Source organism: Chenopodium album, chromosome 6 (genome assembly GCF_948465745.1).
Source record: "Chenopodium album chromosome 6, dcCheAlbu1.1, whole genome shotgun sequence".
In the NCBI taxonomy this organism is placed as follows: domain Eukaryota; kingdom Viridiplantae; phylum Streptophyta; class Magnoliopsida; order Caryophyllales; family Amaranthaceae; genus Chenopodium; species Chenopodium album.
Window position 1 is genome coordinate 39416193 of NC_137839.1, and position 144179 is coordinate 39560371.

Below are 144179 nucleotides of genomic sequence, written 5' to 3' on the forward strand. Positions count from 1 at the left end.
CAAAGAGTGCAGTTGTACATACAGGTGACATGGTCAAAATTACACATTTTCCCAAGGCGGAAAAGCATAATTGGGTTGCAAACCCCCCAGGCGGCCATTTGCCTCCTGTCTCATGACAGGACAGACGACCCTTCGCCTTTTATCTAATATCCAGACGGCCTTTTCCGTCTGATCCTCAGCGCTTGAGGGGTTGATCGACCTTCTTCCTGGAGCGCCTGTCATATGAGCGGTTGTGTACTTGGTTTGGGGCAATCACTGTTGTGAATGATTGACTTGCACATATCATGCTCTTTAAAGCATCAGACGTTTCCAAGTCAATCAATCGATTTAAAGGTGAAACCAACCACACATCCACCCAGGGGCAAGAGCAGCCGGATTATCAGTTGCCGCATGCTTTTCATAAGTTAGGCAAAAGCAAAAAATTTCAAGCATACTTGCAAAAAGTAAAAATGCAAACTTCAAAAGCAAAGTGATCAAAACCGACTCAGTCAGCACATTCATTAAAAAACTACTCAGCCAATTGGCTGTGGTAGAAAATTGTTAACCGGACCCCGTCCAGGAAAGTGAAGCAAACTGTTAATTAACTCGGCTCCTCAGCCGGTAAAAACAACATATCCTCGGCACGCAGGCTGAAAAGAAAGTAATCTGGCATACAATTGTTGAAACAGAAAAATAATAAAAATGGCATACTGTCGCAGAATTTCATTGTTAAGCTGCAGACGGGTCCACCTGGTCATCTCCCCCTTCATCTTCTTCATCTTCTTCGTCAGCAGGAACCTCGTGCGTCTGAGTCGGGACGGGGTGACCAAGTTCTGGCAGCTCAGCATGCGCCCAGGCTTCGAACGACTCCGGCTTTGGCTCGCCCTTCTCCCTCAAATACAACTTCTTCTGCATATTTGTGAGCCAGCGCCCAAACGCCATACTCCTTGTTTGGATACAAGGCGTTCTAGGCAATCCTCATCCGGGCGTCATTGTCAGCTTCACTCTCAGCAACCAGGTGCTCTTATTCCGCCTCTAAGGTTGCTTTAAAGTTAAGTTGCGCCTGGGTTGCCGCCTCCTCCAGCACCTTGACCTTGGCCTTGAGGTCACTGTTCTCTTAGGAGACCCCCTTGAGAGAGTCCAGCTCCGTCTTAGCCTTGTCAAGCTCCTCTTTTGCTTTTTTGAGCGCCGTCTCAGCATCCCCGGCTTTCTGCTTGAACGCCTCGAGGTCCTTCTCGAGCTGTTCAATCTTCGACGCCTGCGTCATTACTGTGGCTTTAGTCTCAAGTTCATTTATTGTATAAAAGTATAGAGCAACGTTTTCAGCGTCTCTAGCTGATTTGTTGGCTCTATTTACCTCTTCCCGCTTGCGAGAGTATGGACGTTTGAGACCGTCTACCCGCAAAAGAGCCTGCATAGAAAGAATCAGGTTAGATCTGCAGGCGGGATAATCCTTGAAGTTTATTTCTGTTACTTTCTTTACACCTTACCTCAGCCAGAAGGGATAGAATGCGTTCCAGATTGAACGTCTCTATCCCAGGGATGTTGTCTTTATCCCTCTTCCGGACGGCGTCAAGCATGGCCTTGGCATGCTTCTGGACGTCTGGCCAGCGGGGAGAGACATCTGCACCACAATCAATATTTGATGAGTGCAAAATACAGGCGGCACCTATCTGTTGCCGACCGTCTGAGGAAGAAGTCTGTTGGGAGTGGGATTTCACTCGCAAAGGCCACCCTAACTCAGGAGGGGACTCAAATGGGTTAGCCTTACCTTCAGAGACGGCGTGGCGAGAGCCACTTGCAGGCGCTCTAACCCCTTTTCCAACGGATAAGGGGTTGACGAGGTCAAGGCCAAAGTCGCCGTCTAGCTCCTGCATCCTTCCCCCGAGGCGCATTTGAGTTTTCCCGGCTTTGGCTCAAGGAGTCAAGGAGGAGCCAGACTTTTTCTTGGAGGGGGTAGAGGCGGAGTCATCCCTAGCCCGTTTGAGAGTCTTCTCAAACGTTTTTGGGATTTCGCCTCCCTGCAAAGCGGATGCTAGTTAGTCATGCATCTGGAAATGAAGTTTGCAAAGTTAAAGTAAAGGGGGGGTCAGGCGTCTTACCTTGGCCCTGATAGCAGCCGCCTGCTTTTCCGCAATATCTCTGCGGATGGCGGCGGAGGACCGCTTGGGTGTCTTCTCGTCTGGGAGCATGGCTAAAGCTTCCTCTGCAAAAAAAAAAAAAAAAAAAAAAAAAGAGCAAAAAACATCACTAATTGCCAATTTGACATGGAAGTACCCCAGACGGTTCTTAAGGTCAGGCGCGTACGTTTGGTAAACATTGTGCTGAGCCCGCAGGCGGATAAAAAGGCCTCGTCTCTGAACCAGGCGCTTTTTGGAATCTAGTTCTTTGGAACCTTTATTGTTTCCCCGGTTGACAGGGTAGCATCTTCAAGACCACAAAAGTTAGTCTCAATTATTTTGTCGTAGTCCTCATCCGGAATCCGAGGAAGATAACACTTCCGGCCCAGAAGGTCGGGCTTCTTATTGTACCAGTGTAGTTCAAAATTTTCTCGCCGGCTAGGCGCAAACAGCAAGTAGAAGCGGTGCTTCCAGCCGTCGAATTTGGACACCTTGTCCAAAGTCATCATGTACTGAGGGAGGGTGGTCAATGTATACCACGCCCTCCAGCCGCCTTGGTTGCGACTCAAGTAATGCATATGGGCAAAGGCCTCCCAGCCGGGATGCAGCCCTTGGAACTCGCAGGCGGCAACATACCCCAGAAGGTTAGCCCAAGAATTGGGGGTAAGTTACCAGACTCCCAGGCCATAGCCTCTTAGAATTGCCTTCATCGCCTCGTGAAGTGGAAATCTTAGCCCAACCAGGAACGCCGCCTCATAACAGCCAAAGTAGGCATTGACGTTCCTCTTGTCATCTTTCCAATAGACGGTGCCTTCTACAGGCGGAACCCGGATGGTATAATTTCCGGCTAGGGGGTGCATGAGTTTGAAGTTTTACAAGTCTTTGTCCATGTTTGCACTGTCTTTGGCAGAGACGGGGATTTGGAAGGGGTCGTCCTTCTCACTCCATTTTTTCCTCTCCTCCACCTCACTATCCTCAAGCGGCGACATAGGCTCGTCACTTCTCTCAGAGCTGGAGGCGGAGCTTTTCCTGGGTGACTCCTCATCTTGCGAGCAGGGCATAGAGACGACTTCCTCACCGTCTCCCTGATCGCACTCATCAAGGAATGAATCCCCAGGGGTTGAAGGGGCACCCGGGGGAGACCTCTCAGCAGCCGTCTGGTTTTCCCTGCCTGACGTCTCCACCTCAGGTGATTGCCCGCCTGAGCCCTAGCTCCTATAGTCGGGATCTATTTGCCGTCTGCATTGTCTGAGCCATTGTGTCTTGCACAGACACATAGACGGTCGGATTCCAAGCATAAGGGTGGTCTCAACACCCCGAGGCGGCACTCCCAGTCCTAGACTCAGCCGTACCAGGTCATCGGCTGGACTCTAACCTAGGTTGTACCGTGTGTGTTGGTGATGCATCCATTTATTGCAAAGAATATATACAAGCGGGAAAAAATGAAAGGAGCTGAGAGAGACAGAGGCGGTACCTCTAAGAGTTGATATCTGAAGGTTAGGCGGAACCGTCTGGGGCAGGCGGAAATGAGCTTGATTGCTTGCGCTTGACTCAGACGTGAAAGCAAACTCTCTCTCTCTAAGTTTATCGCTCTTAAAATTTTTTGTAAACGTACAAAAAAAATGAGGGTAAACGGCTACATATAGGGGGTAAATTAAGGGGTACCTCCATAATTTCCGCAGAAGGTGAACAGTCAAAAATTGGCGGTAAAATCACCCCCCAATGGAAGAGTGACACCTGTCACAGATGCCACGTCAGATGCCACGTCACATCTGAGAGGGGCAAATGTTTGGGGTAATTTTACCCTGACACGTGGTCCAACCAGAAAGTGACACGTGTCACCTTAGGGTTAGTCCAAAATGGACCAACCCCTGTTTGACACGTGTCATCCCAAAGGAATGGGAAAAAAGGCGACCTTCATGGCCTAAATCCCGAGAAAGCTGCAATGTGGCACAGCCCACCAATGATTAGGGCTTGATGACCTTCAAGGGCACAATTCCCGATGACCCTATAAATAGGGAGATTTCCTCCATTTGGGGACACGTTTTTCCATTTATTACACATTTACTCTTTGATAGAGACATCCTGAGCTTGGAATCCGAGCAGATACCCACCTAAATTTTCGCACCTTTTTACTCCTATTCAAGTTACTAACTTGATCGTCTGAGGCGGATCTCTAACCACTCGAAATCTCCGTTGTTTTTCAGGTACATCTCACGCCGGACCAGACTTTGTGACGTAACTTTCTCAAGGGACAAAAACACCCAAAACAGATGGTGCGTTTAAAAGAAGGTGATTTGGGGTATTTATTACCCCCAAGTGGATTCATAAGAGAGCGATATGTGTCCCTCTGAGAGGCGTCCAATTAGACTCTCTAGATGGACGACACGTGTCACTCAGATATGCCCCTGGAAATGGCGGCCTTCAAGGCCTAAATTCCAAAGGAGCCGTAAAACGACGCAACCCTAATCCTAGGTCATCAAACCCTAGGGTAGGACACGTTTTCCTAGGACCCTATAAATAGAGAGATTCCCCCAATTATAGGGGGACCTTACACTTTTCGGAACTTACGTCTTAATCATTAAGGCATTTATTGCTCTCTAAAACAGAGAACACCTGAGCTCGGAATCCGTGCAGATAATTTAATCCGATTTCGTACTAACTTAATATTTGGAGGTGGACCTCCGACCATTCAGAGCTCCGTTTATTCTGCAGGTACAAGCGTCCTTGTCAAATCTAGTCTTTGAGTCGTAACTCTCCCAAGGGACACAAAAAACTCCGAAACATTTGGCGCCGTCTTTGGGAGAGTACCTCTAAGATGGCTTCATAAGATCAACCTGTGCAGCCTCTTGAGACTAATCAGCCTCCGGAAGAAGTGGTGGTCCAATCGAACCATGACTTTGGTGACGATGGAGACATCGAAACCTATTTGGCCCCTGACAGGTCCCTCCTCTCTAAGCGCATCCATCATAAAGACAGGCGAGAGCGCAATGTAACCAGGTGTGTCCAAGCAGGCCCCCTGGACAGTCAAGTAAGCCCTCAGTGCATCCCGATGAGCCGTCTCAGACTGTAGGATCAGCCCCAGTCATTCGAGATGAGCTCATGAAATTCAAGAGCAGCTTCAAGGGTGAAATTAAGGATTTGATCACCAAGCGGTCGGCTACTTCTAGAAAGGAACAGTCGGCCACAAAACCAACTCAGGCTGGAAAACAGAAGTCGGTCAGGGATCGTCAGCCGACTCCTCACCCTACTCCAAAAGAGAAGGCTCGACCCTAGTTCGACCTTTTAAGACTCCGTTTCCTAGAAACGGTAACAAGAAAAGCCATCCGGCATGTACAACCAAAAGGTAGCAAGAAAACATTTTTTGATGCTTGACAGTACATCGAGTAGAAGAAGACCCAACAGCTGTCAGAGTCGGCATCTACTTCAAATTATCTGGATAAATTTCAGAATACCTCTGTGAAGAATTCTCAATATGTACAGGGGACCTTGTCAAGCGGCCCCCTCATATAGTGATGGCCCCATGTAATCAATTTCGCGCAGTATATGGCACAACCATTATACAGGTTGCCTGCTTTGCCCTACATCCAACCTGCCTTCTTCGGAGGACAGGCGACATACAACTACCAGCCTATGGACTGGCAGCTTCGGCTACAAAACCTTGGGGAACAACCCTTATCATTCTCCAGGGAAATAGCCGAGGCCGAACAACCGACTAAGGTTAAAAATGTGTTGGTTGGGAACTATGATGGTACCGCTAATCTAGAAGACCACCTTTTGGCATACACCCACCTCATGTACTTATAGGGGTTGGATGAATCTACATGGTGTCGCTGCTTTTCTAGCCACCCTGAAGGGCATAGCCCAAAAGTGGTTTAGCAATCTGCCGGCTGGTTGCATCAACAGCTTCAACACGCTTGCGTTCTTGTTTGATTCTAACTACTCTATAAACATCCCCATAAAGAAAACGAGCCTTGATCTAGGCCATGTGCAGCAGGGAGATAGAGAAGGGCTTGATCATACGTCAGGCAGTTCAACCTAATGAGAATCCAGATTCAAGGACTGTCTGACGAAGTGGCTTATACAAAATTTTTCAAAGGTCTGAAGGACGGGTCGACTTTCAAGTTTGAGCTCGTCCGTAAGAAAATTTTCACCCTCCAAGGAGCACTAATGGAGACGAAAGCCTATATATAGGTGACCGAGCTCTACTCCTCTAATAAGAAGTCGGACTCAAAAAAGTCTGACCAATAGAAGGAGAGTCGGTATGCTCAGCTGTCTCGAAAACAAGAAGAGAGCAAAGAGAAAAAACAGATCTTGGCGGTTGATAACTCTGATCAGCCGGCCGAGAAGAAAAAGAAAGAGTAGAAGCCGTATGTTCCAAGGTTGAAGTCCAAAGTGACTTTCAAGGTGAATCCGGGACATTCTAGCCAAAAGACTCCCAGCCTGTTGTTAGCTCCAAAACCTATGAAGAATCGGTCTATAAAATAGTAGGCGGATTCGCCGGAGGTGGCCCGACCATCCGGGGCACCAAGGACCATCTAAGATAGATGGTCCATTATGTTGAAGAGGGACAGGCGGCTAGCACATCCGCCTTCCTCGGAGTCATCATTACCGAAAAGGATAGAGGCAAATTCCGTCGGCCGCATGATGACCCTATTGTCATGGAATGCAAAGTGGCCAACCAGTTGGTTGACCACATCTTAATAGACACAGGAAGCTCCTCAGACATCATCAGCTGCAAATGCCTATCCAAACTCAAGTACAGGCCGGATAGCATGACGGATGTCTCACATCCCCTTGTTGGATTTGAGGAAGTAGTTGCGCACCTAGCCGGACGGATTGATCTGCCTAACCGACTGGGACAAAAAGGAAGCGGTCGTCACATGACCATCCGATTTCTGGTGGTTGAAGAGCTGACCGCCTATAATCTTATTCTTGGCCGATCTACTCTTAACGAGTGTAAGGCCCTCATCATCCCTGTCCTCATGCCGATCAAGTATGAGAAGGATGATGAAACTGTTGGCTCCCTGAACGGGGACCAGAAGACGGCTCGAGAATGCTATCTCTCGGGCTTCAAGCCTGCGGCAGCTGCAGTCGGTCAGGGAAAAGAGCCAATAGACCTTGATGCTATCAAGGATGACCATCCGACCCCACCAGCAGCCAAGAAGAGAAAAACTGATCAGCTGGAGGCGATAAAAAAAGAAAAGCAATAGCAATCACTGACCAGGAGCCAACAGTCGGCTAGAGCGAACTATTACGGTGGGGATGACTACTTTTGCTAAGTTAGGTGCTAACTTGCACCAACTTCTAAAAGAATTCAAAGACATTTTTGCCTTTGAAGTGGAAGAGATGCTAGCCATCAGCCTGGATCTTGCTATCCACAAATTCGCCGTGGATCCTAAAAAGAAGCCCATTCGGCAAAAGAAAAGAAACCATGGCAAAAGATGTTAGGCGGCAGCCGCAAAAATAAAAACGTTGTTAGATGCTGGGTTCCTTCGGCCTTGTAACAGGTTGCTTGGCGGCTCTAGGGAGATTCCTCAGTCAGTCAGGCGACAAGTGCCGCTACTTCTTCCAGGCGGTCAGGAAGAAGACTAGATTTGAATGGGGGGATGATGCTAAGGCAGCCTTTTAAAAACTTAAAGCACATCTACACTCTTTGCCAAAGCTGGTTAGCCCTTTGCTTAAAGAGACGCTCTATATGTATCTGGCTGTCTTAGATCATGCCCTCAGTGTTGTTCTCTTAGCTAAAGAGACGACATCCAGCTCGCGGTCTACTTTATTAGCCATGTTCTTGGAACGCAGAGCTTTAGTACCCCATAATCAAGAAATTTGGCCACGCCCCTTTACATGGCTGTCAAGAAGTTAAAACCTTACTTCTTGGCACATCCGGTTGTGGTCTACTAACCAACCGATCAAGCGGCCAATGACAACTTCGAAATCTTCTGGCCTAATGCTCAAATAGGCTATTGAGTTGCAGGGACTGGAAATCACTTTCGAACCAAGGAAGGTAATAAAGGGGCAAGCATTCGCCGACTTTATTGTCGAGATGACAAGGCCGGCTGAATTGGATAATATTGATCAAATTTGGAAAGTGTATGTGGACGGGAGTTCCACGATGAAACGCTGTGGTGCAGGCGTAATTTGTCAGTCCCCTGAGGTGGACAAATATGAATATGCACTAAGGTTCAAGTTCCAGTCCTCAAATAATGAGGCCGAGTATGAAGCCGCACTAGCCGGCATCCGTATGTGCAAGGCAGCAAGGGAAACAAAGATTGATGGTTGCTTTGACTCCCAATTGGTCGTAAGACAATACCATGGTGGCTATGAGGCCACCCATCCGGCCATGATCAAATACTTGCAAGCGGTCAAAACTAAAGCTAGGACACTTGGAGACTTTCATCATCTAAGTCAAGTGCCCAAATTTGAAAACAATCAGGTAGATGCTCTGTCAAAACTGGCGTCCTCCGCCTCCTATGATACGCCTCGGTCAGTCTTCTGGGAAGTTATGGAAAAAGAAGTATATCTGATGAAGAAGTAATTAGAGTACTCGACCAAAGCTCTGCCTAGATGGATAGCTTCCGGCCATATCTTACAGACGGCACGCTTCCTAATTCACCTCAGGAGGCGGTCGTACTGAAAAAACGAACTGTAAGCTTCGAGATGAGACAAGGGGAGCTCATCAAAGTTGGTTTCTTGAAGCTTCTATTGAAGTGTGTGACCCTAGAAAAGGGGAAAGAAGTTCTCGAAGAGTTGCATGCGGGATATCGCGTCTCTCATATAGGCTGTAGATCTTTAGCCATTAGGTCCAGGTGGCACTACTTCTTGCCAACCCTTGAGTTCGATGCTATGGGGATGGTTAAAAAATGTGACAAGTCTAAAAAATTTGGCAAGCTAATCCATCGTTCGGCCACTGACTTTACGACAATTCACAGTCTAGTACCATTTAGTATCGTTTGCTAAATGAGGCATGGACATCCTAGGACCATATACGACTGCTCTAGGCGGCAAGCGCTACATCCTAATTGATGTAGACTACTTTACCAAAGGGGTAGAGGCAGAGGAGGTCGAAAACATCAAGACAAAGGACGTCATCTCTTTCATCGGGAAGAATATCATCACCCGTTTCATATGGAGGTCTTTACAGATTATGAGGATGATGACCGGGTCGAAACGTATGTGGCTAAAGATGGGTCATTTGTTTCCAAATACATCCGTTCCAGGGAACAATTGGAACGTAATGCTAACCAAGCGGGTCAAAGCAGGCCCTTTGGGTAGCCGGATGGGGAAACCCAGATGGCCAGGGGATCAGCACCAGTCAGTCGAGACGAACTCATGAACTTCATGACCAGTTTCAAGGGTAAAATCAGGTAGCTGATCAACAAAAAGAACAAGGCTGGCTCAAGCAAGAGTTAGTTCGCAAAGAAGGCTCCTCAAGTTGAGAGGAGAAAGCCAGTTAGGGATAGGCAGCCGACTCCCCATCCAAAGGAGAAGGCAGCCACAACACTTGACTAGATAAAGATCCTTCTTCCCCGACAAGAACATAAGGGGCCAAAGGGTCCGCAAAGGCCCACCCGGCAGGTTAAACCAGGTGCAATAAAAAAGATCAATTTTTAGCGCTCCACACATCATTGAGCGAAGGAGACACCAGTAGATGTCTTAGTAAGCCTCTACTTCTATATTTCTAGACAGCTCCAAGGAAACCTTAGTAAGGAACTCACTGTCATTACATGAGATCCATACAAGCGGCAAGTTCGTCCGTACTAGCCTTTAGATGGTTGGGTCAGCCCCTTATGCGCCTCAGGCGCTATATGGGCATTATGACCTTCAATATATGCAGCCGGCCCTCTATGGAGGTCAGGCGGCATATAGCAATGTCCAACCACTAGACTGGCAGCTCCATCTGCTCAGACTTGGTGAACAACCTTTTGCGGTCACTAGGGAGATAACCAAGGCGGTACAGCCGTCCTAGGTTAAGAATGTGTTGGTTGGTTCTTACCATGGTACCGCCAACCCTGAAGACCACCTCATGACATATACCAACCTCATGTGTATACAGAAGTTGGATGATTCTACATGGTGTCGTTGTTTCCCGGCTACATTGAAGGGCATCGCCCAACAATGGTTTGGCAACTTGTCAGCCGGATGCATTGACAGCTTTAAGAAGCTTGCCTTTTTATTTGCGTCCAACTTCCTCATGAACATCCCTGCAAAGAAAACAAGATTAAACTTGAGCACCATTAAGCACGGGGAGAAGGTTGGGCTTTGCACATACGTTAGATGATTCAACCTGACTAGAATCCAAATTCAGGGGCTGTTTGATGATGTAGCATTTACAGACATTTTCAAAAGTTTTAAAGGATGGGTCAACTTTTGATGTGAATTATTGATCCGAAAATCAACAAACACAAGGGATATGTTTAAGTCTAATTCTATACAGGAAATCCACCAAGAATTAAACAAAAACTAAGATTAATCAATTAAGAATCCACCTAATTAATCAATCCAAACGAATGTTTTAACTAAAACAAGCAAAACAGCAATTGATCACAATCAACAAAAACTCAAGTATGCAACTTAAGAAATAAATCTGAATATTAATCTATATATTTATTCGTGTGTGTTACAGCCCTATTTATAAGACTTAGTTTACCTAGGAAGATTAGGATAAGTTCCTAATTCAATCCTAATTAAACTAGAATTCTAACTTGCTTGAAGAGAAAGCACCTTGGAGCACAAGCATATGCCAATCTCCTTGGAGAACAAGCACACGCCTAAACTGATTTATTTTGCTAACTAACTGATTTTAAAAGCAACTAAATAAAGATTAAAGATCCTAATGCTTGAACCAAGAAAAACCCTTTCAAGTGAAAGGTAAAAACTTGTAAGCAAAATCTAAGTAAAGAAAATTCAAGAAAGTTCAAGAAAGTGAACTAGACTCCAAGAAAAGTCACTAAGCAAACCGTGGCTTTGCTTTGATATCCAAGAAAGTGTCCATGCAATGCTTGGCTTGAATCAATGTTTAGGGACAAGCTATCTTGATGCATGATAAGAAAATCTTCGAAGTTCTCCATGCTTAGACTTGCATCAACTTTCAAGTTCGACCTCGTCCGAAAAAGGGTTTACACCCTACATGCGGCGTAGATAGAGGCATAAAGCTTTATACAAGCAACCGACCTCTGCTCTCCCAGTAACCAGTCGGACTTCAAGAAGTCCGACAAACAAAAAGATAGTCGATCTACTCAACCGGCTAAGAAACAAGAAGAGAGCAAGAAGAGAAAAGAAGTCTGGGCGGTCAATGATCCTGACCAACCGTCCGAGAAGAAAAAGAAAGAGTTTAAACCGTACGTCCCTAAATACGAGTTTGACAAGGATTGCAACTTCATCCTCATGGAGATCAATGATCAGCTGACTCTTGAGAAGCCTAATCCTATGAAAAGTTCCATCCAGTCACGGAACAAAAATAAATTTTGCTAATACCATGAGGAGGTTGGCCATGACACCAATGACTGCTTCTGTATCCAGCGGGCGTTGGATTGTCTGGCTGATAAGGGGATGTTGAAATCCTACATCTCCAAGTCCAAAGGGACTAATAACAAGAGCCCGGGATCGTCGTATAAGACTACCCAGTCTACTAGTAGCTCGGACACCGATAAAGATCTGATCTACACCATAGCAGGTGAGTTCTCAGGTGGTGGTCCGACAATCCGGGGCACCAAGAGCCATCTAAGGAAGATGTACAAGGCTATTGATGAAGAGCAGGAGTCTGCTAGCAATACTTTCCGGGACGTCCTTATCACTTTGAAGGACCGGGGCAGCGTCCGCCGTCCGCATGACGATCCGGTCGTCATTGAATGTAAGGTTGCCAATCAACCTTTTTCTTTAATTCAATGTATAGTTTAATCTTTAGTTTGATTTCATTTGTTTTGTTGATTGTTCTAGTTTGATTGATTTGTGTTTGATTTTAGCTTGTTTGATTTGATCATGACGAATTTGTTGCTTAGTGTTGTTTTGATCTTAATTTCAATGGCTAGTGAGTAGATTGCTTGCTAGGGTAATAATGAAGCATGTATAAGTAATGGATTAATGCTAATTTGGGAATATTGATGGAGTTGATGATGTTATTAAATTAATTGATGATCATGTGCATGTGTGATTAATTAAAGAGTAGCTAACTTTGATTGTTGCACTAGATTGCATTGTAAGTGATTTGGGTATTTTATACCCGGCCAGGTGGCCCAATCAGAAAGTGCCACGTGTCCTCTGTATAGGTGCCATTTGGACCTATGGAATGATGACACGTGGAGGGTGGACTCTTCTCCGTCGTACGAGGACTGAAGGTCCAGCAGGGACCATTCAGGTGGCGACGCGTGTCACACAAAAAGTGCTTCAAAATCCTTTGGGCACAGTGACACGTGTCACTCAGGCATTGACCCTGGGATGGCGGCCTTCTAAGGCCCAAATCCCGAGGCGCCGCAAAACGGCGTGACATAATTACTAGGTCATCAGATCCTAGGAAGGCACACTTTTCAAAAGGACCCTATAAATAGGGACATTATGTCATTTATGACAAGAGAGAATTTTTGACACGCAATACGAGACAATACGTCACTTACCACAGAGCTGTCGTTTTCAAGGAATACACAGCACTTTACCTGAGCTTGGAATCCAAGCAGATAACTTTACTTCCGCACGTTTTATCTCCGAACGTTTATTGACTTAATCTTCGGAGGCGGACCACCGACCATCCAGCGGTCCATTTGCTTTGCAGGTACAGGCATCCTCAGTTGAATCCAGTTTCAGTGTTGTAACTCTCCCGAGGGACAAAAACCCCCGAAGCGCCTCGGTCAGTCTTCTGGGAGGTCATGGAAAAAAGAAGTATATCTGAGGAAGACCCCATTGGAATTCTTGACCGAAGCTCAACCTGGATGGACAGCATCCGGGCCTATCTTGCAGACGGAACGCTCCCTTACTCACCACGGGAGGCGGCTGTTCTAAAAAAACGAGCAGCTAACTTCGAGTTGCGACAAGGAGAGCTCTTCAGGGCTAGCTTTTTGAAACCCCTGTTGAAGTGTGTTACCCCTGAAAAGGGGAAGGAAGTTCTCGAACAGTTGCATTCGGGATTCTGCGCCTCCCATATAGGCGGTAGATCTCTCGCGGCCAAGGCCAGGCGGCTTTACTTTTGGCCAACTCTGGAGTCGGATGCCATGGAAATGGTGAAAAAATGTGACAAGTGCCAAAAGTTTGGCAAGCTCATCCATCGTCCGGCTACAGACCTGACAGCCATCCACAGCCCAATACCCTTTGCCAAATGGGGCATGGACATTCTGGGGCCATATACAACTGCACCAGGCGGCAAGCGCTATATATTGGTGGCTATGGATTACTTTACCAAGTGGGTAGAGGCTGAGGCAGTCAAAAACATCAAGACTAAAGACGTCATTTCCTTTATCTGGAGGAACATAATCACTCGCTTCGAGGTGCCCATGTCTATGGTTTTTGACAATGGTCCTCAATTTGAGACGCCTCAACTCAAGACTTGGCTGGGAGACCAGGGGGTCTCAAGCTTCTTCGCATCAGTCGGCCGGCCGCAAGCAAACGGCCAGGTCGAAGCCTTCAACAAGTTAATCTCAGACGGGATTAAAAAGAAAATTGAGCGGGCTGGTGGCCTTTGGGCGGATGAATTACCACACGTCCTTTGGTCCATCAGAACGACTGTTAAAGCGGCAATGGGAGAAACCCCATTCCTAATGGTGTATGGTGCAGAAGTTGTTCTGCCCATTGAGCACTATGAGCCGACCCTTCGAATCATGTTGTATGATGAAGAGGCGAATTGGGAGGCCATGCGCTTAGCATTGGACTCACTTCCAGAGCGCAGGGGCAATGCTGCCTTGCGTCATGAGATATACCGTCTGAGAATGACTCGGGCTTACAACAAAAGAGTACACAAGCGTCCTCTCAAAGTGGGGGACTTTGTGCTACGGAAAATGGAGGCAGTCGGTAGGGCGAATGAACAGGGAAAGCTAACCCCAAATTGGGAAGGCCCCTACCGAATTTATGAGGAGGTAAGAGACGGCACCTACCGCCTGGAAGAACCAGACGGCAGGCAGCTGCCCAGAACTTGGAATGTAGACAACTTGAAAAAGTACTACTTCTAAGTACGAATGTAAAGACCTCAATTTTGTAAATCTCACGTATTGTTAATGAGAATATGCCTTCATTTCCCAACTTATCTTTTTATTTAAGTTTTTTAAGTGTCGCCTGTATAGCAGACGCCCCAATCCCTCTGAAGGAGCTGATTGTTTTAGAACAGTCGTTCCTACTAAATTCATCAAGTTTACACCAACACTTGACGAATATTTACTTAATCATTAAAGAGGCCTAAGGCCAAATAAAATCATGATGAGGCCCATGGCCGGATGTTAATAAACAAAAAGAGACCGAATGGTCACAGTCTGCTCCAACATGAGCATGACCGTCTGCTCCAACATGAGTCAGATAACCGGCGACGTCCATTTGGGCGAATTCGTCGAGGAGAAGCATCTCCCATTTGGGTGGCACATTGCTCTACGAATATATCAAGCGGCCCTACCGAATGCTAAGGCAGCATTCGCAGTCGTTTGTTTTAATCGAAAGTGAAATCTAAAAGACCTGAATTTTCTATTTAACGCAGTTGTCACTGTTTCATGAGTAGAGGCTAAGTGAGGCATAAAGCCGGATGCGCCTGTTATTGCTCAGGGGCAAAACAGGCGGAATATTTTATTAATATACAAGTTAAGTTAACTACTTAGCACTTATTGAGGCTATTGGCCGGATGACGCCTGATCCTTGCCTATGGGGCAAGACAGGCGGACAATTATTTCTAAAGAAAATTGGTTAAGTTACAAACTTAGCATTTTATCTCAAAGAGGCCTATGGCCGGAGGCGCTTGTTTTTGCTTATGGGGCAGAACAAGCGGAGGTTTACCCTTAGCAAATTAGCTAAGTTGGAAATTTGAGTTAGTTCGAGCCAATGGCCGAATGAACACTTATGTTTGCCAATTTTGGATGGACGTTTGTCGCGTGGTTTGGGGCAATCACCATAGTGATTGATTGACTTAGAAACCATGCTTACTCTTCTAAGTATCAAAAATTTCTAAGTCAATCAATCCAATAAACCGAAACCACTCGACATCCGTCCAGGGGCAAGAACATTCGCATGGTATACAGGTTATAATACTTAGCCAAAAACATGCAATGAAAAATTCAAAATGCAAAGGACAACAACAATATGGATAACTTCAGCCAAATGGCCGAATGATTTAAATTAAAAAAGACCAATCGTCACCAGACGATTGGTTAAGATTGTTATCTGGCAAAGCCAGAAAGATTGTCAAATTAGCCGACCCCTCGGTCGGTAAAGATACAAATACTCGGCACACAGGCCGGAAAAGAAAAGTACATGGCCATTCGGCCGCAGAAAAGCATAAAAGCTTAAGTGATCAGGGGAGAGCCTCTTCAGTGGCAGCCGGCTTGTCGTCCTTCGGCTGCTCTTCCTCCTTTTTCTCTGGCTCCTCCGCCTGATCCTCCTCCTCGCCACCAGAGGACGACTCCCCAGAAGAGTCGGACCCAGAACTTTCCTCGGCCTCAGCATTCTCAGCCTCTTCAATAAGGCGAGCGTCGAATGCTTTGCTGGCTTCGTCAAATTTGGATTTCCAAATCTGATAGTCCGAGTCCGGCTGTACAGCCGCCCAAGTGTCCCGCATGATGGTTTCATAATCGCTCATCATTTGCTTAACAAGAGCCTCTCTCTCTTGATCAGCCACGGACTCAAACTTGGACTTCAGCTGATGCTCCTGGTTGCTGAGGCGCTGCTCCAGGCGGCCCACCTTCTGCTTGGCTCTCTCGGCCTCTTCTTTGGCATCTTGAAGAGGCTCGAGCTTCTCCTTAAGAGTTGTAATCTCTTTCTTAAGGGAAGTGATGCGCAGGCGGGCCGAGTCCAGGTCCTTCTTCACCTGCATATTGGCTTCCGCCTGCGAATACATCATATCAAGCGTCAGATACTCATTCTAAGCAATATCAAATTGAGCTCGATCCAAGGCGGACTCGGCCCGAGCTTTAGCGACTGTTACCTCTTTGGATTTCTCCTTGAGGGGTTGCCTGAGCCCTTGGACGCGCAGCATGGCCTGCAAAAGAGCCGAATGGTTAAAACCAGGCGGAAAGAGAAATAATGCTTAATAAAAAAATTTGCTTGAGCTAAGACTCATACCTCGCAGAGGTTCCCCAAGATGCCATCCAAGTCAAGGGTGCCGACTCCTCTAACAGACGCCTTGTCGTCAGGATCAACCGCCCTCAGCATGGACTTGGCCATTTGGACTACAGTCGGCCTCTGTACAGGAACTGAGAAGGAGAGAAAGTTAGAAAAAATAACTCAAGTACATCTAAATGGAAGAACAATAGAGGCGAATGGATTTTACCGTCGTCCTTCTGTTCCTCCTCTCTCCCCAAGCTCCTCTTCTCTCCTGCTGAGCCGACAGCAGTGGTGGGTTGCTTAAAGCCACCCTTCGATGCCCTCTGGGCATCCGGTTTGCTGATCTCCTTTTCAGCTTCGAGAGAAGAGGCGTCTGGGCCCTTCTTGGGCCTATGAGCAATGTGCTTCCGGCCGCCCTTGCCGGATGCGCTCACATCACCCGCCCTAGTCTTTTGGATTTTAGGGTCGGATGGTTTTGAAGAAGATTTGGAAGGCGCACCCTACATCAACACAAGATAAACGCAAGTTAGAAATCATTCGGGCAAATTTAATATTGGTCAGAAATGAAAGTATAACAATTTTCTACCTTGGAGGTGCTGCCAGTTTTCTGCTCGTCCACTTTGGTGTGAGTGGTTACTTCTGCCCTGTTTAAGACATTCGACCTGTATCGAGCAGCAGATACAGCCGGCTTCCTTGTGGCCGAGAGCTTTTCCATTGCTTTGTCTGCAAAAATGAACAAGTGATTAGCATCATTAAACAAGTACTTAAAAGCAGAAGTAAATTGCATAAAAAATAGACGGCTGACTACCTCTCGGCATCTCAGAACTTAGCCCACAGGCGGCTAAGAATGTCCCTTCTTCAAACCACTTGTACAAAGGGAGATAGCATTGAGGGGTGACCTCCTTGTCCCCCTCATCATTCGTCCACACGGACACGGTAAACAACCCCGCGTCCATGATCTCCTCCTTTGCCCGCCTGGGAATAGGCGGCAATGCGCTCCTGCCTGCTAGGAGAGGTGGATCCTTATTCCACCTGTTATACTTTTGGTTCAGACGGCTTTCGGCAGACTTGACTATGTAAAACTTAGTCCTCCAATCTTTCCACTTGTTCTCTTTGCCAACAGCCATCATGTACCCCTTGCAAGTGGTCAAGGTGTACCAGCCTTCACCGCCCCTAGCAGGCGCCCTGCTCAGATAGTGCATGTGGGCGAACGCTTCAAAGCTCGCCTCCACCTGCAGCATCTCACAGGCGGCAACGTACCCCAGAATATTGATCCAGGAGTTGGGTACAAGTTGCCAGATACCCAGTTGGTATCCGTCCAAAATCCTCTCCACCGCCGGATGGAGAGGGAAGCGGAGGCCAGCCTGGAAGGCTGCCTCATAGCAGCCGAATGCTTTGTCTTGATAGCTGGCCAGGCTCGGCCAGGTTATGGTGTCGCCCTCGTTAGGGACCGACAAAGTGTAGCCATAGCCTAGGACGACCTTGCGCCTAAAATTGGCAAGGCCGGATGCCATGGCGCTCCGCCTGCCTGGCGGAACATGCTGATAGTAGGGGGCTCTCTCCAAGCGCCTGGAAGCACTCGGCTCGGCCCAGCTTTCCCCCCTATCCACTGCCAGGGACTCTCTGGCAGAATCTATATTGGATCTAGCCTCCTCTGAAGTTACGGAGGCATTCTCTGTAGAAGATGACGAGGCCGACTCACCATCAGAGCTCTCATCAGAGCTAGGGGACCGCCGACTAGTGCCAGCGGGGTCCTCCTCTAGGCTCTCTTCCGGCGCCTGTCCGGAAGGCCCGGGTTGATATTTTTCATCCGCCTCCCCCAGGATTCCATCACTGGGAGTTCCACTAGATGTGGGCGAATGGTAATAAGTGGGAGTAGGAGGAAGATAGGAAGGGCTGTCAGGGTGTTCCGACAGCTCACTTCGAGGCACTCTTATTGAGCCGTCTGAAAAATTAGTCGACCCATCCGAATGGTAGAAAACTCCATCGGAGCTACACTGCCTTACTGTTCTTTTGATTCTGGCCATAGTGTCCTGCACAGACACGGAAACGGTCGGATTCGGAGAAGTTCGCAAAGCAGGGTCTTTGGCCAAGCATTCGGCACTGCTAGTTTCAGATTCAGCCGTCCCCGGTGACCGGCTGATCACTATCCTACGCCGTGCCGCATGCAATTGGGGAGCCATTTTTTCGAAAACAAAGAAAAAATGAAGAGTAAAAAGAAAATACAGGCGTTACCTTTAGAAGAAGGGACAAAGACGCCTGGTTGACTAAAGAACAGTCGAACTGGTAGCCGAGTGTCGGATGCTTGAAAAACGCTTAGGGAATTTTGAGATTCTTTAAGTTAAAAAGTCCAAGATTCTTCAGAGATTCGCCAAGGTGTGAATCCAAGAGGCGGGGGTCAAACCTTACTATAGGGGGGTAAAACCCTAATTTTTTCCCTCCAGTAAATTTTCGAATCTGACCACTCAGATACTGATACCTGTCACAGGAGTCACGTGCAATGCACGTGACCCCTGTGAGGGGCAAATGATTTGGGTATTTTATACCCGGCCAGGTGGCCCAATCAGAAAGTGCACGTGTCCTCTGTATAGGTGCCATTTGGACCTATGGAATGATGACACGTGGAGGGTGGACTCTTCTCCGTCCTACGAGGACTGAAGGTCCAGCAGGGACCATTCAGGTGGCGACGCGTGTCACACAAAAGGTGCTTCAAAATCCTTTAGGCACAGTGACACGTGTCACTCAGGCATTGACCCTGGGATGGCGGCCTTCTAAGGCCCAAATCCCGAGGCACCGCAAAACGGCGTGACCTAATTACTAGGTCACCAGATCCTAGGAAGGCACACTTTTCAAAAAGACCCTATAAATAGGGACATTATGTCATTTATGACAAGAGAGAATTTTTGACACGCAATACGAGACAATACGTCACTTACCACAGAGCTGTCGTTTTCAAGGAATACACAACACTTTACCTGAGCTTGGAATCCAAGCAGATAACTTTACTTCCGCACGTTTTATCTCCGAACGTTTACTGACTTAATCTTCGGAGGCGGACCACCGACCATCCGGCGGTCCGTTTGCTTTGCAGGTACAGGCATCCTCAGTTGAATCCAGTTTCAGTGTTGTAACTCTCCCGAGGGACAAAAACCCCCGAAACAGTAAGTTCACATTGATACGGACCATTGATTTGTGTTTTGCATTTAACGATTGAGGTGCCTTGTGACGTTCCTAGCTAGAGTTTATCGTAATTGACACTAGTTAGACCTCTTGGAAAATAGCTTGATACGCTATTTTGGTTGCATGATTGGTCTTCCCTCACATTGCTTGACTTAGTCACTTTGACCTCCCAATTAGTTGAATCCGTTACGATTACATATGGATCCTAGCCCTAGCGTTTTACATACTTGATTTCAATTCATTGTTTAGTCATCCTTGTCCTAGTTTACATACCCACACCCTACCATTTCGAAGTAGCTTGACTTAGGAAATAAATAATCGCCCACCGTTCCTTAGTGGTTCGACCCTCAACTTACCATTATACTTGTGTAAGGGTGTTTAGAGATTACAAATTTTGTTTGGCCTAGGGTAGGGGTTAGTTTCAACGACCTAGTTCCGACCCTCGTCAAAGTGGCGCCGTTGCTGGGGAACGGTGTTGTGATCGTGTATTGTTGTTGAGTCTATTCCATCTTATTCAAAAACACAAAAAGATTTTTCTTCTTTCTTTTAGGCTACACTTGTAGCCGCGTTACTAACAATTTCTTTTGAGTTTTTGCATGCATAGTAGAACTCGTGATAGGTCCTTAGTTCCTTTGGATCCGGAAATTGAAAGAACTCTTTCACAAAGAAGGATAGCCAACCAATCTTTGAGCCTAAGTTTCTCAAGTGAAGAAGAGTTTGAGGAAGAAGAAGAGCAAGGCATGGGAGAGAATCCAAGAGTAGCTTTGAAGGAGTTGGGAATTCCCGGTGCTTATAGGTTTCAGAGCGGCATTGCTCCACCTACAACACCGGCGAACGATTTTGAAATAAGACCGACCATGATTACTTTGATAGAACGGAGGAAATTTAGTGAAGCCAAGAGTGAGAGCCCGTTGAATAACCTAAAGGAATTTGAGAAGTATTGTAATACTATCAAGGTGAACGACATTTCTCAAGAGTTCATTCAGCTAATGTTGTTTCCCTTTTCTCTTATTGGTCGTGCCTTAGAGTGGTTGGATAAGGAGGTTAAGACCAATTCCCTTAGGACATAGGATGAAGTCACAAAGGCTTTCTTGTCTCGCTTTTACCCACAAAAGAAGACGGTGGAGGCTAGAGCCTTGATCCAAGGATTAGAACAAAGGCCTAATGAGAACCTCTATGAAGCATGGGAGAGGTACAAGGAGTACCAAAGAGAGTGCCCACATCATGGAATTCCTACCTATCAAGTGATACAAATTTTCTATGGAGGCTTGAGTGCCCAAGGCAAGTCATGCCTAGATGGAGGAGCTGGAGGTCCTATAATGAATAGGACGGAAGAAGAGGTAGTTGACATAATTGAGGATGTGGTGAGATACTATAGAGATTGGCAAGAAGGAGAGAGGGAGTCTACGAGCAAGAGTTGCTCGCCGGTTTATTCGGTGGATCATCTCAACGCGATTAACAACTTGTCCTCCCAAATTTCAAATCTAGGGAAGGAAATGACATCGATCAAAGCCAAGCTTGAGAGTGTTTCTACAAATTCATTGAGTCTTCCCTCCCAATCCAAAGGGAGAGGTACACTTTCTAACTCTTCTCCTTCTACTTCCAATAACATGCCAAGTGGTTGTCTATTTTGTGATTCTTGTGGATCTTATGATCATGATTCTTCCATGTGTTCTAAAACTTTTGTTGATGGATGTGATGATGTTGAAAATAATGAATATGAACATGTAAACTTTGTGTCTAATGCCAATGGTGGTCAAAGGTTTGATGGACCTAAGAATTTTGGCAATAGGAATTCTCACCCCCCAAGGTGGTTTCGATAACTACAACAATGGAGGCTATAGGAACCAAGGAAACCAAAGTTTTCGAGGTAACTATAACAACCAAGGTTATAGTAATCAAAACCCAAGCCATGGGTATGGAAACCAAAGTCAATCTCAAGGCTTTGGTAGCCATTACCATAATGGTGGCAATAGTCAAGGTTGAGGCAATTGGAACAACAACCAAAATCGGGGAAGTTTTCAAAATAACAACCAAAGGGGACCCCCACCCGGTTTTTGCTCTAAAGCCTCAAGCCAATGGTAAAAATTCTTATTCCCAACCATCATCATTTAATACAAATTTGGAAGAAATGATTGATAACCAAACCAAGATCATAAACACCTATATGGCGGTGAGTGACAAGAAATTTAATGAGATGATGACTCATAACAGAATGCTTGAGACACAAATAACCCAACTAGCCAACACTCTAAAGGATTGTGCTAGTCCATCCTCTTTGCCTTCTCAAGGAGTGGAACCTAAGAAACCCGTGCATTCTATCACCACTAGGAGTGGGAGAACTCTTAATGAGGGAGTTTCAAGGTCCATTGAGGAGGATGAGGAGAGGAGTGACCCAAGAGAGGAAGTTGAGAAGGTTGTGTTTAAGAGTGTGAGTTATGAGGAGGTGAAAGAGAAAAAGAAGAGTAGTGAAAAAGAGCGTGAGGAAGTGTGGAGATCCGACCTTCCATACCCACAAAAATTCTTGAGGCACAAAATGGATGAGCAATTTGGAAAGTTTCTTGCTATGCTCAAGGAAGTTCACCTTTCTATCCCCTTCACCGATGCAATTACCCAAATGCCTAGGTACTCTAAGTTCCTTAAGGAGATTTTGAGCGGGAAGAGAAAGTGTAATGAGGTTGATTCGGTTGAAGTTGGGAATTGTTGTAGTGATTTCATTCATAATGAGTTGCCCAAGAAGATGGAGGATCCGGGTAATTTCTCTATTCCATGTGAGATCAAAGGAAAAATGTTTGATAATGCTTTTTGTGATCTTGGAGCTAGTGTGAGCGTCATGCCTTATTCCATTTTCAAGAAACTCAAGCTAGGTGAGCTCCTCCCATCTAACATAACCCTTCAATTGGCCGATCGGACTATTATGATTCCAAAGGGGAGAGTTGAGGATGTTCCTCTTAAGATAGGAGGGTTCACTATTCCCGTTGATTTTATTGTGCTTGAGATTGCGAAAGATAACCATATCCATATCATTTTAGGAAGACCTTTCTTAGCCACTTCGGGAGCCTTAATAGATGTGAAAGGAGGCCGTATTACCTTGAGAGTTGGTAAGAAAGAGGAAAGTTTTAACTTGAAACCAATGCATGAGTCTTTGTCTCTTGTGCAAGGAATTATGTGGGCTAATTCCCCTCTCTCTATTGATAATGTGTGCATGATTGATTCTTCAACTAACGATGTTCTTGAGAATGGTGATGATGCTCTTTCAAGTATTGATGGCAAGAAGGTTAGTGAAGAGAAAATGATGACTCCCAAGCTTATGGACGAGGAGGAAGTTGAAATTCCTCATTGGTTTGAGCTCTATCCTCAAGATGAAGGGGATGTTTCCATGAGTATGGATGGTGAAGAACCATCTACAATGAACAACAAGCCAAAGAAAAAAGCTCGTGATTCTAAGAAGAAGAGAGAGAGAAAGAAGTTAAAGGAAAGAAAAATTTGCAATTGAAAAGTCTTTGAAGGAAGTTTCATCAAGCAACAAGAAGAGATTGCTAGAAGTTGAAAAGGAATTTGCTCTTTCCGCTACCTTGAAGAAGGTGGTGTTCTTTGACCCTCCATGATTTGGAGGAAGGGTCGAGCTTAGGACCATAAGCAAGCGCTTCCCGGGAGGCAACCCGGAGATTTCTAACTTTTCTTTGATTTTTGAATTTTTCTTATTTTTCCTTCTTTTAATTTCTTTTCTTTCACTTTTCTACTTGTTTGGATTTGTAGGTTGCATTTTTGGGATTGGATTTCATCAAATGAGCATGAGGAATGAGAAGGTGTTTGCGGTTTTTGATGTGATTATATTCGATATCATCGGAATTTGAGGTAAAAGGGTAAGAATTTTAGTGAGGTAAGATAGGGAATTTTGTGCTTTAAAGTTGAAGAAATTTTGCACTTGGTGGGTTCATGTGGTGCTACCATTATTTTGGGATTTTGAACCCACTAAAATCTTGATTTGAATCTTCCACTTTCAGTGGGTTCAAGAGCCCAAATGTTGATCTTGATCGATATACCCACCGATGAACGCACCAAAAATAGAAAAAGAAGAAGAATCGGGCTAGGCACAGGTGCGGGCGCGCACGTGGTTTGTGCGGCCGCGCACCTGGCTGGTGCGGGTGCGCCAGCCAGCCCGTGCCCCCCTTATCTTCTCTTCCTTCCTTCTTTCTTTCATTTCACCTTATTTCCTCCTTCTACATTCGACCCCCCATCAACCTTAAACCCTTGAAACCGCACCATTTCCCTCTCATTCTCATCAAATTTCAACACAAATCACTCAATTTTTCACTTCAAATTCACTAATAACTTTTACATTTTCATCCAAATCATCAAATTCATACTACTTTCACCAAATTAAACCTCCAATATCTCTCCATACTTGAGTATAATTGGGGATTTTCAATTTGGCGAGAATTGGTGGCTAAAAGTGGTTCAATCTTGCTTCATATTTGGTATAATCATCTTCTCTAGCTTTTAATTGCTTAATTATGTCATATATTTGCAATTTTTGATTTGTTCATGAGCATGAATAGTAGTAGTATCATTTTTGATGATTTTGATGATTGATATTGGTTTTTGGATGATTAAGTGATTTGTTTGTTGTTTGATTTCAACTCATATTATGTTGTTTGTTGATTTTGTAGCATTTGTGAGCAATTTTGTTGAGAAATTTAGAATTTGAATTTCGGTAGTTTGGGTAGTAAGGTGATATTGTGGATTTGTGGTATTGGTTGGTTCTTCTTGTGATTTTGATTGTGTGGGAAGAAATTGTTGGTTGTTTGGTGTTGTTTGGAAATTTGGATTGGAATTGTGATTGGTGGAAATTGAAGTTCTTGGTTGGTGAATTTTGCAGATTGTTGTTGGAAATTTTGTGATTGGTTTTTGTGATCCTACACTTGGAGTTCATCATGTCGAAAGTCCTCAAAATCCTTGTCAAGAAACGCAAAACAAACACCTCCATTGGTGAACCTACCCCATGCACATCCACCTCCCAAACACACAAACCTACTCCACCACCCAAAAGAAAAATCTACGATAAAAAACAACAGAATTGATACCATCAATTAAAAGAAAACCGCTCCCTCAAGCCCACAAGGCACTACTTCCAACCCGACATGTCCGCGTTGGGGATTGATGAGGTTGTAAGGGAGTTGTTGATCAACCTTCGGATGGGCACATTCATCTCCCATAGCTACCGTACCTATGTTGAGCCCACTCTCGAGTTCTTTGCTACGGTTGAGATAGTTCCCGTAGAAGGTCAATATAGGGTTCGATTCGAGATATTTAACAACTTCTTCGACTATTAGAGCAATTCAATGCCGCTCTAGATTTTGATCCTCATGGTGACATCTTGGATCTAGAGCCTGATATTTTTGAGGAGTATGATCAGGATTCTTGGTGGGATGATATCTCCGGAGGTGGTGAGTTTGTCACCAAACAGGCCAAGATTAGCAACGTGTACCAACCTTGTCTTCGGGTTGTTCACCGTCTTTTAAGGTACTCGGTTTTCCCCAAGCAAGAGTTGGCCATGATGAGCAAATTGGAGCTCAAAATTTTATGGTTGGCCACTAGAGGAGAATATCGTGGCCGGTTGAACTTGGGGTACATCTTTGCCACTTACTGTGTAGCTTTGCAAGACCGGGACACCTGGAAGATTCCTTGTGGGGGAATGGTCACTAGGCTCTTGACCAACCTCCACCTCGATCATCATTTGCCATATTGCAAGCCGGTTGGAGATGCCGCCTCCCTATACCTTGATATGAAACTTTTGGGGCAAATTCAATTCATCTCCAAGCATTATTAGGAGGGGCATTATGAGTGGCTTCGGGATAACAAGAATTGGTGCTACCTTCCCAACCCATCTTCGACATCTCTCCACCGGATGGACACCCCTAATGTGTGGCATGTCCCCAAGAGCTTCTGTCGCCCCTTCTTTGACTCCGCCGAGGAAGAAGAAGAAGAAGAAGAGGAGGAGGAAGAGCCACAACATCAACAAAATCAACAACAACAACAACAACAACAACAACAACAAGGGAAAGTGCAACAACCTTAATTTGCTAGCTCCGACTTGGAGGCCCTAAGAAACCAAATGAGTGGGTTGCAAATTCGCTTGGAGGGCATGTATGACCAAGATTTTGAGGCCCTCTACTCCCTAATGCGAGGTATTTCCAAAATGCGACAAGGTATGTTCATTCAACAAACACTCTATGATGCGGAGCTTAACCAAGGGAACATCACTCCCCCGGTTAACTATCCTTAATTTCCGCCCTAGCAAGGTCCTATACCTTCGCATGGGCATCCTTATTGGCAAGGGCCTTTAGAGCCCGGTACTAAGCCTCGTTCTTACCCGGACGAACATGGTAACTATGATTACCATGCTCCCGGAGGGTGTGACTATAGGGGTGACCCTAATTACCCCTATGTGCACCCTAACCACCCATTTGAGCTTGCCTTGCCCGAGCAATTCACACCTCTTACCCCTTGGCAGCAAGATAACTTCAAGGGGCATTATGGTTGGCCCGAGGGATTCACCGGAGGTTGGGCTCCTTACTCACCCCCAACCTTCGATGACTACATGGGCAACAATGATTCCAATGAGGACGGGCCAAGTGGTGGTGGTAATGATGAGTCTTAGTTCCCTCACTTTCGTGCCTTTTACCTCCATCCCTTATGTTTTATGTGCTTGATTTGTATTGTTGGGATATTGAGATGTATTCATGTTTAGCTTGGGAGAACTTCATTTGTATCTCGGTTGCCAATATTTGTTGTTGTTGCTTACCTTGTATTTTATTTGCCTCTTGCATGATGGTTTTCATTTATTGGTCTCTAGTCTTGATGATGCTTGTTGCTAGTCCCATGAGCTTATTTTGCCATTGTTGTTGTGATGTTTTCTTTGTGATGATGTTGATTTATTCTTGCTCCCTTATATACAAAACCCTTGAATCCAAATCCCTTTGAATCCAAATCTTGTAGTCTAGTGTCTTTTAGTTAGTTAGTTGTTTAGTTGTTTACTTAGTCTTTCTTTACTTTCCTTTTTGGTCTTTGTTAGCTTAGTTTTGCTTAGTTGTTTAGTGTTTTTGTTAGCTTCATTTAGTTTTACTTTGTAGTATCTTTTTCTTTTGTTTTGAAGTTACTAACCTTTTTCTTTGTTTATAGCTTCTTTTGCTTTTCTTGTTCTCACATGGCTTTTTTATGATGCTTATGTTAACACTTAATGTGTTTGGGATCGATGACAATGTTGTCATTTGATCGATTGTATGTCGATTGGGTTTTATGTGTTTAACTTGCTTTCTAGTTCCTTTCTCCCTTTTTCTATTCTTCCTTTGTCTATGGCTTTCCTTTTCTATTCTTTTCCTTTTATTTTTTGTTTCCCTTATTTTTCCTTTGTTCTTGTCTTGGTTTGTGGTATGCTTTTGAGGCTTGTTTTTCAACCCTTTTTGTTTTCCTTATGAATTGGACTTTGTACATTGGACCTTTTCTTTTGAATGAGTTTGTTCCTAGGTAGTAAAGGTATGCACGGTTTGAGACTATGCTTGGTTGACTCTAGGATAGGTGTTGTTTAGGGTAATTTTACCCCGCCACGTGGTCCAATCAGAGGATGACATGTGTCAACCCCAGGATGGCCCAAAGTGGACCTATCCCTGCTTAACACGTGTCTTTCCAGAAAACTAGGAGGAATGGTGATGCAAGTCTAAGCATGGAGAACTTCGAAGATTTGCTTATCATGCATCAAGATAGCTTGTCCCTAAACATTGATTCAAGCCAAGCATTGCATGGACACTTTCTTGGATATCAAAGCAAAGCCACGGTTTGCTTAGTGGCTTTTCTTGGAGTCTAGTTCACTTTCTTGAACTTTCTTGAATTTTCTTTACTTAGATTTTGCTTACAAGTTTTTACCTTTCACTTGAAAGGGTTTTTCTTGGTTCAAGCATTAGGATCTTTAATCTTTATTTAGTTCTTTAATTTTTATTTATTTATTTAGTTGCTTTAAAAATCAGTTAGTTAGCAAAATAAATCAGTTTGGTGTATGCTTGTGCGCCAAGGTGCTTGCTCTTCAAGCAAGTTAGAATTCTAGTTTAATTAGGATTGAATTAGGGACTTGTCCTAATCTTCCTAGGTAAACTAAGTCTTATAAATAGGGCTGTAAACACACGAATAAATATACATAGATTAATATTCAGATTTATTTCTTAAGTTGCATACTTGAGTTTTGGTTGATTGCTATCAATTGCTGTTTTGCTTGTTTTAGTTAAAACATTCGTTTGGATTGATTAATTAGGTGGATTCTTAATTGATTAATCTTAGTTTTTGTTTAATTCTTGGTGGATTTCCTGTATAGAATTAGACTTAAACATAGAACGTCTTCTTGCTGCCATCCGGCTGTACGTGCCGGATGGGTTTTCTTGTGCTCGTTTCTGGGAAACGGAGCCGAGTAAGGTCAAATTGGGGCCGGGCCTTCTCCTTAGGGGCAGGATGAGGAGTTGGCTGACGGTCCCTGACCGACTTCTGCTTGCCAGCCTGGGCAGGCGACTGCTCCTTTCTTAGCCGACTGCTCCTTTCTAGGGGCAGGCGACTTTTTTGAGGCGAGTTGTTTGATTTCACCCCTGAGGCTGCTCAGGAGTGTCATTAGTTCATCCCGAGTGACGGGAGTTGATCCTGTCGCCTGCCGGCCGCCCCGAGGGCCTCTTTGGCTGACCAGCAGCTTTGCTTGGCCCTGCCTGGTCATTGTGACGCTCTCGCCTCTCCTTACTGCGGATGCGTATAGAGATGAGGGATCCATTTGGATCCACATAGGTTTCGACGTCGGCGTCGTCACCTGAGTCATGGTCTGTTTGGACCAGTATATCATTTGGAGGCCGAATGGCCTCTGGATTTGGTACAGGTTCTTGTGAAGCCATTTCAGAGGTACTCTCCCCACAGACGGCGCCAAATGTTTCGGGGGTTTTTGTCCCTTGGGAGAGTTACAACACCGAAACTGGATTCAACTAAGGACGCCTGTACCTGCAAAGCAAACAGACCGCCGGATGGTCGGGAGTCCGCCTCCGAAGATTAAGTTAGCAAGCGTTCGGTAATAAAACGTGCGGAAATAAAGTTATCTGCTCGGATTCCAAGCTCAGGTAAGGTGTGATAAGTGACGTATTGTCTCGTATTGCGTGTATATTCTCTGTTCTGTCATAAATGCCAGAATGTCCCTATTTATAGGGTCCTTTTGAAAAGTGTGCCCTTCCTAGGATCTGGTGACCTAGGAATTAGGTCACGCCGTTTTGCGGCGCCTCGGGATTTGGGCCTTTGAAGGCCGCCATCCCAGGGCCAATGCCTGAGTGACACGTGTCACTGAGCCCAAAAGGTTTTTGAGGCACCTTTTTGAGTGACACGTGTCGCCATTGAATGGTCCATGCTGGATCTTCAGTCCACGTAGGACAGAGGAGTGTCCGCCCTCCACGTGTCATCATTCCATGGGTCCAAATGGCACCTCTATGGAGGACACGTGGCGCTTCCTAATTGGGCCACCTGGCCGGGTATAAAATACCCAAATCACCTACCTCCTGGAAACCCCAGACGACAGGCGACTGCCCAGAACTTGGAATGTAGACAATTTGAAAAAGTACTACTTTTGAGAATGTAAGTTTTTTGTAAACGGTGAGTCAATTAATGAGAATTCAGACTTTGTTTGCAAAATTGTTTTGTTGTTTTTTTATTATCCTCCTGGGTAATACTCAGACGGATTCTTCATTTAACTAACTAAGTTTGATACTTAGTAAAGTTTATAATTGCTTGACCGCCTGGGTAATACTCAGACGGAACATTTTATTTATTTTACTAAGTTTGATACTTGGTATAATTTAATAATTGCCTGTCCGCCTGGGTAACTATCCAGACGGACTTTTTGTTTAACTAACTAAGTTCGATACTTAATGTAATTCAATAACGTTCGGCCAATGCTCCGATTAAAAACTAAGCACAAAAACGCTTAGTGGCTATACAACCGGTCTCAAACAAAACCAAAGGCTAAAATGGCCGGATGGTTGCTTATTTTATAAAACCGCCTGTCCCAACATGGACAAAGGCGTCCGGCGACACCCCTCCGGGTGCAATCGTCGCAGACTATTCGTCGGTTCTACGTACCTATGAAGATGGCAAAAATTGAACGACTGAATTGGTCAACTCATAGCCGTCTGACCAGAATGATCTATGAAGAACGATCAAGTCACCGAATACCGGATGCCCTGGGGCATCAGTCGGTCACCGGCTGAAGTTTTGGTTATTTATTCCAAAGTTGCACTTTCTATCCCAATTGGGGCAAAAGAGTTGTGCAATGGCTATGTAATCTCTACCAAGACGGACAAACACCGTCTGTTTGGTGACTGGAACGCCTGTTGGTGTACGGCTGTGCACTTGGTTTGGGGCAATCACTACTGTGATTAATATAATTACAAACATATCATGCTCTTTGCAGCATCAGACGTTTCCAAGTCAATCAACCAACTCCATTTGAAACCAACCACACAGTCGTCCAGGGGCAAGGACAGCCGACTTTTAATAAGTTAGGCAAAAAATCGCCGCATGCTTTTAATAAGTTAGGCAAAAATCAGGCATATACGCACAAATGCAAAAATTGAAATCCAAACATAAATGCAAAATGATCAAAACCGACTCAGTCGGTGCATTCATAAAAAGTCCACCCAACCAAACGGTTGTAGTGGATCAAATGTTAACCGGACCCCGTCCGGGAGAAGATAGAAATTGTTGATTACCCGGCTCCTCAGCCGGTAAATACAAGGATACTCGGCACGTAGGCCGAAAAAGCAAGTTCTTGGCATATTGCCGCGGATTAAAGAAAAAAAAAATAAAAAAAAAAGAGTTGGCATACTGCCGCTGAAAATCACTTCTGGCCCACAGGCGGCTCCTCCTGGTCCTTCTCTTCCTCATCATCTGAGGGAATCTCTTGTGCTTCACCAGGACCGCGTAGCTCAGGCGCGGGAAGCTCAGTGTTGGCGTTAGTCTAGGCGTCGAAGGACTCAGGCTCTGGCTTACCTTTCTCTCTCAAGTACACCACGTCCTCGGCGTACCTGTGAGTCAGTGCCCAGATGCCATTATCCTTGTCTGGGTACAAGGCAGCCTAGGCGATCTTCATTCTGGCATCGTTATCAGCATCGCTTTCAGCAAGCAGGCGGTTTTTCTCCGCCTCCAGGGTTGCTGCAAAGTTTACCTGAGCCTGGGCCGCCTCCTTCTCCAGCTTCTCAACCTTGGCTTTTAAGTTGGTGTTCTCTTCAGAAACACCTTGGAGTGTGCCAAGGTCCGCCTGGGCCTTCTTGAGCGCCTCGTCAGCCTTCTAGAGGCCCTCATCTGCCTTTTTTTGGGCCTCCTCCGCCTTCTTCTGAGCCGTCTTAGCGTCGCTCACCCGCTAGTTGGCCGTCTTCAGATCCGCCTCCAGCTGCTGGATTTTCGACGCCTGTGTCATTGTGATTGCTTTAGTTTCAAGTTCATTTACGATAGTGGAGTATAAAACAACATTATCAGTGTCTGTGGCGGACTTCTTGGCCCTTTTTACCTCTTCCCGTTTGCGGGAATAAGGACGCTTGAGCCTGTCTACCCGCAGCAGAGCCTGCAAAAGCAAATCAAGTTAGTATTGCAGGCGGAGTAAAGCACTTGGAAAAAATTGTTAAGTATCTTACCTCAGCCAGAAGGGACAAGATTCGTTCCAGGTTGAACGTCTCTATCCCAGGGATAGCGTTCTTGTCCTTCCTACTCACCGCCTCCAGCATGGCTTTAGCATGCTTCTGGACGTCTGGCCAGCGGGGAGATTGATCTGCACCATAATCAATAGGTGATGAGTGCGAAATTAAGGCAGCACCTATCTGTTGCCGACCGTCTGAGGATGACGTCTATTGGGAGTGGGATTTCACTCGCAAAGGCCACCCCAGCTCAGGCGGGGATTCAAATGGGTTCTTACCTTCAGAGCCGGCCAAGCGGGAGCCGCTAAAAGGCGTGGTGAACCCCCCGGTTGCTGATTGGGGGTTGACGAGGTCGAGGCACAAACTGCCGCCTATCCTCTCATTTTGCCCCCCTATCCGCATCTGTTGGTTCCCGGCTAAGGCGCCAGGAGTTAAGGCGGAGGCGGACTTTTTGGTCTTGTTAGGGGTGGAGGCGGATTCCTCCCTGGCCCGTTTGAGATCTTTCTCAAACGTCTTCCCTACCTCTCCTCCCTGTGAAAATAACCAAGTTAAAGTTAACATCCGGAGATAGTAAACTTTGAGGCCAATCTAAGAAAGAGTCAAGCATTTTTTACCTTGGCCCTGACTGCGGCCGCCTGTTTTTCCGCAAGCTCCTTGCGGATGGTTGCAGAGGACCTCTTGGGTGTTTTATCCGTCTGCAACATGCTTAAAGCTTCTTCTGCAATAATTAAAAGATTAGTCAATATATCATCAATCAATTCTGCTATAGAAGTACTACAGGCGGATGTGAACTCAGGCACATACGTTTGGTAAACATGTTTCCTAGCCCGCAGGCGGCTAAGAAACACTCGTCCCTGAACCAGGCGCTCTTAGGGATCCAGTTCTTGGGGACTTTTATTGTCTCCCCGGTTGACAAGGTTGCGTTTGTGAGGCCGAAAAAGTCTGCCTCAATTATTTTGTCAAAGTCCTCATCTGGGATCCGGGGAAGAGCGCACTTCCGGCCCATCAGGTCAGGTTTCTTATTGTATTGGCGGAATTCGTAGTTCTCCCGCCTGTTGGGAGACGACAGCAGGTAGAACCTGTGCTTCCAGCCGTCAAATTTGGAGACCTTGTCTAAGGTCATCATGTATTGGGGATACGTGGTTAAAGTGTACCACGCCCTCCATCCGCCTAGGCTTTGGCTAAGATAATGCATCTTAGCAAAAGCTTCCCAGCCTGGATGGAGTCCTTGGAGTTCGCAGGCGGCAACATACCCCAAGATGTTTGCCCAAGAATTGGGGGTAAGTTGCCAGACTCCGAGGCCGTTGCCTCTCAAGATTGCCTTCACCTCCTGGTGAAGGGAAAAGAGAAGACTGGCCTTGAACATCGCCTCATAACAGCCGAAGTATCTGTTGGCGTTCTGTTGATCGTCTTCCCAGGCGATGGTGCCGTCCTCAGGCGGCACTCTTATTTTGTACCCGTCTCCTAACGGGTGCATTTGTTTAAATCTCTTTAAGTTCTCCTCCATGTGACCCCTATCTTTGGCTGAGACGTGGATTTTGAAGGGGTCGTCCTTCTCACTCCACTTCTTCCTCTCCTCCTCCTCACTATCTTCAAGCGGTGGCAAGTCGTCACTACTCTCAGAAGTGGAGGCGGAGCTGTCGCTCTCCGTCTCCTCCTCATTTTGTGGTAAAGGAGTTGAGACGGCTTCATCGCTGTCTTGGTCGCATTCTTCCAAAAAGGAATCTGCGGGAGTTAAAGGGGCACGCGGAGGGGATCTCTCTAGAGCCGTCTGGTTTCTCTGACCAGACACTTCTCCCTCGGGCGTTTGATCGCCTGAGCCCTCGCTTCTGTAGTCCGGATCGGGGGCCGTCTGCATAGTATGAGCCATTGTGTCCTGCACAGACACATAAATGGTCGGAATCCAAGCAAAAGGGTGGTCCCAACACCCCGAGACGGCACTCCCAGTCCTAGACTTAGCCGTTCCTGGTGACCGGCTGGACTCTAACCTAGGTTGTGCCGTGTGTGTTGGTGATGCATCCATTTATTGCAAGAAATATGTACAAGCGGTGAAACAAGAAAAAGAGCTGAGAGAGGCAGAGACGGTACCTTTAGATTTGATATCTGAAGATAGACGTGTCCGGCTGGGTTAACAAAGAACGAGTTTTCTTGCTTGCGCTTGACTCAAACGGATGACTTCTGCTATCTCAAAGTTGTCTCTCTTGAAAATTTTTGTAAACGTACAAAATTATGAGGGTAAACGACTATATATAGAGGGTAAATGCGGGGGCATTCCCGTAATTTACTCGGAAGGTGAACGGTTACTCTTTGGCGGTAAAATTACCACCAACCGGAGCGTGACGCGTGTCACATATGCCAAGTGGCGTGCCACGTCACATCTGTGATGGGCAAATGTTTAGGGTAATTTTACCCCGTCACGTGGTCCAATAAGAGGATGACACGTGTCAGCCCTAGGATGACCCAAAGTGGACCTATCCCTGCTTGACACGTGTCATTCCAAAAACCTAGGAGGAATGGCGGCCTTCAGGCCCAAATCCCGAGAAAGCCGCAATGCGGCGCAGCCCACCAATGATTAGGGTTCAGTGACCTAATCAGGAGCACAAATCCCGAGGACCCTATAAATAGGGAGATTCCCCTCTTTTGGAGGGCACGTTTTACCATTTATTACAAACTGTCCCTGTGATAGAGACATCTGAGCTTGGAATCCGAGCAGATACCCACATAAACTTCCGCTCCTTTTTCTCTCCCTTCAAGTTACTAACTTGTTCGTCGGAGGCGGAGCACCACCCAACCGGTGTCTCCGTTTGTTTTGCAAGTACAGGCCGCACCGAATTAGTCTTCGTGTTGTAACTCTCCCGAGGGACAAAAACACCCAAAACAGGTGTATGCTAGGGTAGTTGGTTTGAACTAGGAGGATCATGAAGCCGGATTCTATTTGTTTGTGGCATATTGGTAGTTGCTCCCTATAGTTGATTTGACACCACTAGTGAGTTTTTGCTACATCCATGTGAGGTTCATTGTTTTTCAAGCCTTCAACCTATTTTGTATGAGCGGCGTGGATCCTTGACTATTGCGGACCTAATCTATAAAGCTGGATTTATGATTCTTCAACCCGAGACCGAGCTATCTAGGGAGGACAAAGGCATATTTTCGGGGTGGTATTTTTCATTTTTAGGATAGTTTGTTTCATCTTTGTTTTTGGGTTTACATTTGCCTTCTTGCAACCATTTGAGCTTATTACCTTCTTTTCAAGCCACATCTTTAGATAATTGGCCTTTTGTTTCATTTTCTTTCTTTTCTTGTTTTTTGTGAAGCAATTGATCATTCTTGATGTAGTTTGTGTTGAAAAAGTTGGGATATGTGGTTCCCTTGATGCAAGCTTGTGTTATATCTTCTTTGTGAATAATGGCAAATGAATATGAGTAAAAGCCGTCCTTAATTATAAAAGGCATGGACAAATAAGTGCAAAATTGAAAAAATCGTCCGAAGTTGGAAAGAGGCAAGGACAAAGCATAGCAAACAAAACAAAATTAAAAAAATTGAAACAGTGAAAAAAAAAATTTCAAAAATATTTTGATTTATTCTTTTCTCCTTCTAAGCATTGAGGACAATGCTTCATTTAAGCTTGGGGGAGAAGCGTTTATGCTTTTTGTACATATTCTTGTGAGTATAGCTTTGAATAAGTTTGGGAGTGTAGTTGTTTTTGTTTGGTGATTTCTTGATCGTGATGTTGAGGATTGATCACCCTTTTGCTTTACTATTTAGGAAAACCGCCAAATTTTAAATTTTAGCCTACCTTCACCTTTTATGCCTTACGTTACAACCTTTAGGAAAGCCCTTTCGACCTAGAGTTGAGTCACTATTCGGGGGAGGGAATCATGGGTCATTGCCTAAGGAAAGGGGATGTATAGTCAAGATTGTCGAGTATCCTAAATAAATCTCTTCTCCGGTTCCTTCGAGCATACCTTATGTTTCAATCAACCTTGGATATCTTGAAACGTGCATACCTTGATTGCTTGAGAAAGATTTTCATTCATTTGCAATGTAGTCTCTTTGTAAGTCCATTTCGCAAAGGTTTTGTTTTCCCTTTTTCTTTTCTTTTTATGGTTTTGCCTCTTGGATGTTGGGGGAGAGTTATGGGTAAACTCTTAGGATACCCTTACGAAAGCATTACTCGTCCTCTAGGGCGATCTAGGGGTTTAAAATGGCTTGTTGTAGCTAAAAACAACCGTGATTCCTACGACAGTGAGTCTTAGTGTATATTCTCATCTTGAGTCTTTCTTTTTCTTTTTGAATAAGTCTTTCATCCTTATTCTTTCTTGCTTTGTTTTGCTCGAGGACGAGAAAAAGTTTAGCTTGGGGGAATTTGATGAGTGTCATTTATGGAACTCATTTGGCTTCTTTTAGGATGAATTTCATGCTATTTTATAGCTCTTTTCTTTAGTTTTCCTTAGTTTTGTTCTTTATTTCTTTAGTTTGTGCTTTCCTTAGTTAGTTTTCTTTCTTTGTGCATTTCTTTGTTTATTTGGTCTTTTTCCCTTTCATTTGCTTGTTTTCGCGTATTTTTAGGTTATGATCGTGTTTCGAGGATTCCCGAGCCTTCCTCTCATATTTCTCATCATTTTGGATGCCTCTTGCTTGTCATTAGGAGCTCAAGTTTGAAGGAATGCAAGGAGCAATTTCATGAGATTGGTGCGTGCATGCGGTGGGGGCATCATCTTTGGCATGAACCCACCAAAATGGCCATTTCAAGACTGCCTAACTTAGTGTTCATCATCATCACCAAGACGAGCGCACGAGGATGAGCTAGGATGATGTGAATTATTGATCCGAAAATCAACAAAACACAAGGGATATGTTTAAGTCTAATTCTATACAGGAAATCCACCAAGAATTAAACAAAAAATAAGATTAATCAATTAAGAATCCACCTAATTAATCAATCCAAACGAATGTTTTAACTAAAACAAGCAAAACAGCAATTGATCGCAATCAACCAAAACTCAAGTATGCAACTTAAGAAATAAATCTGAATATTAATCTATGTATATTTATTCGTGTGTTTACAACCCTATTTATAAGACTTAGTTTACCTAGGAAGATTAGGACAAGTCCCTAATTCAATCCTAATTAAACTAGAATTCTAACTTGCTTGAAGAGCAAGCACCTTGGCGCACAAGCATACACCAAGCTGATTTATTTTGCTAACTAACTGATTTTTAAAGCAACTAAATAAATAAATAAAAATTAAAGAACTAAATAAAGATTAAAGATCCTAATGCTTGAACCAAGAAAAACCCTTTCAAGTGAAAGGTAAAAACTTGTAAGCAAAATCTAAGTAAAGAAAATTCAAGAAAGTTCAAGAAAGTGAACTAGACTCCAAGAAAAGCCACTAAGCAAACCGTGGCTTTGCTTTGATATCCAAGAAAGTGTCCATGCAATGCTTGGCTTGAATCAATGTTTAGGGACAAGTTATCTTGATGCATGATAAGCAAATCTTCGAAGTTCTCCATGCTTAGACTTGCATCATCCTCCTCTTCTTCGAAAGAATTTGTCCTCAAATCTCGAAGTTCTTCATCAGGAATATACTTAGCCAAATCGCCAACATTTAATGTAGCACTAACTCCATATTCTCCCGGAAGTTCTAACTTATAAGCATTGTCATTGATCTTCTCAACAATCTTGAAAGGACCTTCACTTCTAGGCATCAACTTATTCCTGCGTTTTCCTGGAAATCTTTCCTTTCTCAAATGTAACCATACCAAGTCTCCAACATTGTAACTTTGTTGCTTTCTATGCTTGTTTGCTCTAGCTTTGTACATGTCATTTACTTTCTCTATTCTTGTTCGAACTTGAGCATGTAATTTCAGCATACTCTTCAACTTAGACTCGGCATCTTTGTGAATTAAATCACCCTTAGGCAATGGAACAAGATCAATTGGAAGTTTCGGATTGACTCCATAGACTACCTCAAAAGGACTATGTTTGGTAGCATATGTAGGTGATCTATTATAAGCAAACTCCGCATGAGCTAACTTGATGTCCCAATCCTTTTGTGTCTTACTCACTAACCCACGCAAAAGCGCACCAAGAGTACGATTAGTAACCTCGGTTTGTCCATCAGTTTGTGGATGGTAAGATGTACTAAAGAGCAATTTAGTTCCCACAAGCTTCCATAAAGACTTCCAAAAGAAACTCATGAACTTTGTATCTCGATCACTCACAATAGTTTTCGGAATTCCATGCAATCTAACAATCTCTTTGAAGTATAATTCCGCCACTTTCATAGCATCATCCACTTTGTGACAAGGAACAAAGTGAGCCATCTTAGAAAACCTATCCACAACAACCATAATAGAGTCTTTCCCCCGTTGTGTTCTCGGCAATCCCACAATAAAATCCATAGAAAACAACTTTGAACCATGTAGTTCATCAAGTAGATCATCTAATCTTGGAATAGGAAATCGGTATTTGATAGTGATGTTATTCACACTCCTACTATCAATACACATGCGCCAACTCCCATCTTTCTTTAGGACAAGTAAAGTAGGCACGGCACAAGGGCTCATACTTTCCCTCACGTATCCTCTAGTCATAAGCTCTTCAATTTGCCTTTGCATCTCCTTTGTTTCTTCCGGATTACTTCTATAGGCTGCCTTATTAGGTAGTGGTACTCCCGGAATCAAGTCAATTTGATGCTCTATCCCACGAATAGGAGGTAGTCCCGGAGGTAATTCCTTAGGAAAGACATCCTTGAATTCTTCTAAAACAAATTCCAATTCATACGACCTCTTTGCTTGTTTATCTTGATCAATTCGAATCTCATTAGAAACAAGTATATATACCACATTGTTGCTGCAAATCTCTTTTTCTAATTCCCTCTCACTAATCAAATAAGAATTCTTCGAATTAGAGGTAACATTAGAAGACTTGTTGCTTATCAAAGGTTTTAAAGCAACCGGTCTCTCTTTTTCTCCTTTTCTCACAACATACACATTAGTCCTTCCATCAAACTTCACAAATCTATCATATTGCCAAGGACGGCCTAATAGTATATGACAAGCATCCATAGGACAAACATCACACAAAACTTTATCATGAAATTTACCAATTGAAAAGGAGATTAAGGCTTGTTTAGTTACCTTAACATCACTCGAATTATTAAGCCAATGAAGCTTATAAGGGCTTGGATGTTCAGTAGTTGGCCACTTCAATTTGTCTACCAAAGTAGTAGATACCACATTAGTGCAACTCCCCGTGTCTATGATCATGTCACACAACCTATCTTCTACCTTGCACCTTGTAAGAAAGATTTTCTCCCTTGGATTGTTTTCCATAGGTACGGTTTTAGAGTGTAGCGCCCTTCTTAGAACCAAACTTTGACCATGAGTCTCGGGATCAATTTCGTCAATATGCCCCTCCTCTTCTTCAAAGTTTTCCTCTTCGTTCTTTTCTTCATAGTCACTACCCTGCTCACACTTAGCTTGTTCTTGTTCCCACTCTTGAGCAGTCATTACTCTTTTTGATGGACAATTAGTTGCAATGTGACCAACACTACCACACTTGAAGCATTTCCTATCATCAACAAGCTTTTTAGGAGCTTCAAATTTTGATTTAGTCTCCTTGTAGTTCGAACTAGAACCACTTTTCTCCAAGCTGTTCTTCTCAAAAGGTTTAGCGAAACCCTTTACAAAGGACTTAGTGTACGTCCCTTTCTTCCCCTTTATCTGTTTTTCAACTTTCAAAGCTACCTTGCAAACATCCTCAAAGGACCAATATTGTTGCAATTCACTTTTTCAGCAATATTATCATTCAACCCCGAAATAAATCTAGCAATCTTATGCTCAACAATCTCTTCTAAGCCACATAGCATGCATAACTTTTCAAATTCACCAATATAATTCTCAACAGTCATAGAATTTTGTTTAAAAAGTTGCATCTTGAATATAATCACTAGGTACGAACCTTTTTTTCATGTGCTTCTTGAGTTGTTCCCAAGTTGAGATTCTTGCACGCCCCTCCTTATGCCTCTTCTTCTTTAGATTATCATACCAAAGACTAGCATAACCGGTCAGTTTTAATTCAGCCAATTTGCATCTTTTCCTTTCATCATACTCCTTGTAATCAAAGAGTGTCTCGGCCCTTCTAATCCACTCAAAGTATTTTTCAGGTTCATTCATACTCCCATTGAATTCGGGAAGATCTAATCTAAGGTTCCTATCATCATCCTTTGGTCGATCTCTCCTCCTAGGCCTTGGTGATTCATCACTTGAGGAATAATTATTTCGTGGCCTCCTTGGGTTCCTCCTTTGTTGTTCTTCCTCACTTGAACCAGAATTAGGGTTAGAATTCCCTTTCCTTGAAGAATCTCCAGCATGAGTATCAAGCCTTTTTAATATCTCATCCATCCTTGCTGCCAACTCGTCAATTCACCTATCTCTTCTAAGATTTTGAGCCTGTTCTAAGGTTAATCCCCTTGGAACCTGTGGAACCTCCTCGTCACTCATGATTCCTACACAAACCAAGTCATTTTATGCAAAAATCTTGATTAAAAGATCGAATCTTGAAGGAAAACTAGGCAACACAAAAACCGGACTCCCAACCGCAAATCAGTGCACAAACACCAAACGTTTGAGGCTGTGTAGAACGCGTTACTCAACTAAAAATTATGAAATTTTATATGGTGATAGCTGAACGTTTTTAGAGTTCAATGCAAAAAGAATCACGCAAAAATTCCCAGCCAATTGTTCCCAGTTTAATTTTTGCCGAAGTTGCGCAAACCTGGCTCTGATACCAAAGATGATGTGAATTATTGATCCGAAAATCAACAAAACACAAGGGATATGTTTAAGTCTAATTCTATATAGGAAATCCACCAAGAATTAAACAAAAAATAAGATTAATCAATTAAGAATCCACCTAATTAATCAATCCAAACGAATGTTTTAACTAAAACAAGCAAAACAGCAATTGATCGCAATCAACCAAAACTCAAGTATGCAACTTAAGAAATAAATCTGAATATTAATCTATGTATATTTATTCGTGTGTTTACAGCCCTATTTATAAGACTTAGTTTACCTAGGAAGATTAGGACAAGTCCCTAATTCAATCCTAATTAAACTAGAATTCTAACTTGCTTGAAGAGCAAGCACCTTGGCGCACAAGCATACACCAAGCTGATTTATTTTGCTAACTAACTGATTTTTAAAGCAACTAAATAAATAAATAAAAATTGAAGAACTAAATAAAGATTAAAGATCCTAATGCTTGAACCAAGAAAAACCCTTTCAAGTGAAAGGTAAAAACTTGTAAGCAAAATCTAAGTAAAGAAAATTCAAGAAAGTTCAAGAAAGTGAACTAGACTCCAAGAAAAGCCACTAAGCAAACCGTGGCTTTGCTTTGATATCCAAGAAAGTGTCCATGCAATGCTTGGCTTGAATCAATGTTTAGGGACAAGCTATCTTGATGCATGATAAGCAAATCTTCGAAGTTCTCCATGCTTAGACTTGCATCATAGGACAAAGAAGAGGATTGCTCCCCTGTTGCCAGGTGCGGGCGCGCATGAGGGTGGTGCGGCCGCGCACCTGGGTGGCGCGGGCGCGCCTGCCTGGGTCCCTATTCCGTACCCTTTTTCCCGCGGCCGCGCCTCTCCCTTGATGCAACCGCACCTTCCGGGGTTTGTTTTGGGACTATCTAACTAACTCTTCTTTTGTATCTTTCCTTTATATAGTCTTTCCTTCTATTTTAAGAGAGAGGAGGAGGAGAGAATTAAATTAGATCACAATTAGATCATAATAAGAGAGATTTTAGAGAGTTTTAGAGGGAGAAATTCATGGTGGATTGTTGATGATTGAAGATTTCTTCATTTCCTTTGATTTTTGATCAAGTTTGTAAGGATTCCTTTTCTTTAATTCAATCTATAGTTTGATCTTTAGTTTGATTTTATTTATTTCGTTGATTGTTCTAGTTTGATTGAAGGTTTGATTGATTTGTGTTAGATTTTAGCTTGTTTGATTTGATCATGATGAATTTTTTGCTTAGTGTTGTTTTGATCTTAATTTCAATGGCTAGTGAGTAGATTGCTTGCTAAGGTAATGGTGAACCATGTATGAGTAATGGATTAATGCTAATTGGGGAAAATTGATGGAGTTGATGATGTGATTAAATTGGTTGATGATCATGTGCATGTGTGTGATGAATTAAAGAGTAGCTAACTTTGATTGTTGCACTAGATTGCATTGTAAGTTCACATTGATACGGACCTTTGATTTGTGGTTTGCATTTAACAATTGAGGTGCCTTATGACGTTCCTAGCTAGAGTTTATCATAGTTGACGCTAGTTAGACCTCTAGGAAAATAGCTTGATACGCTTTTTTGGTTGCATGATTGGTCTTTCCTCACATTGCTTGACTTAGTCACTTTGACCTCCCAATTAGTTGAATCCGTTACGATTACATGTGGATCCTAGCCCTAGCGTTTTACATACTTGATTTCAATTTGTTATTTAGTCATCCTTGTCCTAGTTTACATACCTACACCCTACCATTTCGGAGTAGCTTGACTTAGGCAATAGATAATCGCCCACCGTTCCTAAGTGGTTCGACCCTCAACTTACCATTATACTTGTGTAAGGGTGTGTTGAGAGATTACAAATTTTGTTTGGCCTAGGGTAGGGGTTAGTTTCAACGACCTAGTTCCGACCCTTGTCAGAAGCCGAATAGAACCTAGCGCATGTGCGTTGATTACACAGATCTCAACAAGGCATGTCCAAAGGACAGTTTTTCGCTCCCAAAGATCGATAGTCTTGTCGACTCTACAGCGGTCATGCCTTGATGAGTTTCATGGATGCTTATTCCGGCTTCCATCAGATACCCCCGTGCAAAAAAGATCAAGAGAAGAAGGCCTTCGTCACTGATCGGGTTATTGTGTTTCTACCAACGAATGATTAATACATTCTTCATTAATCAAATTAGAATGAACGTAAAAGCACACATTGATGATATGATAGTCAAATCCAAGGTCTAGAAGAAGCACAACAAACATAAGAATACTCCCCTTAGCCTAAAGTGAGCCACCCCCCCCCAAGCCAAAACCAAGCAACAAGCTGGCAAAATAACAACTCAAAAGCAAACGAGCATAAAAGGGAGGGTAGCAAAAATGGCAATACTCGGCAATGTGGTAAGGGGTAAAAAAGGTACTCCCCTAACAAACCTCAAAAGAAACATGGCTAATGACATCATCCACATCCATAGGACCCTTACCCTTCAACAAAATCTCCCTCATGGCCTTGTCCCTAGCAAAATAGTGGGACCAATCATCTAGAACCGGCTCACCAGAGAGCCCCCATCGGCCAAAAGTCTCAAGATTAGGGAATGGGTTAGGGTTAGCCGGGTCAAAAGCAAAGTTACACCCTCCCGACCTCCAGTAGTCGTAAGAGGTTAGAGAGGTCCCCTTAATGGCATGGGGAGGCACATTAGGCCCCTCTCAATAGGGATAGCACAATCTAGGTCCAACGACCGAGTCATACGGGGCCCATTGAGGTATGGGACCCTGTTGAACCGGGAGATAAGGGTAGTTAACATAAGGATCAATCTCCCCCCATCACATGCATATCATAAACCGGCCTAGCATGGTAATCATAGCCTAAAACAAAGTCATTCCCTAAAGGTGAACAATTCAAAACATTTGCAATGGAATCTATCTTTGCATGTAAGATAGACAAGTCACAATTAGAGAAAGAAGATGAAGAAGGGGGAATCAAAGATGTACCTCCCCGGGATACCTAGGGCAAAGAGGGAGAAAGAGGGTGATCGGGAGCATACAAATTGTGGCAGAGATTTTGCAAAGGAGTTTTCTTGAGAGATTGGTCGACCGTCCACTGGTTTGGCCTCCAAGGAAGAGTCGTGTCCAAACAACAAGCGGTAGCCTCCGGATGAGGGATGGGGCACTAATCGATTGTCCTTGAAACTTTCCAAACAAACAAGTCTTCTTGAGAAGTACGTTCCAAAAATCTTTGATAGATCAAGGCATAAATACTAAGTAGATGGGATGGAGTCTTTTCTCACTTATCATGAATAGGCTCAAGAGATTCAAGCATCTTCCCATATTTATTGTTCATAGAGAGGATAAAAATAGTGATCATTCCTCTTAATTTAATGCTTCTGGAGAGAAAAACACTGTCACAAATATCATTGAAACGATCAAGCAAATGGGATGCAAAATCAAGGATCTCGACCTTATGCTCAAAAAGTTCCTGGTGCATGTGCGTGGACTATACTGACTTAAACAGAGCATGTTCAAAGGATCCACTTTCAAATTTTCGACGGTCTGGTCGACTCTATAGCCGGACATGCCCTGAAGAGCTTTGTGGATGCCTATTCCGGGTTCCATTAGATTCCCCTATGGAAATAAGATCAAGAAAAGACGGCATTCGTCATTGATCAAGGGTTATTCTGTTATACTGTGATGTCGTTTGGCTTAAAGAATGCGCCTGCTACTTTCAAACGAAGGATTAATACAGTCTTCATTAATCAGATTGGGAAAAATGTAAAGGCATATATTGATGACATGATAGTAAAATCCAAGCAGCAGGCGGATCACCTTGCTGATCTCTGAGAAACATTCGCCACACTAAAGCGGTACAAGGTCATGCTTAATCCAAAATTTTGTGTCTTTGGTGTTGAGTCTGGGAAGTTTCTCATATTCCTGATTGACCAAAGGGGGATAGAGTCCAACCCTTAAAAAATATAGGCGGTAATCGACATGTAGTCTCCCCGCACTATCAAGGAGGTAAAAAAGCTAACAGGTTGCTTGGCGGCTCTAGGGAGATTTCTAAGTTGGTCAGGCAACAAGTGCCTCTACTTCTTCCAGGCGATTAGGAAGAAGACTAGATTTGAATGGGGGGATGATGCTATGGCAGCCTTTCAAAAACTTAAAGCGCATCGGCACTCTTTGCCAAAGCTGGTTAGCCCTTTACCTAAAAAGACGCTCTATATGTATCTGGCTGTCTTAGATCATGCCCTCAGTGTCGTTCTCTTAGCTGAAGAGACGACATCCAACTCCTGGTCTACTTTATTAGCCATGTTATTAGGAGCGCAGAGCTTCGGTACCCCATAGTCGAGAAATTTGGCCTCGCCCTTTACATGGCTGTCAAGAAGTTAAAACCTTACTTCTTGGCACATCCGGTTGTGGTCTACACTGACCTACCGATCAAGCGGCCAATGACGACTCTGGAATCTTCTAGCCGAATGCTAAAATGGGCTATTGAGTTGTAGGGACTGGAAATGACTTTTGAACCAAGGAAGGCAATAAAGGGGCAAGCATTCGCCGACTTTATTGTCGAGATGACAAGGCCGACTGAACTGGATAATATTGATCAAATTTGGAAAGTGTATGTGGACGGGAGTTCCACGATGAAACGCTGTGGACAAATAAGAATATGCACTAAGGTTCAAGTTCAAGGCCTCAAATAATGAGGCCAAGTATGAAGTCGCACTACTCGGCATCCGTATGTGCAAGGCGGCAGGGGAAACAAAGATTGACGGTTGCTTTGACTCCCAATTGGTCGTAAGACAATACCATGGTGGTTATGAGGCCACCCATCCGGCCATGATCAAATACTTGCAAGCGGTCAAAACTAAAGCTAGGACACTTAAAGACTTTCATCATCTAAGTCAAGTGCCCAGATCTGAAAACAATCAGGTAGATGCTCTGTCAATACTGGCGTCATCCGCCTCCTATGATACGCCTCGGTCAGTCTTCTAGGAAGTTATGGAAAAAGAAGTATATCTGATGAAGAAGTCATTAGAGTACTCGACCAAAGCTCTGCCTAGATGGATAGCATCCGGGCATATCTTATAGACGGCACGCTCCCTTTTTCACCTCAGGAGGCGGCCGTACTGAAAAAACGAGCTGTAAGCTTCGAGATGAAACAAGGGGAGCTCATCAAAGCAGGTTTCTTGAAGCCTCTATTGAAGTGTGTGACCCTAGAAAAGGGGAAAGAAGTTCTCAAAGAGTTGCATGCGAGATATCGCGCCTCTCATATAGGCGGCAGATCTTTAGCCATCAAGTCCAGGTGGCACTACTTCTTGCCAACCCTTGAGTTCGATGCTATGTGGATGGTTAAAAAATGTGAAAAGTGTAAAAAAATTTGGCAAGCTAATCCATCGTTCGGCCACTGACCTGACGACAATTCACAGTCTAGTACCGTTTAGTACCGTTTGCTAAATGACGCATAGATATCCTGGGACCATATACGACTGCTCTAGACGGCAAGCGGTACATCCTAGTGGATGTGGACTACTTTACCAAAGGGGTAGAGGCAGAGGAGGTCAAAAACATCAAGACAAAGAACGCCATCTCCTTCATCTAGAAGAATATCATCACCCATTTCGAGGTGCCTATTTCCTTGGTTTTTTACAATAGTCCTCAATTTGAGACGCCTCAACCTAAGACTTGATTGGGAGATCAAGGGATCTCAAATTATTTCGCATCAGTTGACCGACCCCAAGCAAACGGCCAGGTCGAAGCCTTCAACAAGTTAATCTCAGACGACATAAAAAAGAAAATTGAAAGAGCTGGCGGCCTTTGGGCGGATGAATTACCACACGTCTTATGGGCCATCAGAACAACAGCAAAAAAGGGCAACTAGAGAAACCCAATTTCTCATGGTGTATGGGGCAGAAGTCGTCTTGCCCATTAAACATTATGAGCCGACTCTTCGAATCATGCTATATGATGAAGAGGCAAACTAGAAGGCCATGCGGCTGGCATTGGACTCACTCCCAGAGCGCAGGGGCAATGATGCCTTACGCCATGAGATCTACCGCCTGAGAATGACTTGGGCCTACAACAAAAGAGTAGACAAGCGCCCTTCGAAAGTTGGGGACTTTGTGCTACGGAAAGTGGAGGCAGTCGATAGGGCGAATGAGCAAGGGAAACTAACTTCAAATTGGGAAGGTCCCTACCAAATCTATTAAGAAATAAGATGCAGCACCTCCCATCTAGAAACACCAGACGGCAAGCAGCTACCTAGAACTTAGAATGTAGACAACTTAAAAAAGTACTACTTGTTTAGGGTATTTTTACCCTAGACACGAGGACCAATGAGAGGTCACCACGTGTCGAGCTCAGGATGGCCCATGTGGCTCAACATCCTCTTGACACTTGGCGCCCTCAGATATGTTTATGAAATGGCGGCTTTCAAAGGCCCAAACCCCTAGGAGCGTCGTAAAACGGCGCAACCCACTAGAATCTAGGTCAAGTGACCTAGGTAGGGGCCCATTTTCCAACGACCCTATAAATAGGGAGATATTTCCCCATTTTGGGGACACATTCAATCATTTATTACACCTACTTTCTCTCTCATCAGAGAATCACCTGAGCTTGGAATCCAAGCAGATCCCCACCTAAATTTCCGCACTCTTTATTCTCTTTCAAGTTACTAACTTGATCTTCGGAGGCGGAGTTCCAACCACCCGGAGTCTCCGTTGTTTTGCAAGTACAGCTCAGCCGGATCAGACTTCGTGACGTAACTCTCCCAAGGGACAAAAACACCCAAAACATTTGGCGCCGTCAGTGGGGAGAGTACCTCGAAGATGGTTCAAGAGTGTGTACCACCCCCTAACCGTCTGGGCGAAGACCCAGAAGTCTTTACAGACCATGAGGAGGATGAAGATCCTAAGGTCGAAACCTTTACAGCCAAAGACGGCTCTCTCAGAATCAAGCGCATCCGGCCCAGAGAGACTCTGGAGCGGGGCGCCTCCCAGGCGGGTCCGAGCAGACCCACTGGGCAGCCGGAAAGGGAAACCCAAACGGCAGCTGGATCAGCCCCTGTCACCCGAGACGAACTCATGAGATTCATGACAAGTTTCAAGGGTGAAATTAAAGAGCTGATCACCAAAAGCCGGGCTGGCCCAAGTAAAGGTCAGTCGGCGAAGAAGACCCCTCCTGAGAAGGGGAAGTCAGTCAGAAACCGGCAGCCCACTCCTCATCCAAAGGAGAAGGCAGCCGGGGCCATTGATTGGTCAAGAATTCTCCTTCCTGGGAAGAATACCAATAACACTCGCCGGACTCAGTAGCCGGTGAGAAGTAAAAAATCAACTCTTGATGCCCGGGAGATCATCAACCGGAAGAGAAACCAATCGTTGTCTGAGTCGGCTTCAACGTCGAACTTTCCAGACAGCTTCAACAACATTTTTGCAGGGAGTGCACCCTCCCTGCATGAGAGTCAGACATGCGGTAATACCGTCCATTCTGGCCCTCATATGATTGGAGCTGTCCCGTATGTGCCTACTCAGGCTTACGGGCAGTATCCCCCTCACTTCATGCAGCCGACCTTCTTTGGGGGTCAGGCGGCATATCCAAATGTCCAGCCATTGGACTGGCAGCTTTGTCTGCTACGCCTGGGTGAACAGCCTTCTGCATTCACCCGGGAGATAACCGAGGCGGCCCAGCCGACCAAGGTTAAAAATGTATTGGTAGGTACCTATGATGGTACCACCAATCCGGAAGACCACCTCATGGCATACACCAACCTCATGTATCTGTAGGGGTTGGACGATGCTAGTTGGTGTCGATGCTTCCCGGCTACATTGAAGGGCATTGCCCAGCAATGGTTTGGCAATCTGCCAGCCGGGTCCATCGATAACTTCAGGAAGCTTGCCTTCCTGTTTGCTTCCAACTTCTCAATGAACATTCCTGCTAAGAAAACAAGCCTTGATTTAAGCATTGTAAAGCAGGGAGAGAGAGAAGGGCTGCGCTCATATGTCAGGCGGTTCAACCTGATCAGAATTCAAATTCAGGGGCTGTCGGATGAGGTAGCTTTTACAGACTTTTTCAAAGGTCTGAGAGACGGGTCGACCTTTAAGTTCGACCTAGTCAGAAAAAGGGCTTTCACCCTGCAGGCGGCCCTGAGAGAGGCGGAAAACTACATTCAAGCTACCGACCTCTGCTCGCCTGGAAGCCAGTCGGACTCTAAGAAGTCTGACAAGGAGAAAGACAACCGGCCTGCTCAGCAGGCTAAAAAGAAAGAGGAGAGCAAGAAGAGAAAAGAAGTCTGGGCGGTTAGTGACTCTGACCAGCCGTCCCAGAAGAAGAAGAAAGAATTTAAACCGTACGTCCCAAAGTACGAGTTTAACAAGGACTGCAACTCCATCCTCATGGAGATAAAGGACCGGCTGTCCCTAGAGAAGCCGAATCCAATGAAAAGTTCCATTCAATCCATGAACAAAAATAAATTTTGTCAATACCATGAGGAAGTTGGCTGACAAGGGGATGCTGAAGTCCTATATTTCTAAGTCCCCAGCTGGGGCAAAAAAGAAAAACAAGGGTCAGTCCTCCAAGACTACCCCCCAGCCTGCTAGTAGTTCGGATACCGACAAGGAGCCGGTCTACACTATAGCAGGCGGGTTCTCATGTGGTGGCCCTAGCATCCGGGGCACCAAGAGCCATCTTCGAAAAATGGACAAAGATGATGATGAGCAGGCGTCTGCCAGCTCTTCCTTCCCAGACGTTTTGATCACTGAGAAGGATAGGGGCAGCGTACGCCGCCCTCATGATGACCCGGTGGTCATTGAATGTAAGGTTGCCAACCAGATGGTGATGAGTGACATTTATGTCACTCTTAGGGAGTAGTTTTAGAGTCATTTTCGTGTTTATTTTATCTTATTTTTCCCTTTCTTTCTCTTGTTTTCTCTTTAATAAAGTTTCTTGTTTATTTGGTAATTTTGGAGCGTTTTAGTTTATTTTCTTTATTTTATTAGTTTTAGTCTATTTTCGTATTTTATTTTACTTTGTTTGCTTGTATAGTTTTTGTTTTATTTTTATTAGTTTAGTTTTACGTCCCTTATTTTCTATTTTATTTTATTTATCTCTATTTTATTTATTTTTTTCCTTTTTGTCTTGATCTCCCCTCGTGTTTTTGGTTGTAGGTGCCCCGGGTTTCAAGGCCTTGTCCGTATTCGAAGTTCAAGGTTCAAGGTGTAAACTTGAGCCAACCCCTCTTGCTGCCCCTTATCCATCACCACCTCCCTTATCCTCCACCACACACCACAGCAACCACAATCACCCACCATTTCCACCCTCACCTCACAGCTGCCGCAACACAACCAACCACCTGACCACCTTCATGTGCAGCCCTAACCCCAAAACCAGAGCAGCCTCACCACCAGCCACGCATTGCTTCTCCCCTGCAGCGCAATAATCAACCCCACAACAGCCACACACCAGCCGCGCCACCGTTCTCAACCACCAACAGCAACACAATCACCCCGCATCGCCAATTCGCACAGCAACAGCCCCAAATCAGACCAAATTCGATTTCAATCGGGTTCGGGCAAACCGTTGGTGGTTCGGTCGAAGTTCGAGTCAGAGACTTTGTGGGTTTCGTTAATCGAAGAGGAGTGGTCGAACATACCCATGGTTCGACCGAACCAACCCTGTAGTTCGGCCGCACCAACCCATGGTTCGACCGAACCGCTTCACGAGCTATGCACGCGAGTTTTAATTGAAATTGGACGGCCACGATCTTGGATGCTTGATGAAGATGATGATGATAAGCGGTGATGATTGATTATTTTGATGCGTGGTGATGGTGATGAATGAAAATCGGGGGGAGCTGATGTTTGGATGGTTTTGGTTTCCTTTTTCTTTTTCTTTTATTTTTACTTTCTTTTCCTTTTCCTTTTATTATTTTCTTTTCTCTTTTGTTTTCTTTTTCTATTTTTTATTTTCTTTTTATTTTCCTTTTCTTTCTTTATTTTATTTCCTTTTTATTTTTATTTTCTTTTCCTAGTTTTATTAGCTTAGTATAAATACCCAATTTTGGGGTAATTAGAAGGAATTGAATAACTATCTATTCCTCTCTCTAATTAGTTTTAGGTTAGGTTAGGATTAGTCTTCTTTGGTAGAGAGAGAATGTGAGGTTTTCTTCATTAATGAACTTGGATTTTGAAGAAGGAGCTTGTTCAATCCTTTGTAGACCTTCATCTTCAATTAATGAGCAATTTCTTACTCTCTCTCTTCTATTTTTATTTGTTTATTTTGATTATTATTTTAGTTGTTGGTATTGCTTGTTGATCATGTTGATTCTTGATTATTTGTTGATTAATCTTGTTATTATCATGATTAGTGAGTAATTTCCCCATTAAGGGGATGGTTGTGGTGTAGTTGGACCTTGAGCATGTTCTAGGGTTTAGAATTGATTTATTTGTGATTAAAGCCTTTATATGCTTGATATTCTTTAATCTTCTTGCAAGTGCACATTGTTGGTTGATTAAAGGTGAATCTTTGCTAACAAGAAACGGAAGTTGACTTAGTTAAGGTTCATTACTATCGATTGTTATTTAATAGTACCTCCTAGTATATGGTTCTAATGTGGAAACATAGAGGCTATGTTAGGAGAAGCCAATTGACCCCGGAAGGCGGCTATATTGGACCCTTTACTTCGATATTCGAGCATGTTTAGTTCATAATTAATTCAATTTCTATGCCTTTGTTTATGTTCAAGTGAATGCTATACCTAAACCATTTCCCTTGATGTTTTATTTCTTGTTTTAGCTTTTTTTTTTTTTAGACTTTAGTTTATTCATCTCCTATTCCGGACTAGCTTAATTGTCGATAACATTTGGTGGTGTTTACCGTTCTCTGTGGTTCGACCCCTATGCTTGCCTTATACTCGTATTAGGTTTGTTTAGGTTGTATAAATTGTATTTGATCTAGGGATAAACAATTGACGACGCGTTTATTCCCTTGTCAGATGGTTGGACGGATCCTTATAGACACCGGCAGCTCATCAGACATCATCAGCCTCCGGTGCCTGCAAAAGCTGAAATACAATGTCAGCAGCATGCACCCGGTCACCCACCCCTTGGTTGGTTTTGGGGGTGGGATGGTCTACCCAGCCGGTAGAATTGACTTACCCATCCGGCTGGGGGAGAAAGGCCAGGGATGACATATTGTCGTCAGATTCTTGGTCGTTGAAGAGTTGACTGCCTACAACATCATCCTTGGCCGGCCAACTCTCAACGTAGCCAAGGCAGTAATCATCCCATCTCTCATGCTCATCAAGTATGAGAGGGATGACGGCACTGTGGGTTCCCTGAATGGGGATCAAAAGACGGCCCGAGAGTGTTATCTCTCAGCCGTCCGAGATACCGTGGCCCCAGGCGGTCAGGAACCCATAGACCTTGACAATGTCAAGGATGCCGACCCAGCTCCTGCCCCACCAGCAGCCGGAAAGAAAAGAAAAGCACCTCTGTTGATGGAGGTGAAGAAAGAGAAAAAATAGCAATCACTGGCCGGTGAACGGTCAGATGAGCTCCGTCCCCAACCGGCTGGCGAAAGCATTGATCTCGTTCTAGATGACAGCCGTCCAGAACGTACTGTTAAGGTTGGGACGGTTGCTCATGCTACCTTGGGTGCAAGCTTGCACCTTCTGCTGAAGGAATTCAAAGACATTTTTGCCTTTGAAGTGGAAGAGATGCCAGGCGTCAGCCCGGATCTCGCTGTCCACAAACTCGCCGTGGACCCCAAAAAGAAGCCCATCCGGCAAAAGAAAAGAAACCACGGCGAGGAAAGAAGTCAGGCGGCAGCTGCCGAAGTCATAAAGCTGCTAGACGCCAGGTTCATTCGGCCTTGTAATTTTCCCGACTGGGTGGCCAATGTGGTCCTTGTTAAGAAACCGAATGGGACCTGGCGCATGTGTGTTGATTACACAGACCTCAACAAGGCGTGTCCTAAGGACAGTTATCCGCTTCCAAAGATCGACAGTCTGGTCGACTCTACAGCCGGTCACGCCTTGATGAGTTTTATGGATGCCTACTCCGGCTTCCATCATATACCCCTGTGGAAGAAAGATCAAGAAAAGACGACCTTCGTCACTGATCAGGAGCTATTCTGTTACACGGTGATGCCGTTTGGCTTTAAAAATGCGTCGGCTACGTTCCAACGAATGATTAATACTGTCTTTGTTAATCAAATTGGGAGGAATGTAGAGGCATACATTGATGACATGATAGTCAAATCCAAACAGCAGGCGGATCACCTTGCTGATCTCCGAGAAACCTTCACCACACTCAGGCGGCATAAGGTCATGTTAAATCCTAAGAAATGCGTCTTTGGTGTTGAGTCTGGGAAGTTTCTCGGATTCCTGATTGATCAAAGAGGGATAGAGGCTAACCATGAGAAGATATAGGCGGTGATTGACATGAAGTCACCCCGCACTGTCAAGGAAGAACAGAGACTAACCGGTTGCTTGGCTGCTCTGAGGAGATTCCTCAGCCGGTCAGGCGACAAATGCCTTTATTTCTTCCAAGCAATCAGGAAGAAGACCAGGTTCGAATGGGGAGATGAGGCTGAGGCGGCCTTTCAACGGCTGAAATAACACCTCCACTCTTTGCCAAGACTTGTTAGTTGATGTGAATTATTGATCCGAAAAATCAACAAAACACAAGGGATATGTTTAAGTCTAATTCTATACAGGAAATCCACCAAGAATTAAACAAAAAATAAGATTAATCAATTAAGAATCCACCTAATTAATCAATCCAAACGAATGTTTTAACTAAAACAAGCAAAACAGCAATTGATCGCAATCAACCAAAACTCAAGTATGCAACTTAAGAAATAAATCTGAATATTAATCTATGTATATTGATTCGTGTGTTTACAACCCTATTTATAAGACTTAGTTTACCTAGGAAGATTAGGACAAGTCCCTAATTCAATCCTAATTAAACTAGAATTCTAACTTGCTTGAAGAGCAAGCACCTTGGCGCACAAGCATACACCAAACTGATTTATTTTGCTAACTAACTGATTTTTAAAGCAACTAAATAAATAAATAAAAATTAAAGAACTAAATAAAGATTAAAGATCCTAATGCTTGAACCAAGAAAAACCCTTTCAAGTGAAAGGTAAAAACTTGTAAGCAAAATCTAAGTAAAGAAAATTCAAGAAAGTTCAAGAAAGTGAACTAGACTCCAAGAAAAGCCACTAAGCAAACCGTGGCTTTGCTTTGATATCCAAGAAAGTGTCCATGCAATGCTTGGCTTGAATCAATGTTTAGGGACAAGCTATCTTGATGCATGATAAGCAAATCTTCGAAGTTCTCCATGCTTAGACTTGCATCATTAGTCCATTGCCTAGGGAGGTTTTATACATGTACTTAGCCGTCTCAGATCATGCTCTCAGTGCTGTTCTCCTTGCTGAGAGAGACGGTGTTCAGCTTCCGGTCTATTTCATTAGCCATGTCTTAAAAAATGCTGAGCTCCGGTACCCCATGGTAGCTAAATTTGGCCTCGCTCTGTATATGGCTTTCAAGAAATTGAAGCCATACTTCCTGGCTCATCCGGTGGTAATCTACACCGACCAGCCCCTCAAGCGGCCAATGTCTACTTTGGAGTCATCCGGAAGAATGTTGAAATGGGCTATTGAAATGCAAAGTCTTGAAATCACTTTTGAACCTAGAAAAGCAGTGAAAGGTCAGGCGTTTGCCGACTTCATTGTTGAAATGACCCGACCGGTACAACCGGATAATTTTGACCAGGTTTAGAAAGTGCATGTAGACGGAAGCTCAACAAAGAACGGCTGTGGTGCAGGAATTATATATGAGTCCCCAGAGGGGGACAAATTTGAATATGCACTGCGGTTTAAGTTTCAAGCCTCAAATAATGAGGCGGAATACGAAGTCCTGCTAGTCGGAATCTGCATGTGTAAGACAGCAGGGGCAACAAAGATTGACGCCTATTCTGATTCACAGTTGGTCGTTAGCCAGTATGAAGGAGCATTTGAGGCAACTCATCCGGCTATGATCAAATATCTTCAGGCAGTCAAGGAAGAGACTGGGGCACTTGAGGAATTCCGTCTGAATCAAGTGCCCAGGTCAGATAAAAACCAGGCGGATGCCTTGTCCAAATTGGCTTCATCCGCTTGCTGTGATACTCCTCGGTCGGTCTTTTGGGAAGTTCTTGAAAAGAGAAGCATACATGAAGAGCCCATTGGAACCTTAGACCAAAGCTCCACCTGGATGGATGCCATCCGGGCTTATCTTTCAAACGGCACACTTCCTGCTTCACCACAGGAAGCAGCCGTCCTGAAGAAGCGAGCTGCAAGCTTCGAGTTGAAAAATGGAGAACTCTTCAAGGCAGAATTTCTTAAGCCCCTGTTGAAGTGTGTCACCCCAGAAAAGGGGAAGGAAGTTCTTGAAGACTTGCACTCGGGATTCTGCGCCTCTCATATAGGCGGCAGGTCCCTAGCCGTCAGAGCCAAACGACATTACTTTTGGCCCACTCTTGAGGCAGACGCCAAGGAGTTGGTGAAGAAATGTGACAAGTGCCAAAAATTTGGCAAACTCATTCACCGTCCAGCTACTGATCTGACAGCCATCCACAGCCCAATCCCGTTTGCAAAATGGGGCATGGACATTCTAGGTCCTTACACGCCTACTCCAGGCGGAAAGCGCTACATCTTGGTGGCTGTGGATTATTTCACCAAGTGGGTGGAGGCTGAGGCGGTTAAAAACATCAAGACCTCAGACGTAATTTCCTTCATTTGGAAGAACATTATCACCCGGTATGGGGTACCTATGTCTATGGTGTTTGATAATGGTCCTCAATTTGAGACGCCTCAGCTAAAAACTTGGTTGGCCGGCCCCAAGCAAACGGCCAAGTTAAAGCCTTCAACAAACTCATCTCAGACGGCATTAAAAAGAAAATAGAAAGAGCCGGTGGCTTATGGGCAGAAGAATTAATCCATGTCCTATGGGCCATCCGGACAACAGCGAAAGGGGCAACCGGTGAAACCCCATTTCTCATGGTTTACGATGCTGAAGCCATCTTGCCCATCGAACATTACGAGCCGATTCTCAAAGTCATGCTGTATGATGAAGAGGCAAACTGGGAAGCAATGCGCCTGACATTGGATTCACTCCCAGAACGCAGGGGCAATGCCGCCTTGCGTCATGAGATTTACCGTCTGAGAATGACTAGAGCCTACAACAAAAAAAGTACACAAGCGTCCTTTGAAAGTTGACGACTTAGTGTTACGGAAAATGGAGGCAACCGGTAAGGCCAATGAGCTGGAAAAGCTAACTCCAAATTGGGAAGGCCCCTACCGGATCTATGAAGAAGTAAGGGATGGCACCTACCGCCTGGAAACCCCAGACGGCAGGCGTCTGCCTAGAACTTGGAATGTAGACAACCTAAAAAAGTACTACTTCTGAGATTGTAAACTTTTTGTAAACAGTGAGTCAATTAATGAAGATTCAGACTTTGTTTGCAAAATCGAGTTATTGTTTAATTATCCATTCGGGTAATACCCAGGCAGATTTTTCTTTACCTAACTGAGTTTGACACTTAGTAAAGGTAATATTTGTTGGACCGCCTGGGTACTACTCGGATCCCTTGTTTATTTAAGTTTGACACTTTGTTTATTCAACTGCCTGATTATCTGCCTGGGTAATACCCAGACTGACCCGCTTGTTTAAAAAACTAAGTTTGATACTTAGTGTAAATTCAATACTGACTAAAAACTAAGCACAAAAACGTTTAGTGGCTATACAACCGGTCCCAAACAAGACCAGAGGCTAAAATAGTGATGTGAATTATTGATCCGAAAATCAACAAAACACAAGGGGTATGTTTAAGTCTAATTCTATACAGGAAATCCACCAAGAATTAAACAAAAACTAATATTAATCAATTAAGAATCCACCTAATTAATCAATCCAAACGAATGTTTTAACTAAAACAAGCAAAACAGCAATTGATCACAATCAACAAAAACTCGAGTATGCAACTTAAGAAATAAATCTGAATATTAATCTATATATTTATTCAGGTGTGTTACAGCCCTATTTATAAGACTTAGTTTACCTAGGAAGATTAGGACAAGTTCCTAATTCAATCCTAATTAAACTAGAATTCTAACTTGCTTGAAGAGCAAGCACCTTGGAACACAAGCATACGCCAATCTCCTTGGAGAACAAGCACACGCCTAAACTGATTTATTTTGCTAACTAACTGATTTTAAAAGCAACTAAATAAAGATTAAAGATCCTAATGCTTGAACCAAGAAAAACCCTTTCAAGTGAAAGGTAAAAACTTGTAAGCAAAATCTAAGTAAAGAAAATTCAAGAAAGTTCAAGAAAGTGAACTAGACTCCAAGAAAAGCCACTAAGCAAACCGTGGCTTTGCTTTGATATCCAAGAAAGTGTCCATGCAATGCTTGGCTTGAATCAATGTTTAGGGACAAGCTATCTTGATGCATGATAAGCAAATCTTCGAAGTTCTCCATGCTTAGACTTGCATCAAATAGCCGGATGGTTGCTCATTTTATAAAATCGCCTGTCCCAGCATCGACAAAGGCGTCCGGCGACACCCCTCCGGGTGCAATCGTCGCAGAGAACAGACTATTTGTCGGTTCTACGTACCCATGCATACGGCAAAAATTGAACGACCAAGTTGGCCAACTCATAGCCGTCTGACCAAAATAACCTATGTAGAACGAATAAGTTTCCAGATACCGGATGCTCATAGGCATCAGTCGGTCATTGATAGAAATTCTTACTTAGGTTATTTATTCCAAAGTTGCACTCACTTCCCCTATTGGGGCAAAGGATTGTGCAATGGCTACGCGTTAACCCCAGACGGAATATAACCGCCTGGGTAAGAAGCTCAAAGCACCCGCTTTTATGGCCGGCTGTGCACTTGGTTTGGGGCAATCACCATTGTGATTGATTAGCCTAAAAACACTCCATACTTCTCCAAGTATCAAGTGTTTTCAAGCCAATCAATCAGCTTGACATAAAACCAACCACACAGCCGCCCAGGGGCAAGAGCACCCGGATTGCAAATTGCCGCATGCTTTTTTAAGTTAGGTAAAATGCTAAAGAATTGCATACACATGAAAAACTCAAAATAGACATATATAAAATCCGACTGAGTCGGAATACTTCATTTATATTTGAAATGGCACAAAGGCCAGAATAATTGTTAACCGGACACATCCGGTAAAGAAAGAAAGTGGAAATGTTAACCTAACCCCATGGTTGGTAAAAAGATACAACAAAACACGGCATGCAAGCCGGTAAATAACATTGATTGGCATACTGCCGCAGAAAGGTGGGAGGCTCGCCTAAGGCTGAGGCGGAGTCTTCTCCGGCTGAGTTTGGCTGGCTTGGCCCTCTTGATGATCATCCGCCGGCTCCTCATCATCAGAGACTTCATATCCCTGCTCAGCAGCCCAGTCTTGGAATCGAGGCGGAGGAGCATCACCCAGTTGCTGGGCATCATACACCTCAGTGGTGTAATCATACCTCAGCTTATAGACCTCAAAGTCTATTTCTGGGTAGAGGAGGCCCCAGGTGATCTTCAGCCGGGCCAAGTTGTCCCGTTTATTCTCCTCAGTCAGCCGGGTCTGCTCCCGGGCCAGCTCATCCGACTGCTTGTTGCGCAGGGTCATGAGCTCAAGCTTCAGGCGGTCATTGTCAATCCGGAGTTGGGCATTCTCCTTGTCAGCATCTTCTAATGCCTTGAGATCAGATTTGGCATCTTTCAGCTGCTTATCAAGGTCATCAGCCCGGCTGTTAGCTTCATCGTTTGCAGCCGTCAAACTCCGGATCAGCTCCTCCTGTTTCAACTCTACTGCTTTAATCTTTAAATTAAACATATAATTAGAATGTTCAACAAAGTTGAGGTTTTCTAGGGCCCTCCGTTTGGCGTCATTTGCCTCTTCTTGCTTTCGCCTGAAGTGATTTGGGTATTTTTATACCCGGCCAGGTGGCCCAACCAGAAAGCGCCACGTGTCCTCCATATAGGTGCCATTTGGACCTATGGAGTAATGACACGTGGAGGGTGGACTCTTCTCCGTCCTACGTGGACTGAAGGTCCAGCAGGGACCATTCAGTCGGCGACACGTGTCACCCAAAAGGTGCTTCAGAATCCTTTTGGGCACAGTGACACGTGTCACTCAGGTATTGGCCCTGGGATGGCGGCCTTCTAAGGCCCAAATCCCGAGGCGCCACAAAACGGCGTGACCTAACTCCTAGGTCACCAGATCCTAGGAGGGCACACTTTTCCCTATAAATAGGGACATTACGTCATTTATGACGACAGACGAAAAAAAGAGAGAATTTTTGACACACAATACGAGACAATACGTCACTTACCACAGAGCTGTCGTTTTCAAGGAACACACAGCACTTTACCTGAGCTTGGAATCCAAGCAGATAACTTTACTTCCGCACGTTTTATCTCCGAATATTTACTGACTTAATCTTCGGAGGCGGACCACCGACCATCCGGCGGTCCGTTTTGCTTTGCAGGTACAGGCATCCTCAGTTGAATCCAGTTTCAGTGTTGTAACTCTCCCGAGGGACAAAAACCCCCGAAACATTTGGCGCCGTCTGTGGGGAGAGTACCTCTGAAATGGCTTCACAAGAGCTTGTACCAAATCCGGAGACCATTCGGCCTCCAAATGATGTACTGGTCCAAACGGACCATGACTCAGGTGACGACGCTGATGTCGAAACCTATGTGGATCCAAATGGATCCCTCACCTCTAAACGCATCCGCAGTAAGGAACGGCGAGAGCGTCCCCATGTTCAGGCAGGACCAAGCAAAACTGCTGGCCAGCCAAAGAAGCCCTCGGGGCGGCCGGTTGATCCTTCCCAGGCGGCAGGATCAGCTCCCGTCACTCGGGATGAGCTAATTTCACTCCTGAGCAGCCTCAGGGGTGAAATCAAGCAGCTCGCCTCAAAGAAGTCGCCTACTCCTAGAAAGGAGCAGTCGGCCAAGAAGCCAGCCCAAGTTGGCAAACAGAAGTCGGTCAGGGACCGTCAGCCGACTCCTCATCCTGCTCCTAAGGAAAAGGCCAGGTCCCAATTTGACCTTAATCGGCTCCGTTTCCCAGAAATGGGCGCAAGAAAACCCATCCGGCACATACAGCCGGATGGTAGCAAGAAAACGTTCTCTGACGCTCGGCAATACATTGAGGAGAGGAGAACCCAGCAATCAGAGTCGGCTTCAACGTCGACTTATCATGATAGCTTTCGGAATACCTCTGTGAGGTGTTCCCAGTCTGTACATGAGATCCCAGCAAGCAGCCAAAGGGTTCAGTCTGGGCCACATGTGATTCAGTCCGCTCAGTACATGGCACAGCCATTGTACCAGGCGCCAGTTGTACCTTACATGCAACCTACCCTCTATGGAGGACATGCGGCATACGGCTATCAGCCGATGGACTGGCAGCTTAGGCTGCAACACCTTGGAGATCAACCCTCTGCTTTCTCTAGGGAAATAACTGAAGCCGTACAGCCGGCCAAAGTTAAAAACGTTCTGGTTGGAGCCTATGACGGGACCTCCAACCCAGAAGACCACCTGCTAGCATACACCCACCTCATGTATTTACAGGGGTTGGATGATGCCGCATGGTGTCGTTGCTTTCCAGCCACCCTGAAGGGCATAGCCCAGCAGTGGTTTGGCAACCTACCGGCTGGCTGCATAAATAGCTTCAAGACACTTGCGTTCTTGTTTGCATCAAACTTCTCTATGAACATCCCTGCCAAAAAGACAAGTCTTGACTTGGGCAATGTACAGCAGGGAGATAGAGAAGGTTTGCGATCCTACGTCAGGCGGTTCAATCTGGTCCGAATCCAGATTCATGGGCTGTCTGATGAGGTCGCCTTCACAGACTTCTTTAAGGGTCTGAAGGACGGGTCTACTTTTAAGTACGAACTCGTCCGCAAACAAATCTTTACTCTGCAAGGAGCCTTGCGAGAGGCGGAAGCCTACATACAGGCGACCGAACTCTGCTCCTCCAATAAGCAGTCGGACCATAAGAAGTCCGACCGGCAGAAAGAGACTCGGTCTGCTCAGCCGGCTCCTAAGCCAAAAGAGAGCAAAAAGAAAAAGCAAGTCTGGGCCATTGATAACTCTGATCAACCGGCCCAGAAGAAGAAAAAAGAGTGGAAACCGTACGTCCCAAGGTACGAATTCCACAAGGACTGCTGCTCCATCCTTTTGGAAATTAAGGATCGGCTAACTCTTGAAAAGCCGACTGCTATGAAAGGTTCCGCTGAAAATAGGAACAAAAACAAGCATTGCCATTTCCATGAGGATGTTGGCCATTGATTTGGGTATTTTATACCCGGCCAAGTGGCCCAATCAGAAAGTGCCACGTGTCCTCCATATAGGTGCCATTTGGACCTACGGAATGATGACACGTGGAGGGAGGACTCTTCTCCGTCCTACGTGGACAGAAAGTCCAGTAGGGACCATTCAGTCGGCGACACGTGTCACCCAAAAGGTGCTTCAGAATCCTTTTGGGCACAGTGACACGTGTCACTCAGGTATTGGCCCTGGGATGGCGGCCTTCTAAGGCCCAAATCCCGAGGCGCCGCAAACCGGCGTGACCTAACTCCTAGGTCACGAGATCCTAGGAGGGCACACTCTTCTCTATAAATAGGGACATTACGTCATTTATGACGACACACGAAAAAAGAGAGAGAATTTTTGACACACAATACGAGACAATACGTCACTTACCACAGAGCTGTCGTTTTCAAGGAACACACAGCACTTTACCTGAGCTTGGAATTCAAGCAGATAACTTTACTTCCGCACGTTTTATCTCCGAATATTTACTGACTTAGTCTTCGGAGGCGGACCACCGACCATCCGGCGGTCCGTTTGCTTTGCAGGTACAGGCATCCTCAGTTGGATCCAGTTTCAGTGTTGTAACTCTCCCGAGGGACAAAAACCCCCGAAACATTTGGCGCCGTCTGTGGGGAAAGTACCTCTGAAATGGCTTCACAAGAGCTTGTACCAAATTCGGAGACCATTCGGCCTCCAAATGATGTACTGGTCCAAACGGACCATGACTCAGGTGACGACGCTGATGTCGAAACCTATGTGGATCCAAATGGATCCCTCATCTCTAAACGCATCCGCAGTAAGGAACGGCGAGAGCGTCCCCATGTTCAGGCAGGACCAAGCAAAACTGCTGGCCAGCCAAAGAAGCCCTCGGGGCGGCCGGTTGATCCTTCTCAGGCGGCAGGATCAACTCCCGTCACTCGGGATGAGCTAATGTCACTCCTGAGCAGCCTCAGGGGTGAAATCAAGCAGCTCGCCTCAAAGAAGTCGCCTACTCCTAGAAAGGAGCAGTCGGCCAAGAAGCCAGCCCAAGCTGGCAAACAGAAGTCGGTCAGGGACCGTCAGCCGACTCCTCATCCTGCTCCTAAGGAGAAGGCCAGGCCCCAATTTGACCTTAATCGGCTCCGTTTCCCAGAAATGGGCGCAAGAAAACCCATCCGGCACATACAGCCGGATGGTAGCAAAAAAACATTCTCTGACGCTCGGCAATACATTGAGGAGAGGAGAACCCAGCAATCAGAGTCGGCTTCAACGTCGACTTATCATGATAGCTTTCGGAATACCTCTGTGAGGTGTTCCCAGTCTGTACATGAGACCCCAGCAAGCAGCCAAAGGGTTCAGTCTGGGCCACATGTGATTCAGTCCGCCCAGTACATGGCACAGCCATTGTACCAGGCGCTAGTTGTACCTTACATGCAACCTACCCTCTATGGAGGACAGGCGGCATACGGCTATCAGCCGATGGACTGGCAGCTTAGGCTGCAACACCTTGGAGATCAACCCTCTGCTTTCTCCAGGGAAATAACTGAAGCCGTACAGCCGGCCAAAGTTAAAAACATTCTGGTTGGAGCCTATGACGGGACCTCCAACCCAGAAGACCACCTGCTAGCATACACCCACCTCATGTATTTACAAGGGTTGGATGATGCCGCATGGTGTCGTTGCTTTCCAGCCACCCTGAAGAGCATAGCCCAGCAGTGGTTTGGCAACCTACCGGCTGGCTGCATAAATAGCTTCAAGACGCTTGCGTTCTTGTTTGCATCAAACTTCTCTATGAACATCCCTGCCAAAAAGACAAGTCTTGACTTGGGCAATGTACAGCAGGGAGATAGAGAAGGTTTGCGATCCTACGTCAGGCGGTTCAATCTGGTCCGAATCCAGATTCATGGGCTGTCTGATGAGGTCGCCTTCACAGACTTCTTTAAGGGTCTGAAGGACGGGTCTACTTTTAAGTACGAACTCGTCCGCAAACAAATCTTTACTCTGCAAGGAGCCTTGCGAGAGGCGGAAGCCTACATACAGGCGACCGAACTCTGCTCCTCCAATAAGCAGTCGGACCATAAGAAGTCCGACCGGCAGAAGGAGACTCGGTCTGCTCAGCCGGCTCCTAAGCCAGAAGAGAGCAAAAAGAAAAAGCAAGTCTGGGCCATTGATAACTCTGATCAACCGGCCCAGAAGAAGAAAAAAGAGTGGAAACCGTACGTCCCAAGGTACGAATTTCACAAGGACTGCTGCTCCATCCTTTTGGAAATTAAGGATCGGCTAACTCTTGAAAAGCCGACTGCTATGAAAGGTTCCGCTGAAAATAGGAACAAAAACAAGCATTGCCATTTCCATGAGGATGTTGGCCATGACACGAACGACTGCTTTAGTCTCAAGCGGGAGCTCGACCGACTGGCCGACAAAGGACAGCTTAAGTCCTATGTGAAGTCCAAAGTGACTTCAAAAGCAAATCCGGGGCAGTCCAAGAAATAGACTCCCCAGCCTGCTGTGAGTGCCGAAACTGATGAAGAACCGGTGTACACGATAGCAGGCGGATTTGCCGGTGGTGGCCCGACCATTCGGGGTACCAAGGACCATCTAAGAAAGATGGTCAATTCTGTTGAGGAGGGGGATACATCTAGCACATCCACCTTCCCTAAAGTTGTCATCACCGAACAGGACAGAGGCAAAGTCCATCGGCCGCATGATTACCCTGTTGTCATTGAATGTAAAGTCGCCAACCAGCTGGTTGGCCGAATTCTGATTGACACAGGAAGTTCCTCTGACCTCATCAGCCTCAAATGCTTGTCCAATCTCAAGTACAAACCGGATAGCATGATGGAGGTCACCCACACCTTAGTTGGGTTTGGAGGAGGACTTGTGCACCCAGTCGGACGAATCGACCTACCTGTCCGCCTGGGAAGCAGGGGAGACGGTCGACACATGACCATCCGTCTCCTAGTGGTTGAAGAGCTCACGGCTTACAACCTCATCTTTGGCCGACCCACTCTTAATGAGTGTAAGGCCGTCATCATCCCTGCTCTCATGCTACTCAAGTATGAGAAGGATGATGGAACAGTTGGTTCCCTTAATGGGGACCAAAAGACGGCTCGAGAGTGTTATCTCTCGGACGTCAAGCCTGCGGCCGCAGCATCCGGCCGGGGCAAGCAAATGATTGACCTCGACGATGTCGAGGAAGAACAGTCGGCCCCACCAGCCGGAAAGAAAAGAAAGACTGATCAGCTGGTGGTGGTCAAAAAAGAAAAGCAATAGCAATCACTGACCGGGGAAAGGTCGGATGATCTTCGTCCCCAGCCTACTGGAGAGCACATTGATATCCCTCTGGATGATGGCCGTCCAGAGCGGACTGTTAAGGTGGGGACGATTGCCTTTGCAAAATTGGGTGAAAACCTTCACCAGCTGCTCAAGGAATTCAAAGACATCTTTGCCTTTGAAGTGGAAGAGATGCCAGGCATCAGCCCGGATCTCGCCGTCCACAAACTCGCCGTGGATCCTAATAAGAAGCCCATCCGGCAAAAGAAAAGAAACCACGGCGAAGAAAGAAGTCAGGCGGCAGCTGCCGAAGTAAAAAAGCTGTTAGATGCCAAGTTCATTCGGCCGTGCAACTTCCCTGAGTGGGTGGCTAACGTTGTGTTAGTAAAAAAGCCGAATGGAACTTGGCGGATGTGTGTTGATTACACAGACCTCAACAAGGCATGTCCAAAGGATAACTATCCACTGCCTAAGATCGATAGTCTGGTCGACTCAACAGCCGGACATGCCCTGATGAGTTTCATGGACGCCTATTCAGGTTTCCATCAGATTCCCCTGTGGAAAAAAGATCAAGAAAAGACGGCATTCGTCACTGATCAGGGGTTGTTCTGATATACGGTGATGCCGTTTGGTTTGAAGAATGCGCCTGCTACCTTCCAACGAATGATCAATACGGTCTTCATTAATCAAATCGGAAGGAATGTAGAGGCGTACATTGATGATATGATAGTCAAATCCAAACAGCAGGCGGATCACCTTGCTGATCTCCGAGAAACATTCGCCACACTCAGGCGGCACAAGGTCATGCTTAACCCAAAAAAGTGTGTCTTTGGTGTTGAGTCTGGGAAGTTTCTCGGATTTTTGATTGACCAAAGAGGAATAGAGGCCAACCCTGAGAAAATACAGGCGGTGATCGACATGCAGTCGCCCCGTACTATGAAGGAAGTGCAAAAACTAACAGGTTGTCTGGCGACCCTTGGGAGATTCCTCAGCCGTTCAGGCGACAAGTGTCTCTACTTTTTCCAGGCAATCAAAAAGAAGACAAACTTTGAATGGGGGGATGATGCAGAGGCGGCCTTTCAAAGGCTAAAAACTCATCTGCACTCTTTGCCGAGGCTTGTCAGCCCTTTGCCTAAAGAGAAGCTCTTCATGTACTTAGCCGTCTCTGATCATGCCCTCAGTGCTGTCCTCTTAGCTGAAAGAGACGGCATCCAGCTCCCGGTGTATTTCATAAGCCATGTTTTGAGAAATGCGGAGCTTCGGTACCCCATGGTTGAGAAATTCGGCCTTGCCCTTTACATGGCCATCAAGAAGCTTAAACCTTACTTCTTGGCGCATGCGGTAGAGGTCTATACTGACCAACCGATCGAACGACCACTCACAACCTTGGAGTCTTCTGGACGAATGCTCAAATGGGCAATCGAAATACAAGGATTAGAAATCACTTATGAATCAAGGAAGGCAATAAAGGGACAAGCATTCGCTGACTTTATTGTCGAAATGACAAGGCCGGTTGTTCCGGACAATACGGACCAGGTTTGGAAAGTATATGTGGATGGGAGCTCCACTGTGAACGGCTGTGGTGCGGGGATTATCTGTCAATCTCCTGAAGGAGATAAGTACGAATACGCACTACGGTTCAAGTTTCAGGTCTCTAATAATGAGGCCGAGTATGAGGCCCTGCTGGCCGGCATCCGGTATTGCAAGGCGGCAGGGGCGAAGAAGGTATCCGCCTGCTCTGATTCTCAACTGGTCGTACTCCAGGTTAATGGAACGTACGAGGCCACTCATCCGGCCATGATAAAGTATTTGCAGGCGGTCAAGAGTGAAGTTGGGTCACTTGAAGAATTTCATCTAACTCAGGTGTCCAGGTCTTCAAACAATCAGGCGGATGCTCTGTCCAAGTTGGCATCATCCGCCTCCTGTGAAACGCCTCGGTCAGTCTTCTGGGAGGTCATGGAAAAAAGAAGTATATCAGAGGAAGACCCCATTGGAATTCTTGACCGAAGCTCAACCTGGATGGACAGCATCCGGACCTATCTTACTGACGGCACGCTCCCTGACTCACCACGGGAGGCGGCTGTTCTAAAAAAACGAGCAGCTAACTTCGAGTTACGGCAAGGAGAGCTCTTCAGGGCTGGCTTTTTGAAACCCCTGTTGAAGTGTGTTACCCCTGAAAAGGGGAAGGAAGTTCTCGAAGAGTTGCATTCAGGATTCTGCGCCTCCCATATAGGCGGCAGATCCCTCGCGGCCAAGGCCAGGCGGCTTTACTTTTGGCCGACTCTGGAGTCGGATGCCATGGAAATGGTGAAAAAATGTGACAAGTTCCAAAAGTTTGGCAAGCTCATCCATCGTCCGGCTACAGACCTGACGGCCATCCACAGCCCAATACCCTTTGCCAAATGGGGCATAGACATTCTGGGGCCATATACAACTGCACCAGGCGGCAAGCGCTATATATTTGTGGCTGTGGATTACTTTACTAAGTGGGTAGAGGCTGAGGCAGTAAAAAACATCAAGACTAAAGACGTCATTTCCTTTATCTGGAGGAACATAATCACTCGTTTCGGGGTGCCCATGTCTATGGTTTTTGACAATGGTCCTCAATTTGAGACGCCTCAACTCAAGACTTGGCTGGGAGACCAGGGGGTCTCAAGCTTCTTCGCATCAGTCGGCCGGCCACAAGCAAACGGCCAGGTCGAAGCCTTCAACAAGTTAATCTCAGACGGAATTAAAAAGAAGATTGAGCGGGCTGGTTGCCTTTGGGCGGATGAATTACCACACGTCCTTTGGTCCATCAGAACGACTGCTAAAGGGGCAACGGGAGAAACCCCGTTCCTAATGGCGTATGGTGCAGAAGCTGTTCTGCCCATCGAGCACTATGAGCCTACCCTTCGAATCATGTTGTATGATGAAGAGGCAAATTGGGAGGCCATGCGCCTAGCATTGGACTCACTTCCAGAACGCAGGGGCAATGCTGCCTTGCGTCATGAGATATACCGTCTGAGAATGACTCGGGCTTATAACAAAAGAGTACACAAGCGTCCTCTCAAAGTGGGGGACTTTGTGCTACGGAAAATGGAGGCAGTCGGTAGGGCGAATGAACAGGGAAAGCTAACCCCAAATTGGGAAGGCCCCTACCGAATTTATGAGGAGATAAGAGACGGCACCTACCGCCTGGAAGAACCAGACGGCAGGCAGCTGCCCAGAACTTGGAATGTAGACAACTTGAAAAAGTACTACTTCTAAGTACGAATGTAAAGACCTCAATTTTGTAAATCTCACGTATAGTTAATGAGAATATGCCTTCATTTCCCAACTTATCTTTTTATTTAAGTTTTTTAAGTGCCGCCTGTACCAAATACAGACGGCCAATATGTCTGAAAAACGTCTGTCCCAACAGCAGACGCCCCAATCCCTCTGAAGGAGCCGATTGTTTTAGAACAGTCGTCCCTACGAAATTCATCAAGTTTACACCAACACTTGATGAATATTTACTTGATCATTTAAGAGGCCTAAGGCCAGATAAAAACATGATGAGGCCTATGGCCGGATGTTAATAAACAAAAAGAGACCGAATGGTCACAGTCTGCTCCAACATGAGCATGACCGTCTGCTCCAACATGAGTCAGATAACCGGCGACGTCCATTTGGGCGAATTCGTCGAGGAGAAGCATCTCCCATTTGGGTGGCACATTGCTCTACGAATATATCAAGCGGCCCTACCGAATGCTTAGGCAGCATTCGCAGTCGTTTGTTTTAATCGAAAGTGAAATCTAAAAGACCTAAATTTTCTATGTAACGCAGTCGTCACTGTTTCATGAGTAGAGGCTAATTGAGGCATAAAGCCGGATGCGCCTGTTATTGCTCAGGGGCAAAACAGGCGGAATATTTTATACAAGTTAAGTTAACTACTTAGCAATTATTGAGGCTATTGGCCGGATGACGTCTGATCCTTGCCTATGGGGCAAGACAGGCGGACAATTATTTTTAAAAGAAAATTGGTTAAGTTACAAACTTAGCATTTTATCTCAAAGAGGCTTATGGCCGGAGGCGCTTGTTTTTTGCTTATGGGGCAGACCAAGCGGAGGTTTACCCTTAGCAAATTAGCTAAGTTGGAAATTTGAGTTAGTTCGAGCCAATGGCCGAATGAACACTTATGTTTGCCAATTCTGGATGGACGTCTGCCGCGTGGTTTGGGGCAATCACCATAGTGATTGATTGACTTAGAAACCATGCATACTCTTCTAAGTATCAAAAATTTCTAAGTCAATCAATCCAATAAACCGAAACCACCCGACATCCGTCCAGGGGCAAGAACATTCGCATGGTATACAGGTTATAATACTTAGCCAAAAACATGCAATGAAAAATTCAAAATGCAAAGGACAACAACAATATGGATAACTTCAGCCAAATAGCCGAAGGATTTAAATTAAAGACCAATCGTCACTAGACGATTGGTTAAGATTGTTATCTGGCAAAGCCAGAAAGATTGTCAAATTACCCGACCCCTCGGTCGGTAAAGATACAAATACTCGGCACACAGGCCGGAAAAGAAAAGTACATGGCCATTCGGCCGCAGAAAAGCATAAAAGCTTAAGTGATCAGGGGAGAGCCTCTTCAGTGGCAGCCGGCTTGTCGTCCTTCGGCTGCTCTTCCTCCTTTTTCTCTGGCTCCTCCGCCTGATCCTCCTCCTCGCCACCAGAGGACGACTCCCCAGAAGAGTCGGACCCAGAACTTTCCTCGGCCTCAGCATTCTCAGCCTCTTCAATAAGGCGAGCGTCGAATGCTTTGCTGGCTTCGTCAAATTTGGATTTCCAAATCTGATAGTCCGAGTCCGGCTGTACAGCCGCCCAAGTGTCCCGCATGATGGCTTCATAATCGCTCATCATTTGCTTAACAAGAGCCTCTCTCTCTTGATCAGCCACGGACTCAAACTTGGACTTCAGCTGATGCTCCTGGTTGCTGAGGCGCTGCTCCAGGCGGCCCACCTTCTGCTTGGCTCTCTCGGCCTCTTCTTTGGCATCTTGAAGAGGCTCGAGCTTCTCCTTAAGAGTTGTAATCTCTTTCTTAAGGGAAGTGATGCGCAGGCGGGCCGAGTCCAGGTCCTTCTTCACCTGCATATTGGCTTCCGCCTGCGAATACATCATATCAAGCGTCAGATACTCATTCTGAGCAATATCAAATTGAGCTCGATCCAGGGCGGACTCGGCCTGAGCTTTAGCGACTGTTACCTCTTTGGATTTCTCCTTGAGGGGTTGCCTGAGCCCTTGGACGCGCAGCATGGCCTGCAAAAGAGCCGAATGGTTAAAACCAGGTGGAAAAAGGAATAATGCTTAAAAAAAAAAAAAAAAAAAAAAAAAAAAGAGAAAGTTGCTTGAGCTAACTCATACCTCGCAGAGGTTCCCCAAGATGCCATCCAAGTCAAGGGTGCCGACTCCTCTGACAGACGCCTTGTCGTCAGGATCGACCGCCCTCAGCATGGACTTGGCCATCTGGACTACAGTCGGCCTCTGCACCGGAACTGAGAAGGAGAGAAAGTTAGAGAAAATAACTAAAGTACATCTATATGGGAGAACAAGGGGGGCGAATGAATTTTACCGTCGTCCTTCTGTTCCTCCTCTCTCCCCAGGCTTCTCTTCTCTCCTGCTGAGCCAACAGCAGTGGTGGGTTGCTTAAAGCCACCCTTCGATGCCCTCTGGGCATCCGGTTTGCTGATCTCCTTTTCAGCTTCGAGAGGAGAGGCGTCTGGGCCCTTCTTGGGCTTATGAGCAACGTGCTTCCGGCCGCCCTTGCCGGATGCGCTCACATCACCCGCCCTAGTCTTTTGGATTTTAGGGTCGGATGGTTTTGAAGGAGATTTGGAAGGCGCACCCTACATCAACACAAGATAAACGCAAGTTAGAAATCATTCGGGCAAATTTAATATTGATCAGAAATAAAAGAGCAATTTTCTACCTTGGAGGTGCCGCCAGTTTTCTGTTCATCCACTTTGGTGTGGGTGGTTACTTCTGCCCTGTTTAAAACGTTCGACCTATATCGAGCAGCAGATACAGCCGGCTTCCTTGTGGCCGAGAGCTTTTCCATTGCTTTATCTGCAAAAATGAACAAGTGATTAGCATCATTAAACAAGTACTGAAAAGCGGAAGTAATTTGCATATAAAACAGACGGCCGACTACCTCTCGGCATCTCAGAACTTAGCCCACAGGCGGCTAAGAATGTCCCTTCTTCAAACCACTTGTACAAAGGGAGATAGCATTGAGGGGTGACCTCTTTGTCCCCCTCATCATTCGTCCACACGGACACGGTAAACAACCCCGCGTCCATGATCTCCTCCTTTGCCCGCCTGGGAATAGGCGGCAATGCGCTCCTGCCTGCTAGGAGAGGTGGATCCTTATTCCACCTGTTATACTTTTGGTTCAGGCGGCTGTCGGCAGACTTGACTATATAAAACTTAGTCCTCCAGTCTTTCCACTTGTTCTCTTTGCCAACAGCCATCATGTACCCCTTGCAAGTGGTCAAGGTGTACCAGCCTTCACCGCCCCTAGCAGGCGCCCTGCTCAGATAGTGCATATGGGCGAATGCTTCAAAGCTCGCCTCCACCTGCAGCATCTCACAGGCGGCAACGTACCCCAGAATATTGATCCGGGAGTTGGGTACAAGTTGCCAGATACCTAGTTGGTATCCGTCCAAGATCCTCTCCACGGCCGGATGGAGAGGGAAGCGGAGGCCAGCCTGGAAGGCCGCTTCATAGCAGCCGAATGCTTTGTCTTGATAGTTGGCCAGGCTCGGCCAGGTTATGGTGTCGCCCTCGTTAGGGACCGACAAAGTGTAGCCATAGCCTAGGACGACCTTGCGCCTAAAATTGGCAAGGCCGGATGCCATGGCACTCCGCCTGCCTGGCGGAACATGCTGATAGTAGGGGGCTCTCTCCAAGCGCCTGGAAGCACTCGGCTCGGCCCAGCTTTCCCCTCTATCCACTGCCAGGGACTCTCTGGCAGAATCTATGTTTGACCTAGCCTCCTCTGATTTTACGGAGGCATTCTCTGAAGAAGATGACGAGGCCGACTCGTCATCAGAGCTCTCATTAGAGCTAGGGGACCGCCGACTGGTGCCAGCGGGGTCCTCCCCTAGACTCTCTTCCGGCGCCTGTCCAGAAGGCCCGGGTTGATATTCTTCATCCGCCTCCCCCAGGATTCCATCACTGGGAGTTCCACTAGATGTGGGCGAATGGTAATAAGTGGGGGTAGGAGGAAGATAGGAAGGGCTGTCAGGGTGTTCCGACAGCTCACTTCGAGGCACCCTTATTGAGCCGTCTGAAAAAACAGTCGACCCATCCGAATGGTAGAAAACTCCATCGGAGCTACACTGTCTTGCTGTTCTTTTGATTCTGGCCATAGTGTCCTGCACAGACACGGAAACGGTCGGATTTGGAGAAGTTCGCAAAGCAGGGTCTTTGGCCAAGCATTCGGCACTGCTAGTTCTAGACTCAGCCGTCCCCGGTGACCGGCTGATCACTATCCTACGCCGTGCCGCATGCAATTGGGGAACCATTTTTTCGAAAACAAAGAAAAAATGAAGAGTAAAAAGAAAATACAGGTGTTACCTTTAGAAGAAGGGAGAAAGACGCCTGGTTGACTAAAGAACAGTCGAACTGGTAGCCGAGTGTCGGATGCTTGAAAAACGCTTAGGGAATTTTGAGATTCTTTAAGTCAAAAAGTCCAAGATTCTCCAGAGATTCGCCAAGGTGTGAATCCACGAGGGGGGTCAAACCTTACTATTTATAGGGGGGTAAAAACCCTAATTTTTCCCTCCAGTAATTTTTGAATCTGACCACTCAGATACTGACACCTGTCACAGGAGTCGCGTGCAATGCACGTGTCCCCTGTGAGGGGCAAATGATTTGGGTATTTTATACCCGGCCAAGTGGCCCAATCAGAAAGTGCCACGTGTCCTCCATATAGGTGCCATTTGGACCTATGGAATGATGACACGTGGAGGGAGGACTCTTCTCCGTCCTACGTGGACAGAAAGTCCAGCAGGGACCATTCAGTCGGCGACACGTGTCACCCAAAAGGTGCTTCAGAATCCTTTTGGGCACAGTGACACGTGTCACTCAGGTATTGGCCCTGGGATGGCGGCCTTCTAAGGCCCAAATCCCGAGGCGCCGCAAACCGGCGTGACCTAACTCCTAGGTCACGAGATCCTAGGAGGGCACACTCTTCTCTATAAATAGGGACATTACGTCATTTATGACGACACACGAAAAAAGAGAGAGAATTTTTGACACACAATACGAGACAATACGTCACTTACCACAGAGCTGTCGTTTTCAAGGAACACACAGCACTTTACCTGAGCTTGGAATTCAAGCAGATAACTTTACTTCCGCACGTTTTATCTCCGAATATTTACTGACTTAGTCTTCGGAGGCGGACCACCGACCATCCGGCGGTCCGTTTGCTTTGCAGGTACAGGCATCCTCAGTTGGATCCAGTTTCAGTGTTGTAACTCTCCCAAGGGACAAAAACCCCCGAAACAGCCATGACACGAACGACTGCTTTAGTCTCAAGCGGGAGCTCGACCGTCTGGCCGACAAAGGACAGCTGAAGTCCTATGTGAAGTCCAAAGTGACTTCCAAAGCAAATCCGGGGCAGTCCAAGAAAAAGACTCCCCAGCCTGCTGTGAGTGCCGAAACTGATGAAGAACCGGTGTATACCATAGCAGGCGGATTTTCCGGTGGTGGCCCGACCATTCGGGGTACCAAGGACCATCTGAGAAAGATGGTCAATTCTGTTGAGGAGGGGGATACAGCTAGCACATCCACCTTCCCTAAAGTTGTCATCACCGAGCAGGACAGAGGCAAAGTCCGTCGGCCGCATGATGACCCTGTTGTCATCGAGTGTAAAGTCGCCAACCAGTGTAAAGATCCTAATGCTTGAACCAAGAAAAACCCTTTCAAGTGAAAGGTAAAAACTTGTAAGCAAAATCTAAGTAAAGAAAATTCAAGAAAGTTCAAGAAAGTGAACTAGACTCCAAGAAAAGCCACTAAGCAAAACGTGGCTTTGCTTTGATATCCAAGAAAGTGCTCATGCAATGCTTGGCTTGAATCAAAGTTTAGGAACAAGCTATCTTGATGCATGATAAGCAAATCTTCGAAGTTCTCCATGCTTAGACTTGCATCATCCTCCTCTTCTTCGAAAGATTTTTCCTCAAATCTCGAAGTTCTTCATCAGGAATATACTTAGCCAAATCGCCAACATTGAATGTAGCACTAACTCCATATTCTCCCGGAAGTTCTAACTTATAAGCATTGTCATTGATCTTCTCAACAATCTTGAAAGGACCTTCACTTCTAGGCATCAACTTATTCTTGCGTTTTCCTGGAAATCTTTCCTTTCTCAAATGTAACCATACCAAGTCTCCAACATTGTAACTTTGTTGCCTTCTATGCTTGTTTGCTCTAGCTTTGTACATGTCATTTACTTTCTCTATTCTTGTTCGAACTTGAGCATGTAATTTCAGCATACTCTTCAACTTAGACTCGGCATCTTTGTGAATTAATTCACCCTTAGGCAATGGAACAAGATCAATTGGAAGTTTCGGATTGACTCCATAAACTACCTCAAAAGGACTATGTTTGGTAGCATATGTAGGTGATCTATTATAAGCAAACTCCGCATGAGCTAACTTGATGACCCAATCCTTTTGTGTCTTACTCACTAACCCACGCAATAGCGCACCAAGAGTACGATTAGTAACCTCGGTTTGTCCATCAGTTTGTGGATGGTACGATGTACTAAAGAGCAATTTAGTTCCCACAAGCTTCCATAGCGACTTCCAAAAGAAACTCATGAACTTTGTATCTCGATCACTCACAATAGTTTTCGGAATTCCATGCAATCTAACAATCTCTTTGAAGTATAATTCCGCCACTTTCATAGCATCATCCACTTTGTGACAAGGAACAAAGTGAGCCATCTTAGAAAACCTATCCACAACAACCATAATAGAGTCTTTCCCCCGTTGTGTTCTCGGCAATCCCACAATAAAATCCATAGAAATATCTTCCCAAGGTGAGTCTGGAACAGGTAAAGGAGTATACAAGCCTTGATGAAAAGTAGCCTTTGCTTTTTGACAAGTTGCACACCTAGAAATAACTAGTTGCACATCCGTGAGCATCTTAGGCCAATAGAAGTGTTCTTGTAACATACTCAAGGTCTTTGTAATGCCAAAGTGACCAGCAATTCCTCCCCCATGAGCTTCTCTAACAACTAGCTCTCTAATAGAACACTTAGGAAGATAAAGTCGATTTCCCTTGAAAAGAAAACCATCTTGCAGCAAATAAGAACCCACGGCTCCTTTAGAACACTCTTCAATCAATGTAGCAAAATCATCATCACCTTTGTAGTATTCTTTGATCAATTCAAAACCAAGTAGCTTGCTATTTAAAATTCCAATCAAAGTGTATCTTCTAGATAATGCATCAGCCACAACATTCGATTTCCCTTCTTTGTACCTTGAAGAAAAATTAAATGACTGTAAAAATTCAACCCACGTAGCATGTCTAGGATTGAGCTTTTGTTGTCCATGTATGTACTTCAATGCTTCATGATCAGAATGCAACACAAAGTGATTAGGTCGGAGATAATGACTCCAATGATCTAAAGCTCTAACAATGGCATAGAACTCTTTATCATAAGTAGAATAGTTCAATCGAGCTCCTCCCAATTTCTCACTGAAATATGCAATAGGCCTCTTCTTTTGGAGTAAAACTGCTCCAATTCCAACTCCACTAGCATCGGTTTCAACTTCAAAAGGACTTGAGAAATCTGGTAACGCAAGTATAGGTGCTTCACATAGATTCTTTTTAACCAACTCAAACGCACTTTGAGCTTCTTCAGTCCATTCGAATTTACCCTTGTCCTTCTTCAAACATTCGGTCATAGGCGCCACAATACTTGAGAAATTCTTGACAAATCTTCTATAGAATGAAGCTAGACCATGAAAAGACCTTACTTCACTCATATTAGTAGGAATAGGCCAAGTTTTAATAGCCTCTACTTTTGAATGATCAACTGAAACTCCATCTTTTGATACAACATAACCAAGAAAAGTAACACTAGGCACTAAGAAGTAGCATTTTTCAAGCTTAGCATAGAGTTTCTTCTCTCTTAACACTTCAAACACACTTGTTAGATGATTTAGATGATCATGCAAATTTTTAGAGTATATCAGAATATCATCTAAATAAAAAACAACAAACTTGCCAAGGAAAGGTTTAAGTACCTCATGCATCAACCTCATGAAAGTGCTAGGTGCATTAGTGAGTCCAAACGACATCACCAACCATTCATACAACCCTAACTTAGTCTTGAATGCTGTTTTCCACTCATCTCCTTCTCTCATTCGAATTTGATGATAACCACTCATAAGATCAATCTTAGAAAACAACTTTGAACCATGTAGTTCATCAAGTAGATCATCTAATCTTGGAATAGGAAATCGGTATTTGATAGTGATGTTATTCACACTCCTACTATCAATACACATGCGCTAACTCCCATCTTTCTTTGGGACAAGTAAAGTAGGCACGACACAAGGGCTCATACTTTCCCTCACGTATCCTCTAGTCATAAGCTCTTCAATTTGCCTTTGCATCTCCTTTGTTTCTTCCGGATTACTTCTATAGGCTGCCTTATTAGGTAATGGTGCTCCCGGAATCAAGTCAATTTAATGCTCTATCCCACGAATAGGAGGTAGTCCCGGAGGTAATTCCTTAGGAAAGACATCCTTGAATTCTTCTAAAACAGATTCCAATTCATACGACCTCTTTGCTTGTTTATGTTGATCAATTCGAATCTCATTAGAAACAAGTATATATACCACATTGTTGCTGCAAATTTCTTTTTCTAATTCCATCTCACTAATCAAATAAGAATTCTTCGAATTAGAGGTAACATTAGAAGACTTGTTGCTTATCAAAGGTTTTAAAGCAACCGGTCTCTCTTTTTCTCCTTTTCTCACAACATACACATTAGTCCTTCCATCAAACTTCACAAATCTATCATATTGCCAAGGACGGCCTAATAGTATATGACAAGCATCCATAGGACAAACATCACACAAAACTTTATCATGAAATTTACCAATTGAAAAGGAGATTAAGGCTTGTTTAGTTACCTTAACATCACTCGAATTATTAAGCCAATGAAGCTTATAAGGGCTTGGATGTTCAGTAATTGGCCACGTCAATTTGTCTACCAAAGTAGTAGATACCACATTAGTGCAACTCCCCGTGTCTATGATCATGTCACACAACCTATCTTCTACCTTGCACCTTGTAAGAAAGATTTTCTCCCTTTGATTGTTTTCCATAGGTACGGTTTTAGAGTATAGTGCCCTTCTTAGAACCAAACTTTGACCATGAGTCTCGGGATCAATTTCGTCAATATGCCCCTCCTCTTCTTCAAAGTTTTCTTCTTCGTTCTTTTCTACATAGTCACTACCTTGCTCACACTTAGCTTGTTCTTGTTCCCACTCTTGAGCCGTCATTACTCTTTTTGATGGACAATTAGTTGCAATGTGACCAACACTACCACACTTGAAGCACTTCCTATCTTCAACAAGCTTTTTAGGAGCTTCAAATTTTGATTTAGTCTCCTTGTAGTTCGAAGTAGAACCACTTTTCTCCAAGCTGTTCTTCTCAAAAGGTTTAGCGAAACCCTTTACAAAGGACTTAGTGTACGTCCCTTTGATGTGAATTATTGATCCGAAAATCAACAAAACACAAGGGATATGTTTAAGTCTAATTCTATACAGGAAATCCACCGAGAATTAAACAAAAACTAAGATTAATCAATTAAGAATCCACCTAACTAATCAATCCAAACGAATGTTTTAACTAAAACAAGCAAAACAACAATTGATCACAATCAACAAAAACTCAAGTATGCAACTTAAGAAATAAATCTGAATATTAATCTCTGTATATTTATTCGTGTGTTTACAGCCCTATTTATAAGACTTAGTTTACCTAGGAAGATTAGGACAAGTCCCTAATTCAATCCTAATTAAACTAGAATTCTAACTTGCTTGAAGAGCAAGCACCTTGGCGCACAAGCATACACCAAACTGATTTATTTTGCTAACTAACTGATTTTTAAAGCAACTAAATAAATAAATAAAAATTAAAGAACTAAATAAAGATTAAAGATCCTAATGCTTGAACCAAGAAAAAACCCTTTCAAGTGAAAGGTAAAAACTTGTAAGCAAAATCTAAGTAAAGAAAATTCAAGAAAGTTCAAGAAAGTGAACTAGACTCCAAGAAAAGCCACTAAGCAAACCGTGGCTTTGCTTTGATATCCAAGAAAGTGTCCATGCAATGCTTGGCTTGAATCAATGTTTAGGGACAAGCTATCTTGATGCATGATAAGCAAATCTTCAAAGTTCTCCATGCTTAGACTTGCATCACCCTTTCTTCCCCTTTATCTATTTTTCAACTTTCAAAGCTACCTTGCAAACATCCTCAAAGGACCAATATTGTTGCAATTCAACTTTTTCAGCAATATTATCATTCAACCCCGAAATAAATCTAGCAATCTTATGCTCAACAATCTCTTCTAAGCCACATAGCATGCATAACTTTTCAAATTCACCAATATAATTCTCAACAGTCATAGAATATTGTTTAAAAAGTTGCATCTTAAGATAAACATCTTGAATATAATCACTAGGTACGAACCTCTTTTTCATGTGCCTCTTGAGTTGTTCCCAAGTTGAGATTCTTGCACGCCCCTCCTTATGCCTCTTCTTCTTTAGATTATCATACCAAAAACTAGCATAACCGGTCAGTTTTAATTCAGCCAATTTGCATCTTTTCCTTTCATCATACTCCTTGTAATCAAAGAGTGTCTCGGACCTTCTAATCCACTCAAGGTATTTTTCAGGTTCATTCATACTCCCATTGAATTCGGGAAGATCTAATCGAAGGTTCCTATCATCATCCTTTGGTCTATCTCTTCTCCTAGGCCTTGGTGATTCATCACTTGAGGAATAATTATTTCGTGGCCTCCTTGGGTTCCTCCTTGGTTGTTCTTCCTCACTTGAACCAGAATTAGGGTTAGAATTCCCTTTCCTTGAAGAATCTCCAGCACGAGTATCAAGCCTTTTTAATATCTCATCCATCCTTGCTGCCAACTCGTCAATTCGCCTATCTCTTCTAAGATTTTGAGCCTGTTCTAAGGTTAATCCCCTTGGAACTTGTGGGACCTCTTCGTCACTCATGATTCCTACACAAACCAAGTCAGTTTATGCAAAAATCTTGATTAAAAGATCGAACCTTGAAGGAAAACTAGGCAACACAAAAACCGGACTCCCAACCGTGGCTTTGCTTTGATATCCAAGAAAGTGTCCATGCAATGCTTGGCTTGAATCAATGTTTAGGGACAAGCTATCTTGATGCATGATAAGCAAATCTTCGAAGTTCTCCATGCTTAGACTTGCATCAGGGGTCAGTTGCCAAACTCCCAGATCATACCCCTTGAGGATTTTCCTAATCTCGGGGTGGAGGGGGAACCGGAGGCCGGCTTCTATAACCGCCACATAGAAGATGAAGTAGTCATCTGCATGGTCAATGTCGTCTCCCCAGGCCATCACAGCATCAGCCAGAGGGACAATAACTTCCCAACCCCTTCCAAATGGATGTTTCTCTTTAAAAGCCCTGAACCCGCTATTAAGAAGGGCAATGTTACTCGGCAGCATCCGGGTTCTTTTGAGGTTGGGATGGTCAGCAACTTTGGGTGGCTGCTGATAGTCAGCCGCAAAATCTCCCTGGTCAGAGCCGGAGGATTCCGCTCTTGATCCCTGGCCGGCTTCAGCGTCGCCGGCTTCATTTGAAGAGGCGGCTCCTTCGCCGTCCACTTCTCTTACTCCAGAGCTCCCGGAGGTAGAGGGAGCCTCTTTGTCAGATCCGCTCTCCTCCCAATTCCTCGGATCCCCTTCCGGGAAAACCTCATCGGCTGGCACTCTCATGGTGCGCCGGCTTTTAGACCGCCTGGCCGTTTGTTTCGTTCTGGCCATTGTGTCCTGCACAGACACAGAGAGGGAGGAATTCGGAGATGAGCATATTGGTTCCGACAGTCCAAAAGAGGCACCCCCTGTTTTAGACTCAGCCGTTCCGGGGGATCGGTTGAGTGTCCTAGGCAGTGCCGAGTGGGTGGATTGGGAACTCATTTATATTTTCTATTTTCTAAAGAAAGCCGGGCATACAGGCGAAAAAAATGGTATGTAAATTGAAGGGGAGAAAAGCTAAAATGGTACAGGCGGTTACCTTGCTTTGACTTTGGAAAATCTGAAAACCGCTACAGCCGGTGAACCGGGTGATGTACTGCTAGCACTCGGAAGCTCGAAACTTGCTGTTATGCAGGCGGGAGCAGAGAAAACTCTCTCTAGAAATCTCTCTTTTTCTCTCTCTAAAACGTCTATATGAACGTAAGGTGTGAAAAGGAGGGGGGGGGTAACTTTCTATTTATAGAAAGTAAAAGCGAGGGGAAAATTTTGATTTGAAATTCAAAATTTTACCCGTTACTGTTTCGGGGGTTTTTGTCTATCGGGAGTGTTACAACACTGAAACTGGATTCAACTAAGGATGCCTGTACCTGCAAAGCAAAACGGACCGCCGGATGGTCGGTGGTCCGCCTCCGAAGATTAAGTCAGTAAATATTCGGAGATAAAACGTGCGGAAGTAAAGTTATCTGCTTGGATTCCAAGCTCAGGTAAAGTGCTGTGTGTTCCTTGAAAACGACAGCTCTGTGGTAAGTGACGTATTGTCTCGTATTGTGTGTCAAAAATTCTCTCTTTTTTTCGTCTGTCGTCATAAATGACGTAATGTCCCTATTTATAGGGAAAAGTGTGCCCTCCTAGGATCTGGTGACCTAGGAGTTAGGTCACGCCGTTTTGCGGCGCCTCGGGATTTGGGCCTTAGAAGGCCGCCATCCCAGGGCCAATACCTGAGTGACACGTGTCACTGTGCCCAAAAGGATTCTGAAGCACCTTTTGGGTGACACGTGTCGCCGACTGAATGGTCCCTGCTGGACCTTCAGTCCACGTAGGACGGAGAAGAGTCCACCCTCCACGTGTCATCACTCCATAGGTCCAAATGGCACCTATATGGAGGACACGTGGCGCTTTCTGGTTGGGCCACATGGCCGGGTATAAAAATACCCAAATCATTTTCTCCTCACAGGGGACACGTGCATTGCACGTGACTCCTGTGACAGGTGTTAGTATCTGAGTGGTCAGATTCAAAAATTACTGGAGGGAAAAATTAGGGTTTTTACCCCCCTATAAATAGTAAGGCTTGACCCCCCCTCTTGGATTCACACCTTGGCGAATCTCTGGAGAATCTTGGACTTTTTGACTTAAAGAATCTCAAAATTCCCTAAGCGCTTCTCAAGCATCCGACACTCGGCTACCAGTTCGACTGTTCTTTAGTCAACCAGGCGTCTTTCTCCCTTCTTCTAAAGGTAACGCCTGTATTTTCTTTTTACTCTTCATTTTTTCTTTGTTTTCGAAAAAATGGTTCCCCAATTGCATGCGGCACGGCGTAGGATAGTGATCAGCCGGTCACCGGGGACGGCTGAATCTAGAACTAGCAGTGCCGAATGCTTGGCCAAAGACCCTGCTTTGCGAACTTCTCCGAATCCGACCGTTTCCGTGTCTGTGCAGGACACTATGGCCAGAATCAAAAGAACAGCAAGGCAGTGTAGCTCCGATGGAGTTTTCTACCATTCGGATGGGTCGACTGTTTTTTCAGACGGCTCAATAACAGTGCCTTGAAGTGAGCTGTCGGAACACCCTGACAGCCCTTCCTATCTTCCTCCTACCCCCACTTATTACCATTCGCCCACATCTAGTGGAACTCCCAGTGATGGAATCCTGGGGGAGGCGGATGAAGAATATCAACCCGGGCCTTCTGGACAGGCGCCGGAAGAGAGTCTAGGGGAGGATCCCGCTGGCACCAGTCGGCGGTCCCCTAGTTCTGATGAGAGCTCTGATGACGAGTCGGCCTCGTCGTCTTCTTCAGAGAATGCCTCCGTAACTTCAGAGGAGGCTAGATCAAACATAGATTCTGCCAGAGAGTCCCTGGCAGTGGATAGGGGGGAAAACTGGGCCGAGCCGAGTGCTTCCAGGCGCTTGAAGAGAGCCCCCTACTATCAGCATGTTCCGCCAGGCAGGCGGAGCGCCATGGCATCCGGCCTTGCCAATTTTAGGCGCAAGGTCGTCCTAGGCTATGGCTACACTTTGTCGGTCCCTAACGAGGGCGACACCATAACCTGGCCGAGCCTGGCCAGCTATCAAGACAAAGCATTCGGCTGCTATGAAGCGGCCTTCCAGGCTGGCCTCCGCTTCCCTCTCCATCCGGCCGTGGAGAGGATCTTGGACGGATACCAACTGGGTATCTGGCAACTTGTACCCAACTCCTGGATCAATATTCTGGGGTACGTTGCCGCCTGTGAGATGCTGCAGGTGGAGGCGAGCTTTGAAGCGTTCGCCCACATGCACTATCTGAGCAGGGCGCCTGCTAGGGGCGGTGAAGGCTGGTACACCTTGACCACTTGCAAGGGGTACATGATGGCTGTTGGCAAAGAGAACAAGTGGAAAGACTGGAGGACTAAGTTTTATATAGTCAAGTCTACCGACAGCCGCCTGAACCAAAAGTATAATAGGTGGAATAAGGATCCACCTCTCCTAGCAGGCAGGAGCGCATTGCCGCCTATTCCCAGGCGGGCAAAGGAGGAGATCATGGACGCGGGGTTGTTTACCGTGTGCGTGTGGACGAATGATGAGGGGGACAAGGAGGTCACCCCTCAATGCTATCTCCCTTTGTACAAGTGGTTTGAAGAAGGGACATTCTTAGCCGCCTGTGGGCTAAGTTCTGAGATGCCGAGAGGTAGTCGGCCGTCTGTTTTATATGTAATTTACTTCTGCTTTTCAGTACTTGTTTAAGGAAGCTAATCACTTGTTCATTTTTGCAGACAAAGCAATGGAAAAGCTCTCGGCCACAAGGAAGCCGGCTGTATCTGCTGCTCGATACAGGTCGAATGTTTTAAACAAGGCAGAAGTAACCACTCATACCAAAGTGGATGAACAGAAAACTGGCGGCACCTCCAAGGTAGAAAATTGTTATACTTTCATTTCTGACCAATATTAAATTTGCCCGAATGATTTCTAACTTGCGTTTATCTTGTGTTGATGTAGGGTGCGCCTTCCAAATCTCCTTCAAAACCATCCGACCCTAAAATCCAAAAGACTAGGGCGGGTGACGTGAGCGCATCCGGCAAGGGCGGCCGGAAGCACGTTGCTCATAAGCCCAAGAAGGGCCCAGACGCCTCTTCTCTCGAAGCTGAAAAGGAGATCAGCAAACCGGATGCCCAGAGGGCGTCGAAGGGTGGCTTTAAGCAACCCACCACTGCTGTCAGCTCAGCAGGAGAGAAGAGAAGCCTAGGGAGAGAGGAGGAACAGAAGGACGACGGTAAAATCCATTCGCCCCTATTGTTCTTCCATTTAGATGTACTTGAGTTATTTTCTCTAACTTTCTCTCCTTCTCAGTTCCGGTGCAGAGGCCGACTGTAGTCCAGATGGCCAAGTCCATGCTGAGGGCGGTCGATCCTGACGACAAGGCGTCTGTCAGAGGAGTCGGCACCCTTGACTTGGATGGCATCTTGGGGAACCTCTGCGAGGTATGAATTAGCTCAAGAAACTTTTTTTTTATTAAGCATTATTTCTTTTTCCGCCTGGTTTTAACCATTCGGCTCTTTTGCAGGCCATGCTGCGCGTCCAAGGGCTCAGGCAACCCCTCAAGGAGAAATCCAAAGAGGTAACAGTCGCTAAAGCTCAGGCCGAGTCCGCCTTGGATCGAGCTCAATTTGATATTGCTCAGAATGAGTATCTGACGCTTGATATGATGTATTCGCAGGCGGAAGCCAATATGCAGGTGAAGAAGGACCTGGACTCGGCCCGCCTGCGCATCACTTCCCTTAAGAAAGAGATTACAACTCTTAAGGAGAAGCTCGAGCCTCTTCAAGATGCCAAAGAAGAGGCCGAGAGAGCCAAGCAGAAGGTGGGTCGCCTGGAGCAGCGCCTCAGCAACCAGGAGCATCAGCTGAAGTCCAAGTTTGAGTCCGTGGCTGATCAAGAGAGAGAGGCTCTTATTAAGCAAATGATGAGCGATTATGAAGCCATCATGCGGGACACTTGGGCGGCTGTACAGCCGGACTCGGACTATCAGATTTGGAAATCCAAATTTGACGAAGCCAGCAAAGCATTCGACGCTCTCCTTATTGAAGAGGCTGAGAATGCTGAGGCCGAGGAAAGTTCTGGGTCCGACTCTTCTGGGGAGTCGTCCTCGGGCGGCGAGGAGGAGGATCAGGCGGAGGAGCCAGAGAAAAAGGAGGAAGAGCAGCCGAAGGACGACAAGCCGGCTGCCACTGAAGAGGCTCTCCCCTGATCACTTAAGCTTTTATGCTTTTCTGCGGCCGAATGGCCATGTACTTTTCTTTTCCGGCCTGTGTGCCGAGTATTTGTATCTTTACCGACCGAAGGGTCGGGTAATTTGACAATCTTTCTGGCTTTGCCAGATAACAATCTTAACCAATCGTCTGGTGACGATTGGTCTTTAATTTAAATCCTTCGGCTATTTGGCTGAAGTTATCCATATTGTTGTTGTCCTTTGCATTTTGAATTTTTCATTGCATGTTTTTGGCTAAGTATTATAACCTGTATACCATGCGAATGTTCTTGCCCCTGGACGGATGTCGGGTGGTTTCGGTTTATTGGATTGATTGACTTAGAAATTTTTGATACTTAGAAGAGTATGCATGGTTTCTAAGTCAATCAATCACTATGGTGATTGCCCCAAACCACGCGGCAGACGTCCATCCAGAATTGGCAAACATAAGTGTTCATTCGGCCATTGGCTCGAACTAACTCAAATTTCCAACTTAGCTAATTTGCTAAGGGTAAACCTCCGCTTGTTCTGCCCCATAAGCAAAAACAAGCGCCTCCGGCCATAGGCCTCTTTGAGATAAAATGCTAAGTTTGTAACTCAACCAATTTTCTTTAAAAATAATTGTCCGCCTGTCTTGCCCCATAGGCAAGGATCAGACGTCATCCGGCCAATAGCCTCAATAATTGCTAAGTAGTTAACTTAACTTGTATAAAATATTCCGCCTGTTTTGCCCCTGAGCAATAACAGGCGCATCCGGCTTTATGCCTCAATTAGCCTCTACTCATGTAACAGTGACGACTGCGTTAAATAGAAAATTCAGGTCTTTTAGATTTCACTTTCGATTAAAACAAACGACTGCGAATGCTGCCTTAGCATTCGGTAGGGCCGCTTGATATATTCGTAGAGCAATGTGCCACCCAAATGGGAGATGCTTCTCCTCGACGAATTCGCCCAAATGGACGTCGCCGGTTATCTGACTCATGTTGGAGCAGACGGTCATGCTCATGTTGGAGCAGACTGTGACCATTCGGTCTCTTTTTGTTTATTAACATCCGGCCATGGGCCTCATCATGATTTTATCTGGCCTTAGGCCTCTTAAATGATCAAGTAAATATTCATCAAGTGTTGGTGTAAACTTGATGAATTTCGTAGGGACGACTGTTCTAAAACAATCGGCTCCTTCAGAGGGATTGGGGCGTCTGCTGTTGGGACAGACGCTTTCCAAACATATTGGCCGTCTGTATTTGGTACAGGCGGCACTTAAAAAACTTAAATAAAAAGATAAGTTGGGAAATGAAGGCATATTCTCATTAACTATACGTGAGATTTACAAAATTGAGGTCTTTACATTCGTACTTAGAAGTAGTACTTTTTCAAGTTGTCTACATTCCAAGTTCTGGGCAGCTGCCTGCCGTCTGGTTCTTCCAGGCGGTAGGTGCCGTCTCTTATCTCCTCATAAATTCGGTAGGGGCCTTCCCAATTTGGGGTTAGCTTTCCCTGTTCATTCGCCCTACCGACTGCCTCCATTTTCCGTAGCACAAAGTCCCCCACTTTGAGAGGACGCTTGTGTACTCTTTTGTTATAAGCCCGAGTCATTCTCAGACGGTATATCTCATGACGCAAGGCAGCATTGCCCCTGCGTTCTGGAAGTGAGTCCAATGCTAGGCGCATGGCCTCCCAATTTGCCTCTTCATCATACAACATGATTCGAAGGGTAGGCTCATAGTGCTCAATGGGCAGAACAGCTTCTGCACCATACACCATTAGGAATGGGGTTTCTCCCGTTGCCCCTTTAGCAGTCGTTCTGATGGACCAAAGGACGTGTGGTAATTCATCCGCCCAAAGGCCACTAGCCCGCTCAATCTTCTTTTTAATTCCGTCTGAGATTAACTTGTTGAAGGCTTCGACCTGGCCGTTTGCTTGTGGCCAGCCGACTGATGCGAAGAAGCTTGAGACCCCCTGGTCTCCCAGCCAAGTCTTGAGTTGAGGCGTCTCAAATTGAGGACCATTGTCAAAAACCATAGACATGGGCACCCCGAAACGAGTGATTATGTTCCTCCAGATAAAGGAAATGACGTCTTTAGTCTTGATGTTTTTGACTTCCTCAGCCTCTACCCACTTAGTAAAGTAATCCACAGCCACCAATATATAGCGCTTGCCGCCTGGTGCAGTTGTATATGGCCCCAGAATGTCCATGCCCCATTTGGCAAAGGGTATTGGGCTGTGGATGGCCGTCAGGTCTGTAGCCGGACGATGGATGAGCTTGCCAAACTTTTGGCACTTGTCACATTTTTTCACCATTTCCATGGCATCCGACTCCAGAGTCGGCCAAAAGTAAAGCCGCCTGGCCTTGGCCGCGAGGGATCTGCCGCCTATATGGGAGGCGCAGAATCCCGAATGCAACTCTTCGAGAACTTCCTTCCCCTTTTCAGGGGTAACACACTTCAACAGGGGTTTCAAAAAGCCAGCCCTGAAGAGCTCTCCTTGCCGTAACTCGAAGTTAGCTGCTCGTTTTTTTAGAACAGCCGCCTCCCGTGGTGAGTCAGGGAGCGTGCCGTCTGCAAGATAGGTCCGGATGCTGTCCATCCAGGTTGAGCTTCGGTCAAGAATTCCAATGGGGTCTTCCTCTGATATACTTCTTTTTTCCATGACCTCCCAGAAGACTGACCGAGGCGTTTCACAGGAGGCGGATGATGCCAACTTGGACAGAGCATCCGCCTGATTGTTTGAAGACCTGGGCACCTGAGTTAGATGAAATTCTTCAAGTGACCCAACTTCACTCTTGACCGCCTGCAAATACTTTATCATGGCCGGATGAGTGGCCTCGTACGTTCCATTAACCTGGAGTACGACCAGTTGAGAATCAGAGCAGGCGGATACCTTCTTCGCCCCTACCGCCTTGCAATACCGGATGCCGGCCAGCAAGGCCTCATACTCGGCCTCATTATTAGAGACCTGAAACTTGAACCGTAGTGTGTATTCGTACTTATCTCCTTCAGGAGATTGACAGATAATCCCCGCACCACAGCCGTTCACAGTGGAGCTCCCATCCACATACACTTTCCAGACCTGGTCCGTATTGTCCGGAACAACCGGCCTTGTCATTTCGACAATAAAGTCAGCGAATGCTTATCCCTTTTATGCCTTCCTTGATTCATAAGTGATTTCTAATCCTTGTATTTCAATTACCCATTTGAGCATTCGTCCAGAAGACTCCAAGGTTGTGAGTGGCCGTTTGATCGGTTGGTCAGTATAGACCTCTACCGCATGCGCCAAGAAGTAAGGTTTAAGCTTCTTGATGGCCATGTAAAGGGCAAGGCCGAATTTCTCAACCATGGGGTACCGAAGCTCCGCATTTCTCAAAACATGGCTTATGAAATACACCGGGAGCTGGATGCCGTCTCTTTTAGCTAAGAGGACAACACTGAGGGCATGATCAGAGACGGCTAAGTACATGAAGAGCTTCTCTTTAGGCAAAGGGCTGACAAGCCTCGGCAAAGAGTGCAAATGAGTTTTTAGCCTTTGAAAGGCCGCCTCTGCATCATCCCCCCATTCAAAGTTTGTCTTCTTTTTTATTGCCTGGAAAAAGTAGAGACACTTGTCGCCTGAACGGCTGAGGAATCTCCCCAGGGCCTCCAGACAACCTGTTAGTTTTTGCACTTCCTTCACAGTACGGGGCGACTGCATGTCGATTACCGCCTGTATTTTCTCAGGGTTGGCCTCTATTCCTCTTTGATCAATCAAAAATCCGAGAAACTTCCCAGACTCAACATCAAAGACACACTTTTTTGGGTTAAGCATGACCTTGTGCCGCCTGAGTGTGGCGAATGTTTCTCGGAGATCAACAAGGTGATCCGCCTGCTGTTTGGATTTGACTATCATATCATCAATGTACGCCTCTACATTCCTTCCGATTTGATTAATGAAGACCGTATTGATCATTCGTTGGAAGGTAGCAGGCGCATTCTTCAAACCAAACGGCATCACCGTATAACAGAACAACCCCTGATCAGTGACGAATGCCGTCTTTTCTTGATCTTTTTTCCACAGGGGAATCTGATGGAAACCTGAATAGGCGTCCATGAAACTCATCAGGGCATGTCCGGCTGTTGAGTCGACCAGACTATCGATCTTAGGCAGTGGATAGCTATCCTTTGGACATGCCTTGTTGAGGTCTGTGTAATCAACACACATCCGCCAAGTTCCATTCGGCTTTTTTACTAACACAACGTTAGCCACCCACTCAGGGAAGTTGCACGGCCGAATGAACTTGGCATCTAACAACTTTTTTACTTCGACAGCTGCCGCCTGACTTCTTTCTTCGCCGTGGTTTCTTTTCTTTTGCCGGATGGGCTTCTTTTTAGGATCCACGGCGAGTTTGTGGACGGCGAGATCCGGGCTGATGCCTGGCATCTCTTCCACTTCAAAGGCAAAGATGTCTTTGAATTCCTTGAGCAGCTGGTGAAGGTTTTCACCCAACTTTGCAAAGGCAATCGTCCCCACCTTAACAGTCCGCTCTGGACGGCTTTCATCCAGAGGGATATCAATGTGCTCTCCAGTAGGCTGGGGACGAAGATCCTCCGACCTTTCCCCGGTCAGTGATTGCTATTGCTTTTCTTTTTTGACCACCACCAGCTGATCAGTCTTTCTTTTCTTTCCGACTGGTGGGGCCGACTGTTCTTCCTCGACATCGTCGAGGTCAATCATTTGCTTGCCCCGGCCGAATGCTGCGGCCGCAGGCTTGACGTCCGAGAGAAAACACTCTCGAGCCGTCTTTTGGTCCCCATTAAGGGAACCAACTGTTCCATCATCCTTCTCATACTTGAGTAGCATGAGAGCAGGGATGATGACGGCCTTACACTCATTAAGAGTGGGACGGCCAAAGATGAGGTTGTAAGCCGTGAGCTCTTCAACCACTAGGAGACGGATGGTCATGTGTCGACCGTCTCCCCTGCTTCCCAGGCGGACAGGTAGGTCGATTCGTCCGACTGGGTGCACAAGTCCTCCCCCAAACCCAACTAAGGTGTGGGTGACCTCCATCATGCTATCCGGTTTGTACTTGAGATTGGACAAGCATTTGAGGCTGATGAGGTCAGAGGAACTTCCTGTGTCAATCAGAATTCGGCCAACCAGCTGGTTGGTCGGACTTTACACTCGATGACAACAGGGTCATCATGCGGCCGACGGACTTTGCCTCTGTCCTGCTCGGTGATGACAACTTTAGGGAAGGTGGATGTGCTAGCTGTATCCCCCTCCTCAACAGAATTGACCATCTTTCTCAGATGGTCCTTGGTACCCCGAATGGTCGGGCCACAACCGGCAAATCCGCCTGCTATGGTATACACCGGTTCTTCATCAGTTTCGGCACTCACAGCAGGCTGGGGAGTCTTTTTCTTGGACTGCCCCGGATTTGCTTTGGAAGTCACTTTGGACTTCACATAGGACTTCAGCTGTCCTTTGTCGGCCAGACGGTCGAGCTCCCGCTTGAGACTAAAGCAGTCGTTCGTGTCATGGCCAACATCCTCATGGAAATGGCAATGCTTGTTTTTGTTCCTATTTTCAGCGGAACCTTTCATAGCAGTCGGCTTTTCAAGAGTTAGCCGATCCTTAATTTCCAAAAGGATGGAGCAGCAGTCCTTGTGGAATTCGTACCTTGGGACGTACGGTTTCCACTCTTTTTTCTTCTTCTGGGCCGGTTGATCAGAGTTATCAATGGCCCAGATTTGCTTTTTCTTTTTGCTCTCTTCTGGCTTAGGAGCCGGCTGAGCAGACCGAGTCTCTTTCTGCCGGTCGGACTTCTTATGGTCCGACTGCTTATTGGAGGAGCAGAGTTCGGTCGCCTGTATGTAGGCTTCCGCCTCTCGCAAGGCTCCTTGCAGAGTAAAGATTTGTTTGCGGACGAGTTCGTACTTAAAAGTAGACCCGTCCTTCAGACCCTTAAAGAAGTCTGTGAAGGCGACCTCATCAGACAGCCCATGAATCTGGATTCGGACCAGATTGAACCGCCTGACGTAGGATCGCAAACCTTCTCTATCTCCCTGCTGTACATTGCCCAAGTCAAGACTTGTCTTTTTGGCAGGGATGTTCATAGAGAAGTTTGATGCAAACAAGAACGCAAGTGTCTTGAAGCTATTTATGCAGCCAGCCGGCAGGTTGCCAAACCACTGCTGGGCTATGCCCTTCAGGGTGGCTGGAAAGCAACGACACCATGCGGCATCATCCAACCCCTGTAAATACATGAGGTGGGTGTATGCTAGCAGGTGGTCTTCTGGGTTGGAGGTCCCGTCATAGGCTCCAACCAGAACGTTTTTAACTTTGGCCGGCTGTACGGCTTCAGTTATTTCCCTAGAGAAAGCAGAGGGTTGATCTCCAAGGTGTTGCAGCCTAAGCTGCCAGTCCATCGGCTGATAGCCGTATGCCGCCTGTCCTCCATAGAGGGTAGGTTGCATGTAAGGTACAATTGGCGCCTGGTACAATGGCTGTGCCATGTACTGAGCGGACTGAATCACATGTGGCCCAGACTGAACCCTTTGGCTGCTTGCTGGGGTCTCATGTACAGACTGGGAACACCTCACAAAGGTATTCCGAAAGCTATCATGATAAGTCGAAGTTGAAGCCGACTCTAATTGCTGGGTTCTCCTCTCCTCAATGTATTGCCGAGCGTCAGAGAACGTTTTCTTGCTACCATCCGGCTGTATGTGCCGGATGGGTTTTCTTGCGCCCATTTCTGGGAAACGGAGCCGATTAAGGTCAAATTGGGACCTGGCCTTTTCCTTAGGAGCAGGATGAGGAGTCGGCTGACGGTCCCTGACCGACTTCTGTTTGCCAACTTGGGCTGGCTTCTTGGCCGACTGCTCCTTTCTAGGAGTAGGCGACTTCTTTGAGGCGAGCTGCTTGATTTCACCCCTGAGGCTGCTCAGGAGTGAAATTAGCTCATCCCGAGTGACGGGAGCTGATCCTGCCGCCTGGGAAGGATCAACCGGCCGCCCCGAGGGCTTCTTTGGCTGGCCAGCAATTTTGCTTGGTCCTGCCTGAACATGGGGACGCTCTCGCCGTTCCTTACTGCGGATGCGTTTAGAGGTGAGGGATCCATTTGGATCCACATAGGTTTCGACATCAGCGTCGTCACCTGAGTCATGGTCCGTTTGGACCAGTACATCATTTGGAGGCCGAATGGTCTCCGGATTTGGTACAAGCTCTTGTGAAGCCATTTCAGAGGTACTCTCCCCACAGACGGCGCCAAATGTTTCGGGTGTTTTTGTCCCTCGGGAGAGTTACAACACTTAAACTGGATTCAACTGAGGATGCCTGTACCTGCAAAGCAAAACGGACCGCCGGATGGTCGGTGGTCCGCCTCCGAAGATTAAGTCAGTAAATATTCGGAGATAAAACGTGCGGAAGTAAAGTTATCTGCTTGGATTCCAAGCTCAGGTAAAGTGCTGTGTGTTCCTTGAAAACGACAGCTCTGTGGTAAGTGACGTATTGTCTCGTATTGTGTGTCAAAAATTCTCTCTTTTTTTCGTCTGTCGTCATAAATGACGTAATGTCCCTATTTATAGGGAAAAGTGTGCCCTCCTAGGATCTGGTGACCTAGGAGTTAGGTCACGCCGTTTTGCGGCGCCTCGGGATTTGGGCCTTAGAAGGCCGCCATCCCAGGGCCAATACCTGAGTGACACGTGTCACTGTGCCCAAAAGGATTCTGAAGCACCTTTTGGGTGACACGTGTCGCCGACTGAATGGTCCCTGCTGGACCTTCAGTCCACGTAGGACGGAGAAGAGTCCACCCTCCACGTGTCATCACTCCATAGGTCCAAATGGCACCTATATGGAGGACACGTGGCGCTTTCTGGTTGGGCCACCTGGCCGGGTATAAAAATACCCAAATCAGTTACTTTTCACCTATGAAAGGTGGACACGTGTCAGAGGCCCCACGTGACATGCACGTGCGATCTGTGAGGGGCAAATGTTTAGGGTATTTTTACCCTAGACACGTGGACCAATGAGAGGTCGCCACGTGTCGAGCTCAGGATGGCCCATGTGGCTCAACATCCTCTTGACACTTGGCGCCCTCAGATATGTTTCTGAAATGGCGGCTTTCAAAGGCCCAAACCCCTAGGAGCGCCGTAAAACAGCGCAACCTACTAGAATCTAGGTCAAGTGACCTAGGTAGGGGCACATTTTCCAACGACCCTATAAATAGGGAGATATTTCCCCATTTAAGGGACACATTCAATCATTTATTACACCTACTTTCTCTCTCATCAGAGAATCACCTGAGCTTGGAATCCAAGCAGATCCCCACCTAAAATTCCGCACTCTTTATTCTCTTTCAAGTTACTAACTTGATATTCGGAGGCGGAGCTCCAACCACCCGGAGTCTCCGTTGTTTTGCAGGTACAGCTCAGCCGGATCAGACTTCGTGACGTAACTCTCCCAAGGGACAAAAACACCCAAAACACTACTTCTGAAATTTTGTAAATTTTGACTTGTTAATGAAAATCTGCCTTCATTTCCAAACTCGTCTTTAATTATTTTATTTGAGTTGTGTTTAGGGTAATTTCACCCTGCCATGTGGCCCAATCAGAGGGTGACACGTGTCAGCCCCAAATTGGTCCAAGATGGACCAATTCCTGCTCCACACGTGTCATTCCAGAAATCAAGGGAAAAGGCGGCCTTCAGGCCCAAATCCCGAGAATGCCGCAAAACGACGCAGCCCACCAATGATTAGGGTTCAGTGACCTAATCAGGGGCACAATTCCCAATGACCCTATAAATAGGGAGATGTCCCTCATTTTGAGGGCACGTTTTACCATTTATTACACCTGCTTTCTCTTACATCAGAGAAATATCTGAGCTTGGAATCCAAGCAGATCCCCACCTAAATTTCCGTACTCTTTATTCCTTTTCAAGTTACTAACTTGATCGTTGGAGGCGGAACACCACCCAACGGGTGTCTCCGTTATTTTGCAGGTACAGACCGGCCAGACCAGACTTCGTGACGTACCTCTCCCGAGGGATAAAAACACCCAAAATATTTGGCGCCGTCTGTGGGGAGAGTACCTCGAAGATGGTTCAAGAGTCTGTACCACCCCCTAACCGTCTGGGCGAAGACCCAGAACTCTTTACAGACCATGAGGAGGATGAGGATCCTTAGGTCGAAACCTCTACAGCCGAGGACGGCTCTCTCATAGTCAAGCGCATCCGGCCCAGAGAGACTCTGGAGCGGGGCGCCTCCCAGGCGGGTCCGAGCAGACCCCCTGGGCAGCCGGAAGGGGCAACCCAAACGGCAGCTGGATCAGCCCCCGTCACCCGAGACGAACTCATGAGGTTCATGACGAGTTTCAAGGGTGAAATTAAAGAGCTGATCACCAAAAGCAGGGCTAGTCCAAGTAAAGGCCAGTCGGCAAAGAAGATTCCTCCAGAGAAGGGGAAGTCAGTCAAAACCGGCAGCCCACTCCCCATCCAAAGGAGAAGGCAGCCGGGACCATTGATTGGTAAAAAATTCTCCTTCTTGGGGGGAACACCAATAACACTCGCCGGCCTCAGCAGCCGGTGAGAAGTAAAAAATCAACTCTTGATGCCCGGGAAATCATCAACCGGAAGAGAAATCCATCGCTGTCTGAGTCGGCTTCAACGTCGAATTTCCCAAACAGCTTCAACCATTATTTCTGCAGGAAGTGCACCTTCCTTGCATGAGAGTCAAACGGGCGGTAATACCGTCCATACTGGCCCTCATATGATCGGAGCTGTCCCGTATGTGCCTACTCAGGCCTACGGGCAGTATCCTCCTCACTTCATGCAGCCGACCTTCTTTGGGGGTCAGGCGGCATACCCAAACGTCCAACCATTGGACTGGCAGCTTCGCCTGCTGCGCCTGGGTGAACAACCTTCAGCGTTCACTCGGGAGATAACCGAGGCGGCTCAGCCGGCCAAGGTTAAGAATGTGTTGGTTGGTACCTATGACGGTACCTCCAACCCGGAAGACCACCTCATGGCGTACACCAACCTCATGTATTTGCAGGGGTTGGATGATGCCACGTGGTGTCGGTGTTTCCCGGCTACATTGAAGGGCATTGCCCAACAATGGTTTGGCAATCTGCCAGCCGGATCCATCAATAGCTTCAGGAAGCTTGCCTTCCTGTTTGCTTCCAACTTCTCAATGAACATCCCTGCTAAGAAAACGAGCCTTGATTTGAGCACTGTTAAGCAGGGAGAGAGAGAAGGGCTGCGCTCATATGTCAGGCGGTTCAATCTGATAAGAATCCAGATTCAAGGACTGTCTGACGAGGTAGCTTTTACAGACTTTTTTAAGGGTCTGAGAGACGGGTCGACCTTTAAGTTCGACCTCATCAGAAAAGGGGCTTTCACCTTACAGGCGGCCCTGAGGGAGGCGAAAAGCTACATTCAAGCTACCGACCTCTGCTCGCCTGGTAGCCAGTCGGACTCCAAGAAGTCTGACAAACAGAAAGACAGCCGGTCACCTCATCCGGCTAAAAACAAAGAAGAGAGCAAGAAAAGAAAAGAAGTCTGGGCGGTTACTGACTCTGACCAGCCGTCCCAGAAGAAAACGAAAGAATTTAAACCGTACGTCCCCAAGTACGAGTTTAATAAAGACTGCAACTCCATCTTCATGGAGGTAAAGGACCGGCTGTCCATTGAGAAGCCGAATCCTATGAAGAGTTCTGTCCAGACACGGAACAAGAATAAATTCTGTCAGTTCCATGAGGAGGTCGGCCATGACACCAACGACTGCTTCAGTCTTCAGCGTACGTTGGACCGTCTGGCTGACAAAGGGCTGTTGAAGTCCTACATTTCTAAGTCCCCAGCCGGGGCAAAAAAGAAAAACAAGGGTCAGTCCTCCAAGACTACCTCCCAGCCTGCTAGTAGCTCGGATACCGATAAGGAGCCGGTCTACACTATAGCAGGCGGGTTCTCATGTGGTGGCCCTACCATCCGGGGCACCAAGAGCCATCTTCGAAAGATGGATAAAGATGATGATGAGCAGGCGTCTGCCAGCTCTTCCTTCCCAGACGTCTTGATCACTGAGAAGGATAGGGGCAGTGTCCGCCGCCCTCATGATGACCCGGTGGTCATTGAATGTAAGGTTGCCAACCAGCTGGTTGGACGGATCCTTATAGACACCGGCAGCTCATCAGACATCATCAGCCTCCGGTGCCTGCAAAAGCTGAAATACAATGTCAGCAGCATGCATCCGGTCACCCACCCCTTGGTTGGTTTTGGGGGTGGGATGGTCTACCCAGCCGGGAGAATTGACTTACCCATCCGGCTGGGGGAGAAAGGCCAGGGACGACACATTGTCGTCAGATTCTTGGTCGTTGAGGAGTTGACCGCCTATAACATCATTCTTGGCAGGCCAACCCTCAACGTAGCCAAGGCGGTAATCATCCCTTCCCTCATGCTCATCAAGTATGAGAGGGATGACGGCTCTGTTGGCTCCTTGAATGGGGATCAGAAGACGGCCCGAGAGTGCTATCTCTCAGCCGTTCGAGATACCGTGGCCCTAGGCGGTCAGGAACCAATAGACCTTGACAATGTCAAGGATGCCGACCCAGCTCCTGCCCCACCAGCAGCCGGAAAGAAAAGAAAGGCTCCTCTGCTGGTGGAGGTGAAAAAAGAGAAAAAAAAGCAATCATTGACCGGTGAACGGTAAGATGAGCTCCGTCCCCAACCGGCTGGCGAATGCATTGATCTCGTTCTGGATGACAGCCGTCCAGAACGTACTGTTAAGGTTGGGACGGCTGCGCATGCTACTTTGGGTGCAAGCTTGCACCTTCTGCTGAAAGAATTCAAAGACATTTTTGCCTTTGAAGTGGAAGAGATGCCAGACATCAGCCCGGATCTCGCTGTCCACAAACTCGCCGTGGATCCCAAAAATAAGCCCATCCGGCAAAAGAAAAGAAACCACGGCGAGGAAAGAAGTCAGGCGGCAGCTGCCGAAGTCAAAAAGCTGCTAGATGCCAGGTTCATTCGGCCTTGTAATTTTCCCGACTGGGTGGCCAATGTGGTCCTTGTTAAGAAACCGAATGGGACCTGGCGCATGTGTGTTGATTACACAGACCTCAACAAGGCGTGTCCAAAGGACAGTTATCCGCTTCCAAAGATCGACAGTCTGGTCGACTCTACAGCCGGCCACGCCTTGATGAGTTTTATGGATGCCTATTCCGGCTTCCATCAGATACCCCTGTGGAAAAAAGACCAAGAGAAGACGGCCTTCGTCACTGATCAGGGGTTATTCTGTTATACTGTGATGCCGTTTGGCTTGAAAAATGCGCCTGCCTCTTTCCAACGGATGATTAATACGGTCTTTGTTAATCAGATTGGGAGGAATGTGGAGGCGTACATTGATGACATGATAGTCAAATCTAAGCAGCAGGCGGATCACCTTGCTGATCTCCGAGAAACCTTCACCACACTCAGGCGGCATAAGGTTATGTTAAATCCTAAGAAATGCGTCTTTGGTGTTGAGTCTGGGAAGTTTCTCGGATTCCTGATTGATCAAAGGGGGATAGAGGCTAACCCTAAGAAGATACAAGCGGTGATTGACATGAAGTCACCCCGTTCTGTCAAGGAAGTCCAGAGACTCACCGGTTGCCTGGCCGCCTTGAGAAGATTCCTCAGCCGGTCAGGCGACAAATGCCTCTACTTCTTCCAAGCAATCAGGAAGAAGACCAGATTTGAATGGGGGGATGATGCTGAGACGGCGTTCCAGAGGTTGAAAGAGCATTTACACTCTCTACCTAGGTTGGTCAGCCCTTTGCCTAGGGAGACGTTGTACATGTACTTAGCCGTCTCAAACCATGCCCTCAGTGCCGTTCTCCTTGCTGAGCGAGACGGCGTGCAGCTCCCGGTTTACTTCATTAGCCATGTTCTTAAAAATGCTGAACTCCGGTACCCCATGGTTGAAAATTTTGGTCTTGCTTTGTATATGGCATTTAAAAAATTAAAGCCTTACTTTTTGTCACATCCAGTGGTGATCTACACGGACCAGCCACTCAAGCGGCCAATGTCTACCTTGGACTCATCCGGGAGAATGTTGAAATGGGCTATTGAAATGCAAAGTCTTGAAATCACTTACGAACCAAGAAAGGCAGTGAAGGGTCAGGCGTTTGCCGACTTCATTGTAGAAATGACTCGTCCGGTGGCTCCGGATAATCTTGATCAGGTTTGGAAAGTGTATGTAGACGGGAGCTCTACAAAGAACGGCTGTGGTGCAGGCGTAATTTATGAGTCTCCTGAACGAGACAGATTTGAGTATGCACTACGCTTCAAGTTTCAGGCCTCTAACAATGAGGCGGAATATGAAGCCCTGCTAGCCGGCATGCGTATGTGTAAGGCGGCGGGGGCCATGAAAATTGACGCCTACTCTGATTCTCAATTGGTGGTTGTTAGCCAGTATGAGGGAAGTTATGAGGCTACCCATCCGGCTATGATCAAATATCTTCAGGCAGTCAAAGAGGAGGCCGGGGCACTTGAGGAATTCCGGCTGAACCAAGTGCCTAGGTCTGAAAATAACCAGGCGGATGCGTTGTCAAAACTGGCATCTTCCGCCTGCCATGATACGCCTCGGTCTGTCTTTTGGGAAGTTCTGGAAAAGAAAAGCATCAATGAAGATCCCATTGGAGTTTTGGACCGAAGCTCTACCTGGATGGATGGCATCCGGGCTTATCTCTCAGACGGCACACTTTCTGATTCGCCACAGGAAGCAGCCGTCCTGAAGAAGCGAGCTGCAAGCTTCGAGTTGAAAAATGGAGAACTCTTCAAGGCGGGGTTTCTGAAGCCTTTGTTGAAGTGTGTCACCCCAGAAAAAGGGAAAGAAGTTCTCGAAGACTTGCACTCGGGATTCTGCGCCTCCCACATAGGCGGCAGGTCCCTAGCCGTCAGAGCCAGACGACATTACTTTTGGCCCACTCTTGAGGCAGACGCCAAGGAATTGGTGAAAAAATGTGACAAGTGCCAAAAGTTTGGAAAACTTATTCATCGTCCGGCTACTGATCTGACGGCCATCCACAGTCCAATCCCGTTTGCAAAGTGGGGTATGGACATTCTGGGTCCCTACACGCCTGGTCCAGGCGGAAAGCGCTATATCTTAGTGGCTGTGGATTATTTCACCAAGTGGGTTGAGGCTGAGGCGGTTAAAAACATCAAGACCTCAGACGTCATTTCCTTCATCTGGAAGAATGTTATCACCCGGTACGGGGTACCCATGTCTATGGTGTTTGATAATGGTCCTCAGTTTGAGACGCCTCAGCTAAAAACTTGGTTGGGAGATCAAGGGATCTCAAGTTGTTTTGCATCTGTTGGCCGGCCCCAAGCAAACGGCCAAGTTGAAGCTTTTAACAAACTTATCTCAGACGGCATTAAAAAGAAAATAGAAAGAGCCGGTGGCTTATGGGAAGAAGAATTAATCCATGTCCTATGGGCCATCCGGACAACAGCGAAAGGGGCAACCGGTGAAACCCCATTTCTCATGGTTTACGGTGCTGAGGCCGTCTTGCCCATCAAACACTACGAGCCGACTCTCAGAGTCATGCTGTATGATGAAGAGGCAAATTGGGAAGCAATGCGCCTGGCATTAGATTCACTCCCAGAGCGCCGGGGCAATGCCGCCTTGCGTCATGAGATTTACCGTCTGAGAATGACTAGAGCCTACAACAAAAAAGTACACAAGCGTCCTTTGAAAGTTGACGAATTAGTGTTACGAAAAATGGAGGCAACCGGTAGGGCCAATGAGCTGGGGAAGCTAACCCCAAATTGGGAAGGCCCCTACCGGATCTATGAAGAAGTAAGGGATGACACCTACCGCCTGGAAACTCCAGACGGCAGGCGTCTGCCTAGAACATGGAATGTAGACAATCTAAAAAAGTACTACTTCTGAGATTGTAAACTTTTTGTAAACAGTGAGTCAATTAATGAAGATTCAGACTTTGTTTGCAAAATTGAGTTATTGTTTGATTATCCATCCAGGTCATACCCAGGCGGATTCCCCATCTACCTGACTAAGTTCGATACTTAGTGAAGGTTACATTTGTTTATCCGCCCGGGTAATGCTCAGATCCCTTATTTACTTAAGTTGGATACTTTGTTTATTCAACTGCATAACCATCCGCCTGGGTAATACTCAGACGGATTCTCCATTTTTCTAAACTAAGTTTGATACTTAGCATGATCCGCCTGGGTAATACCCAGACAGACTCGTTTGATTAAAAAACTAAGTTTGATACTTAGTGTAAATTCAACACTGATTAAGAAACTAAGCACAAAAACGTTTAGTGGCTACACAACCGGTCTCAAACAAGACCAGAGGCTAAAATGGCCGGATGGTTGCTCTTTTTATAAAATCGCATGTCCCAACATGGACAAAGGCGTCCGGTGACACCCCTCCGGGTGCAATCGTCGCAGAGAACAGATTATCTGTCGGTTCTACGTATCCATGCAGACGGCAAAAATTGAACGACCTAATTGGTCAACTCATAGCCGTCTGACCGAAATAACCTACGAAGAACGAATAAGTCCCTAAATACCGGATGCCCATAGGCATCAGTCGGTCACTGGCTGAAGTTCTCACTTAGGTTATCCATTCCAAAATTGCACCTCACCCCAATTGGGGCAAGAGTTCAATGGCTATGAAATCTCTACCAAGACGGGCGTAACCCATCTGGGTAGTGACCGAAACGCCTGTGGGTGTACGGCTGTGCATTTGGATTGGGGCAATCACTACTGTGATTGATTGACTTACAAACATATCATGCTCTTTGCAGCATCAGACAATTTCAAGTCAATCAACCAACTCCAATTGAAACCAATCACACAGCCGTCCAGGGGCAAGGACAGCCAGACTATTGACTAGTTAGGCAAAGAATCGCCGCATGCTTTTCATAAGATAGGCAAAAATTAAAAATTCAAATGCAAAATAATCAAAACCGACTTAGTCGGTGCAATTCATAAAAGTCCATCCAACCAAACGGTTGTAATGGATCAAATGTTAACTGGACCTCGTCCGGGAGAAAGAAATTGTTAATTAACACGGCTCCACAGCCGGTAAATACAAGAATACTCGGCACGCAGGCCGGAAAAAGCAAGTTTTGGCATACAGCCGCTGAATAAGAGAAAGACAAAAGCAAAGATTGGCATACTGCCGCTGAAAAGTCACTTCTGGCCTGCAGACGGAGCCTCCTGGTTTTCCCCCTTCTCCTCATCATCTGAGAGAATTTGGTGCGCTTCGCCGGGAACAGGAAGCTCAGGCGCGGACGGCTCATTGTTGCTGAGCCAGGCTTCAAAGGAGGCAGGCTCTGGCTCACCTTGCTCTCTCAAGTACACCACGTACTCGGCATAGCTGTGTGCCATTGTCCAGATGCTATAATCAGCGTCTGGATACAAGGCAGCCCAAGCAATCTTCATACGGGCGTCGTTGTCAGCATCACTTTCAGCAACAAGGCAAATTTGCTCCGCCTCCAAGGTTGCTGCAAAGTTCTTCTGAGCTTGAGCAGCATCCTTCTCCAGCCTCTCAACCTTGGATTTCAGTTTGCCAAGGTCCACCTGGGCCTTCTTGAGCGCCTCTTCAGCCTGTTTGGCGCTCTCGTCTGCTTTCTTCTGAGCCTCCTCCGCCCCCTTCTTGGCCGTCTCAGCATCCGTTACCCGCTGGTCGGCCGCCTTCAGATCTAGCTCCAGCTGCTGGATTTTAGACGTCTGTGTCATAATTATTGCTTTAGTTTCAAGTTAATTTACGATAGTTGAGTGGAAAGCAATATTATCAGCGTCTATGGCAGACTTCTTGGCCCTTTTTACCTCTTCCCGTTTGCGGGAATAAGGACGTTTGAGCCCGTCCACCCGCAGCATGGCCTGCAAAAAAGCAGGCGGTATAAGAATTAGAGGCGGGGTAATTACTTGGAAAAAATAACATGGAATTGACAAGTTTCTTACCTCAGCCAGAAGGGATAGAATGCGTTCAAGATTGAACGTCTCTATCCCAGGGATATTGTCCTTATCCCTCTTCCGGACGGCGTCCAGCATGGCCTTGGCGTGCTTCTGGACGTCTGGCCAGCGCGGAGATTGATCTGCACCACAATCAATACGTGATGAGTGCGAAACTAAGGCAGCACCTATTTGTTGCCGACCGTCTGAGGATGACGTCTGTTGGGAGTGGGATTTCACCCGTAAAGGCCACCCCAGCTCAAGCGGGGATTCAAAAGGGTTCTTACCTTCAGAGCCGACCAAGCGGGAGACGCTTGCGGGCGTGGTGAACCCCGCGGCTGCTGAGGGGTTGGCAAGATCAAGGCACACGCTGCCGACTACCTTCTCGAGTCGCCCCGCTATCCGCATCGTCTTAGCCCCGGTTGAGGCGCCAGGAGTTGACGCAGAGGCAGACTTTTTTATTTTATTGAGAACGGCTGGGGCCTCCTCTCTAGCCCGTTTGAGATTCTTCTCAAACGATTTCCCAACTTCTCCCCCCTGTGAAAATAAACAAGTAAAGGTTAGTATCCGGGCAAGACAGTTTATAAAATAAACTTAAGAAAGGGTCAGGCGCTCAATACCTTGGCCCTGACCTCGGCCGCAGCTTTCTCCGCAAGCTCTTTGCGGATGGCCGCAGAAGACCGCTTGGGAGTTTTCTCCGTCTGCAGCATGTTCAATGCTTCTTCTGCAAAAAGAAAGAAATTGGTCAACATCATAAATCAATACCGATAGAAAAATACTACAGACGGTATGAACTCATGTTGTAGCCAAGCCTAACAACTTGGTTATGGACGTTTCTTTAGTTCAAGACGTAGCATCATGCATTGGTGCTATGCGTTCTTTCCATGTGCAGCAAGATATTCAATCCTTTGAGTTTCTTGTTGTTCTTATTAACTAGTTCAATCTAGTTCATTTTATGCTTTGAATAAATTGTAAACTTTAGTCTTATTTTAAGTTTGCAAATTAGTTTCATTTTCTTTAGTTTTCTTTAGCTTGTTAAAGTTCGAAAATGTAGTGTCACATTCACATGAAGTACAAGTACAAGATACAACAAGAAGGCAGCCGTTTAGCTTGGGAAAAACATAGAATCCGAAAATTCCTTTTGGAGGAGTTTCAAAGGCTTTAACTTGGGTGTTACAATCAGCTTCAATGAGGAGTTGCAACCTATCAATTGAGCCTTCAAGTGGGCGTCATTTCAGTCAGCATTTGAGCATCAAAAGGCGTCCAAATACACTCTTGTCTACATACATTCAAGCTTGATCCAAGGCTTGAATCAAGGAGGAGTTACACTTCTTTTTGCTGTTTGAATTGGGCGTGAATTAAGGGGCTGTTTTGCTTCTTACTTGCTGCTTGGTTGAGGCGTGATTCTAGGGAAGGTTATGCTCTTACTTGCTGCTTTGATGGGCGTAAATCAAGGGAGAGTTATGCTCTTTATTTCAGATTTGATGAGGCTTAATTGAGGAGGTTGTGGCCGCCACTTTTTAAGCTTATGTATCTAGTTAAGCACAGCTTCTTTTATTGATGTATCTAGACACAAAATCTGTTTTTGATGCTTAGTTTAGGCATGTAACAAGTGAGCTGAAATTTCACTTAGTTTAGCTTGTACTTAAGGATGCTTGTTTACTATAAATAGCAAGCAAATGTGAATGAGAAAATCAGATTATTCAAACATAAAAAAACTTGTCTTACATTCGTTTCTTGGATTAGAAACAAAACCTGAAATTCTTGGATTTGGAATTTCGTTTCCTTTGCTTAGTTAGCTAGTTTAGGCTACTAGTTGGCTTGTGATCTTAGGAATCCAAACGTTTCTTAGTGGTGTGACTTTATCTAAGAAGCCTTTGGTTCTTAGCCTTATCTATCCCGTGGTTTATCCCTTGTGTATTTCGAGTGTTACTCCAAATATACAACATTTGGCGCTAGAAGGAGGGGGATCTAGCAAAACAAATACCCAAACACATACCCCAAACACATACCCAAACACATACCCCAAACACAAACCATGTCCGACATCCCACCCCCTAATTGGCAAGAATATGTCAATAAGGTTGCACAAGAGAAAGAAGATATGGAGCAATGAATGCAATATTTGCAAGATCAGTTAAAAGATCTTTCTACTAAGTTGCGCCATCAAAAAGAGGGCTCACCCAATCATAGTGATGAAGAATTGAGTGAATCTAATTTCAATTACAATGATAGACCTTCTCATGAAAGAGAAAGGTCACGGCCTAATAATGACATAAAAGCAGACATTCCTGAATATGATGGCAAACTCGATGCTGATGAGTTTGTAGAATGGTTAAGAACGGTGGAGAGAGTGTTTGACTATAAGCAAACACCGGAAGAGAAAAAGGTGAAAATTGTGGCCTTGAAGCTACGAAAATATGCCTCAACTTGGTGGGCTAGTGTGTGCGCCAAGAGGGAAAGGCAAGACAAAGAAAAAGTGAGATCATGGGTTAAGATGAAGAAATTGTTGAAACAAAAGTTTCTTCCCACATACTATGTGCAAGAAAACTTTTCAAAATTCCATAACCTTAAGCAAGGTACGAAATCAGTAGAGGAATATGCTAGGGAGTTTGAAGGATTTGTTATGAAGTGTGGAGTAGAGGAAGATGAGCCTCAAACTTTGGTTCGGTTCCTAGGCGGACTTGACCCAAAAATAGCCAATGTGGCCGAACTACACCCTTACACCACCCTTGAAGAGCTCATTATCTTAGCACATAAGATTGAGCAGCAACAAAAAGCAAGAGGCAAAAGTGAATCATCACGTTTTGCATCTCAAACCTCATTTCCCCAAAGAAAGCAAACATCCAATTTCCCACCTTTCAAACCCACATCCAATCAGCCTACTTCTAAACCACCTTCACAAAACACCCAAAATTTCAACCCAAAACCAGCCCCAAGAAGATGCTTTAGGTGTCAAGGCCTTGGACATATGGCTAGTGATTGTCCAAATAAAAAAATTGTTACTTTGGTAGAGTATGAAGAGGAGAACGAATTAGAGGTTGAAGAGGACAGCAATCTTGAAGAGAATGATGAGTATGCGTGCCTAGGTCCGGATGAAGGAGAATGCTTGGTGGTTCGACGTACGCTTAGCAATATGTTGGACCAAGAAGGGAGCTTGCAACGTGAGGCAATCTTTCACACTCGTTGCACCATTGGTGGAAAGGTATGCACTTTGATTATTGATGGAGGTAGTTGTACCAATGTAGCTTCGCAAGTTATGATAGACAAGTTGAAAATGAAAACTATCCCTCATCCTAAACCATATAAAATTCAATGGTTAAGTCATAGTAAAGGGATTCATGTCACACAACAAGTCTTGTTATCATTTAGCATTGGTAAAACTTATGAGGAAGAATTATGGTGTGATGTTGTGCCTATGGATGCATGTCATGTTTTACTTGGTAGACCTTGGTTATTTGATAGGCGTGTGATGCATGATGGTTACAAAAACACCTACTCCTTTTCTAAGGATGGAAAGAAAATTGTCCTTACCCCTTTAATCCTCAAAAATGATCACCCCATATCCACGCCTCCCACTTCCCTCACCACTCTCATAAAATCTGAATTCCATGAATATAGAGTTCACAAACACTTCATTTTGAGCCAACTTGATACCCCCTCTCAACCGTCCAAAGAAGAAAACCACCCACTCCTCACCTCTCTTCTCAAAACCTATTCCCATGTTTTCCCCAAAGATATCCCTCACGGATTACCCCCAAAGCGTGACATCCAACACAAGATTGATCTTGTACCCGGATCCATGCTCCCAAACAAACCAGCCTATAGAACCAATCCCAAAGAAACCGAGGAAATTAGAAGACAAGTGGAGGAATTGTTATCAAAGGGTCTTATTCGTAAGTCTCTTAGTCCATGTGCTTGTCCTACTTTGATTGTACCTAAGAAAAATGGAGAATGGAGAATGTGTGTTGATAGTAGGTCAATCAATAAAATCACTATCAAGTACCGGTTTCCTATTCCAAGGTGATTTGGGTATTTTATGCCCAGCCAAGTGGCCCAATCAGAAAGTGCCACGTGTCCTCCATATAGGTGCCATTTGGACCTACGGAATGATGACACGTGGAGGGAGGACTCTTCTCCGTCCTACGTGGACTGAAGGTCCAGCAGGGACCATTCAGTCGGCGACACGTGTCACCCAAAAGGTGCTTCAGAATCCTTTTGGGCATAGTGACACGTGTCACTCAGGTATTGGCCCTGGGATGGCGGCCTTCTAAGGCCCAAATCCCGAGGCGCCGCAAAACGGCGTGACCTAACTCCTAGGTCACGAGATCCTAGGAGGGCACACTTTTCCCTATAAATAGGGACATTACGTCATTTATGACGAGACACAAAAAAAAAGAGAATTTTTGACACACAATACGAGACAATAAGTCACTTACCACAGAGCTGTCGTTTTCAAGGAACACACAGCACTTTACCTGAGCTTGGAATCCAAGCAGATAACTTTACTTCCGCACGTTTTATCTCCGAATATTTACTGACTTAATCTTCGGAGGCGGACCACCGACCATCCGGTGGTCCGTTTTCTTTGCAGGTACAGGCATCCTCAGTTGAATCCAGTTTCAATGTTGTAACTCTCCCGAGGGACAAAAACCCCCGAAACATTTGGCACCGTCTGTGGGGAGAGTACCTCTGAAATGGCTTCACAAGAGCTTGTACCAAATTCGGAGAACATTCGGCCTCCAAATGATGTACTGGTCCAAACGGACCATGACTCAGGTGACGACGCTGATGTCGAAACCTATGTGGATCCAAATGGATCCCTCATCTCTAAACGCATCCGCAGTAAGGAACGGCGAGAGCGTCCCCATGTTCAGGCAGGGCCAAGCAAAACTGCTGGCCAGCCAAAGAAGCCCTCGGGGCGGCCGGTTGATCCTTCCCAGGCGGCAGGATCAACTCCCGTCACTCGGGATGAGCTAATGTCACTCCTGAGCAGCCTCAGGGGTGAAATCAAGCAGCTCGCCTCAAAGAAGTCGCCTACTCCTAGAAAGGAGCAGTCGGCCAAGAAGCCAGCCCAAGCTGGCAAACAGAAGTCGGTCAGGGACCGTCAGCCGACTCCTCATCCTGCTCCTAAGGAGAAGGCCAGGCCCCAATTTGACCTTAATCGGCTCCGTTTCCCAGAAATGGGCGCAAGAAAACCCATCCGGCACATACAGCCGGATGGTAGCAAGAAAACGTTCTCTGACGCTCGGCAATACATTGAGGAGAGGAGAACCCAGCAATCAGAGTCGGCTTCAACGTCGACTTATCATGATAGCTTTCGGAATACCTCTGTGAGGTGTTCCCAGTCTGTACATGAGACCCCAGCAAGCAGCCAAAGGGTTCAGTCTGGGCCACATGTGATTCAGTCCGCCCAGTACATGGCACAGCCATTGTACCAGGCGCCAGTTGTACCTTACATGCAGCCTACCCTCTATGGAGGACAGGCGGCATACGGCTATCAGCCGATGGACTGGCAGCTTAGGCTGCAACACCTTGGAGATCAACCCTCTGCTTTCTCCAGGGAAATAACTGAAGCCGTACAGCCGGCCAAAGTTAAAAACGTTTTGGTTGGAGCCTATGACGGGACCTCCAACCCAGAAGACCATCTGCTAGCATACACCCACCTCATGTATTTACAGGGGTTGGATGATGCCGCATGGTGTCGTTGCTTTCCAGCCACCCTGAAGGGCATAGCCCAGCAGTGGTTTGGCAACCTGCCGGCTGGCTGCATAAATAGCTTCAAGACGCTTGCGTTCTTGTTTGCATCAAATTTCTCTATGAACATCCCTGCCAAAATGACAAGTCTTGACTTAGGCAATGTACAGCAGGGAGATAGAGAAGGTTTGCAATCCTACGTCAGGCGGTTCAATCTGGTCCGAATCCAGATTCATGGGCTGTCTGATGAGGTCGCCTTCACAGACTTCTTTAAGGGTCTGAAGGACGGGTCTACCTTTAAGTACGAACTCGTCCGCAAACAAATCTTTACTCTGCAAGGAGCCTTGCGAGAGGCGGAAGCCTACATACAGGCGACCGAACTCTGCTCCTCCAATAAGCAGTCGGACCATAAGAAGTCCGACCGGCAGAAAGAGACTCGGTCTGCTCAGCCGGCTCCTAAGCCAGAAGAGAGCAAAAAGAAAAAGCAAGTCTGGGCCATTGATAACTCTGATCAACCGGCCCAGAAGAAGAAAAAAGAGTGGAAACCGTACGTCCCAAGGTACGAATTCCACAAGGACTGCTGCTCCATCCTTTTGGAAATTAAGGATCGGCTAACTCTTGAAAAGCCGACTGCTATGAAAGGTTCCGCTGAAAATAGGAACAAAAACAAGCATTGCCATTTCCATGAGGATGTTGGCCATGACACGAACGACTGCTTTAGTCTCAAGCGGGAGCTCGATCGTCTGGCCGACAAAGGACAGCTTAAGTCCTATGTAAAGTCCAAAGTGACTTCAAAAGCAAATCTGGGGCAGTCCAAGAAAAAGACTCCCCAGCCTGCTGTGAGTGCCGAAACTGATGAAGAACCAGTGTACACCATAGCAGGCGGATTTGCCGGTGGTGGCCCGACCATTCGGGGTACCAAGGACCATCTAAGAAAGATGGTCAATTCTGTTGAGGAGGGGGATACATCTAGCACATCCACCTTCCCTAAAGTTGTCATCACCGAACAGGACAGAGGCAAAGTCCGTCGGCCGCATGATGACCCTGTTGTCATTGAGTGTAAAGTCGCCAACCAGCTGGTTGGTCGAATTCTGATTGACACAGGAAGTTCCTCTGACCTCATCAGCCTCAAATGCTTGTCCAATCTCAAGTACAAACCGGATAGCATGATGGAGGTCACCCACACCTTAGTTGGGTTTGGAGGAGGACTTGTGCACCCAGTCGGACGAATCGACCTACCTGTCCGCCTGGGAAGCAGGGGAGACGGTCGACACATGACCATCCGTCTCCTAGTGGTTGAAGAGCTCACGGCTTACAACCTCATCTTTGGCCGACCCACTCTTAATGAGTGTAAGGCCGTCATCATCCCTGCTCTCATGCTACTCAAGTATGAGAAGGATGATGGAACAGTTGGTTCCCTTAATGGGGACCAAAAGACGGCTCGAGAGTGTTATCTCTCGGACGTCAAGCCTGCGGCCGCAGCATCCGGCCGGGGCAAGCAAATGATTGACCTCGACGATGTCGAGGAAGAACAGTCGGCCCCACCAGCCAGAAAGAAAAGAAAGACTGATCAGCTGGTGGTGGTCAAAAAAGAAAAGCAATAGCAATCACTGACCGGGGAAAGGTCGGATGATCTTCGTCCCCAGCCTACGGGAGAGCACATTGATATCCCTCTGGATGATAGCCGTCCAGAGCGGACTGTTAAGGTGGGGACGATTGTCTTTGCAAAGTTGGGTGAAAACCTTCACCAGCTGCTCAAGGAATTCAAAGACATCTTTGCCTTTGAAGTGGAAGAGATGCCAGGCATCAGCCCGGATCTCGCCGTCCACAAACTCGCCGTGGATCCTAAAAAGAAGCCCATCCGACAAAAGAAAAGAAACCACGGCGAAGAAAGAAGTCAGGCGGCAGCTGCCGAAGTAAAAAAGCTGTTAGATGCCAAGTTCATTCGGCCGTGCAACTTCCCTGAGTGGGTGGCTAACGTTGTGTTAGTAAAAAAGCCGAATGGAACTTGGCGGATGTGTGTTGATTACACAGACCTCAACAAGGCATGTCCAAAGGATAGCTATCCACTGCCTAAGATCGACAGTCTGGTCGACTCAACAGCCGGACATGCCCTGATGAGTTTCATGGACGCTTATTCAGGTTTCCATCAGATCCCCCTGTGGAAAAAAGATCAAGAAAAGACGGCATTCGTCACTGATCAGGGGTTGTTCTGTTATACTGTGATGCCGTTTGGTTTGAAGAATGCGCCTGCTACCTTCCAGCGAATGATTAATACGGTCTTCATTAATCAAATCGGAAGGAATGTAGAGGCGTACATTGACGATATGATAGTCAAATCCAAACAGCAGGCGGATCACCTTGCTGATCTCCGAGAAACATTCGCCACACTCAGGCGGCACAAGGTCATGCTTAACCCAAAAAAGTGTGTCTTTGGTGTTGAGTCTGGGAAGTTTCTCGGATTTTTGATTGACCAAAGAGGAATAGAGGCCAACCCTGAGAAAATACAGGCGGTAATCGACATGCAGTCGCCCCGTACTGTGAAGGAAGTGCAAAAACTAACAGGTTGTCTGGCGGCCCTAGGGAGATTTCTCAGCCGTTCAGGCGACAAGTGTCTCTACTTTTTCCAGGCAATCAAAAAGAAGACAAACTTTGAATGGGGGGATGATGCAGAGGCGGCCTTTCAAAGGCTAAAAACTCATCTGCACTCTTTGCCGAGGCTTGTCAGCCCTTTGCCTAAAGAGAAGCTCTTCATGTACTTAGCCGTCTCTGATCATGCCCTCAGTGCTGTCCTCTTAGCTGAAAGAGACGGCATCCAGCTCCCGGTGTATTTCATAAGCCATGTTTTGAGAAATGCGGAGCTTCGGTACCCCATGGTTGAGAAATTCGGCCTTGCCCTTTACATGGCCATCAAGAAGCTTAAACCTTACTTCTTGGCGCATGCGGTAGAGGTCTATACCGACCAACCGATCAAACGGCCACTCACAACCTTGGAGTCTTCTGGACGAATGCTCAAATGGGAAATCGAAATACAAGGATTAGAAATCACTTATGAATCAAGGAAGGCAATAAAGGGACAAGCATTCGCTGACTTTATTGTCGAAATGACAAGGCCGGTTGTTCCGGACAATACGGACCAGGTCTGGAAAGTGTATGTGGATGGGAGCTCCACTGCGAACGGCTGTGGTGCGGGGATTATCTGTCAATCTCCTGAAGGAGATAAGTACGAATACGCACTACGGTTCAAGTTTCAGGTCTCTAATAATGAGGCCGAGTATGAGGCCTTGCTGGCCGGCATCCGGTATTGCAAGGCGGCAGGGGCTAAGAAGGTATCCGCCTGCTCTGATTCTCAACTGGTCGTACTCCAGGTTAATGGAACGTACGAGACCACTCATCCGGCCATGATAAAGTATTTGCAGGCGGTCAAGAGTGAAGTTGGGTCACTTGAAGAATTTCATCTAACTCAGGTGCCCAGGTCTTCAAACAATCAGGCGGATGCTCTGTCCAAGTTGGCATCATCCGCCTCCTGTGAAACGCCTCGGTCAGTCTTCTGGGAGGTCATGGAAAAAAGAAGTATATCAGAGGAAGACCCCATTGGAATTCTTGACCGAAGCTCAACCTGGATGGACAGCATCCGGACCTATCTTACAGACGGCACGCTCCCTGACTCACCACGGGAGGCGGCTGTTCTGAAAAAACGAGCAGCTAACTTCGAGTTACGGCAAGGAGAGCTCTTCAGGGCTGGCTTTTTGAAACCCCTGTTGAAATGTGTTATCCCTGAAAAGGGGAAGGAAGTTCTCGAAGAGTTGCATTCGGGATTCTGCGCCTCCCATATAGGCGGCAGATCCCTCGCGGCCAAGGCCAGGCGGCTTTACTTTTGGCCGACTCTGGAGTCGGATGCCATGGAAATGGTGAAAAAATGTGACAAGTGCCAAAAGTTTGGCAAGCTCATCCATCGTCCGGCTACAGACCTGACGGCCATCCACAGCCCAATACCCTTTGCCAAATGGGGCATGGACATTCTGGGGCCATATACAACTGCACCAGGCGGCAAGCGCTATATATTGGTGGCTGTGGATTACTTTACTAAGTGGGTAGAGGCTGAGGCAGTCAAAAACATCAAGACTAAAGACGTCATTTCCTTTATCTGGAGGAACATAATCACTCGTTTCGGGGTGCCCATGTCTATGGTTTTTGACAATGGTCCTCAATTTGAGACGCCTCAACTCAAGACTTGGCTGGGAGACCAGGGGGTCTCAAGCTTCTTCGCATCAGTCGGCCGGCCACAAGCAAACGGCCAGGTCGAAGCCTTCAACAAGTTAATCTCAGACGGAATTAAAAAGAAGATTGAGCGGGCTGGTGGCCTTTAGGCGGATGAATTACCACACGTCCTTTGGTCCATCAGAACGACTGCTAAAGGGGCAACGGGAGAAACCCCATTCCTAATGGTGTATGGTGCAGAAGCTGTTCTGCCCATCGAGCACTATGAGCCTACCCTTCGAATCATGTTGTATGATGAAGAGGCAAATTGGGAGGCCATGCGCCTAGCATTGGACTCACTTCCAGAACGCAGGGGCAATGCTGCCTTGCGTCATGAGATATACCGTCTGAGAATGACTCGGGCTTATAACAAAAGAGTACACAAGCGTCCTCTCAAAGTGGGGGACTTTGTGCTACGGAAAATGGAGGCAGTCGGTAGGGCGAATGAACAGGGAAAGCTAACCCCAAATTGGGAAGGCCCCTACCGAATTTATGAGGAGATAAGAGACGGCACCTACCGCCTGGAAGAACCAGACGGCAGGCAGCTGCCCAGAACTTGGAATGTAGACAACTTGAAAAAGTACTACTTCTAAGTACGAATGTAAAGACCTCAATTTTGTAAATATCACGTATAGTTAATGAGAATATGCCTTCATTTCCCAATTTATCTTTTTATTTATGTTTTTTAAGTGCCGCCTGTACCAAATACAGACGGCCAATATGTCTGGAAAGCGTCTGTCCCAACAGCAGACGCCCCAATCCCTCTGAAGGAGCCAATTGTTTTAGAACAGTCGTCCCTACGAAATTCATCAAGTTTACACCAACACTTGATGAATATTTACTTGATCATTTAAGAGGCCTAAGGCCAGATAAAAAACATGATGAGGCCTATGGCCGGATGTTAATAAACAAAAAGAGACCGAATGGTCACAGTCTGCTCCAACATGAGCATGACCGTCTGCTCCAACATGAGTCAGATAACCGGCGACGTCCATTTGGGCGAATTCGTCGAGGAGAAGCATCTCCCATTTGGGTGGCACATTGCTCTACGAATATATCAAGCGGCCCTACCGAATGCTAAGACAGCATTCGCAGTCGTTTGTTTTAATCGAAAGTGAAATCTAAAAGACCTGAATTTTCTATTTAACGCAGTCGTCACTGTTTCATGAGTAGAGGCTAATTGAGGCATAAAGCCGGATGCGCCTGTTATTGCTCAGGGGCAAAACAGGCGGAATATTTTATACAAGTTAAGTTAACTACTTAGCAATTATTGAGGCTATTGGCCGGATGACGTCTGATCCTTGCCTATGGGGCAAGACAGGCGGACAATTATTTTTAAAGAAAATTGGTTAAGTTACAAACTTAGCATTTTATCTCAAAGAGGCCTATGGCCGGAGGCGCTTGTTTTTGCTTATGGGGCAGAACAAGCGGAGGTTTACCCTTAGCAAATTAGCTAAGTTGAAAATTTGAGTTAGTTCGAGCCAATGGCCGAATGAACACTTATGTTTGCCAATTCTGGATGGACGTCTGCCGCGTGGTTTGGGGCAATCACCATAGTGATTGATTGACTTAGAAACCATGCATACTCTTCTAAGTATCAAAAATTTCTAAGTCAATCAATCCAATAAACCGAAACCACCCGACATCCGTCCAGGGGCAAGAACATTCGCATGGTATACAGGTTATAATACTTAGCCAAAAACATGCAATGAAAAATTCAAAATGCAAAGGACAACAACAATATGGATAACTTCAGCCAAATAGCCGAAGGATTTAAATTAAAAAAGACCAATCGTCACCAGACGATTGGTTAAGATTGTTACCTGGAAAAGCCAGAAAGATTGTCAAATTACCCGACCCCTCGGTCGGTAAAAATACAAATACTCGGCACGCAGGCCGGAAAAACAAAGTACTTGGCCATTCGGCCACAGAAACAGAAAAAATAAAAAGCTTAAGTGATCAGGGGAGAGCCTCTTCAGTGGCAGCCGGCTTGTCGTCCTTCGGCTGCTCTTCCTCCTTTTTCTCTGGCTCCTCCGCCTGATCCTCCTCCTCGCCACCAGAGGACGACTCCCCAGAAGAGTCGGACCCAGAACTTTCCTCGGCCTCAGCATTCTCAGCCTCTTCAATAAGGCGAGCGTCGAATGCTTTGCTGGCTTCGTCAAATTTGGATTTCCAAATCTGATAGTCCGAGTCCGGCTGAACAGCCGCCCAAGTGTCCCGCATGATGGCTTCATAATCGCTCATCATTTGCTTAACAAGAGCCTCTCTCTCTTGATCAGCCACGGACTCAAACTTGGACTTCAGCTGATGCTCCTGGTTGCTGAGGCGCTGCTCCAGGCGGCCCACCTTCTGCTTGGCTCTCTCGGCCTCTTCTTTGGCATCTTGAAGAGGCTCGAGCTTCTCCTTAAGAGTTGTAATCTCTTTCTTAAGGGAAGTGATGCGCAGGCGGGCCGAGTCCAGGTCCTTCTTTACCTGCATATTGGCTTCCGCCTGCGAATACATCATATCAAGCGTCAGATACTCATTCTGAGCAATATCAAATTGAGCTCGATCCAGGGCGGACTCGGCCTGAGCTTTAGCGACTGTTACCTCTTTGGATTTCTCCTTGAGGGGTTGCCTGAGCCCCCAAGATGCCATCCAAGTCAAGGGTGCCGACTCCTCTGACAGACGCCTTGTCGTCAGGATCGACCGCCCTCAGCATGGACTTGGCCATCTGGACTACAGTCGGCCTCTGCACCGGAACTGAGAAGGAGAGAAAGTTAGAGAAAATAACTAAAGTACATCTATATGGGAGAACAAGGGGGGCGAATGAATTTTACTGTCGTCCTTCTGTTCCTCCTCTCTCCCCAGGCTTCTCTTCTCTCCTGCTGAGCCGACAGCAGTGGTGGGTTGCTTAAAGCCACCCTTCGATGCCCTCTGGGCATCCGGTTTGCTGATCTCCTTTTCAACTTCGAGAGGAGAGGCGTCTGGGCCCTTCTTGGGCTTATGAGCAACGTGCTTCCGGCCGCCCTTGCCGGATGCGCTCACATCACCCGCCCTAGTCTTTTGGATTTTAGGGTCGGATGGTTTTGAAGGAGATTTGGAAGGCGCACCCTACATCAACACAAGATAAACGCAAGTTAGAAATCATTCGGGCAAATTTAATATTGGTCAGAAATAAAAGAGCAATTTTCTACCTTGGAGGTGCCGCCAGTTTTCTGTTCATCCACTTTGGTGTGGGTGGTTACTTCTGCCCTGTTTAAAACGTTCGACCTATATCGAGCAGCAGATACAGCCGGCTTCCTTGTGGCCGAGAGCTTTTCCATTGCTTTATCTGCAAAAATGAACAAGTGATTAGCATCATTAAACAAGTACTGAAAAGCGGAAGTAATTTGCATATAAAACAGACGGCCGACTACCTCTCGGCATCTCAGAACTTAGCCCACAGGCGGCTAAGAATGTCCCTTCTTCAAACCACTTGTACAAAGGGAGATAGCATTGAGGGGTGACCTCCTTGTCCCCCTCATCATTCGTCCACACGGACACGGTAAACAACCCCGCGTCCATGATCTCCTCCTTTGCCCGCCTGGGAATAGGCGGCAATGCGCTCCTGCCTGCTAGGAGAGGTGGATCCTTATTCCACCTGTTATACTTTTGGTTCAGGCGGCTGTCGGCAGACTTGACTATATAAAACTTAGTCCTCCAGTCTTTCCACTTGTTCTCTTTGCCAACAGCCATCATGTACCCCTTGCAAGTGGTCAAGGTGTACCAGCCTTCACCGCCCCTAGCAGGCGCCCTGCTCAGATAGTGCATATGGGCGAATGCTTCAAAGCTCGCCTCCACCTGCAGCATCTCACAGGCGGCAACGTACCCCAGAATATTGATCCAGGAGTTGGGTACAAGTTGCCAGATACCTAGTTGGTATCCGTCCAAGATCCTCTCCACGGCCGGATGGAGAGGGAAGCGGAGGCCAGCCTGGAAGGCCGCTTCATAGCAGCCGAATGCTTTGTCTTGATAGCTGGCCAGGCTCGGCCAGGTTATGGTGTCGCCCTCGTTAGGGACCGACAAAGTGTAGCCATAGCCTAGGACGACCTTGCGCCTAAAATTGGCAAGGCCGGATGCCATGGCACTCCGCCTGCCTGGCGGAACATGCTGATAGTAGGGGGCTCTCTCCAAGCGCCTGGAAGCACTTGGCTCGGCCCAGCTTTCCCCTCTATCCACTGCCAGGGACTCTCTGGCAGAATCTATGTTTGACCTAGCCTCCTCTGATTTTACGGAGGCATTCTCTGAAGAAGATGACGAGGCCGACTCGTCATCAGAGCTCTCGTTAGAGCTAGGGGACCGCCGACTGGTGCCAGCGGGGTCCTCCCCTAGACTCTCTTCCGGCGCCTGTCCAGAAGGCCCGGGTTGATATTCTTCATCCGCCTCCCCCAGGATTCCATCACTGGGAGTTCCACTAGATGTGGGCGAATGGTAATAAGTGGGGGTAGGAGGAAGATAGGAAGGGCTGTCAGGGTGTTCCGACAGCTCACATCGAGGCACCCTTATTGAGCCGTCTGAAAAAACAGTCGACCCATCCGAATGGTAGAAAACTCCATCGGAGCTACACTGTCTTGCTGTTCTTTTGATTCTGGCCATAGTGTCCTGCACAGACACGGAAACGGTCGGATTCGGAGAAGTTCGCAAAGCAGGGTCTTTGGCCAAGCATTCGGCACTGCTAGTTCTAGACTCAGCCGTCCCCGGTGACCGGCTGATCACTATCCTACGCCGTGCCGCATGCAATTGGGGAACCATTTTTTCGAAAACAAAGAAAAAATGAAGAGTAAAAAGAAAATACAGGTGTTACCTTTAGAAGAAGGGAGAAAGACGCCTGGTTGACTAAAGAACAGTCGAACTGGTAGCCGAGTGTCGGATGCTTGAAAAACGCTTAGGGAATTTTGAGATTCTTTAAGTCAAAAAGTCCAAGATTCTCCAGAGATTCGCCAAGGTGTGAATCCACGAGGGGGGTCAAACCTTACTATTTATAGGGGGGTAAAAACCCTAATTTTTCCCTCCAGTAATTTTTGAATCTGACCACTCAGATACTGACACCTGTCACAGGAGTCGCGTGCAATGCACGTGTCCCCTGTGAGGGGCAAATGATTTGGGTATTTTATACCCGGCCAAGTGGCCCAATCAGAAAGTGCCACGTGTCCTCCATATAGGTGCCATTTGGACCTACGGAATGATGACACGTGGAGGGAGGACTCTTCTCCGTCCTACGTGGACAGAAAGTCCAGCAGGGACCATTCAGTCGGCGACACGTGTCACCCAAAAGGTGCTTCAGAATCCTTTTGGGCACAGAGACACGTGTCACTCAGGTATTGGCCCTGGGATGGCGGCCTTCTAAGGCCCAAATCCCAAGGCGCCGCAAAACGGCGTGACCTAACTCCTAGGTCACGAGATCCTAGGAGGGCACACTCTTCTCTATAAATAGGGACATTACGTCATTTATGACGACACACGAAAAAAGAGAGAGAATTTTTGACACACAATACGAGACAATACGTCACTTACCACAGAGCTGTCGTTTTCAAGGAACACACAGCACTTTACCTGAGCTTGGAATTCAAGCAGATAACTTTACTTCCGCACGTTTTATCTCCGAATATTTACTGACTTAGTCTTCGGAGGCGGACCACCGACCATCCGGCGGTCCGTTTGCTTTGCAGGTACAGGCATCCTCAGTTGGATCCAGTTTCAGTGTTGTAACTCTCCCGAGGGACAAAAACCCCCGAAACAGTAATAAGTGGGGGTTGGAGGAAGATAGGAAGGGCTGTCAGGGTGTTCCGACAGCTCACTTTGAGGCACTCTTATTGAGCCGTCTGAATAAACAGTCGACCCGTCCGAATGGTAGAAAACTCCATCGGAGCTACACTGCCTTGCTGTTCTTTTGGTCCTGGCCATAGTGTCCTGCACAGACACGGAAACGGTCGGATTCGGAGAAGTTCGCAAAGCAGGATCTTTGGCCAAGCATTCGGCACTGCTAGTTCTAGATTCAGCCGTCCCCGGTGACCGGCTGATCACTATCCTACGCCGTGCCGCATGCAATTGGGGAACCATTTTTTCGAAAACAAAGAAAAAATGAAGAGTAAAAAGAAAATACAGGCGTTACCTTTAGAAGAAGGGAGAAAGACGCCTGGTTGACTAAAGAACAGTCGAACTGGTAGCCGAGTGTCGGATGCTTGAAAAACGCTTAGGGAATTTTGAGATTCTTTAAGTCAAAAAGTCCAAGATTCTCCAGAGATTCGCCAAGGTGTGAATCCAAGAGGGGGGTCAAACCTTACTATTTATAGGGGGGTAAAAACCCTAATTTTTCCCTCCAGTAATTTTTGAATCTGACCACTCAGATACTGACACCTGTCACAGGAGTCGCGTGCAATGCACGTGTCCCCTGTGAGGGGCAAATGATTTGGGTATTTTATGCCCGGCCAAGTGGCCCAATCAGAAAGTGCCACGTGTCCTCCATATAGGTGCCATTTGGACCTACGGAATGATGACACGTGGAGGGAGGACTCTTCTCCGTCCTACGTGGACTGAAGGTCCAGCAGGGACCATTCAGTCGGCGACACGTGTCACCCAAAAGGTGCTTCAGAATCCTTTTGGGCACAGTGACACGTGTCACTCAGGTATTGGCCCTGGGATGGCGGCCTTCTAAGGCCCAAATCCCGAGGTGCCGCAAAACGGCGTGACCTAACTCCTAGGTCACGAGATCCTAGGAGGGCACACTTTTCCCTATAAATAGGGACATTACGTCATTTATGACGAGACACAAAAAAAAAGAGAATTTTTGACACACAATACGAGACAATACGTCACTTACCACAGAGCTGTCGTTTTCAAGGAACACACAGCACTTTACCTGAGCTTGGAATCCAAGCAGATAACTTTACTTCCGCACGTTTTATCTCCGAATATTTACTGACTTAATCTTCGGAGGCGGACCACCGACCATCCGGCGGTCCGTTTGCTTTGCAGGTACAGGCATCCTCAGTTGAATCCAGTTTCAGTGTTGTAACTCTCCCGAGGGACAAAAACCCCCGAAACACAAGGTTGAATGATTTACTTGATGATTTGCATGGTTCTAAAGTGTTCTCTAAAATTGATTTGAGAAGTGGCTAAATTCGAATTTTCGAAGGAGATGAATGGAAGACCGCTTTCAAGACAAAGGAGGGCCTCTATGAGTGGCTTGTGATGCCATTTGGTTTGTCTAATGCACCATCTACATTTATGCGCCTTATGAATCAGGTTATGCAACCTTTCATGGGTAAATTTGTTGTAGTCTATTTTGATGATATTTTGGTGTATAGTAGGGAAGAAGAAGAGCATGCTATGCATTTGCAACAGGTTTTTGAAGCCCTTGCCCGTGAGCAACTATATGGTAACTTAGAGAAGTGTCATTTTTTCACTTCCCAAGTTATTTTTCTTGGTTTCAAAGTTTCATCTCAAGGCATAGAGGTTGATGAAAAGAAAGTTGCTGCGATTCGTGAGTGGCCCACGCCACAAACAATTCAACAAGTTCGTAGTTTTCATGGACTTGCTTCTTTCTATAGGAGATTTGTGCGAAATTTTAGTACTCTCATGGCACCTATCACCGAGATAACTAAAAATCAGAAGTTAGTTTGGAATGATAAGGCTCAAAAGGCCTTTGATGAGGTAAAACATCAACTTACTAGTGCACCTATTCTTTCTTTACCTAACTTTGATGAAGTTTTTGAAGTTGAATGTGATGCTAGTGGAGTTGGTATTGGTGCTGTTTTGTCACAAGTTGGGCGTCCCCTTGCCTACTTTAGTGAAAAACTCAATGAAGCACAACGGAAGTATAGCACCTATGATAAGGAGTTCTTTGCTCTTGTTCGTGCTTTGGACCATTGGAGACATTACCTCATTTCCAAGGAGTTCATCCTTCATTCAGATCACGAAGCTCTCAAATATCTTCAAAGCCAACAAAAACTCCAACCACGCCATGCCAAATGGGTGGAGTATTTGCAAGCTTTTCATTTTGTGATCAAGCATAGGAGAGGCGCCATGAACAAAGGAGCTGATGCACTTTCAAGGAGATACACACTCTTGAATTCTTTCAAGGCAAGAGTGATTAGTGTTGAAGATGTGAAAGCAAGTTACAAAAATGATCATGACTTTGGTGATTTATTTCTAAAATGTTCTAATCATGCTTACAAAGATTATTACATTTTAGATGGCTATTTGTTCAAAGGAAACAGGTTGTGCATTCCAAGATCAAGCCTAAGAGAATCTCTTATCAAAGAGTTTCATGAAGGAGGAATGGCGGGACACTTTGGCATAGAGAAGACTACTCTTCTTGTGCAAGAGTACTTTCATTGGCCTAGATTGGTTCGTGATGTGGAGTTTATTGTGAAAAGATGCGTGGTTTGTCAAAAGGCCAAGAGTCATAGTCTTCCACAAGGCTATCTTTTGCCCTTACCTATTCCGCAAGCTCCATGGGAAGATGTTAGTCTTGATTTCGTTGTGGGACTTCCTATGACCCAACGAAAGAAAGATTCCATTATGGTTGTTGTGGACCGTTTTTCTAAAATGGCTCATTTTATTTCTTGTCATACAACTTATGATGCTACTCATGTTGCTAACTTGTTCTTCAATGAGATTGTTCGTTTGCATGGTGTACCTAAATCCATGGTGAGTGATCGTGATCCAAAATTTCTAAGTCATTTTTGGCTTACATTATGGAGAAAGATGGGCACGAAATTGAACTTTAGCACTTCAAGTCATCCTCAAACAGATGGTCAAACCGAAGTGACTAATAGAACTTTGGGATCCTTGTTGCGGTCTTTGGCTACTAAACGTCCCAAGCAATGGGAAGAGATGCTTCCTCATGCGGAGTTTGCTTACAATCGTGTACCTAGCAAGACAACAGGTTTGAGTCCTTTTGAAGTGGTGTATGGATTCAATCCGTGCACTCCTATTGATCTCACTCCCATTCCCTCACCAAACAAGTTCAGCAATGATGCCGAGGTGCGTGCAAAAGACATCAAGTCTATGCATGAGCAAGTTCGTTCCAAAATTGAACAAGCTAATGCAAAGACAAAGGCATACTATGACAAGAAAAGAAAGGAGGTCCAGTTTCAGCCCGGTGACTTAGTTTGGATTCATCTTCGAAAGGAAAGATTTCCTTCCAAAAGACGGTCCAAGGTTAGTCCTCGTAGTGATGGTCCATTTGCTATTGTTGAAAAGGTGAATGATAATGCTTACAAAGTTGAGTTGCCCGGAGACTATGGTGTTTCTAGCACCTTTAATGTGGCTGATTTATCACCTTACTATGATGAGTTTGAAGAGTTGCCGAGTTTGAGGGCAAACTCTTTTCAAGAAGGGGGGAATGTTGTAGCCAAGCCTAACAACTTGGTTATGGACGTTTCTTTAGTTCAAGACGTAGCATCATGCATTGGTGCTATGCGTTCTATCCATGTGCAGCAAGATATTCAATCCTTTGAGTTTCTTGTTGTTCTTATTAACTAGTTCAATCTAGTTCATTTTATGCTTTGAATAAATTGTAAACTTTAGTCTTATTTTAAGTTTGCAAATTAGTTTCATTTTCTTTAGTTTTCTTTAGCTTGTTAAAGTTCGAAAATGTAGTGTCACATTCACATGAAGTACAAGTACAAGATACAACAAGAAGGCAGCCGTTTAGCTTGGGAAAAACATAGAATCCGAAAATTCCTTTTGGAGGAGTTTCAAAGGCTTTAACTTGGGTGTTACAATCAGCTTCAATGAGGAGTTGCAAGCTATCAATTGAGCCTTCAAGTGGGCGTCATTTCAGTCAGCATTTGAGCATCAAAAGGCGTCCAAATACACTCTTGTCTACATACATTCAAGCTTGATCCAAGGCTTGAATCAAGGAGGAGTTACACTTCTTTTTGCTGTTTGAATTGGGCGTGAATTAAGGGGCTGTTTTGCTTCTTACTTGCTGCTTGGTTGAGGCGTGATTCTAGGGAAGGTTATGCTCTTACTTGCTGCTTTGATGGGCGTAAATCAAGGGAGAGTTATGCTCTTTATTTCAGATTTGATGAGGCTTAATTGAGGAGGTTGTGGCCGCCACTTTTTAAGCTTATGTATCTAGTTAAGCACAGCTTCTTTTATTGATGTATCTAGACACAAAATCTGTTTTTGATGCTTAGTTTAGGCATGTAACAAGTGAGCTGAAATTTCACTTAGTTTAGCTTGTACTTAAGGATGCTTGTTTACTATAAATAGCAAGCAAATGTGAATGAGAAAATCAGATTATTCAAACATAAAAAAACTTGTCTTACATTCGTTTCTTGGATTAGAAACAAAACCTGAAATTCTTGGATTTGGAATTTCGTTTCCTTTGCTTAGTTAGCTAGTTTAGGCTACTAGTTGGCTTGTGATCTTAGGAATCCAAACGTTTCTTAGTGGTGTGACTTTATCTAAGAAGCCTTTGGTTCTTTAGCCTTATCTATCCCGTGGTTTATCCCTTGTGTATTTCGAGTGTTACTCCAAATATACAACAACTCAGGTGCATACGTTTATTAAACAAGTTGTAACTCTCTCGAGGGACTACAAACACCCAAAACATTTTGCGCCGTCTGTGGGGAGAGTACCTCAAAGATGGTTCAAGAGTCTGTACCAATTCCTGATACAAACCATCCTCAACCAGGTCATCAGCCACCGGAATCTTAGCAGGAGGTCTTTACAGACCATGAGGATGATGACCGGGTCGAAACATATGTGGCTAAAGATGGGTCATTTGTTTCCAAATACATCCGTTCCAGGGAACAACTAGAACGTAATGCTAACCAAGTGGGTTAAAGCAGGCCCTCTGGGTAGCCGGATGGGGAAACCTAAATGGCCAGGGGATCAACACCAGTCACTTGGGACGAACTCATGAACTTCATGACCAGTTTCAAGGGTAAGATCAGGGAGCTGATCAACAAAAAGAACAAGGCTGGCTCAAGCAAGAGTTAGTCGGCAAAGAAGGCTCCTCAAGTTGAGAGGAGAAAGCCAGTTAGGGACAGGTAGCCGACTCCCCATCCAAAGGAGAAGGCAGCCGCAACACTAGACTAGACAAAGATCCTTCTTCCCCGACAAGAACAAAAGGGGTCGAAGGGTCCGCAAAGGCCCACCCGGCAGGATCAAGCAAGTGCAAGAAAAAAAATCAATTTTTAGCGCTCCACACATCATTGAGCGAAGGAGACACCAGTAGATGTCTTTATAAGCCTCTACTTCTAGCTTTCTAGACAGCTTCAAGGAAACCTCAGTAAGGAACTCACTGTCCTTACATGAGAACCATACAAGCGGCAAGTTTGTCCGTACTAGCCCTCAGATGATTGGGTCAGCCCCCTATGCGCCTCAGGCGCTATATGGGCATTATGACCTTCAATATATGCAGCCAGCCCTCTCTGGAGGTCAAGCGGCATATAACAATGTCTAACCACTAGACTGGTAGCTCCATCTGCTCAGACTTGGTGAACAACCTTTTGCGGTCGCTGGGGAGATAACCAAGGCAGCACAGCCATCCTAGGTTAAGAATGTGTTGGTTGGTACTTACCATGGTACCGCCAACCCTGAAGACCATGGCTTATACCAACCTCATGTGTATACAGGAGTTGGATGATTCTATGTGGTGCCGTTGTTTCCCGGCTACATTTAAGGGCATCGCCCAACGATGGTTTGGCAACTTGTCAGCCGGATGCATTGAAAGCTTCAAGAAGCTTGCCTTCTTATTTGCGTCCAACTTCCTCATGGACATCCCTGCAAAGAAAACAAGTTTAAACTTGAGCACCATTAAGCAGGGGGAGAAGGAGGGGCTTTGCACATACGTTAGACGATTCAACCTAACCAGAATCCAAATTCAGTGGTTGTCTGACGATGTAGCATTTACAGACATTTTCAAAGGTCTGAATGATGGGTCAACTTTCAAGTTCGACCTCGTCCGAAAAAGGGTTTACACCCTACAGGCGGCGTAGATAGAGGCAAAAAGCTTTATACAAGCAATCAACCTCTGCTCGCCCAGTAACCAGTCGGACTCCAAGAAGTCCGACAAACAAAAGAATAGTTGATCTACTCAATCGGCTAAGAAACAAGAAGAGAGCAAGAAGAGAAAAGAAGTCTGGGCGGTCAATGATCCTGGCCAACCGTCCTAGAAGAAAACTAAAGAGTTTAAACCGTACGTCCCTAAATACGAGTTTGACAAGGATTGCAACTTCATCCTCATGGAGATCAGCGATCGGCTGACTCTTGAGAAGCCTAATCCTATGAAAGTTCCATCCAGTCACAGAACAAAAATAAATTTTGCTAATACCATGAGGTTGGCCATAACACCAATGACTGCTTCTGTTTCCAGCGGGTGATGGACTGTCTGGCTGATAAGGGGATGTTGAAATCCTACATCTCCAAGTCCAAACGGACTAATAAGAAGAACCCGGGACAGTCGTATAAGACTGCCCAACCTACTAGTAGCTCATACACCGATAAAGATCCGATCTACACCATAGCAGGCGGGTTCTCAGGTGGTGGTCCGACAATCCGGGGCATTAAGAGCCATCTAAGGAAGATGGACAAGGTTGTTGATGAAGAGCAGTCTTCTGCCAGCAACACTTTCCCGGACGTCCTTATCACTGAGAAGGACCGGGGCAGCGTCTGCCATCCGCATGACGATCTGGTCGTCATTGAATGTAAGGTCGCCAATCAACTAGTTGGGCAGATTCTTATAGACACTGGTAGCTCTTCGATTATCATCAGCTACAAGTGCTTGCAAAAGCTCAAGTATAGGCCCAGCAGCAAGCACCCGGTAACCCATCCCTTAGTTGGTTTTGGGGGTGGAATGGTGTACCTAGTCGACAGGATTGACCTACCTATCTGGCTGGGAGATAAAGGAGAAGGGCAGCACCTAATCGTCAAATTCTTGGTGGTTGAAAAGTTAACTGCCTACAACATCATTTTGGGCCGTCCAACTCTAAACGAGTCCAAGGATGTTTTTGTCCCTTCCCTCATGCTGCTAAAGTATGAGAAGGATGATGGTTCTGTTGGCTCCCTGAATGGGGATCAGAAGACGACAAGGGAGTGCTATCTCTCAGCCATTAACCCTACTGTGGCCCTAGACAACTAAGGGCAGGAGCCAATAGACCTTGATGAAGTCAAGGATCTCATCCCAGCCCCACCAGCAGCCGAAAATTAAAGAAAAGCTGATCAGTTGTAGAGATGAAGAAAGAAAAGAAATAGCAATAACTGACCAGAGAGAGGTCAGATGAACTCCGTCCCCGGCCGACCGGTGAGCACATTGATCTCGCTTTGGAGGACAGCCGTCCAAAGCGTACTGTTTAGGTAGGGACGGCTACTAATGCTAGGTTAGGTGCAGACTTGCACCTCATGTTGAAATAATTCAAAGACATTTTGTCCTTTAAAGTAGAGGAGATGCCAGGCATCAGCCTGGATCTCGCTGTCCACAAACTCACCGTGGATCCAAAGAGAAAGCCCATCCGACAAAAGAAAATAAATCACGGCGAGAAAAGAAGTCAGGCGACAGCTACCAAAGTTAAAAAGCTACTAGATGCTGGGTTCATTCGGTCATGTAACTTCCCTAATTGGGTGGAGAATGTTGGGCTTGTAAAGAAGCCGAATGGAACCTAGCGCATGTGTGTTGATTACACAGATCTCAACAAGGCATGTCCAAAGGACAGCTTTCCGCTCCCAAAGATCGATAGTCTTGTCGACTCTATAGCGGTCATGCCTTAATGAGTTTCATGGATGCTTATTCCGGCTTCCATCAGATACCCCTGTGCAAAAAAGATCAAGAGAAGAAGGCCTTCGTCACTAATCAAGGGTTATTCTGCTATACTGTGATGCCGTTTGATTTGAAGAATGCACTTGCTACTTTCCAACGAATGATTAATACAATCTTCATTAATCAAATTGGAATGAACGTAGAGGCGTACATTGATGATATGATAGTCAAATCCAAGGTCTAGACTAAACACAACAAATATAAGAATACTCCCCTAAGCCTAAAGTGAGCTACCCCCCCCCCCCAAGCCAAAACCAAGCAACAAGCTGGCAAAATAACAACTCAAAACAAACGAGCATAAAAGCGAATGTAGCCAAAATGGCAACACTCGACACTGTGGTAAGGGGTAAAATAGGTACTCCCCTCACCAACTTCAAAAGAAACATAGCTAATAGCTAATGACATCATCCACATCGATAGGACCCTTACCCTTCAACCAAATCTCCCTCATGACCTTGTCCCTAGAAAAATAGTGTGACCAATCATCTAGAACCGGCTCACCGGAGAGCCCTCATTGGCCAAAAGTCTCAAGATTAGAAAATGGGTTAGGGGTTAGCCGGGTTATAAGCAAAGTTACACCCTCCCGACCTCCAGTAGTCGTAAGAGGTCGGAGAGGTCCCCTTAATGGCATGGGGAAGCACATTAGGCCCCTCTCAATAGGGATAGCACAATCTAGGTCCAACGGCTGAGTCACATGGGGCCCATTGAGGTATGGGACCCTGTGGAACCGGGAGGTAAGGGTAGTTAACATAAGGATTAATCTCTCCCCTCATCACATGCATATCATAAACCTGCCTAGCATGGTAATTGATGCAAGTCTAAGCATGGAGAACTTCGAAGATTTTCTTATCATGCATCAAGATAGCTTGTCCCTAAACATTGATTCAAGCCAAGCATTGCATGGACACTTTCTTGGATATCAAAGCAAAGCCACGGTTTGCTTAGTGGTTTTTCTTGGAGTCTAGTTCACTTTCTTGAACTTTCTTGAATTTTCTTTACTTAGATTTTGCTTACAAGTTTTTACCTTTCACTTGAAAGGGTTTTTCTTGGTTCAAGCATTAGGATCTTTAATCTTTATTTAGTTGCTTTTAAAATCAGTTAGTTAGCAAAATAAATCAGTTTAGGCGTGTGCTTGTTCTCCAAGGAGATTGGCGTATGCTTGTGCTCCAAGGTGCTTGCTCTTCAAGCAAGTTAGAATTCTAGTTTAATTAGGATTGAATTAGGGACTTGTCCTAATCTTCCTAGGTAAACTAAGTCTTATAAATAGGGTTGTAAACACACGAATAAACATATATAGATTAATATTCAGATTTATTTCTTAAGTTGCATACTTGAGTTTTGGTTGATTGCGATCAATTGCTGTTTTGCTTGTTTTAGTTAAAACATTCGTTTGGATTGATTAATTAGGTGGATTCTTAATTGATTAATCTTAGTTTTTGTTTAATTCTTGGTGGATTTCCTGTATAGAATTAGACTTAAACATATCCCTTGTGTTTTGTTGATTTTCGGATCAATAATTCACATCATCTTTGGTATCAGAGCAGGTTTGCGCAACTTCGGAAAAAATTAAACTGGGAACAATTGGCTGGGAATTTTTGCGTGATTCTTTTTGCATTGAACTCTAAAAACGTCCAGCTATCACCATATAAAATTTCATAAATTTTGGTTGAGTAACGCGCTCTACACAGCCTCAAACGTTTGGTGTTTGTGCACTGATTTGCGGTTGGGAGTCCGGTTTTTGTGTTGCCTAGTTTTCCTTCACGATTCGATCTTTTAATCAAGATTTTTGCATAAACTGACTTGGTTTGTGTAGGAATCATGAGTGACGATGAGGTTCCACAGGTTCCAAGGGGATTAACCTTAGAACAGGCTCAAAATCTTAGAAGAGATAGGCGAATTGACGAGTTGGCAGCAAGGATGGATGAGATATTAAAAAGGCTTGATACTCGTGCTGGAGATTCTTCAAGGAAAGGGAATTCTAACCCTAATTCTGGTTCAAGTGAGGAAGAACAACCAAGGAGGAACCCAAGGAGGCCACGAAATAATTATTCCTCAAGTGATGAATCACCAAGGCCTAGGAGGAGAGATCGACCAAAGGATGATGATAGGAACCTTAGATTAGATCTTCCCGAATTCAATGGGAGTATGAATGAACCTGAAAAATACTTTGAGTGGATTAGAAGGGCCGAGACACTCTTTGATTACAAGGAGTATGATGAAAGGAAAAGATGCAAATTGGCTGAATTAAAACTGACCGGTTATGCTAGTCTTTGGTATGATAATCTAAAGAAGAAGAGGCATAAGGAGGGGCGTGCAAGAATCTCAACTTGGGAACAACTCAAGAAGCACATGAAAAAAAGGTTCGTACCTAGTGATTATATTCAAGATGTTTATCTTAAGATGCAACTTTTTAAACAAAATTCTATGACTGTTGAGAATTATATTGGTGAATTTGAAAAGTTATGCATGCTATGTGGCTTAGAAGAGATTGTTGAGCATAAGATTGCTAGATTTATTTCGGGGTTGAATGATAATATTGCTGAAAAAGTTGAATTGCAACAATATTGGTCCTTTGAGGATGTTTGCAAGGTAGCTTTGAAAGTTGAAAAACAGATAAAGGGGAAGAAAGGGACGTACACTAAGCCCTTTGTAAAAGGTTTCACTAAACCTTTTGAGAAGAACAGCTTGGAGAAAAGTGGTTCTAGTTCGAACTACAAGGAGACTAAATCAAAATTTGAAGCTCCTAAGAAGCTTGTTGAAGATAGGAAGTGCTTCAAGTGTGGTAGTGTTGGTCACATTGCAACTAATTGTCCATCAAAAAGAGTAATGACTGCTCAAGAGTGGGAACAAGAACAAGCTAAGTGTGAGCAGGGTAGTGACTATGAAGAAAAGAACGAAGAGGAAAACTTTGAAGAAGAGGAGGGGCATATTGACGAAATTGATCCCGAGACTCATGGTCAAAGTTTGGTTCTAAGAAGGGCGCTACACTCTAAAATCGTACCTATGGAAAACAATCAAAGGGAGAAAATCTTTCTTACAAGGTGCAAGGTAGAAGATAGGTTGTGTGACATGATCATAGACACGGGGAGTTGCACTAATGTGGTATCTACTACTTTGGTAGACAAATTGAAGTGGCCAACTACTGAACATCCAAGCCCTTATAAGCTTCATTGGCTTAATAATTCGAGTGATGTTAAGGTAACTAAACAAGCCTTAATCTCCTTTTCAATTGGTAAATTTCATGATAAAGTTTTGTGTGATGTTTGTCCTATAGATGCTTGTCATATACTATTAGGCCGTCCTTGGCAATATGATAGATTTGTGAAGTTTGATGGAAGGACTAATGTGTATGTTGTGAGAAAAGGAGAAAAAGAGAGACCGGTTGCTTTAAAACCTTTGATAAGCAACAAGTCTTCTAATGTTACCTCTAATTCGAAGAGTTCTTATTTGATTAGTGAGAGGGAATTAGAAAAAGAGATTTGCAGCAACAATGTGGTATATATACTTGTTTCTAGTGAGATTCGAATTGATCAAGATAAACAAGCAAAGAGGCCGTATGAATTGGAATCTGTTTTAGAAGAATTCAAGGATGTCTTTCCTAAGGAATTACCTCCGGGACTACCTCCTATTCGTGGGATAGAGCATCAAATTGACTTGATTCTGGGAGCACCATTACCTAATAAGGCAGCCTATAGAAGTAATCCGGAAGAAACAAAGGAGATGCAAAGGCAAATTGAAGAGCTTATGGCTAGAGGATACGTGAGGGAAAGTATGAGCCCTTGTGCCGTGCCTACTTTACTTGTCCCAAAGAAAGATGGGAGTTGGCGCATGTGTATTGATAGTAGGAGTGTGAATAACATCACTATCAAATACCGATTTTCTATTCCGAGGTTAGATGATCTACTTGATGAACTACATGGTTCAAAGTTGTTTTCTAAGATTGATCTTATGAGTGGTTATCATCAAATTCGAATGAGAGAAAGAGATGAGTGGAAGACAGCATTCAAGACTAAGTTAGGGTTGTATGAATGGTTGGTGATGCCGTTTGGACTCACTAATGCACCTAGCACTTTCATGAGGTTGATGCATGAGGTACTTAAACCTTTCCTTGGCAAGTTTGTTGTTGTTTATTTAGATGATATTCTGATATACTCTAAAAATTTGCATGATCATCTAAATCATCTAACAAGTGTGTTTGAAGTGTTAAGAGAGAAGAAACTCTATGCTAAGCTTGAAAAATGCTACTTCTTAGTGCCTAGTGTTACTTTTCTTGGTTATGTTGTATCAAAAGATGGAGTTTCAGTTGATCATTCGAAAGTAGAGGCTATTAAAACTTGGCCTATTCCTACTAATATGAGTGAAGTAAGGTCTTTCCATGGTCTAGCTTCATTCTATAGAAGATTTGTCAAGAATAAGTTGATGCCTAGAAGTGAAGGTCCTTTCAAGATTATTGAGAAGATCAATGACAATGCTTATAAGTTAGAACTTCCGGGAGAATATGGAGTTAGTGCTACATTCAATGTTGGCGATTTAGCTAAGTATATTCCTGATGAAGAACTTCGAGATTTGAGGACAAATTCTTTCGAAGAAGAGGAGGATGATGCAAGTCTAAGCATGGAGAACTTCGAAGATTTTCTTATCATGCATCAAGATAGCTTGTCCCTAAACATTGATTCAAGCCAAGCATTGCATGGACACTTTCTTGGATATCAAAGCAAAGCCACGGTTTGCTTAGTGGTTTTTCTTGGAGTCTAGTTCACTTTCTTGAACTTTCTTGAATTTTCTTTACTTAGATTTTGCTTACAAGTTTTTACCTTTCACTTGAAAGGGTTTTTCTTGGTTCAAGCATTAGGATCTGATGTGAATTATTGATCCGAAAATCAACAAAACACAAGGGATATGTTTAAGTCTAATTCTATACAGGAAATCCACCAAGAATTAAACAAAAACTAAGATTAATCAATTAAGAATCCACCTAATTAATCAATCCAAACGAATGTTTTAACTAAAACAAGCAAAACAGCAATTGATCGCAATGAACCAAAACTCAAGTATGCAACTTAAGAAATAAATCTGAATATTAATCTATGTATATTTATTCGTGTGTTTACAACCCTATTTATAAGACTTAGTTTACCTAGGAAGATTAGGACAAGTCCCTAATTCAATCCTAATTAAACTAGAATTCTAACTTGCTTGAAGAGCAAGCACCTTGGCGCACAAGCATACACCAAACTGATTTATTTTGCTAACTAACTGATTTTTAAAGCAACTAAATAAATAAATAAAAATTAAAGAACTAAATAAAGATTAAAGATCCTAATGCTTGAACCAAGAAAAACCCTTTCAAGTGAAAGGTAAAAACTTGTAAGCAAAATCTAAGTAAAGAAAATTTAAGAAAGTTCAAGAAAGTGAACTAGACTCCAAGAAAAGCCACTAAGCAAACCGTGGCTTTGCTTTGATATCCAAGAAAGTGTCCATGCAATGCTTGGCTTGAATCAATGTTTAGGGACAAGCTATCTTGATGCATGATAAGCAAATCTTCGAAGTTCTCCATGCTTAGACTTGCATCATCCTCCTCTTCTTCGAAAGAATTTGTCCTCAAATCTCGAAGTTCTTCATCAGGAATATACTTAGCCAAATCGCCAACATTGAATGTAGCACTAACTCCATATTCTCCCGGAAGTTCTAACTTATAAGCATTGTCATTGATCTTCTCAATAATCTTGAAAGGACCTTCACTTCTAGGCATCAACTTATTCTTGCGTTTTCCTGGAAATCTTTCCTTTCTCAAATGTAACCATACCAAGTCTCCAACATTGTAACTTTGTTGCTTTCTATGCTTGTTTGCTCTAGCTTTGTACATGTCATTTACTTTCTCTATTCTTGTTCGAACTTGAGCATGTAATTTCAGCATACTCTTCAACTTAGACTCGGCATCTTTGTGAATTAATTCACCCTTAGGCAATGGAACAAGATCAATTGGAAGTTTCGGATTGACTCCATAAACTACCTCAAAAGGACTATGTTTGGTAGCATATGTAGGTGATCTATTATAAGCAAACTCCGCATGAGCTAACTTGATGTCCCAATCCTTTTGTGTCTTACTCACTAACCCACGCAAAAGCGCACCAAGAGTACGATTAGTAACCTCGGTTTGTCCATCAGTTTGTGGATGGTAAGATGTACTAAAGAGCAATTTAGTTCCCACAAGCTTCCATAGAGACTTCCAAAAGAAACTCATGAACTTTGTATCTCGATCACTCACAATAGTTTTCGGAATTCCATGCAATCTAACAATCTCTTTGAAGTATAATTCCGCCACTTTCATAGCATCATCCACTTTGTGACAAGGAACAAAATGAGCCATCTTAGAGAACCTATCCACAACAACCATAATAGAGTCTTTCCCCCGTTGTGTTCTCGGCAATCCCACAATAAAATCCATAGAAATATCTTCCCAAGGTGAATCTGGAACAGGTAAAGGAGTATACAAGCCTTGATGAAAAGTAGCCTTCGCTTTTTGACAAGTTGCACACCTAGAAATAACTAGTTGCACATCCGTGAGCATCTTAGGCCAATAGAAGTGTTCTTGTAACATACTCAAGGTCTTTGTAATGCCAAAGTGACTAGCAATTCCTCCCCCATGAGCTTCTCTAACAACTAGCTCTCTAATAGAACACTTAGGAAGACAAAGTCGATTTCCTTTGAAAAGAAAACCATCTTGCAGCAAATAAGAACCCACGGCTCCTTTAGAACACTCTTCAATCAATGTAGCAAAATCATCATCACCTTTGTAGTATTCTTTGATCAATTCAAAACCAAGTAGCTTGCTATTTAGAATTCCAATCAAAGTGTATCTTCTAGATAATGCATCAGCCACAACATTCGATTTCCCTTCTTTGTACCTTGAAGAAAAATTAAATGATTGTAAAAATTCAACCCATGTAGCATGTCTAGGATTGAGCTTTTGTTGTCCATGTATGTACATCAATGCTTCATGATCAGAATGCAACACAAAGTGATTAGGTCGGAGATAATGACTCCAATGATCTAAAGCTCTAACAATGGCATAGAACTCTTTATCATAAGTAGAATAGTTCAATCGAGCTCCTCCCAATTTCTCACTGAAATATGCAATAGGCCTCTTCTTTTGGAGTAAAACTACTCCATTCCAACTCCACTAGCATCGGTTTCAACTTCAAAAGGACTTGAGAAATCTGGTAACGCAAGTATAGGTGCTTCACATAGCTTCTTTTTTACCAACTCAAACGCACTTTGAGCTTCTTTAGTCCATTCAAATTTACCCTTGTCCTTCTTCAAACATTCGGTCATAGGCGCCACAATACTTGAGAAATTCTTGACAAATCTTCTATAGAACGAAGCTAGACCATGAAAAGACCTTACTTCACTCATATTAGTAGGAATAGGCCAAGTTTTAATAGCCTCTACTTTTGAATGATCAACTGAAACTCCATCCTTTGATACAACATAACCAAGAAAAGTAACACTAGGCACTAAGAAGTAGCATTTTTCAAGCTTAGCATAGAGTTTCTTCTCTCTTAACACTTCAAACACACTTGTCAGATGATTTAGATGATCATGCAAATTTTTAGAGTATATCAGAATATCATCTAAATAAACAACAACAAACTTGCCAAGGAAAGGTTTAAGTACCTCATGCATCAACCTCAAGAAAGTGCTAGGTGCATTAGTGAGTCCAAACGGCATCACCAACCATTCATACAACCCTAACTTAGTCTTGAATGCTGTTTTCCACTCATCTCCTTCTCTCATTCGAATTTGATGATAACCACTCATAAGATCAATCTTAGAAAACAACTTTGAACCATGTAGTTCATCAAGTAGATCATCTAATCTTGGAATAGGAAATCGGTATTTGATAGTGATGTTATTCACACTCCTACTATCAATACACATGCGCCAACTCCCATCTTTCTTTGGGACAAGTAAAGTAGGCACGGCACAAGGGCTCATACTTTCCTCACGTATCCTCTAGTCATAAGCTCTTCAATTTGCCTATGCATCTCCTTTGTTTCTTCCGGATTACTTCTATAGGCTGCCTTATTAGGTAATGGTGCTCCCGGAATCAAGTCAATTTGATGCTCTATCCCACGAATAGGAGGTAGTCCCGGAGGTAATTCCTTAGGAAAGACATCCTTGAATTCTTCTAAAACAGATTCCAATTCATACGGCCTCTTTGCTTGTTTATCTTGATCAATTCGAATCTCATTAGAAACAAGTATATATACCACATTGTTGCTGCAAATCTCTTTTTCTAATTCCCTCTCACTAATCAAATAAGAACTCTTCGAATTAGAGGTAACATTAGAAGACTTGTTGCTTATCAAAGGTTTTAAAGCAACCGGTCTCTCTTTTTCTCCTTTTCTCACAACATACACATTAGTCCTTCCATCAAACTTCACAAATCTATCATATTGCCAAGGACGGCCTAATAGTATATGACAAGCATCCATAGGACAAACATCACACAAAACTTTATCATGAAATTTACCAATTGAAAAGGAGATTAAGGCTTGTTTAGTTACCTTAACATCACTCGAATTATTAAGCCAATGAAGCTTATAAGGGCTTGGATGTTCAGTAGTTGGCCACTTCAATTTGTCTACCAAAGTAGTAGATACCACATTAGTGCAACTCCCCGTGTCTATGATCATGTCACACAACCTATCTTCTACCTTGCACCTTGTAAGAAAGATTTTCTCCCTTTGATTGTTTTCCATAGGTACGGTTTTAGAGTGTAGCGCCCTTCTTAGAACCAAACTTTGACCATGAGTCTCAGGATCAATTTCGTCAATATGCCCCTCCTCTTCTTCAAAGTTTTCTTCTTCGTTCTTTTCTTCATAGTCACTACCCTGCTCACACTTAGCTTGTTCTTGTTCCCACTCTTGAGCAGTCATTACTCTTTTTTGATGGACAATTAGTTGCAATGTGACCAACACTACCACACTTGAAGCACTTCCTATCTTCAACAAGCTTTTTAGGAGCTTCAAATTTTGATTTAGTCTCCTTGTAGTTCGAACTAGAACCACTTTTCTCCAAGCTGTTCTTCTCAAAAGGTTTAGTGAAACCTTTTACAAAGGGCTTAGTGTACGTCCCTTTCTTCCCCTTTATCTGTTTTTCAACTTTCAAAGCTACCTTACAAACATCCTCAAAGGACCAATATTGTTGCAATTCAACTTTTTCAGCAATATTATCATTCAACCCCGAAATAAATCTAGCAATCTTATGCTCAACAATCTCTTCTAAGCCACATAGCATGCATAACTTTTCAAATTCACCAATATAATTCTCAACAGTCATAGAATATTGTTTAAAAAGTTGCATCTTAAGATAAACATCTTGAATATAATCACTAGGTACGAACCTTTTTTTCATGTGCTTCTTGAGTTGTTCCCAAGTTGAGATTCTTGCACGCCCCTCCTTATGCCTCTTCTTCTTTAGATTATCATACCAAAGACTAGCATAACCGGTCAGTTTTAATTCAGCCAATTTGCATCTTTTCCTTTCATCATACTCCTTGTAATCAAAGAGTGTCTCGGCCCTTCTAATCCACTCAAAGTATTTTTCAGGTTCATTCATACTCCCATTGAATTCGGGAAGATCTAATCTAAGGTTCCTATCATCGTCCTTTGGTCGATCTCTCCTCCTAGGCCTTGGTGATTCATCACTTGAAGAATAATTATTTCGTGGCCTCCTTGGGTTCCTCCTTGGTTGTTTTTCCTCACTTGAACCAGAATTAGGGTTAGAATTCCCTTTCCTTGAAGAATCTCCAGCAAGAGTATCAAGCCTTTTTAATATCTCATCCATCCTTGCTGCCAACTCGTCAATTCGCCTGTCTCTTCTAAGATTTTGAGCCTGTTCTAAGGTTAATCCCCTTGGAACTTGTGGAACCTCCTCGTCACTCATGATTCCTACACAAACCAAGTCAGTTTATGCAAAAATCTTGATTAAAAGATCGAATCTTGAAGGAAAACTAGGCAACACAAAAACCGGACTCCCAACCGCAAATCAGTGCACAAACACCAAATGTTTGAGGCTGTGTAGAACGCGTTACTCAACAAAAAATTATGAAATTTTATATGGTGATAGCTGGACGGTTTTAGAGTTCAATGCAGAAAGAATCACGCAAAAATTCCCAGCCAATTGTTCCCAGTTTAATTTTTGTCGAAGTTGCGCAAACCTGCTCTGATACCAAAGATGATGTGAATTATTGATCCGAAAATCAACAAAACACAAGGGATATGTTTAAGTCTAATTCTATACAGGAAATCCACCAAGAATTAAACAAAAACTAAGATTAATCAATTAAGAATGCACCTAATTAATCAATCCAAACGAATGTTTTAACTAAAACAAGCAAAACAGCAATTGATCGCAATCAACCAAAACTCAAGTATGCAACTTAAGAAATAAATCTGAATATTAATCTATATATATTTATTCGTGTGTTTAGAGCCCTAAGCAAATCTTCGAAGTTCTCCATGCTTAGACTTGCATCAGGATCTTTAATCTTTATTTAGTTGCTTTTAAAATCAGTTAGTTAGCAAAATAAATCAGTTTAGGCGTGTGCTTGTTCTCCAAGGAGATTGGCGTATGCTTGTGCTCCAAGGTGCTTGCTCTTCAAGCAAGTTAGAATTCTAGTTTAATTAGGATTGAATTAGGGACTTGTCCTAATCTTCCTAGGTAAACTAAGTCTTATAAATAGTGTTGTAAACACACGAATAAACATATATAGATTAATATTCAGATTTATTTCTTAAGTTGCATACTTGAGTTTTGGTTGATTGCGATCAATTGCTGTTTTGCTTGTTTTAGTTAAAACATTCGTTTGGATTGATTAATTAGGTGGATTCTTAATTGATTAATCTTAGTTTTTGTTTAATTCTTGGTGGATTTCCTGTATAGAATTAGACTTAAACATATCCCTTGTGTTTTGTTGATTTTCGGATCAATAATTCACATCAGTAATCATAGCCTAAAACAAAGTCATTCCCTAAAGGTGAACAATTCAAAACATTTGCAATGGAATCGATCTTTGCATGTAAGATAGACAAGTCACAATTAGAGAAAAAAGATGAAGAAGGGGGAATCAAAGATGTACCTCCCCGGGACACCGGGGGCAAAGAGGGAGCAAGAGAGTGAACGGGAGCATACGAATTGTAGCAGAGATTTGGCAAAGGAGTTTTCTTGAGAGATTGGTCGACCGGCCACTTGTTTGGCCTCCTAGGAAGAGTCGTGTCCAAACAACGAGCGATAGCCTCCGGATGAGGGATGGGGCACCAATTGATTGTCCTTGAAACTTTCCAAACAAACAAGTTTTCTTGAGAAGTACGTTCCAAAAATCTTTGATTGATCAAGGCATAGATACTAAGTAGATGGGATGGAGTCTTCTCTCGCTTACCATGAATAGGCTTAAGGGATTCAAGCATCTTCCCATATTTCTTGTTCAGAGGGAGGATAAAAATAGTGATCATTCCTTTTCATTGAATGCTTTTGAAGAGAAAAACACCGTCACGAATAACAATGAAACGATCAAGCAAATGGGACGCAAAATCAAGGACCTCGACCTTATGCTTAAAAGGCTTATCCGCCAACCAAATCCAACTTAGCTCTTCCCTAGAAATGGCTCCAGGAGACTCTTTAGGGAAAAATACATAGGTGGGGAGCCTATTAAAGTATCTCAAAGCCGGGTGGATGATGGAAGCTAACTTGGAATATTGAGGACGATAACTATCTTCAACCGATATGTGTCTCCACCAACGACGTTTCTTATAATTATGATCTCGTTGAAAAACCTCAAAAGCTGGGTAAATGTAGGGAGTACCCTCTATTGGTGAAGGAAACTTGAAGGCTTCATTGAAGTAGGAGAGAGGAATTGAGTGGTCATTGTTGAAAACTTGAAATGTAAGCATTTGAGTAAACACACCATTCAACTTCTCCTCATGCACTTCCAAAGATTAAAGAAACTCGAAGGTGATGTGGGCATAGGTCGGAGCATTAAGACTAATGAATTCTTCCAACCCCAAATTTCCAGCCGAGAATCTCACATCATCATCAATTCCTAATAATGTTATTGCCGATGCATCATAGAATTGGGTTGATAAAATCTTTCTAGATGAAAGACGAATGAAATTGTCCCAATGCTCTTGCTTGGTAAATTCAATGCCATAAGTCTCTTTGACATTGGGCGGAGGTGGCACAACCTCCCTAGAAGTATAACTCCGTGCCCTCTTGGCCCGGCGAAGAGGTGTCATCTACACACAAGCAAACAAGAACTAGGTTCAAAATCATGAAAGAAATGATGTGAAAAGATGGTGCATATCAAGAGCAAATAAATTTAAGGCCACCATTATCATGGAAATGAGCAAATCATCACACCACAAGTGTAAAAAGCACTTGAACAATAATGCTAGCATGAATTCATGAACCATAAATGAGCAGCAAGAGCAACCACACTCCAAATAATCATCTAGAATCCATCAATATTAATATCATTATTACCAAACATCATAACAACATATCTAACAATGATGGTATCAAAATAGTGGTTGTCCATGCAAAATCAAGCATCATAAGTTCAATTATCCATCAATAATCATCAATACAAGTTTTAGAGTAAGAAATAAGCAATAAGAACGCACCATTTGTTTCGGGGGTTTTTGTCCCTTGGGAGAGTTACAACACTGAGACTGGATTCAACAAAGGACGCCTGTACCTGCAAAGCAAACGGACCGCCGGATGGTCAGTGGTCCGCCTCCGAAGATTAAGTTAGTAAGCGTTTGGTAATAAAACGTGCGGAGATAAAGTTATCTGCTCGGATTCCAAGCTCAGGTAAAGTGCTGTGTGTTCCTTGAAAACGACAGCTCTGTGATAAGTGACGTGTTGTCTCGTATTGCGTGTATATTCTCCGTCGTGTCATAAATGTAAGAATGTCCCTATTTATAGGGTCCTTTAGGAATGTGTACCCTCCCAGGATCTGGTGACCTAGGGATTAGGGCACGCCGTTTTTTAAGGGCCCCTTGGGATTTGGGCCTTGAAAGCCGCCATTCCCAGGGGGCAATATCTGCTCGACACGTGTCACCATCTGGATGGTCCAACTAAGTGCCCCTTCCAGTGACACGTGTCATGCTCTGATTGGGCCACTTGGCAGGGTATAAAATACCCAAATCATTTGCCCCTCACAGGGGTCACGTGTATTGCACGTGGCACCTGTGACAGGTGTCTTCCTCTGAATGGCTGAATTTTCAAATTGCATTTTGGGGGGAAAAATTAGGGTTTCTGTTGTATATTTGGAGTATCAACCCGAAATACACAAGGGATAAACCAAGGATAAGTAAGACTAAAACCAAAAAGGCTTCTTAGATACAGACACACCACTAAGAAACGAGTTTGGGTTCCTAAGATCACAAGCCAACTAGTAGTCTAAGCTAGTTAACTAAGCAAAGGAAACGAAATTCCAAATCCAAGAATTTCAAGTTTGTTTCTAATCCAAGAAACGAGTGTAAAAACACAATTTTTTGTTCAAAATATTCTCTATATTTTTCATTCACATTTGCTTGTTATTTATAGTAAACAAGCATCATAAGTACAAGCTAACTTAAGTGACTTTTTAGCTCACTTGTTACATGCTTAAACTAAGCATCAAAATCTGATTTTTAATGTCTAGATACATCAATTAAAGAAGCTAAACTTAACTAGGTACATAAGCTTAGAAAGTGGCGGTTTGTAACCTCCAAAAGATGCTCCAAAAATCAGAAAATAAGAGAGCTTAACTCCCCCTTAATGCACGTCCAACAAAGCAGCAAATGAAGGCTTAAACTCCCCTTGATTTACGCCCAACAAAGCAGCAAGTGAAGGCTTTAAACTCCCCTTGATTTACGCCCAACAAAGCCGCAAATTAGAAGCAAAACAGCCCCATAATTCACGCCTAATTCAAACAGCAAAAGAAGAGTAATTTCCCCTTGATTCTAGCCTTGAAAGTAGCTTGAATGTATGTGGACTAAAGTGTATTTGGACGCCCTTTAGTTGCTCCAAAAGCTGACCGAATTGAACAGCCAAATGAAGGCCGAAATTAAGGCTTAAGATGCTCCAAGTTTGACTGAAATTAACGGCCACTTAAAGGCTGAAATTAAGGCTTGTAATGGCTTGTAATTCCTCTTTGAAAACTGATTGTAACTCCCATTTTGAAGCCTTGAGATTCCTCCAAAAGAATTTCGGATTCTATGTTGTTTTCCAAGCTTAAATGGCTGTCTTCTTTTGTGTATCTTGTACTTGTACTTTATGTGAATGTAACAATATTTTTCGAACTAAAATTAGCTAAAAAGAAGTAAGAAAAATATAACTAATTTGCAAACTTAAAAGAACTAAAGTTTACAATTTATTCAAAGCATAAAAAGAACTAGAATGAACTAGTTAATAAGAACAACAAGAAACTCAAAGGATTGAATATCTTGTTGCACATAGATAGAACGCATAGCATCAATGCATGATGCTACATCTTGGACCAAACAAACGTCCATAACCAAGTTGTTAGGCTTGGCTACAACATTCCCCCCTTCTTGAAAAGAGTTTGCCCTCAAACTCGGCAATTCTTCAAGCTCATCATAGTAAAGTGATAAATCAGCCACATTAAAGATGCTAGAAACACCATACTCTCCGTGCAATGCAACTTTGTAAGCATTATCAACCAATATTGGAATAGGAAACCGATACTTGATATGCTTTGGGGGTAATCCATGAAGGACATCGTTGGGGAAAACATGAGCATAGGTTTTGAGAAGAGAGGCAAGGAGTGGGTGATTTTTTTCTGAGAGGCAAAGAGTGGTGAGGGAAGTGGGAAGCGTGGATGTGGAGTGATCATTTTTGGGGATTAAAGAGGTAAGGACAATTTTCTTTCCATCCTTAGAAAAGGAGTAGGTGTTTTTGTAACCATCATGCATCACACGTCTATCAAATAACCAAGGCCTACCAAGTAAAACATGACATGCATCCATAGGTACAACATCACACCATAATTCTTCCTCATAAGTTTTACCAATGCTAAATGATAACAAGACTTGTTGTGTGACATAAATCCCTTTACTATGACTTAACCATTGAATTTTATATGGTGTAGGATGAGGGATAGTTTTCATTTTCAACTTGTCTATCATAACTTGCGAAGCTACATTGGTACAACTACCTCCATCAATAATCAAAGTGCATACCTTTCCTCCAATGGTGCAACGAGTGCGAAAGATTGCCTCACGTTGCAAGCTCCCTTCTTGGTCCAACATATTGCTTAGTGTACGTCGAACCACCAAACATTCCCCTTCATCCGGACCTAGACACGCATACTCATCATTCTCCTCAAGGTTGTTGTCCTCTTCATCTTCTAATTCGTTCTCCTCTTCATGCTCCACCAAAGTAACAATTTTCTTATTTGGACAATCACTAGCCATATGTCCAAGGCCTTGACACCTAAAGCATCTTCTTGGGCCTGGTTTTGGATTGGAGTTTTGGGTGGTTTGAGAGGGTGGTTTAGAAGTAGGTTGGGTGGTTGCGGATTTGAAAGGTTGGAAATTTGTTTGCCTTTTTTGGGGAGATGAGGATTGAGAAGCAAAACGTGAAGAATCACTTTTGCCTCTTGCCTTTTGTTGTTGCTCAATCTTATGTGCTAAGATAATGAGCTCTTCAAGGGTGGTGTAAGGGTGTAGCTCGGCCACATTGGCTATTTTTGGGTCAAGTCCTCCCAAAAAACGCACCAATGTTTGAGGTTCATCTTCCTCTACTCCACATTTCATGACAAATCCTTCAAATTCCCTAGCATATTCTTCTACCGATTTTGTACCTTGCTTGAGGTTATGGAATTTTGAAAAGTTTTCTTGCACATAGTATGTGGGAAGAAACTTTTGCTTCAACAATTTCTTCATCTTAACCCATGATCTCACTTTTTCTTTGTCTTGCCTTTCCCTCTTGGCGCACACACTAGCCCACCAAGTTGAGGCATATTTTCGTAGCTTCAAGGCCACAATTTTCACCTTTTTCTCCTCTGGTGTTTGCTTATAGTCAAACACTCTCTCCACCGTTCTCAACCATTCTACAAACTCATCAGCATCGAGTTTGCCATCATATTCAGGAATGTCTGCTTTTATGTCATTGTTAGAACGTGACCTTTCTCTTTCACTAAAAGGTCTCTCATTGTTATTGAAAGTAGACTCACTCATGTCATCTTCACTATGGGTGGGTGAACCTTCTCTATTATGGCGCAACTTAATAGTAAGATCTTTCAATTGATCTTGCATATACTTCATTCGTTGCTCCATATCTTCTTTCTCTTGCTCAACCTTATTGACATATTCTTGCCAATTAGGTGGTGGAACGTTTGTCATGGTTGTCTTTGGGTTTGTGTTTGGGGTAGGTGTTTGGGATATGTGTTTTGGGACGAGTATTTTTTTTTTTTTTTTTTTTTTTTTTTTTTTTTTTTTTTTTGCTAGTCCCCCTCCTTCTAGCGCCAAATGTTGTATATTTGGAGTATCAACCCGAAATACACAAGGGATAAACCAAGGATAAGTAAGACTAAAACCAAAAAGGCTTCTTAGATACAGACACACCACTAAGAAACGAGTTTGGGTTCCTAAGATCACAAGCCAACTAGTAGTCTAAGCTAGTTAACTAAGCAAAGGAAACGAAATTCCAAATCCAAGAATTTCAAGTTTGTTTCTAATCCAAGAAACGAGTGTAAAAACACAATTTTTTGTTCAAAATATTCTCTATATTTTTCATTCACATTTGCTTGTTATTTATAGTAAACAAGCATCATAAGTACAAGCTAACTTAAGTGACTTTTTAGCTCACTTGTTACATGCTTAAACTAAGCATCAAAATCTGATTTTTAATGTCTAGATACATCAATTAAAGAAGCTAAACTTAACTAGGTACATAAGCTTAGAAAGTGGCGGTTTGTAACCTCCAAAAGATGCTCCAAAAATCAGAAAATAAGAGAGCTTAACTCCCCCTTAATGCACGTCCAACAAAGCAGCAAATGAAGGCTTAAACTCCCCTTGATTTACGCCCAACAAAGCAGCAAGTGAAGGCTTTAAACTCCCCTTGATTTACGCCCAACAAAGCCGCAAATTAGAAGCAAAACAGCCCCATAATTCACGCCTAATTCAAACAGCAAAAGAAGAGTAATTTCCCCTTGATTCTAGCCTTGAAAGTAGCTTGAATGTATGTGGACTAAAGTGTATTTGGACGCCCTTTAGTTGCTCCAAAAGCTGACCGAATTGAACAGCCAAATGAAGGCCGAAATTAAGGCTTAAGATGCTCCAAGTTTGACTGAAATTAACGGCCACTTAAAGGCTGAAATTAAGGCTTGTAATGGCTTGTAATTCCTCTTTGAAAACTGATTGTAACTCCCATTTTGAAGCCTTGAGATTCCTCCAAAAGAATTTCGGATTCTATGTTGTTTTCCAAGCTTAAATGGCTGTCTTCTTTTGTGTATCTTGTACTTGTACTTTATGTGAATGTAACAATATTTTTCGAACTAAAATTAGCTAAAAAGAAGTAAGAAAAATATAACTAATTTGCAAACTTAAAAGAACTAAAGTTTACAATTTATTCAAAGCATAAAAAGAACTAGAATGAACTAGTTAATAAGAACAACAAGAAACTCAAAGGATTGAATATCTTGTTGCACATAGATAGAACGCATAGCATCAATGCATGATGCTACATCTTGGACCAAACAAACGTCCATAACCAAGTTGTTAGGCTTGGCTACAACAGTTTCCCATTTCTATAAATAGGAAGGTTTGACTTCATTTTTGTTTTCACACCTTTGCGAATCTTGGAGAATCTCTGGACTTTTGACTCTCAAAGACTCTTAAAGACCCTGACTTTTGTCAAGCATCCGACACTCGGCCTTTCCTACCGACTGCTCAGCCAACCAGGCGTCTCAAATACCTTCTTCTTAGGTAACCTCATGCTCTTTTCTTTTATTTTTTTCTTGTGTTTTTCGTTTATTCAAATGGTTTCCCAAACGTACACGGCACGGCCTAGGTTAGCGATCAGCCAGTCACCGGACACGGCTGAATCTAGAACTAGGAGTGCCGAATGCTCGTTCGAGAACTTTCCTTTTAGTACAACTCCAAATCCGACAGTGTCTGTGCATCTGTAGGACACGATGGCTCGAACAAAGCAGACAACAAGGAGATATAGGTCGTATGGTACCTTTTACCATTCGGACAGTGAGACTCCAAATTCAGACGGCTCCATTAGGGTGCCAGCTAGTGAGATTTCTAAGCACCCCCCAAATCCCTCTTCTGACCTTCCCTAAACTCCAACTTACTATTCTCCCTCTTCTTCAAGCGGCACCCCCAGTGATACTATACCGAGGGAAGCCGACACTCAGTACCAGGCCGAGTCTTCAAGATAGGCGCCTGAGGAGAGTCTAGGGGAGGACCCTGCTGGCCCTAGCCGGCAGTCCTTTAGCTCTGGGGAAAGCTCTAATGACGATTCGACCTCGTCATCTTCAGACAGCGCCTCTGTTGAGTAAGAGGAGGTCTGAGCAAAAATAGATACTGCAAGGGAGTCCTTGTCAGTAGAAAAGGGGGAAGGCTGGGCGGAGCCGAGTGCTTCCAAGCGCTTGGAGCGCGCCCCCTATTTTCACCATGTCCCGCAAAGCAAGCGGGCCTCCATGACATCCGGCCTTGCCAATTACAGGCGCAAAGTCGTAATGGGGCATGGCTTCTCCTTGGCCGTCCCCAACAAGGAGGATACTATAACCTGGCCCTCCCTGGCCAGCTATAAGGACAAAGCCTTCGGCTGTTACGAGGCGGTCCTTCAGGCTGGCTTACGCTTCCCTCTCCATCCGGCCGTGGAGAGGATTCCGGATGGATACCAACTGGGTATCTGGCAACTCGTCCCGAATTCATGGATAAATATAATCGGGTACGTTGCCGCATGTGAAATGCTGGAGGTGGATCCCAGCTTTGAGGCATTCGCCCACATGCACTATCTCAGCCGAGCGCCTGCCAAGGGCGGCGAAGGCTGGTACACCTTGACCACCTGCAAGGGGTACATGATGGCAGTCGGCAAAGAGAACAAATGGAAGGACTGGAGAACTAAGTTCTACATTGTCCATTCACCTGAAGGCCGACTGAACCAAAAGTACAATCGGTGGAACAAGGATCCGCCCCTCCTGGATGGCAAGAGTGCTTTGCCCCCTCTCCCTAGGCGGACCCAGGAGGAAATTTTTTACCAGGGGCTGTTTACAGTGTCCGTTCGGACAAACGAGCATGGGGAGAAAATAGTCGTCCCCCAGAGCTACATTCCCCTTTACAAGTGGCTAGAAGATGGGGTGTTCTTGGCCGCTTGTGGTCTAAGTTCCGAGATGCCGAGAGGTAGTCGGCCGTCTGTTTTTAAGTAAACTTAAAATTGTTTTCAGTGTATGCTTATAAAGCCTAACTTCCTCTTTTTGGTGCAGACAAAGCAATGGAAAAGCTCTCGGCAACGAAGAAGCCGGCTGCTGTCTCTGCAGCTAAGTACCGCACCAGCGTCCTCAATAAGGCGAGTGACGAGCAAAAGGCAGCCGGTACCCCCAAGGTAGTAATTTTTATGATACTTGGTATATTTTTTCAATAGAGGTTACATTTTGCCCGCCTGCTTTTCTAACGCTTTTCCTTTAACTCATGCAGAGCGTTTCTACCAAGCCTTCTCCCTCCAAACAACCCCAACCCAAAATCCAAAAAACAGGGGCGGGTGATTTGAGTGCATCCGGCAAGAACCGGAAACACATCGCTCACAAGCCCAAAAGAGGGGACGGCTCTAATCTCGAAGCTGACAGGGAGGTCAGCAAACCGGATGCCACTCAGGCATCAAAGGGTGGCTTTAAGCAGGAGAGAAGAGACGTCAAGGGAAGGAGAAGGAGGAGGAGGCCCAGCCGGACGGTATGGGCCGCATCCTTATTAAACTTCAATGCTTTATTTTGCTTCTTGGGACTTGACTTACTTTTAATTTTACAGCCCCCCCACAAAGGCCGACCGTCGTCCAGATGGCCAAGGAGATGATGCGGTCGCTTGATCCTGACGACAAGGCGTCCGTAAGAGGAGTCGGCACCCTCAACTTGGATGCCATCTTGGGGAACCTCTGCGAGGTAAAAGAGTTAGCTAATTTTTCCTTCACTTTTAATACATATCCGACTGGTTTTGACCATTCGGTCCTTTCTTTTTTCCAGGCCATGCTGCGCGTCCAAGGGCTTAGACGGCCAATCCAGGAGAAATCCAAAGAGGTAACAGCCGCTAAAGCTCGAGCCGAGTCCGCCTTAGACCGAGCTCAAT

The 144179-nt window shown here is 45.1% G+C and overlaps 1 non-coding gene across 1 annotated transcript; it reads right to left on the bottom strand.

Moving 5' to 3' along the window:
- Positions 1-20630: 20630 nt before the first annotated feature.
- On the bottom strand, positions 20631-20736 carry LOC145637401 (small nucleolar RNA R71). Its single transcript, XR_014114190.1, has one exon. It is a non-coding gene; the product is annotated as a small nucleolar RNA R71 (small nucleolar RNA).
- Between the last annotated feature and the right edge of the window lie 123443 nt (positions 20737-144179).